We start from the raw sequence: 128,396 nt of genomic DNA on the forward strand, positions 1-128,396 counted from the left end.
GAATCACCCAAGGACTCGAACTCTGTAACAGGGACTCTGAAGTGATGGGAAGTAGCACATCTTACTGTTGCTCACAGTTTCCATTTCAGGAAAAAAAAAAAAAAAGCCAAGCCCATTATTCTTCCTCTTGTCAAAGGACAGAACATGCTGCCTTTAATTACAAACAGCAGTTTCTCCACTATCTGTTCAGTTCCAAGTTTTCCATGTACTCAACTACATCAGTTTCCAAGGCAATATGGGAAAGTACAGATTGCTTTTAGATGAGTTCACTCACCTCAACGTTTCTTCCTTGTGCAAAGCAGGCAGGCGTTCTCTTGCTGGACACTACAGAGGATCCACTACAACCAAAGTTCACTAGCAAGAATCTTCACATAATGGGGCAGTAGACAGAGCACAGGGTTAGCAATAGGAAGTCAGTTTAGACACGTGACACACTTCGATCCTTTGGAAAGGTTTAATTGAAATTCGGTAACAAAGGGAAGAAGTTTGATAGGCAGTTTATTTTTTCTTTCCCCAAAAGTGCAGCAGTGAACAGGGTCCTGTGGAAGGGCACTTTCTAAACAAATGTTCAAAACAGCAGAAATTAAGGATGCTCACAACACGCTACAGCAAAGTATGCTCACATACAGAGAAGAGCACTACAAATAAAAATCACTTTAAGTGAATCACAGTAAAACTGAAAGTAGTTGAAATAATGTATAATCAGTCAATCTTGACTTGTTGAAACAGGTATTGTACCTACTTTGAGTACGTGATTGCATGTCTGTCTGCATTACAGCTCTATTCTCCACACAGAAGACCAGCATGCTGGGCCTGCACTGGGTGAACGTGCACTGGCTGTGCACACTTTGGCCAGAGTGATGACACAGAACATGGTTTGTTTCAGAATAATGTAACAGTTAACTGTATTTCTCTCTGCATAGCATCTGCTTTACCAGCTCAGATCAAAGTTCACAGCTTTTGATAATAATGATTTGTAAGAAAAATAAATCACATTTTACCTAGACACAACTCTGCACCAATAAGGCCCCTTCATTTGAAACAAACGCCTCCGGTACCAGGGTATGGATACAGCTATGATCACACTGCATACAAAGTGGAGCATCCATGGAAGACAATTTAGCCACAAAAACCATTTGATTGGGAATCAGATCTGGCTGCAAGTTATAAGTTCCTTCATAATAATTTTAAGAATTAATACTGTTCATTCAGGGCTCTTCGAAGTCTCAGAATTATTCATGGAAACAGATGCAGGACAAGTCACAACAAACTCCCCTAAGGTAACAGAAGCCAGGCAGCTGTTTCTTCCTGTTTCTTCCTTCAACTAAGTGCTTCTGCTGAACAGCTCTTGAATCTTTATCCAAAGCGAGAAGTTATTTTCCTGACCAGCCCTTCTCTCTATCTTGGTGGAGCAAGGACTGACTCATTTCATTCTGAATTTCAAATGAATAACATCTATTACCTATGACAGATTCCAGGTATTGTGTGATTCCCTGACACTGAGTGCAGAAGGAAAGTTATTGAGTCTACTTAGATGGGTAACTGTTTACAGTGCATGCAGAGAGCACAAGTGCTGACCTGGGTACAATTGTCTCATCAGGTGTTTAATATCTATACCAACTCTGTCATCTTCCATGCTATTTATTAGGCAAAAAGTGTTCAAAAAGAAAGATTTGCTTACTACGGCTTTAGATCACTTTGAGTGTTACACATCTGTACCCAAAATTTTTCTATTTTTAAGTCTACTGAGAAGCATAACATGAATTACTTGCACTTAACAGTAGGAAGTTGACATATGATCTCCTAGATTTGATAGGGCTATGGAGGATTTAGTGTACAGCAAACTGTTTTATACTAGCCTCCAGATAGCTACCAAAGCAAAGATAAAAACCAATCCTAAGCAAGACACTAAGTAAATGAACCTTAGGTTTAGCTCAGTGTGCAAGAAAACACTGGAGAGCACAAAGAACTTTGGTTTTGTTTCTAAAAGTCAAAGCAGAGTTTAAATGATATTGATAGACAATCCTCAGGCTTAAAAAACAAAGAGAAAAACATAAAGCTACAACTGTAATGGAGGAAATAAAGTCCTGAGTATCTGAAAGCATGTAAGTAGTTTAAGAGTAGCCAAAAACCTCAGTACTGATACAGATACTACAGCTGAGAAGTTACCTTTCAAGCATTTTGTCTCCAAATATTTGGTCACTCAAGAGATTTAAAATGTTGAGTTAGATTTGAAATAAAAGCCCTATAAAACCTAAGCTGCACACCATCACAGAAGTTTGCAGCTAAGCTAAATAAAAGGCAACTTCTGTGCTTCAGAATCAAAAGGAAATATCAGCTGAATTTTAGCATTACTTTTATCTGTGTGCAGATCTGTGTATTGGAATGTGCACCTCTGCAGTTAGGATACAGTTGTACTTCATTGCCTAGTTAGTTTGTTAGGTTTTTTCTCCTCCCCCTTGGTAGAAGGCTTCAGGCAGCAGAAATCAAAAACATCCTCTTTAGAGAGGGGATCTAAAATAGCTGGTGAAAACCAGAGAGTTGTGTCATGGTTTGTCTGAAAAGGGAAAGATTATCTTGCCTGATAATGCAGTGGATTTACACATATGCAACATGACTTTGTCTTGCAGAACACAAACAATTCGGTGTTTCTAGAAGAGTGTTTTGCCAATAATATATAGAAAACCTACATTCTTACTCAATTTCGGGTGTTTTCAAGATTTAGGAAGATATTCAAGTTTGGGTGCAAGTGACAGCTGCATTTCAGACGAGCCCTAATCAGAAAGCTGAAGAGACAGTATCACCTTTCCAAAGGGAAACTAAATGATAACATACCAGCCAGATGTCTGACATGCAGTCCTTTGGTGTGAAGGCCACTTACTGCAGATTCTGTATAGTTATGTCTCAACCAAAAAGAAACTATGAAGTACTTAAACTGCCTAAAATTGCCCTCTAATTTCTAGTGAACAGTGATTTACTTACTTTAGTTAGTTTTCTCTCAAAACAGTTTACTTCAAGAATCTAATTGATATGTTAGAAAATTCCAGGTAGTTGGAGGTTAGAGATAGATCAACTCTATTGCTGTGCCCTGTTTGTGTTGGTTTTTAGTAATACTTCTTTCCATGTATTGAAACAGATTTAACAGTTAGCTCAGAACACAGGCACGCTTATTTGAGTACTTGTTAGTCCCAACACTGTTTTGATTAACACAGTAGGAAGCCTATACTAAATCTTAAGAGTTTTTTCAGTAGTACATATCAACCCAATCCAGCATTTTAAACTAGGAGGCTGAAATTACATTCTTGCTTGCAAGCTACCAAAGCAGATCTACAAAATTCATTGGTCTCATTTAAAGTGGTCTCATTGAAAGAAGATACTCTGCATACTTAATTCAGTTCTGCAAATGACTCTTGCTAGTCAGATCCTACAGTTTTGACTAATGCCTTCCCTACGCTGTTTTGGGCTAGTTTGCTATTGTCATTAAGAGCTTTGAGCTCAACACAGGAAATCTATCCATAAACTCAGCCTTCAGGGAAGTGTGTGACACTGAATATAGGTGAGCATTACTGTGCAATAGCACCTGCCTATCTAACCCAATTCAACTAATGCATTTACTGATTTCTTCAGAACAAAAACTGTTCAGATTCATAGGCCATAGATTCACCTCTGTGCCTGGAGTATGAAAAGGTACTTGAAAGACAAAGGTGGTAATCAATATCTGAGTAAGAGAGATTTAGCTGTGTCTAATGATTTAGTTACAGGTCAGCTGTAAAATATACATATTGCACAAGGCAACCAGCTAAAGACAAGGGTTTTTCTTCCAAACATGGTTTGAACAGCCCAGTAAGTCTTCCAGCTGTTATCAACGAGAGTTTCAGAGACAGACCTGCTGCAGTCACTGGAGAAATTGGTCAGTGGGAGCTGATTGCAAGAGGCTCTTAAATGCTCGATAAGGACCGCGTAGAAAACCTCCGAGCCCGAACACCGTGATTGCTGAACATCAGCCGTGGGTCAAATCTGTACCTGCAAAAAGAAACAGTGTGTGTGAGCTACAGTTAGTCCATGGTAACAAGTATTTCTAGGAACAGCTGATCTCTAGAATAGCTCTGGTACAATGCTACGTGAATAGCATACAGCAGTGACACTCCACCTACCAGATGAATTATAACAACGTACAGCTAAGGAGTTATACTCTCCAGAGAAATAAATACGAGCTATAACACACCAACAGCACACTGGTATGTGTAACATTAAACATTCATGAGATGCCTTTTAATAGAAGGTTTTGCTGCCTCTAATTACAGACCTATGCAGCCCATCTATAGGAACATTTTAAACAGTGCCTAAAGTTTCAGTTCAAAAGACTGCTGACTGAATTTTGAAGAAGCCCAATTTATTTCCAGCAGCTTTCTAGCTCAGGACATAAGCTGTTCATGCTAAGTGTTCTTTGTTAACAGCCAGGAACAATCCAGGAATAATCACAGCAAATATCCGGGAAATCCCTGCCTACAGAAATATGCAGAGCTCTTTGTTGCTTGCAGGCAAACCTGAAGTCACTTGCCTGACTACTCAAAATAGCTACAAGATTTAGCTATGCTAAGTCAATGGCGGCTGACAAGATTTAAGTAGTAGTATTAATGCCATCAAGTTACATTTGGTAGGTTCAATTAAAATAGAGATTAAGCATTCAAGATAGATAAGCATCAAACTATTTCTAGTAAACAGAAGTATACGTGCCAGGGATATTCTGTCTCATCATACCCTCTATGAAAGCTCAGTCTTTTAAAAATACATGGTTATACTTAAAAGTACTACGAATTAACACAGTGTTTACCCAGGATCAAAGACTCCAGGTGTACGGCAAGTTGCTCCTGCACAGGACTGCAGCATCATTAATCGGTAATTCATCTTCTCTAGAATTTCTTGATCGATTGTTTTGGCAATGTTATTGATCTGGTGTGGATCTGCAGTCAGGTTATACACTTCCACAAACACCTGTTTAACATAAAGTTCCCGTACTGTATTGAAGTCCTAAATGTTAATTAACATTTACCACCATTATATATTATTAATCAAATGCCGTTCCCAAATAATCTCAAATGTGATTTTCAGTTACACTGTGGCACACTCGTACAGAAGCAATATGCAGCCAGGTGAATAAACAGTCAGAGGTCAGAATGTATGTTAAGCTAAACTTTTGCTGTAGTGCTGTTGGAAGAGTTTTGCTCTCATCTAAAATGTTCAGCTGCCTCAGTATAGGTAGATCCTTCATATACGTATGTGGGCCCCACCTTCAGCCTACGACAGTCTACGAGGAAAAAGTCACAGGGAAGCTGGTTGTCTTTTCATTAATGGATCTTAAAATACTAGTTGATGACCATCACATCACCATTTTATATACATATGCTTATGTACTGCCAGTTGTCAGAACTCATGCACATCTTAACTACACATACAAAGCATTCTCAGTAGAAACGTTTAGACCTAATGAAAGAAAAGCTTTTGTGTGTGTACATACTTCAAGAACTAGATTTGTCTAGGCAACTTCAAGGCAGATTTGGTTTCTGGTACATTAAATCTCTGAACCATTCTGTGGGACAAACAGTAGCTGAACATATCTTAAGAGTACAGCTGATGTTTTGTCTGTGCTCCAGTACGTTGTGATTGTAGATGATGTTGATTAACACTGGCTCAGTTGTGTCTAACTGCGATAAAGATTCATCAGGACAGACCTTGGTAACAAGCTTTCTGGGAAGGTTTACTGGAAGGTTTCAAAAGCTACATCACTGCATCTTTCCAGTACTGCTGTCTTAATTCAGCTGACCCAGGTAAGCTGAGTAACCCAGAAATTCAACAGCCAATGGAGTGCAGGACCTGTTACCTTGATTTCCTATCGTCTTTTCTGCTGTCTCCTCACAAAAACTATCTTGTGGTATTTACTGTCCCAGTTTAAGTCATTTATTGCAGGTTAATAGAACTTTGTGTGTGGCAGCATGGTAACTGGGGACAGCTGATGCTTATACATTCACTACACACATGCTGACATTGCAGTTTATAGAATTTGTGACCAGAACACTTGCCTCAACCTCAGTATGCTCTCTGGAGCAAACTGCATGCAAGTGAACTCAAAGATCAGACCTAAAAACCACGTTTTGCGCATGGAAGTGGTGCTCCACTAATGAGATTTGAATAGTTTCTGGACAGGGGACTGTATATCACATTCTCCCAAACAGCATTAGAGACCTTCCTCAGAGTTGCAACTTACACTTGTTTGGCCAGAACTGACAAACAAGTGGACAATAGAGGAGAAATGATTAGCCTCAGTTTTCAGCTCTTCCTGACGAACAGAGTTGAACTTAAGAACAGCAGAGGTGCAATGTAACAGAAGTATCTATCAGCAGTACAGAGGAATCAGCCACATGGAATTAAGATTGAGAAATGAACTCAGCCCCAGCACAGCTCTCCAGAGGCTGTTAGGTGATGCCAGAAGGCAGTAACGATAGTTTAAACTATACCGCCTTCCCCACCCTCTTTTTCTCCCCAGAACCTCAGCACAAACTTTTGTTCAAACATTCTCATTGATTATTAAATACCTCACTGCAAGTAATGCTCGTCTGCTTTTCAGAATACGTTATGCAAACTATTTAGAGCAGACAAGACTGTAGATCATCACCTGCACAGCTGGGAACAGCACCTGCCTGTTGTGGACTCACCTCCCGGTCATCAAATTCGCAGTACTGCAGATCCCAGGAAGTTGACATTGTCCTTACACAAGCGTACGTGTTGTTATAGGAATCTTCACAGACACAATCTGGGAAGCAGTGCTGAGAAGTAAGCAGTTAAATATTTAAAATTAAGAAAGATGAACTAGCAATCCTTTCCCCAGAGTCTACACCAGCTCAAGCCAACTGCAGTTAATTAATGAACACCAGGATCTTAGTCTAACACACTTAAGACTCTGCTGGGGATGTTAAGAAAAAAATCATCTCTTCTAAATTCAAGACAGCATTATTAGTGAACTCACAATGATTAAATAAATTTTGTCTGGGATGCTAATGTATACACACTGAATGAACAGCACAAAACACATTAAATACAACACAAAGGGCATGCTTTACTTAGAGCAAACTTTGATTCAGCTAGCAACCAACAGCTAGAAAGTAAGAACAGTGTGAGGAGGCCACTGGAACCATAGGAGGAAGACTACATCCCTGCCAGCCATCTTCTGAAGTCAACACCTTTCTAGATGCTTGTATAGCCCATAGTCTCCAGAGATTCCCACTGGAAGGGTGACTGCTCCATATGGTCATATGGACACACCAGTTCTGCATGGCTGGATGCTTCCTTCTGATTCTTTAATACTGCACAGCACTTACAGGGCTAGTTCCTACTGGAAGCTTGCTTCTATCCACAGAATAGATAAGTCAGTTTCTGTGTTCTAATGTAACATTCTTGTCCTACTTACCGTGACGCCGGGTCCAAGGCCAGGACAGGTAGGATCACTGCCGTTGTACCCTTCTCCTTGGTACTCCACCAAAAAGTCTGATCTCCATGTCACATTTTTGTCTCCTCTCTAGGAGGAGAGGACATGACTTAGCATTCAATGTACTACGAAACAGAAGATTCCCGTGCCTTGCATAACACGGACAATGGCCACAGCTTTCAAGGCGAGTTGTGGTCCCTAGTTTATGTCAGTCTTAAACTAACATTCAGCCTTCGATTAGAATTCTTTGGGTAGCTGAAAGACAAGGATCCAACAAAAGATATCCTACCTCAAACCTTCAAGAAAAAGCTACTGAAGTAATAATACCTTCAGCTCATAAGTAACCAAGCAGTAACACAAACAGTAAGCCGTACGGATACTACAGTGTTACAGACAGGAGCCCTGTAACGAGGCCGTTTGTCTTTGATTTGTATCAGATGACCACAACAGATGGAAAAAGATAGCCCTGGCGTAAGAAAAGATAAACAGCTTTAAGAAGCAACTACATTTTAAGCTGCTCTATTTGTAGATACATTTTAAAAGAGGGAGGAGAAGTAGTTTAAAGTTAATACACAGTGCTGCCACAGGTATACACAGTGAAATAACATCTTCCACATTTTTGGTTGTCAGTTTAAACTGACACCTTTCACCCTCATCCATCAGAAGAGCAGCTTAAAGTTTGGATAGAAGGTTTTAATAGCAAAGCACTGTTTTAAATCTGGATGATCTCCTACATTTCCAAGTAAGCTGCCTTCAATTTATAGACCAAATTTAATTAAAACTAAAAGGATAAACTACAAGCAGCTTTATTTAAGTAGGCTTCTGCTCACTTATTGGAAAGGTCAGCTTTACTTTATGAAACCACCTACAGTTTGTAGAGTTCACTGAGAAATGTTTGCTCTTCAGAGAAGCAAAATGCAGTAAGAACAATCTACTCTCCTTGTGCCTGTGCTGAGGAGTCCCAAGGAAAAGGGAGGGAAGGTTGCAAAATGGAAACATGCAACCTTCAGAACAGGAATTCTTACAGATTGCAGGATTAGTCAAAGTGTGACAACTTTCTATTACAAAATGACCAGAGGTCATTACAATGCACCTGCATTTAAACTGCATGCCTATGCTTTTCCCCAATAAACTGTCAATGTTCTGTGTGAAAATGCCAACAGGAGACGAATATGGATTGGAAGTCCACCCAGTCCGTTGAAGGAAATAGTATTCCCTTTGAAGAATCATCCCTATTACTGCTTACTATCCCTGGTTGTCTGCTTACCAACAGTGGCAATAGTGACATTCCATCCATCTGGGTCTTATTCAAGTCATATCCTGCAATATCCAGAATAGTGGGACCCAAATCAATATTTGCAACAAGCATCTGCAAGGTGAAGAGAACTGTTAGCTCAGAAGGCCAGAACCTAGCAAATATACTGATGAGATTTCTGTTTTAAGTACACCTAAACACTACTTAATTTCATCTTTATAGGCTAACAGAACCTGTAACCTTCACAATCAATGCTAGAATCTCCAGAAAATGATCTCCACATCTCCTATGACAGCAGCCTGAAATTGTTTAAATTTACTGCTTAAACAAGGGCGTGCAGACTTTTTTTTTTTTAATAAGAATGGAGTATTTGCATTTCCTACCACCTCATATTTCATTGATCAACTGTTACCTGAAGTGGTTAACAGTGAAACAACAGAAGTCAAGCTGTATTCTCTCCTCACTTACCTTGTTTGTCTGATTGGGTTTTATCCCTGGTCCTCGAACTAGCAATGGAACTTTGATATCAAACTCATACAGCTGCCGTTTGTCTATTGGCAAAGAAAACTGTCCTGTATTGGAGAAGAAAGAGAATTAGACAGCGTCTTCTTTAATGTTTAGAAAGGCTTGTTACTCAATTTCCAGCAATTAATTTTAAGCAGCCAGAAGAGGTTATTTGCTTCATTAAAAAAGCAGAAGATAGTTTGAAGTTGTCAGCTCCTGTAAGACATAATTCAAAGTTTATTAGCTTGGATAACACATTTTCACTTGTGCAACATGTTCCAGACAGGTCTTTGAGACAGATTTTCACTGGTCAGCTTTACAGAACAGAGATCCTTCCTCTGTCTCATTTCACACTGACAGACAATGCTGAAAATTAAAAAGACAAAAATCCCTCAAACACCCTACATTACAACTGCAGGATGTTTTGCAATTCAGATCTGTACTTCTCATACCTGCAGTTTTCCACAGTTGCTGTTCCCATTTTCTGCAATGGTCACAAAAGTGAGAAGCTGTGCCACTTCTGAAGCTTCTACAAGCATTCAGTAAGCAGTGAAAAGCTTACCAGTATGAAAGCCATTGTCTGATGTGTAAAAGATGTATGTGTTATCTAATTCTCCATGGTTTTCCAATTTCTTCACTAGCTTCTCTACCAGGTCATCTACTGACAGCAGAGTTTGCCACCTACCAGAAACAAAACAATTCATACAAGAAAGTAAATTAAAAAAAATACAAAAAAAAAAAAATCAGAATTTTGACTAGTAGTGCATTCACAATATGCTTTAAATCAACAGTGAATGCACTGGAAGTAGATATTTTGTTCACAGTCTCTGAAAACAAACTTCACAGATTATCACGCTGTACTTTTGGAGGCTGCAATTTAAGATAGAAGTGAACTGTTTGTCTTCAGTTCTTGTTGATTTTATTCTGAAGTGTCTGAGAAAGACGTCAAAGTGACAGTTACTTCTAATCTTATCTGGAGAGAGCCAGGAGTAACTTTGAAGCAACACAGCAGCAAACAGTCCTTCAGCAAGGTCATGTTATTATTTCTTCATATCTAATGTTTAATACTAAAATACAAGTCTGCCAGTAACTTAGTTTTCTATTTGGGATCCTTCCTGCCTGAAAAGCACATCACTTGTTTTGTATCACCCATGCAGTATCAGGATCTACTATTGCAATGTAACTAAAGGCCTTAAACTGCCAAAGGTTATTTCTTTCCCTTGCCTCGGGGTCTGCTATTGACACTGCTGCTGAGAATCCAATGATAAGACTTCCACAGGCTAACATTATATTGAATTTAACCTGGACTTATTCAATTATTATTTCTTCTTGTCTCCGTGCTTAATTTAAGATTTGGTTGCATATTTTTATCTTAGCATTTTGTAAAGCAAGAGTCTGGGGAAGAGGAAAACCCAAAAACCTTGGTCTTCCATCTCCAAAGCAACAGGCTAGTACCTGATAACTTGTCAAAAGTGAGTTTAACATTTAAAGTTAGTTAAGCTAGTGTTTAATTCAAAACTTCCAAAGAAATCTACAATGTAAGCCTAATCTACAAGGGAAACACCTTTCTTTGCATTAAGAAAAAGGGAACAAGTTACACCTTCACATTCATCCTACCCCTTATAGAAAGGAATCAAGCACTTGCCTTGGCCAGTTATTACAGATATTTGCACCTAAAGAGATGCAAATAAAGAGACAGAACAGACTGAAAGCCAATGTTAATGAGATTAGCTGGCCAATACATTGATAATATTTTATATTCTGCACTGAAAGAAAGGCAGCTAAGATACTAAGCATGACTCATCTTCCTATGATTTACAGGCAAAATACTTTGGAAGTCAATTACAAGTTTCTTTTCAGAAAGTAAACTGAAAGTCAGGTCTGCTGAGATGAACGCCAGACAACTAGCAGAGGTAACTCAAAATCTGCTGTCAGATGTATTATGACCTTTGAAAACTTTTTATCTTAAGAAACAAAAATTACCTCTTCCTGTAAGCATCATCTAGAAACTGTATTGAAGAGTTAGTCATTGGAGTCTTTGCTTGCCGAATTAACCAGTGCTTGTTCTGAAAAAGAAAAAGAGCAGTGCAGAACAGTAGTACAAGAAAAGTTTTGTGTCAACTATTATACCTCTATTAGACTGATCACAAATTTGTGATCATGATTGCTGTTAAGCAGCTAGAAAATGCTATCAAAATAACCCGAGTCCAATTTTCTGTTCTTAGCTCATGTAAGACCCAAGTGGCAAGAACAGACCACACTACAGCTCCATTATGCCTGCGCTGGATGCTTTCAAAGCAGCCCAGGAAAGAAGTTTGTGAAAATTGCTAGGGAAGGCCCTCCCAAACATAACATTTCAGTAGCTACCAAAAATCCAGCAAGCTCCATGATATAAGTCTAATGGGAGAAAAAGAAACAAAACTCAGGGATTGAGTACATTATAAGATTGGACATGGCTGTCTAAGTGTGGTTCTTTGGGAATTCATACTTGTGAGCATACTAACATAAGTAGAGAGGTGGGTAGAAATTCAAAGGCAATTAAGACTAACTGATTTACTGACAGGTGAGAAAAAAAGACCTGTCACTAACAGATTCTTGGTAGCCCATGAACTCCAAGGCTACAGACTGAGGTGGTTTCTGCTTCCCTTGGTTTTAGTTTGATTTTTATTTGTTTAATTCCAGAAAAAGTGTGATTGTTTTGCTAAAGGGCTAAACACTTTTTTGGACTCATCTCTGTGTTCCAGAAACAGCTCTTGCCCTTCTCCCCTCATTGCTCACTTCCCCCATGTAACAGAGATGATTTAACTCCTACAGAAATTTACACTCTCACATCCTGAAGCATTGGTCTGAACTGGCTCAGCCACTACACAATACAAGCAAAAGTCTGTTGTGAATAAACCAAAGGTTAATATTAGCGGGGGAGCAGAATAAAGTTATGTCAGTGTAGCTTTATAATTTTTCATTTAGGAAGTTGGAGCTGATCCACTTGCCACCTTGAGCTTGAGCCTATATTTAGCTGGTCACTCTTCTCTAGAGCCTCTAGTTACACAACTTTCCTTTTGTCACAAGTGAATGACTGGAAAGGGTTCGGACTTCAAGGACTCACAACAAAGTGACTCATACCCTCTGCAGTTACTCAATTCCTCATTTTCTGTTTTGCAGACTGAAGAAAGGATTTTTGGCATGAAAAACTAATTTCATAACCAGTTTGCTTTAATTCACTTTATTCAGATCTTGCTTTTGCAGCAGCTGTAAAGGAGTGCAGAAGTGAGGAAAGACAGAACACGTGCTATCCCCAGCTCAGCCAAAGTTCTTCAGAAGATGGAGCTGACACTGTCACCTGTGCACCTGCCCCCTTTTGCAGGAGGTGGGCTCAGGAAAGCTCTTCCCCAGGATAACTGTGCTGTGCAACTCAGACTGGTAAGTCACTTGGTAAAATTGAAAATTCCTCTTCTCTGGATATTTTTCTCTTCCTATGTTTCTCATAAGTCTGAGAAGTTTCACACAACGCCTAAAGACATTTGTTGATTTCAATCAACTCCATACTGATGCACCATCCTCACATTCACTTCTGTCAGCCCCTGCTAAATCTCTTTCACAGTGTTATTTACAGAGCAGTTCACCAAACCTGCTGCCTCCTGATGCCCCATTCTGAAAGAAAGCCTACAAGACCTTGAGACAGAACACGCTATCTTGCCAGCAGAATCTGGACAGAGCTGTGCTTTGACTTTGCAGGGAAAACAATCCATGCAAGAGAAATACCTGACACAAATCTTGGTCAACTTTTCTCAGAACAGCTTAGTTGGACACCTCATCTGGAATATCAGTAGCCCTGCCTGGGAGACCAGACAGCCACCTATCACTTGGTATAATCCACAGCTGAGGATCTTAAGCAAAAAGCACGTTATTAGACAATAGAAGTACTCAATTCTTACTCTTTATGCAGAGATTCTATCTATATATGGCTTCTTTCAGTAACTCTTGCCCACATCATACATAAGGAAGCTGTGAAATATTGACTTGGAATCAAGACTGTTTAACACACGACTGCACAATGCAAGTTTGCTTAGCAAACATTACAACACCAATGACTTAAGTGTCTATGTGTATGTTTACTACTTTCGTAGGAATTACACTTGCCCCAGAAAATAGTGGAGCTCAAGGAAGAGTCAGGCTTCAAGACAATAACACTACCAATTAGAAATGCACATTGCTAATTACTGTAGCTATTTTATGTCTAGGAAGGTGCTAGTCTGTTCTTATTTTGAAACCTAGTAAGATTGCTGCATTCACAGGAATTAGCTACCAACTATTATAGCACAAAACAAGACAGACTCATGGGCATACACAGAGCTTTTGCCTTTGCTCCGCATAAGGGAACTTCCATGACACATTTTTCAGCTGGCTGCTGACTTCACTGGTCAACTTATTCCTAGCTCAGAATTTTGAAAGTGTTCACTTTTCACAATGGAACCTAAGACAAAATTAACAACCTTATATGGCAAAAAGATTCCAATTTCCACTACACCAAAACATAATAACTCTTTTCTCCCCTTTCACTCAAAGTTATACATCATGCTGAAGCACAGTGTCATTTTGTAAGCCATAGTTCTCAGCTAAAAAGCAAGTTCCACCCAGGACTGCATGAGCCACAGCAAGCTCAAAAGTGGTTTCACTGGGCTCCACGTAGGAGTAAATCCTGAAGCGAATGGACCGAACACTGAACAGTGGTGAAGTTTGTATTTGAAAATAAAATAGCAGATCAACTGTCTAGAACTTCCACTTCCACTTACTGCTGAGTGAGTAGCAGATTAGTCTGAGCTAGACCATATATGGTTAAAACTTACTGGCAGCAGGGAAGATGCTGCCTGTCACAAACATCCCCAAGTGTGTAACACCAGGCTGATCAATTCTGGTTACAAGTTATCTCAACGAATGAAAGCCAAATTACTGAAGTCTTTAATGACTCTAGGCCCCGTGTTTCATGATTTCACAAAGTCTTCTAACTGACCTCAAAAACTTGTCAAGTAGGAACAGATTTGCCAGGAGGGCAAACCTTTTTTTTAAAATTTGCCTTTAATTTTAATAAGCAAGTCAGAATCACTGCTTACTGCTCTCACCAACTAGTAATCTCCACAAATTCTTGCTAAACAGCTTACCTTCCCATGAATGTTAAAATTGCTGTTTCTTGGTGCACTGACATTCTGAAAGCTGTTTTTATACTGTGGAGCAGCTGTCCAAGGCGAATGTGGCGCTGGGGTTGAGATCATCATAAAGAAAGGTTCAAAATTAGATTTATACTCCAAGAAGTCCAACGACATGTTAGCCTGTGAATAGTTTTGTTAAAGAAAAAAAGTCTTAATTCTAAAGGAAAACAGTACTCAAAAATCCAAACTACATACACATAACATTTAGAGCCTAGGCAAATAATAAGTTTCTGAGGTGGTTTACTACCATCCACAAGTGTTCAAAACTGCATCTCCTGATAAAAATAATCCCAAGTGTTAAAGAAGTTATTTATCCCACATCTTTGAACAGCATTCTACTTCAGACCTTTGCTTACACCGGAAAGTTCATCAAAAAGATGTAGAAGATAACTCCAGCTTTTCATCCCACTGTGCCTACTTCAAGCATCAACAGAATCCACCCAAATCCTTCCCTTATCAAGTAGAACTGAAACTTCAATACAGTCTGAGGGCCTCAGATGCCATCTCCTGCCTGACAGATCACATACTGTCAGATTCAGCTGCCCTCTGAAGTAGGCAAAGTTGAGAAAAAGTCTTTCATCTCCACAGCTTACAGGGTTTGCTCATTTCACAGCTAGCTCCTTAGTTTCTAAGGAGTGTCATATTTCTGCTGGTGAAGCCTGAAGCTTTAATGAAGCACAGTAACAGATTCCAATCACTCATGTCACTTTTTTGCACTTTCATTTTCACTTCTGTCTACACACAACTTCAGGGAAACACTGTGAAGAGTTTCATTTCACCTTCCCTTGTTCAGTCTTTGAAATTAAAGCTTCAAAGGTATTATTGCTGGATAGTTCTCTACTATTTGGATTTTCCAACATTTCCTTTCTGATTAATATATCCCTCTTTGTATTTCTTCTTCATTCTTTACAACTGGAGAAATGCTAGAAATTCCCCCTGCCAATATGACTTTGTCTTCCTCCCTCCTAATTCCCACATATAAGCAATAGAGGCTGGACCTTAGCTATATGATGACAGACTTAAGGAAGGATAAAAACAGTTAAGTACACAAACCAGTATGAGAGAGGTAAACTCAGAACAGATTTTATTAGAACCTTTCAGTGTAGCATACAAGGGCTGCAGCAGACTGATCCAGGCGCTCAAATTCTCAATACTAGACTCAGTTACTCATGTCCTCAGTCAGAACAAGGAGATTGTGCACTGGGTCAAGTAACACAGGAACTCTGCACAAGCTACTTATTGCTCTTCCTGGTGGTCTCTGTCACTGCACATTTGGCAACACTCACATGGTGTGCACTGCCCACCCACTGAATTAAACTGAAACACTAACCTGAAATGATAAATACGTATTTCATAGCTAGAAAGTGGAATTCTTGGTGGCAGAGAGTAGAATGCAACACACTGAAAATTCATCATAATTCACTGGTGTATCAACAGGCAACCCACCACAAATATAATCTTGGTCAAAATGCTTATGAGCTACTGAAGGATCAAAAAGACCACTACAATACCAGTAACAGGATAGCCTCTCTTCTGGTTTACCAATTCCAATCCAGCTTTAGCCACTGTAAATCTAAATTTAATCAGACAGCTGTTCCATGCCTTGAGAAACATCAATCAGTTCTGTTCCTGGTAAGCAGCTGTCTAGGTTAAAGAACTGGCAGTGAACCTCACTAGTCAGCAGAAGATCACAAACTCACTGCTGGAGGAGGCTTTTCAGAGGAACGTTTTCCTGAGCATGTGAGCTCCTAGCAGTGCCATGTAATACACTACAACAGTGCATTAACCTAAGACTCTAACTTTGGGAGGCAGGATGAGGAGGATGAAAATACAATAGAAAAATCCACAGAAAATCCAAGCTACTTGCTAAACAGGACCTCAAGAAAACTACAAGGAAAGCTGTAATTATTACTTATGTATTTTATGCATTTATTGCTTTTGTTATTTACTTCTTTAAGATTAAAGAGAATAAAGAAGTTAAAGTTCAGGGTCAACTACACATTTTGACAAAGCACATTTATTGCCCTCCCAATCTAAGGTGCGCAGATTAGGCTTTTATATATTCAATCAACCAGTTTGATTTAATTAAAGATTATAAGATACTGATATACACACACAACATCTACCAAACAAAGTCACTTTTTTTTTTTTCCACTTAACTTCCTATTGAAATCTCGATGCAGTTAACCTGCTACAGAAGTTGTCTATTGTAAAGAAATACAGCCTGCTATGATATAATTTAAGACACTGCCTGTATGCATCACATTCCTCACATACCACAGCAGTCACTATTAACCTCTCAGCGAGGCTACTGCTAGAAAACAGGTTGTTGGAACATATTTCCTTTCCATAGCTTCTACACACAAACTTCCTATTTTTCAAACATACCCAGAATCTTGTTTTGCTGGTTGATGCCTGCCTAGTGCTATGACAATGCAATCATTCAGTATTTTATGAACTACTGAAGCTTATTACCACCCCTCCCCAGCCCCGCAGCATCAGGCATTATTTGGTCATAAGCACTTTTTGTAACACAGAATGTAGCAGAATTTCCTACCAGTACGTCCGTCAGATAATCGACACTGTAGTTCTCACCATGCCTTCGTGCTTTGCCATTTACTGAAAGAGTATAGTTGTAGTACTTGGAATTTTTCTCCTGTGAGAATGAAAAGTTACACACATTTATGTAGAGCAACATACACAATGCATATACTTGAAATAATCAAAACTCCCAACACCGGTCAACTTGGTTTCAAGCATCTGTCCTAAGGACACTCCAAGAATCCTCAGAACTAGCCCCAACAACACCACATGCTGCAGCATTATCTTGCACTGCTTTGGCTTTACATTCCAAGGTTTTTTCCTAGGCAGTTCAGTAAAAGCAGCCCTTGTGAAAGCCAATGGACTGATATACAGTAGAGAGGAAGAAAGGGAAGATCTGCATTAAGTTGTTAGATGCTCCGTGCTCTCTATTTCATGACCAGCAAAATTCAGAATATGAGCTGGATTACAAAACTATCAAAATTAAGTATTTTAACAACAATCACATACCAAAGCATACCAAAAACTCCATCCTGGAGGGACATGACTTACTCCCCCTGCATCCTCTGCTCCATACTGAAAAAAAGACAGATTGTGACTCAATTTCAGTTATCGCAAACAAAGGCTAGAGATTATGCTTCATATTCACGTGCTTTGTTCAACACTAGCCAGAAACACCATTAAGTCAAATTAAATTTCAGAACAGAAAAAAAAAAAATATATATATTTGTATGTAAAAGCATATTTACAGGCTGTTAGAGAGACAAGGGTTAAAGTAACTAAAAAGACAGTCAATGAAAATCTGGAATTCAATGATAATATTTAAATCTTATTCCCTCTTCCACTCCACACATGAAATCATACAGACATCTGCAGAACATCCAGTACATCAACATGCAAGAACACACTACCAGAACACACGCAATAAGACAGACCTGGGTTTTGTGCTAACAGCTAAGAGACTAAAGAAAACTCAAGTAGACTGACAGCCTCCATCACTCTGTAAGAAGCGTCAGTGTGAACTTAAATCAGTGCTAGTAGCTGTCATCTTAGAGACAAATGATTAAGAACAATCAGGCCTTAAGACAGCAAAAAAAGGAAACTGGCTGCTGAATCAGTGCCAAATCCAAAACAGAGGGTGCCTCAGAGCACCACAATGCATCTTCTCAAGGCTGCCCTCTCACATCTACATGGCTCCCCAAACTGGAGGGACAGGAGATGGTGCTGACTCAAGGGATGCTCAGAGGAAGCCAGATAAACTTCCCTTCCCCAGCTGCCTCATTGACTGCAGCAGAGGCAGATTTGTGCCTGGCTAGAATACCCACTCATGTTCCATTATTCTGTTACACCATCAACATTTTCCACCAAAAGACAAGGAAAATAATGCTGTTAAGAACTTTAAGTCACTGCAAATACAACTCCTCTATGCTAGAAGTAAAACAAATCTTAGTGCTTTCAGGGAAAAGTTTTAAAGCTTACTATAAGCTACCATGAACCACAGCTTAGGAAAAAAAAAAAAAAAAAAAAACAACAACAAAAAGCACACAAAAAATGATTTAATAACAAAGTGCTGAGTAAGCTCTGCCAAGAGCTCTGGTACTAGCTACTCTCTCAATAAACTTGCTTCAGTGAACATTTAATACTTAAAACAGCAATTAAGTGCTAAAAAGAAAATAGTCACGTTCAAGGGAATAATATCAATTGCAAACAGTGAGAGAAGTTTATTCTTTTTCTTTAAGTAGCATTATTCTGACATCTTCCCCAGACTGGTGCAGGCCTGATGATATTCTTCATAGCTACCATGTGCCAGTCATGTACCATTTCTTACAGTCATGAAAAACCTGATGCCTATCAAGTGACACAGCCAAACACACTGAAAGATGCCTACGGATCCTATCATCCTTTCACAATTAACTTTAAAAAAAACCTTCAGCAACTAAGAATCTGATTTTAACTAAGCTGAAGATCTCAACTTTGCACGTCATTTACCCTGCTTCAGTGAATTCAGAGAATTGTTTATCCAAGTAATATCATTTGAAATACAGTCGGGATTCAATATCCACTACACACAAAGCCAGAAGCCATTTTAGAAAGGTGCATAAAGGCAAGCGCGTTGTGCCACAGTAAAAATATAAGCGCAAAATACCTCATTCAAGTACTTTCCAGCAAAGAATGTTTGATAACCACACACTGATTTGAGCAGTGCTGGGAAGGTGTTTGGTTCTTGTATCTTCTGCCACGACTTGCTGCTGCAGTTCCCTTCCAGAGTGTTATTGACAACGTGGTGATTATGAGGATATTTCCCTGTTAAAATGCTCGCACGACTGGGACAGCAAAGTGCACTGGGAACATACTAGAAAGAACAGGAACAAAAGAGACAGGATTGATCCTGAAAAACATTTTTCCTTAAAACTTCCAGTTTTAAAATATCAGATAACAGGTTGATTGAAGAGCTCATTGGCTTTAAAAATTATCAAAACATGCGCTCTGTGGGACACAAAGAAGGACACCTTAAGTATTTCCACAAGCGAAATGCTGTGGGTGAAACTGCCTTTCGATTTCTCCAATCCCATACTTGCACAGTACAGATAAGCAGCAGCAAGCACCCATTCAAACACTGTGCTCACCAGTTGATTCACGCTGTTATTTCAGTTGACAACATATTAGAACACAAAAAGAGCGAAGTGGGATTTCAACATACAGAAAGCAGCAAGTGGCTTCTTCTAACATTTCTCAGCTCACAGTAAGAAACAGAAGAAACAGACCAGGCAGCTTTACTGCGCAGTCTGAGGAAGTCAGCCCGAATGGTTTTAGGAAGTGAAAACTGCCCCTCAGCCTCTGACCTTGAGCTCGATTCTGAGACCTAAAACTAGGTAGGCGTTGAATCAGGACTAAAACAACACGCAAAGCGTGCACATTCACAGGCTCTGAAACCGAAAACACGAACTACACACACCTCGGAGCCTCAAGGCGTTAAGGCAAACACTTACCGCGTTTAAAAAGGTGACTCCCATCTGCGCAATGAGGGCATTGGTCTTCTTCATGGGGGTCTGCAAGAGAGGCACCGAGCAGTCAGCTGCACACGCGAGGACACCACGCGAAGCGGCAGAGCGGCGAGCAGCCTCACACAGCGCGGTCACACGCTGCCCCGCTCCGGGCCCCGCCACGACGAGCTCCGCCGGCGGCTCTGCGGACGCTGCCCACCGCAACGCGTCCCACTCGTGGGGCCGCACGGCATCGCAGGCCCTCAGCGCGGCTCCGCCCGGCTCTGCCCACGGCCCCGAGGCCTCCCGTCCCGAGCCCCGCGTCCCCCGGCAGCGCCGCGGCGCCCACCCCGCCCGCCGGCCGGCCGTACCATGCCGCCCAGGAAGATGTCCTGGTCGTCAGTGAGGATGAGCACCACGTTGGGCCTCTGCCGTGCCGCCCGCGCCGGGCTCAGCACCAGCAGCGCGGCCAACACCAGCCCGCGGGCCAGCGCCGCCAGCGCGGAGCGGGACATGGTGCGGCGACGGGGGCGCGCGGGCGGAGGGACAGACGGACGGACGGAATGCGTCGACGTCGCTCAGACCCCGGCGTCGCGGAGCGGCCGACAGCGCAGCCCCGGCAGCAGAGCGCGGGCCCGCCCCGCCCCCGGCATATGACCAGGGCGAGCGGGGGGAGCGGTGTCACGTGGGCGGGAGGTGCTGCTCAGCGCCCCGCCCTGCAGGGCGGACCGGGGGCGGTGCGGCGGCTCTGCGCCTCGCCCACAGCGGCGCCGGTTGGCGTGCGGGGCGTCCTGCGTGAGGTGGGGGGATCCGCCGGGGTCATCGATTCCGATTGCGGCTCCGCGCGGCATCACCTGAAACCGAACCCTGCGCCTGAGCGCATTGTTCACACCCACCTTGAACTCGGCGCCGCGCCCACTGCCCTGTTCAGCCCGTTCCACACCCGCCGCCCTCTGGTGCAGACCCTGTCCCCAACCCCCAGCTGCCCTTCTCCTGACACAACTCCATGCCGTTCCCTCGGGCCCTGCCTCTGTCACATAGAGCAGAGCTCAGCCCTGCGAGGAGCTGCAGCCATCAGCCCTCCCCTCTGCTCCACGCTGAGCGTACCGAGGAACCTCAGCCGCCCGTCGCACGGAACCTTCTCCATCTCCTCACCCTCCTTTGAACGCTCCCTAATAGTTTTATACCTTTGCACAGCTTAACACCTGCTGTAACAAACAGCGCAGCTTTTTATTCTGAATACCACTTTTGCCAACCGTTGCATTTCACCACCCAGCTCCTCACCCCCCCGCCCTGCCCGCGCCTTCCCCCGGCGGTAGGTGATGCCCGCAGGTGCGGCCCCGGCCGCGGGCTCTACCACGCCGCGAGGTGCGCGGGGAGGGCCTCGCGTCGCTCCTGCCCGCGGGGAACGCCCCGGAGCCCGGACTCCCCCCGCCACCTCCGGCCGGCCGTGGAACGAGCCGAGTCCGGAACTCGGCGCTGCCGAGCGGCCGCGGAAGATGGAGGCGGGAGAGCGAGGCGCGGGCGGCCGGGCGGGCAGCAGCGCGGACAGCCTAGCCGAAGAGGAAGACGAGGAGGACGAGGAGGTGCCAGGCAGCGGCCGCTCCAGCCGCACCTCGTCGCTCGTCAGCGGGCTGCTCACCGAGCTCTACAGCGCCGCCGAGGTGGCCGCCCCTCCCCGCGTCCTGCGGGAGCTGCGGCAGCAGCGGCCGAGCCGCGCCGAGTACCTGCGGCTGAAAGGTACGGGCCGCTCCCCTCCACTCGGTGCAGCGCTCGGCACGGGGCTCGCTGCATCCGGGCCTGAGGGACGGGGCGGGCTCACCTGCGGCAGGTGGAACGGGTGTCATCCGTTGTTGTTCTTTCCCTCCTTCCTCCGTGAAAGCTGGCCGTGTTTTCAGGCTCTTGTCATTCTCATCAGCTTTGCGGTTTTCAGCTTACTGTGCAGGTAAACTTGTCTCCAAGGAAAGCAAAATGAATTCAAAATAAAAACGAACCAAAATGAAGCTGTCAAGGGGCTCACGATGCCCGTGCAGCTGTGACAGTGAATGCTTCCTGAAGGGTGGGCTTGCAGCCGCAAGCCAGCCTGGTGAAGAGGACCATACGAAGATCTCTTGTCTCTTGATGTCAGGATATCCTTGTTTCTGTCAAGGACAGAAAGCGGGAGGTGAATAGACATGCCAGTTTCTCAGGCTGTGCAAACAGCCTTTTGCTTCCTTGTTTGGCTTCCTAATGAGATGATGGTATTCAACCCGATGTTACAGGATATGGGCTCGTGTTCTGTATGTCCCATGGGGAATGTATGTCCTGGAACTAGAACTTAGGACTTTTGCTGCAACGGTAATTAATGGTTTTTACAGGAACAACTAACTGGAGTGAACAAGAAAGGCTAAAATTCACCTCACTGCTTTTGTGGTGACTGTCCATGTCAGTAGGAATACAGTTTAATTTTATTCCCTGGTATGATGTGGCATGAAATCACTTTGCCCAATCCCAGAGATGGGAGGTACTGATTGAGCAGCAGGGACCGATCTGGATGCGCTGCCTGCTGCAGAATACAGGGTTTTTTTTGCCAGCATCTGCCCTTGCTGCCATACCTGGTTCTCTCCCATCCCACAACTGGTTAGCATTTCAGCCTACTTTGTCCTTTTTTTAAGCTCTGTAGAGTTTTGAGGAAGGTTTTGCTGTATGAGCCAATCACCATTGCACTAATGGTAGCTTTTCCTGAAGGCATCAACTTTTTTGCTCGCTGGATCAGATTACTGCACTATGGATTTTTTTTGATTGATTTTTCTTTCAGCTTTGAGAGGTGTGGTTGGACTGAAAGCAATAGGGTTTGAGAACAGTCTCAGGAAGAGAGCTGTCAGGACAGCAATAGCAAATTTCACCAGGCTGTTCTGTAGCAAAGAGCTGAAGAGGTCAGCATGTGGTAGGCAAAACCCAGACTTTCACTGGTGGGATGCGCAGAGGAGAGAATCCCAAAACTCTCTCCCACATCTCTAAAGCTCGCTGCACAAGTGTCAGCAGGAGCACTAGAAGTAAGCTGAGTCATTTTGTTGAGCTGGGAGCTCTGGTGCCACTGAAACCAGTGGAAATAGTGAAGGCCCTGACTGAAGCAACATCATTTGCCTTTTAGTGGAAATAGTTTTCCACTTAGAGCTCGTCCTGGAGTTGCATCCCTAGCTTTGCAGGCAGTGTTCTTGAACATTTTCCTTTGTCCATTGCTACTTACTTATTCCTTTTGCATGTTTTCCCAGGCAGTGTTCTGTATATAAAACGTACCCCCTGATTGTGCTAATCGAGATGTATTCTGCTGCATCTGTCATGAAGGTTCTGATTTATCACAATATGGTTGCTAACTTTAATACACTGCACAACTAATTGAGGTACTTCAGTTTGAATGAACGTTGGAGACTGTGGCTCAGATCTTGAAAATGTTTGTAATCGGGGATGGTCCCCTTCAATAGATCTTCCAGTATATGGGAAATTTGCATTTGTAAATGCCTTGGGGGCAAGTAACTTTGCATGTCAACTACAATAGGCTTCTTTTGTATGTTTTGGCCTGGACTGAGGTTATTTTCTCTGCTTATTGGCAGATGTGGATGAATTGACAGCTATAAAACGGGAACTGAATTACCGAATTTCTGTTCAATCCGCGAAGTTACTTCATCTTCTGAAGCTGAAAGACAGGCTTGTGCATAAAGTCCAGAAGAACTGCGACATTGTCACTGCTTGTTTACAGGCAGTTTCCCAGAAACGACGTAAGTGCTGTTCTGTTTGCGTGTGTATTAGTGTAAGTAGTGTATTTCATTAACGTGGGCAGTATTTCAATTAAGCCCTTGCCTTTGATTTAAAATCATGAAGCCAGACTGTGCTGTTTCTTACACGGCTGGCTTCCAGTGGTGTCTGTGGCACCTGGCAAAGCACAGTTTGATTTAAGGTGTTGACTAGATAGGCTGTTGTAGCTACAGCTTTGTGTAGCTACACATGGCAAATGCAACGGTCTTCTCAGCATTTTGTTAGTAGTGCGTGCTACTTCTTTCTATTGAGTTGATTCAAGATGAGGAGCATTAGTATAAACAAACTTACTTTCCCCAGACATCTTTATCAGCACGTGTGTGTTTGGAGGTGTCAGAGGGAACAGGTGGGAAAGGGGAGAAATGCTGATCTTTAATTGCTTAGCCTTTTCTTCCAACACAGTGAAACCTTTTTTGAGGCTTGGCAAAATTGTCATCTAAAGGCATGCTGAAATGCTTTTATGAGTGCTGCTAAAATGAAAAAATGTAATGTTATGTGTCAAAATAGATAGAAAATATGCCTTCAGAGTGGACATGTGAAAATAACCTGTTTCCTGTCTTATTTTCTTATTAACATGCAGCGTGACAGGTACAGAAATGTTCAGGTACAGTAAATAAAGCATGGTCACTTCACAGAAATGCCTGGTAGGAGCTTTGAGGTGCATGTAAAATATTATTAAAAGAATCTTATTGTAGTAGCATGTGCTAACATAATTTAGTTATAGGTCTATTCATTTTTAAGCATTTATAAATGTTCCTTTGGTTGACTTAAAGCATAGCATGAAAGATCTTGGCTGACATGTACTACTTCAGATGTATTTCTACTTCTCACCTGTTATTTTTCTTCATCAACATCAGCTTGATAATTGTGTTTTCAACATTAAGCATATGCTATAGCCTGCTTTTAAATAAGAGTATTTTCATTTTGCATGCATTTAAGTATTTAGAGGGCTGACTGTAAATTCTGAAGGTGTCAACATCCTGATCTCATTTGTATGGTTAGAAACTTTTTGAGTCAGAGGGATGTGGGATTTCATCCTAAATATGAATGTGTTCTTACAATTTTCAGGGACTTTAGTACTTGTGTTTTAAACATAATGCCCCTTTCCATTAATTTGCCAGCAATACTTGAGATAGCAGCTGAAACGTTAAGGTAACAGTTTATTGTCTAATATCAGTCCATGGGCATGCAGATTTTTGTTTAACTTTTTGTTAACTTTCGCTTGTGGCTCAGAAAATCCAGACTTGTGTATCCCAAGACAGCCAAAACTTAGTTATTTCTTATGTAAAGATCTGATCTAAAGCCACTGGAGTTTTTTTGAATGACTTGCTATGGCTACATTTGTTTTGGAATAGGTGTACAAGTTTCCAGTAGTTGTGCCTTTGAGTTGTTAGGTGATCAGCAGCTGTCCAACTGCAGGCACAACTGGTTTTCTTCCTCCCAAACTTTTGTTCTTCCCTCTGTACTGTCTTCCTGCATTGTAATAGGCAGGAACCACTGTGTGGTATGTGGTGAACCAGACTGGAGAGCTGATCCATTTGAAAGATAATTCCTCTTTTCTTTTCGTAGCACTTCCCCATTTCCGTTTTCTCAGAGGGTGGCAGAAATGAAAGCATAGGAGAAGGTAATAGCTTAGACAGGTGTGACAAGTGCAGTTGCTGAGTATGTAAAGTACTAAAATCTCAACAAAACTGTTAAGCTAAGAGAGAAAAGATCTTCTTTTCCCCTGTCAGCTTTGAAAAAAACAATTCACATTTAAAAAAAAAAACATTAAAAAAAACATTAAAAAAAAAAAAAAGTTCACCTCCGTCCCACCCCAAAATGTATTTCTGCTGGCCTAAACCCTTTAAATTTTTCTCAAATAACTAAGGAGAAGTTGCTAAATATTTTTTTTTTCTCTAAATAATATTCTTAGTGACCAAGAAAAAAAGAATCTTTGACCTGTGGTGTCATTAATTCTGACTTTGCAGTGTTTGTAATAATACAGTGATGCTTTGATTGATTTACGTAGAGTTTTGTTGTTTGTTAACACTGCTGTCAGGTATATTTTTTGTCTTGACATGGTGAAATCTCTGTGTAGAGGTAGAACATCTGTCAAATTAACCTTAGGACAACATCCAGATGCTTAAATCTGGTTCAATACAAAACTGAAGTTATATTAACACAACGTGCATTAATATTCTCTTGTATTTTTGATGAAGAGATATTTTCAAAAGAACCTTTCACTAAGAGTTTGTTTAGTGCTATGATACCTATAATAACTTTAACTGTGTCTCACAGTGTACTCTGTTGTTGTACTTAGAAACTGAGCTTGAAGATTGTTATTATTCTGCTGTTCAACATTGGCTCCAATATAGAATTCTCTAGGATGGCACTAAATATTTGCTTTCTGTTTTTCCCTTCCCTCCAAGTGGTTTGATTTAATGCAGAGCCAGCAGGGGGAGACAGCATATTTTATTTCACGCAGAGATTGAGGTGCATCTCTTTGGGTTTTGTAGGTTGGAAGCTTTTGTATCATTTCCTTAAACATGAACGTAAGAGCTTCACAAGAGGCAAATAAATGTACATTACAAGGAAAGTTTTAGGTTTCATATGGGAAGCAGTTGGAAAAATAGTGACAAATTATATCTTAATTAGAACTGATAGTTAGTTCCGATGTGGCTGTAGAGGTTATTGAGAAGCTCCTGATAATGAGAGCTGAGTGTTTTGGAGTCTATAAATTCAGAGTTTTGTGTACGTACTTAGTAGCAATGCTCTGATCTCTTTGAGTGCATCTTACCTCAATAGAAAGCCTCTATAGAAAGTAGTGCAAATTGTTGTTACCTGGCCTCAGTGATGTACCCTCTGCATTCTCTGGGTGATGGCCAGGCTTTGAACTCTTTGCTGAGAGTGTGTTATGGTCACTCTACAATGAGCTCTTCTTACAGGGTAGGAATCTCACTTAGAGGATACTGACAAAACCTTGTCTGAGACTGTAGTAGTATGAGTTGGTTAGTTGTGAGTTGTTCCTCACTTTAGTATCTAAAATGTATATTAAAGAGGAGAGTGTTCTGTATTAAAAATCAAAAGTATTAGTATTGCAATTTCCATTTGCAATTAAAAGATAGGCTGTGTGCTTTCTGTGTTCATCTCCAACTCTTCTTTAGATTTCCTGTTGCAATCTGACTAATTTTAAATTTAACTCAGTAGCTCCGATGTTTGAAGCCAGATGGATTTCCTTTTTTATAGCAATAGCTATTTAATTCATCTATCAAAAATACATTCCTCCTTTGATACACTTAAAATAAGAGATTTACTTCTTGCGGAGTCTCATTTCACTTGAGTCATCCTCAAATTAGTCTATCTCTGCACCTCATCAATGTTTGTGTACTTACATTACCAGTCTCAATCCTTCATGGATGCTAATGAATTTGATACTTTAAGAAATGCTGTGGTTGCTTCTTGTTTTTCCTAATGAATTGTTTTTAGTTTAATTCTACTTCATCCTTTCCCCATGGGAAGCTTTTTGGTGGGGAAAGAGAAGCAGGAAAGAAACAGGATAATGATCCTAAAGATGTGATGATTGTTTCCAGGTGTTTGTTAAATTCGTAGAATCAAAGAATCATAGAATCGCTCAGGTTGGAAAAGACCTTAAAGATCATCACGTCCAACTGCAACCCAACCATACTGCCTTAACTCTAACAGCCCTCTGCTGAATCATGTCCTTGTTGCTAAGTGTAGGCTGAATTTTCTTTACAGTCAGTTTCCCTATTGGAGCATTACGTATTTGCTGCAGTAAATAAATTGAATATTTTTATTGATTTTTAACTGTTGTGATTGTCAACAAACTGTTACCTGTGTGCTATAGAGCAAAGACGCTCTATGCTCTTTATGACTCCAGGTATGGAAGTGGGCTGAAGTAAAGATTAGTAAAGATTTCATAATCTGATCTATGTCCTGTTTGTAGAAAGTGAGATAATGGGACAGGAGAGAACCTGTATTTCAGGATGCTGGAGCTTGGCTTGTTGAGGTTGGTAGCTGTGAGAATCCTTAGAAGGATCTAATAATGGTGAATACGCTGCTGTGAAATTAAATGGCACTTGATTATCACATTTCATTCATCTTTAGCCAGCCGAGATTTTGTCAAATCTGAGAGCAACAGAATCCAGTGCAACAGGAGCCTGGTCTGAGAAGGATTACTTGTGAACAGTGTCTATATTAGTATGCACCAGGTCATGGCAAAATGTTTTTGTAAGTAGTTGTATGTCATATTTAGTATTTGATAATGAACTTTAGATTATGTATTCTAGATAACTGTTAGTGAGTCTGTGAGATAGAAGGGTGAGTGATTTCATACACAGTACCAGCAGTGTGGAATACTGAACAGGATGTTCACTGTTACAAGGCCAGTGATTTTGATTTTTAAATACTATTGGGAGCTTGCTATCTTAGTACTGAATGCAGCTACTTAAACTATCAACACAAAAAAGGTGCTAGCTCTGTGTTAAAGGGTGACAAATAATCAGAACCTGAATAATCCTGGGGACTTTTTAGGTAGTGAATTACATGATTACTTCATTTTGATGAGAATAGGATCTGGGAACTGGTATTTGGTGAACTGCACAGCCAGGGTGCTGAAACTGAGGGAAGCAGTGCAAGAGGAAGCAGTCTAACTGAGCTGCAAATGAATGTTATGATTCTATGAATATTCTGGCTCAGTGCTGTGCTGTGCCACTGTTTATCATGCTATGTTTCTTATTCTAGAAAACTATCAACTAAGTTACCAGACGTACCGTGTATTTGTGTTGTTGATGGGATGTGCATACATAGTACAGATCTTTTGCAGAATTGAGGTAGGCAATGAATGTTTACATCTTTGATCATCTGGTAACGGCGGTGTTGATAAGCACTGTGGGGACAGACTATCCCACTTTGTTGTCTCCGGCCAGTTCTTCAGGTTGATCTGTGCTGGTGTGAGTCTGCAGAAGCCCTTGTTTGGCTAATCTGTAGTAATTTGTAAAAAGCTGACTGCCATCTTCTAATACTGATATTCTCCACTGTAAAAACAAAGCTGTAATATGAGTTCTAGATTGTAAGGAATCTGACTGGAATATTTGCCAGGCTTAGCAAATCGTGACTGTGCAGAGTTGGCATCCCTTAGAAGGCCACTTTGGGATTAATTTCAGTTTACTGACTCCTGAGATGAAGAAGTTCTTTCCTTTTCTACTGCTAAAAAGGAAATCATCTGCTGTTTTTCTCTAAAAAGTGAGAGGATTGATTTACCCTCTGGTTTGATCATATCCCAGCTCAAAAGTTCCAATGGTCTGTACATTTGCAGAATGTCAAATTCAGAAGATGGCAAAAAATAATACTTAGTGCGGTACACAATCTGGAATCCTCACTTTAGGTGAAATTCCACTTTTAGAATGCAGCAACAAAAAGTATCTTGTTCCAACATGAAATGAAACACCCACTCACAAAGTCAACTGCTTATGAAGCAAAATTCTGAAAGCTTACATTTTGAGCTGAAATGCTTTGTTGAGATTTTGACAGTCCTTGTCTTTTCTCATTTCATGTTATGTAATGAGCCATTTTTTAGACATTACAGCATTTAATTTCAAAAAGAGTCAAAATGAAATTATGTTTTTAGCATTTAGAAATATGATGTTTTTTTAGTTTTGTTTTGTTTTGTTATTTTCCCAAATACAGTACTCTGTCATGAAGGACTTTGCTCTTCATGAGCTGGCATTTTGTGGTAGTTTTCCATTAATGTTTCCAACCAGCTTTTTACTGGAGATTTTCCTGGGAATGTACATTCAGCCATCTCTGCAGTTCACTCTGGCTGCTCAGCACTGAGGTTACCAAGTTGGATTAGGAGCTGAACAGTTAACACTTATTCTTAAGCCATATGTTTTCCTCCTGTCTCTTTGGAGAGCATATAGATCCTTACTTTTTCTGTGTCTGGTATTCCTCACTATACCTCTTTGCCCCTAGCTCTCAATACTGAAATGTCTTGCCTGCATTCAAAATATGTCCCTGCTGATGTATTATGATTATATGTTCTGTCATTGGCTAAAATCTGCACAGTTCTCAGAAAGGGCTTTTACTGTGGGCTCCTTCAGAGTTTAGCTAAGAAAACTGTCTTGACTGCTGCTTTGGCAGGATCCAGGAGGATTGCTTTTGTTATGAACCTTGGCATCTGGTCAAGTTCTAGGCTTTCAGGCACTTTGGATTGATGGTATATTGTACCAGGCATGGTTTAGGAGTTACCAGCTCTCATGGTTTAGGAGATAACCAGCCTTCACCCGATGGAGTGCAGTGAGACCTGGTCAAACAACCATGACATCCCCCTTCTGTATAGACTGTGGGGCCTGCAAACTTTAGAGCCATATATCTGCATGCTTTCTTCTCTTCATTTTGAATACTTGCCTTGGGAAATGACAGACTTCTGGGGTGGGGGTAAAGTGATGTCAAATTGATCTGTGTGTACAGTGTCACATAATACAGTCTCATAGTTGATCTCTGCTGCTATCACCCTATAAATAGTCACCATCCAAGCAGTGGTTGCTGCTTTCACCATTGTACCCAACTGCATTAAAATAGCTCTACAACGTTTTTATGTGATGCAGAAACCTGATGGGTTGTTAACAGCTGAATGTGGCTACAGTATATATTACCAGAATAAATACTTCATTGCCTATTGTAGATATGATGAGTGAATTCAGTGCATCTTTCTGTAAACGATAATTTTGCTGCTGAATCTAGGCCCATTTTGCAATCAGAAGTGCAGACTGCTCTGTATGTAAACGCATAGATTGCAGGATCACTGACACATTCTTGTCATACAGTGTTTCTTACAGGATATTAATATTCTTTGTCATTGTGTTAGCAGCTGTGACAGCAAAGAAAAGCTTGACTTAATGCTACACCTGAGAATGTATTTATTTTGTATGTGCTTACAACTAAGGTTGATTGCTGCCTTTTCCATATTCTTCTGTGTAGCTGTAGCCCTGTTCCTGTTGCAAAGTGATAGCAGACCTCCTGGGATTAGTTTTGTTATGCACATAGAATTTTGAGTGCGCTGAACTGTTTTTCACAACAGCTGTGCCATGAGAAGTTGCTGTATTGGATAGTACTTGTTACATAAAATGCTTGCTGAGTATTAGAAATGTAGACTAATCTGATAGATTATTGCAGCTGAATTTCTTTTTTTTGGATTCCTTATCAAGTAATGCTCTGGTAGTAGCTATATATGAATTTGTCTGAACAAAGTGGTTCTCACATCAGTGACATCTTATTTCTTCAGTACAGCTATAACAGAGAGAGGTGGTACTGGATCAGCTCAAACTAAGGAGATTGTTCAGTCAGCCAAAGGAAGAATGCTGTTGTTTGCTGACAACAAACAGTCAGAACTGCCTGTTCATCATCTGCTGTCCCTAGTCAGTCAATCGTGACATTAGTAACAACTCTGTCAGGCAATATTGTTCTCTCTGTGTGTTGAGATGGATTCCTCATCTGCAGTGAAGTTTGATTGGCCTCACAGTTCCCTGAAGAACTGGAAAAGCAAGGTTTTTATTAAAGTCACAGTGAGTGTGTTGTGGTTAAATGAGCTGAGATGCTGACTTCCGCACAGGATCAGTGTGAAGCTGAGCTCATCATTCCAAGCCAGGGAGCCTGCCTGGGGCAGGGGAGTGCCAGGCAGGGCTGGAAGGAATGGAGCGTGTGCCCTGGCCCAGCAAAGGGCTCAGCCCACAGCTCTGTGTAACACAGGCAACAGCAGAACTAAAAGTAGGCATGAGCTTTGCTGTGTCCAGGATATCTGGGATACTAGGAATTCACAGCTTTAAAGGGGAATTTGAGAGGAAGCTGGCTGTACAACCAGTGCTGCAAAAGGCCATTTGAGAAGGGGTGACGCATGCTGGGAGCACGTGATGGAGATAGCCAGCAGTCATGATTCATACCTCCTTTGGACACTTCTGATCTGATCACAGATCTACTCTTACACCTGCAAGTAGTGAAAACACCTGACATGGGAAACTTCGAGCATTCAAGATGTATGGGTTTGTTTGTATACGTGAGCTCACAGGATGGGTGGCTGTGTCAGTTACCTAACTATAGTACACAAATGATACAATCCTTAATCTTTTGCTGGAAATACCCTGAGAGAAAAAGCTGTGCAGTTACATTGTGTGCATAGTCTTTCACAGTTGTCTAGTTTAGCAGTACCTACTTTTTAATTCTTCTGGGGATTATACTTTAGTACTGTTAACCTTGCTGTTCTTCATTCTCCTTTCTCCTAATGAAATGTTATTTATTTATTCATTTTGGAAATTATTGTGAATTTTCAGGAAGGTTAATGGAGCTTCACTGAAAATGTTCAACAGAGTGCATAGCGTTTAAGCAGTATAAGTGAATTTTATCTCTGAATATCACACACAAAAAGTTCTTCAGTTGAGTTAGTCTTTGAAGAAGAGATTTCCTGGATATTGTAGATCAAATGGAGGATAACAGCTGCTTGGGATAATTAGTGCTAGGAATAGACTGATTTTTGAAGCATCAGACAGTCCTAGCAGCTATGTTTTTGCAGTTCTGTGAGATAAGCTTGAATTTAAAAATGAGGTATTAAAAAAGTGGGCTGCGAATTTAGTCCTTTCAGATCAATACTCCTGGTTATAATTCTATGCTACTCTGGAGATTTCCTCATATTTAAAATGTTTTGCTCCTTGAAGTTAGTAATAAGCTGAATTTGACTTGCTGAGCAGTGAATGAGTGCTCTTTGTATACACTTGAAATTTGCCAGAGAAGTGAAGTCTGTTACATCCCCTTGTTACATCATCTTACTGTAACACCTTTGTAAAAGAAGAAAGAATTATTAGTATTATCTGAAACCTTTTAAAATTTGAAACCTTCTATTATGTTTTATTAGCAATTAAATCACTTATAAGTTTATATGCCTCTCTAAAATTGTAACAACTTGGTACCAATCAATGTAATGCTTTCCTTGTCATCCATACAGTACATGTTGCCAAAATACAAAGCATGTACAGTTTGTGGTTCTTGGCTTGCATTAGGCATCATTGATAGGTAGCAGTTTGAAGGATTTATTTTCAATATGTTGCTGCTGGTTTCTAGCCTCAACTAGTCATCACTGACAGCAACAGTGAGCCTTAGATCCTGAAGGAGAAATAGTTATCCACTGAAGGAAGTCAGAGTGGGTAGGTAATCAGTATATATAGCTGATATTATTATTATTACTTTTTTTAAGAGAATATTAATTTGAGGAATTAGTTCTAAAGATCTGTGGTAATACCTAGAGAAGCCCAGTGAAGTCAGGAATTTAATGAGCTGGTCTCTGAACAAACAAATGGTGAGAGGACCTCCTGGAAAACAAATTTATAATAAGAGTGGGACACACAAAGTTAGTTTGAAGTTCTTTTGCTTTATGTTAGTCACTTCCTTTATTGGCAGTTGCAGAAGTGCTCTGTGAAGTTATGGCCCACGTGGTAGATGGAGAAGGGAATTATGTGGTCTGAAAGCTTGCAGTAGTTTCATTTACAAACAAAATGTAATGGGAACATTTACATTTCTTAGAGGACTAGTGGCATCTGCAAGCAGCAACTGATGTATATGCAATCAAAGGTCTTGATTGCTGGTGGATGACATCCATTCTGACTGATCAAGATTTGCGGTCCTACTAAATCCATTAGCTTCTGTTGGAGTGAGCATTTTCCTCTGCAACCCCAGAAAGGGTTTTGTTTCCATTCCTCTCTACTGAAACTCCATCCATGGAGGCCACATGCTGTGAAAGGGAGGATCCTTGCTAGAAAGTAGGGGCAGCTGGGGACAGTGTGTCTTTTTTGCTAACTATATACGGAACACGTTGCACATTTCGAGCTTGGTCTTTGATGCAGGTCCTTAGCATTACTGCAAATAAGAAATGATATCTAAAAACTTTGTATATACACATGGCTCTATCTCCACAGTGCTTCACAGCCCAAAGCAAAGGCATTTTTTGCTTAGTCTTTTTTCTAGCTTAGGTAGTCACTTTACAGTCAAAGATCTTTGAAAGTGTTCTTTTTGTGAACAAATCTTTTCTTGGAGACGTACTGGTTTTGCTCTCATTATTTTTGTTTGGAAGATTAAAATCTTGCTTTTTCTGAAATAGCTGTTGAAATCAACCAAGTTGGCAATTCACACTGTGATATTCAATTTCTATGTTAGATGCTAAGCAAATAATCAAATTCTAATAAGGCAAGAGTGCCCCCGTTTGAGACCTGAGAGCCTGCAATATACTGTGAACTCTGTTCTGTAAATATTTAAACATGACTACAAATAAAAACTGTCAAAATAATAGGTTTTTGTTTTCTTTTTACTGTATTACATTAATATTTTCTGCTTATTTGGTGATTAGTTTTTTTAAATGATCATGTGACTTTGAAGTGGGATTCTGGTGTACACTGTATGCTATGTATACTGTCCAAGACATGCATTTGCTTTCCATCATTTGGAAAGGTAAGGGAACATTTCTTAGTTCTTACATTTATCAGCAATACTTTTAGGTAGGCCTCTTCAGTGATTTTTCTTAGTGTTTCCCTTATGAAAATAGTATTATGTTTCAGTAGAAGCAGATAATTTCTCTGACAAAAAAGGCATCTGCTGTGACATTCTAGTTAAAATGTGCTCCATATATATTTTATTGGGCACACAGGCATTGCTGTGATTTTTATTCCACCGGCTAACATGAGACTTTATGCTGTTTACTACTGCAGTTAAAATGCGTTGTTTCTATAGCAATGCCTGCATGATATGTCTTTAACCTTGCTCATGAAATGCAAATATCTGCTTAATGTAACTGCGTGTGATCTGCTCTACTGTTATAACCAGTGCCTAAATGAGATGAGTGAAATTGACTTTTGCTCTTTGCCTCGCTACAGATTTCTTTCTGTCCTTCATCAGGACAGTAGTGGTCGCTCTGTTCCTCAAATGGCAGTGTTGACTTCAGAATGAATTCATGTAGTTGCACCTAATTAGGAAAAAATAAACTTGAATGCTGTTGTTCACAATTCCCCCTCCCCTTTCCTTGTAATTTCACAACATGAAAAGATCCATATTGCTGACTTATCTATCACTTCTCTCTGATTAAGAGCCAGTTGGAAGCATTTGGGACACTGAACGCTTCCCGAACTCTTTTTGATGAGTATACTTAAGCCCTTTTAGAATACATGATATATACAAAGAGTTAACTGAAGACTTCAGTTTGAGATTGACGCATTTGTATTTTAGTATTGGTGCATAGGTGTTTCTATGTGTGCTATGTGCTTCTGCTTCTCTTAAAGCCTTCAAAGGTATAGTTATCATCTTGCTTTCATTGCTTTAACATACAAAACTCTTTGCAACCTAGTATTGTCACTTATTTGTCATTTCCTGTTCACTGTTCAAGGTTTTGTCACACCTTCATCCTTCATCCTTCACTTAGCATTTTAAAACAAGCACCTTCTGAATTTCCCCATGTGTTGGGGTTTTCTTATAGGTGTTTATCCACATTGAAGTTGATTAAAATGTAATCCCTTGGCCCTCTTATTGACCTCATGCCACCTTGTTGTCCTCCTTCAGGTTTTTCCTTTGTTACTCATTTCTAGTACAGAAACGCAATAGCATCTCTTATATTCTGACTACTGCTGCTATCCATTATGCTTACCAATATAATCTTACTGTCTCTCTGTATTATGCTACTGTGTTTTCTTTTATTTCTTTCTTTTAAAGCAGGCAGACTGTCTTTCTGTGATTGTACAGCACCTACTCTAATACAGTGCTGCAGACCAGAATTAGAATTTATGGGTGCTGTGATGAGTAGAAATACCTTTACAGAGTTACAGAGTCAGGCTTACTCAGTTGTGCAAGTATGTTGCCCTCTATTACTGGCTTAATAAGGGGAATTGAGTTATTACTGTCCTGTGATCAAGCAACCATATACTCAAAATTCTTTTTGTTTCCTATAAGGACAATTCTGAGTTAAATCTCTGCCTTGTCCTGTCAGTGCAGCCACAGCACACTATGTTAAGGTAAAGGTTTTCAAACCACATCAAGTTGGTAACATTAGGTTATCTTTTTTTTTTTTTTTTCTTTCTGAATATATTTGAGGTGCCTTTGGTCTGTGGCGTATGATGTTTACAAAGCATAATTTGGTTTCTGCTTTTCAGAAATTCTTTCAGATCTCTCGTGTTGAACTCTGGGAACAGGCATTTCCCATTGGTGGGCCTGGAATGAGTTTGGTCACTCTTTGTACCTAACCCATTGGCATGGGTTGTTGTCATTATGTGCACAGTGTTGCTGTGTTATCAGCAAATGTAATTTTTCCATCCTCAAAAATGGTTTTGTCTAGAAACTGCAGATGCTGCAGAAAATGAACTTTTTTAATAATGTGATTGTGAGAGCTGGTGACATGGTGAGAAGAGTTAATAATTTGTTATAGCATTTGAATAGTAACATAATTCCTAGCTTTCAGTGTGGTTGTGTTTTGGGAACAGGTTTCCTAAAGGACTCAGGAAAGTGGGGTCTTTGTGTGGGTCTGGGGAGACATAAATGTGCAGTTCTGTTGTTTGCCTTAGTGAGTCCTGGTGCTGCACGGCTGCCAGGTCTTTCTGCTGCTCCATTTTTGTAGAAAAAACTACGTCTTTACAAACGGGGAGATGCTGTGGATGGGTTCAAGAGGGTTACAAGTGTCTCCGTACTTTTGGTTTAGCAGCCTGTGATACTATTGAGGGCTTCCGCATTCTCACACACGTAATGCAACTGCATAAGCATTGTTTGTGCTACTTTGAGAACAATATGGGAAGCAAGGGGCCTTCAGGAAGTCTTACCTGCACTGACTGACTGCCTAGGAGTGTGGTGCCTCTCTACATAGGAAACTGGTCATCACAGCTCCATCCCATTCTGCTAGCAACTGCTTCCACAACTGATTTGCAGGTGGCTTCATTAAAGACAGATGATTTTTGAGGTCTTTTCATTGATGCAAAAGTTTGGCATACCTCCCAGGCATACTTATCTGCCAAAAATTTCGAGAAGCAGTTTGTGATAAATATAATTCAACTTGTGAATAAACTTACTGGTGTAAATGTCCCTCACTCCAAAAAGATAAATTACCACACACATTTGTGGGTAGGTGATGTAGGGAGAGCTGGCTGTATTGAAGGGACCTTCTCTTTGCCTTTGCCTTTCATGTCCTAGTATACACATATAGTGTGGAAGGCAAGAGTGGATAGTGTGGACTGGGGAAAGCAGGAGAATGACCAAGAAAAAATACCAAGTATCATAGTTAGTAATCTTGGATCTGAAGTTATTTTCTGGCCCAGTCCCAATTATACTAAGCTTAAGGATCCTATAGTGTATATACTTCCGTGAGCTTCTTACCACAGGAGTCTTGTGGATTAATTTCCAAATACACACTGTAGTAAATGGTGCTATTTTAATTATGTTCTCTAACTCAGTCCTCGGTAAATACAGCTAAACAACATGCAGGCAATATTCTCTTTCAGACAGCTATAAACAAAGCCCTCTTGCCAGTGAGCTCTGTACTAAGAATTCCTGAGATTCCCTCTACTTTGCCTTAATTTCTCCAAGAACAAGTGGGCTGTGTTAAGGGCTTCCTTCAAAATAAGGCACTGTTAAAGAGTATTTACTCTTTAAGCTGTCAGTTTTTGTAGGGAAAAACAAGAAGGGTGTGTGCAGTCTAAAGGAAGAGGTAGCCCTGGGCTAGAACTGAGCATGTTGGGGTATGTTTCTCAGTTCTGCTGCACACTTCCTGAGACTAATTGTTTAAGTCTTGATTTTCCATTTCAGAAAATGATAGATATTATTTCCTGTCCGTTGAGTAGTTTATATTTGCACTGGATACCTTTGTAGCAAGGATTGGCTCTCACTCTTTTTTTTTTCTTCTTTTCTTTCTATGATATCTAATATAGGACAAAACAAGGTCCTGGACTCTTTTGTCGCATTTACCTTCCAAGTACTAATGAATGGGAAACCTTAAAATATTAATGCTGTGTTGACAGTGGTGTGTCAACACACTGAATTATTTTCCTGAGCTCATAGGGAAAGTACACAAGGTGAACTTCTCTAGGCACAAAGACAATAGCAAAACTTCTTTTTTTTTTCAGACTCCAGCTTTATCCCTTGTCCAAAGCAGATGACCCTGCTTGACTTGTATGAGAACAGAGATCGGCTTAGTAACAGAACTGACAATTAGTCCAAAATCTTTTTTTTTTTTTTCTTGTGTTTACAGCATGTTTCCTGTGGTTGTAAAATGAATCTGTCCTCCTCTACCCATAGGCTCCTTTTTCCCATGCTTGTGCAACTGTGGCCATGCAAAGCAGTCCTGCAGGCTCTGTTGTCCTTGGTTGTCCACACAGCAGTTGCAGCCAGCTGTTACATCAAAGCATCTGCTTTCCTGTGCTGTCTGAGGTAGGAAATCAAAAAAAGAGCCTGCATAGCAGTACTGCCGTGCACTCTGCAGTGCAAGAGGTGATGCTGTAGATGCAGGCTGGGGTGAGAGAAGTGCTAGGCCGCCTGGCAGGAGCTCATGTTCAAGGACACAGCACTGCTGTAGCACCCATGCCCCTTTAGTGCCAGAGATTCAGTTAGCCAAAAGCCTCTTCTCAAGTTGTCAGATGAATTATGCTTGTTTTACATCATAATGTGAAGCTGTCATGGCATTGTTAAAGTATTAACTTCAGCTTGGTTCAAGAGCCTATATTAGATTAGATGGCTTTTAGGATAGAGCAAAAACATACTGTTTTTGGCAGGATGGTTGTTTAATAATAGAACTCCTGTAGAATTGGATAGGATAGAAATGTTGTGCTCCAGTGGAGAAGATGGTTTAATGGAATAAGTGTATTTAAAATAGTTTTGCTTCCTAGGAGAACTCAAACTGTCTTATTCTGTCATCCTTCAAAAGTGGGTGCATTTCATTTCACTCCACATGTTTTCTCCTAGACACTACAATTTGAAAGTGTTTTTTTCTCTTTGAAGTTCATGATGAATTAGAGTGCACATCATAATGTGTGTTGGTATGGATTCCAAATTTCTTGATTTACAATTTCAGCTATTTGAAGCCAAATGGTAATGGAATTACATTTTACGGTTATATTTTGTGGACTGTTACAGAATTCTGTGTAATAATAATGCCTTTGCAGGCAATTGGCCTATCATGAGGTTAATAAAATAGCTTTTACCTGTTATTGTAATACGTATTTTCCATTATATTATTGATATGTACTTGCCATCTAGTAATCGTTGTACGGGCAGCTAGTGCAGTGATGCTGCCTAAACATAGTTTCTAAAATGTTTTGAGATGAAGTATAGTATAAAAATTTTTGAACTGCTTTTTTTAACTGTGATGACTGAATAATGCATAAAATTGTTGAGAGAAAAGGTCTTAGCATAAGTCACATTTGAGGCTTAATATTTGACTTAGTGGGAAATGTAATTCCACTTAGAGGTTAGGAAGGTATTCTAGTACCTGCTGTTTGACATTGTATGCAAGGCAGGGCATTCTTAAACCTACCTGCCTCTTGTTTTGATGGCTTAAATTGGAACTTTCCTAGAACTTGCCTTTTCTCTCGTGTATATATGCAGTACAGTTCTACCACCTCCTGCTTTTAAACACATCTGTGTAAATACTTGTGTAGGTACTAAAAGGATTTTCATCACATTTTAAAAAGCATGACATTCTATACAATTTTCCTATAAAATAAAAGTTGCTGGTTAAATATTTTGCTAACACAGGTATCCCAAAGCATGGCAAACAAGCTTTCTCCCCAGACTTTAACTGTTTAACCTTTTACAGAGATGTGGTGCAAATGAGAATTATGGAAGGTCTCTATGCTTTCATATGAAATAAAGGGAGGGATATGAAACACGTGAAATACAATGACCCAGCTGAAAATGGCTTATGACTTTTAGTCTTTTGGTTATGTTTAGTCTTCTTTGTGCATGTTGTACAAGAACCAGTGAAGTGTGCCTGAGTTCTGGATTTGAGTAGCTAAAGCTTTGTGCAAAAGGAAATATCCTTCTCTTTAATTGCAAGATTGCTCTGCAGCCCCATTCTGTCACTGCTGATGTTTATTCTTCCTTTCTAGCTGCATCTTGAACTCATTATCCTAGTGCAGACAGAAGGAAAGTGGGATGGTGAATGGTGAGGAGTAAGGTAAATAGAGCAGTGTTGGTTCTTCAATGTCAAAACCTTATGGTGGTCATAGGACAATTCACCAGAAGGCAGACTGTGGGAACTGAGCAAGTTATACTTGTCATGGAGGATTTCTTATGAGATATCCTCAGGGTTTATAAAGGCATGGTTAGCAGGTGGTGATGAGACTGCAAAGACATACAAAATGAGGAGGAAAGGTTTTTCAGAAAGTGACTGTGTTGTGTGGGAGGGAATAAATGAACTACAAATAAAAAAGAAGTAGTAAAGGGGAAAAGTAAAGGCTCAGATTGATAATCATGAAGTAGGTAGAGGTGAAGTAACTGGACCAGCCAAGGCTCTTGAATTTATTTATTTATTAATCATTTCTGAACGCCATCTGGCTTGCTGGTAATGTAGCTAAGAACTTGTTAGTGTGGCCAGCCTTTTATGACTCTGTGTAGCAATGTAGATTAATGGTGACTGGCGACATCTTTGGTTTTAAACCGTTGCTTTTACCCCAGCTTGGAGCTGGTGATTTGTCTGTGAGCTTTATTCTCTCTGCGCTTTGAAATTTCCATGCTGTTGAAGACTATTTACAACTTAATGGTGACCATGACAAACTTATACAAGCTGTGCATGCAGTGTCATGATTAGATGTCTGCAATTCCAGGGAGTGGGATAGAGAATGCTTGCCACTGGCAAATCAGAGGTTTTTCCTGATCAGTGTTAAAAAAGATGCCGTCTATTTTTCTAGAAGCTCTGCTCCTGTCCTTAAAATATGTATGTATATACATAATGGGAGGCTTAGCCCTATCTCTGAAATCCATTTGAGCTGATGATCCAATGAGTCATCAAACCCATTAGTATGTCTTGGCTTTTTCATTTTGTCTCTTATAGTTCATTTTTGCATTTTTCTTAAGAGTAATGTTGGATTAATTGGCTGCCATGTTGGGCAAGTGCCCTTAGTGGTGTGCTGGTCCTTGAGAAAGTGGCCATTCTGAGTCACAGAATTACTGTCCTGTTTGTTTCTGGGTTTTCACGCAGCAACAAGATGACAAGTAGGAGAAACTACAGCAACAAGAACTCTGTACTCTTCCTTTGGTTGTACAAAAGCAGCTGGTTATCTTCATCATTTAAGCATTGATGTCTTTCTTAGAGCTGACTTGCAGTTGTTTAACAATTGGAGGTAAGATATTGTTATCATCAATTTGGTGAGATGACTGAGTATGGATACCCTTAATCATGTCCTGAAACTTTGACTTTGGCCATTGGTTGGTAGCATTGAGCTAGCCAGTGTTGGAATGATCAAAGAAGGATGTGGTACTACTTGCATATGGTGCCAAAGGAAGAAGAGAAAAATACCAGATTATGTGGTTATTTCTGTATGTAAGTACTTCTGCTGCGGTCCCACTGGTACAATCTGTACACCTAGTGAGATTAATTCGTTTCAAATTTTATGCTTTAACCACTAAATCATCTCCAGCTGGCACTGAAATAAAGTGATTTGCATCATCTACATCAGCAGAGAAGTGTCACCTTTGTTAAAAAAAGAACCACCGACACACAGACTTAATTATCTGTTCAGAGTGCGAGCTGGCAGCTCGAATGTAGTGACTTCTCTGCAGAACCAAACCAGATATTTAAAGAGGCATGAACAAATTCACACTACTCTGCAAAAATAAAAGTAGCTTCTAGATATAGCTCTAACTTCTAGATTAGCTATAACTGATTTTTAAAAACAGCTTTTTTTGTTTTGTTTTGTTTTGTTGGGGTATCCTTTATGCAGTTGGCTTTACTGCTTATCTGTTGCCTGTTTCCATATTGCACCTGGCAGACATGTTTAATAAAAGGAGCAAGTTGCTGTTCCAGAGCTGCAATGATGGACAGTTGGGTTCAGACTTTGGGCAGCTTGGTCTTTGAGCCTGACTCATGTGACATAGTCATAATTGTAGAATAACCTCAGCTGGAAGGGACCCACAGGGAACATGAAGTCCAACTCCGTGATACGTCTCTCTTTCAGCTGGAGCACCACCTGCCTTAGGTGATAAAAGCTGTCAGCATTTTGAATGCTCCCTTGCTTGTCAATCAAACGAAGAGCTTGAAATTTAGTATCAAAACATTTTAAGAAGCTTTTGAGTCAAGTGAAAGCTCTTGAAAATGCACCTATTCACGCTGTTGAATAGCTTCCTTTTTGAAGTGTATCTAGTGGGACGTGAGGCTGTAATTTGGGATCATACAGACGGCTGTTTTTACTTGGGGATGCTGAAAGCGTGCGTGCTGGACAGCGCGTCGTGGGGTCGGGAGCGCCGCGCCATTCCTGCCCGGCCCCGCTCCGCCTGTCCTGGATGTCAGTCAGCGTCTCCGCGCTGCTCCCCGTGCCGGAGCGGGGCCGCCCTTTATGTCTGTGAGGAGCTGCTGCATCCAGGTGGTGCTGGAGGAGGTTTTCAGGCTCTGATGCTAGGATTGTGGGCGGGAGCAACTCTCTTTTTTTTCCCCACCTTCTTTTTTTCCCCTCTCCTCTGCTCGTCCTCCCTCTTTCTCTCCCTGCACCTCCGCTCCTCTGCCCGCACTGCAGACCCCCGCTAGCTCGCAGAGCCGCTGCCGCCCGCCCCCCGCGCCATGCCACCGGCCCGCAGCCCCGGGGCAGCTCGCTGAGCCGCGGGCACCATGCGGCAGGAGCGGCTGACGGGCTCGCTGCGGCGCGGCGGGCGATGCCTCAAGCGGCAGAGCTCGGGAGGCGGCGTGGGCACCATCCTCAGCAACGTCCTCAAGAAGCGGAGCTGCATCTCCCGCACGGCGCCGCGCTTGCTCTGCACCTTGGAGCCAGGTATTGCAGCGGAGCCGCGGCCGTAATCCCGTAAGCCGCTTGGCGGGGGCGGGCAGGCGGTCGGGTCGAGCCGGGCCGGGCCGGGAGGACGCAGCCGGACGCGATGGGGGCCGCGGGTAGGCGCGGCGCGGGGAGGCGGCGGCACCGGACCGCGGCAAATGGCCGCCCGGGTCCGCGCGGGGTGCGGGGCGCGGCGAGGCGGGGTCGGGCCGGGCGCCTTCGGGATCCGCCTTCGCGGTGCGCCTCGGGGCCCGGGCCTGCGAGGCTGTCGCTGGCTGAGGCTCGCCCCGCGCCTCCTCCTCCTGCCGCGCACCACCTCCGGCACTTTCCTTCCCTATGTGACGAAGCCCAGCGTCGCTCGCCCGCTGCCGGCTCCCCGAGCCTCCCGGCCTTTGTCTGCGGCGCGCTGCCGGCTGCGCTCACATCCGAGGGACGCGCAGCTGCGGCTCTGCAGCTTACATCAGCGCCGGCGTCCCGTGAGCTCCCGTGGTCGGCCGGGGGGTAGGGACGTGCTCCAGGGGCACGGGCGCTCAGCAGAAACGCTAAGGGGTGATCTTTGCCGAGGGCTAGATTGTGGTTGCTCGTCTTCAGAATGCTGGATCATTGAGTTTCTGTGAACTACTGGAAATCTAGATTCGGTTTCTAATGTCAAGCTGTTAAATGTCGCAAAAGCATTGTTATTTCTTGACTGATCTTAGGCCTACAGAAAATGTGTAAGCCTGGGAAAAACCTATAGCAATGCACAGCAATACGTAGGGGTCATTTTCCCATTGTGTGTCAGGCACTTGTGTGCAAGGCTGCTTTTGGAATCGTGTAGTGCTGACTGCTTCTGTGTTTGAGATTCGTTTCTGGAGCTGTTACTAATAAGATCCTAAACACATTCTGTTAAAAATTTGTGGCATTTCTGTTACTGAAGGATTTCTTACCTGTAGCCCTCATAGACCCCTGCCTTCCAGGTAACGACATCTGTACAGTGACACTGTTACTTATGCTCCTGTGGGGACACAATCAAAAGCTCAACCACAAATGCTGTAGTCCCAAGGCTAATTCAGTGTGCTGTTCAATGTGGGCAAATACAGTGACGTCATTCGGGATGCACGCTTCCCTAGAGTGATGGAAAGAGGGAGCCTAATGAGCCTTAATAAATAAATAAATAAATGAACTTAGTTAAATTTTGTTCAGGTTTTCTTAGTATCTGTGTACACTTCATATTTGTAGTGAGAAGTTTATGTGGTCTCCAGTTGTTGGATGTGCTTTCATGAATCCCAGTGAGCTCTAATGGCAGCTCTGGCTGCTATTTCTGGTTTTGCAGGTGAAAATATATGTTTAGAGAAAAATTACAGGGTAAGACTAAGAATCTTGCTATTTCTGAAACAGCAAGGAACAATAAGGTGGTAGTTTATGTTGCCATTTTTGTCCCCAGATTTGGTATCCCACTGTACAGAAAGCTGCTCAGAGCCCTTTTCCTCATTTGTTTTCTTGTAAAATATTTATTTGTTTTCTGTTCAAGGAGTTTCAACATCTCCTCTTAAGTACAGGCAAAAATCTACAATTATGTGCTTGGTGAGTTTGAAGCTACAGCTCTTTAGGTTGCATCAGAACAGATTGTCTTTGTATGTTTTTTCTGTTTTAGTATTGCTGAAAAATTCTCAGACTTTGGCTCTATCCTTTTGTTTCATGGAGCTGGGGAGCAACGATTTGGTTCCTTCATCCAAGTACTTGGCTGGATGCTTTCTTTAGCTCCTTATTACGTGGCTTATTACATGGTCATATGCTCCACTTTGGTCATGCAGTGGGAGGCCTGAGGTTTGGTATAAATCTTCTTTCTCTCAGCCTTTTGTTATGGTGTTTCATAGTGTATTTTACATGGGAAAGCTAGTAGGCCTGATTGTGTTTTGTGGGTGTTTTAAAGATGTGTATGAGGTTTTTTTTTTTTTTTTTTTTTTTTTGTTGTTGTTGTTTGTTTGTTTTTAATTACTCTCCAAATACAATTTTTGCAGTTGTTTCTGGTGACCAGGTTACAAGGACATAGAACAGGCCATATTCTGGCATTCTTCTACCCTTCAGTAATTTAATTGATGCCAAACAATCATACTTCTGTATATGCTTGTATTTGTGGAGTTAGTTAATTCAAATATATTCCCAACACATTCCTGCCTACATGGGTTAATTTTTTTTAGGTATGAGGTGTCATTTGCCGAGGTAATATGTAGTATGCCAAATTACACTATTAGGCTGTCTGGTTTGATTAAAAAGAAGGGCTGTGTTGTACTTCTGGTGCTTACAGTCCCCAGGAGCTGCATGCAGGTTACATTTCAGCCAGGCTGTCCATGTGGAGGATCTGGTAAGAAAAGTTCCCATAAAGCTTCAAGGGATCAAGAATCTTTCTTGCAAAAGGTGTGCTTATGTTACACAATGGTGAAAAATGTAGCCCAGACATAAAAGGTGGGCAAAAAGGGGCAAAACAAGTGAAAATGGTTGCCGAGGGTGGCAGGGTTGGGTAGATGTGGGGAGCTGAGAAGGGAAGAAGGTATTGGGGAATTTAGGTTTGTGGGAAGAAGGCAACTGAATGCAGAGGTAAAGGTGGTCAGTGGTAAGATGTAGCATACAATGGACGTTTGTGGGAGAAAAGACTGTAGGAAGAGTTCTGGACATCTTGGGCCTTTTTCTAGGGCAAGAGTAGGCAAGATGAAATGGGTGACACGACTGACGACAAGAGGAGAATTACATGCAAGGATGGAAAACTCGTTAGAAGGGAAAGGATGGAGATAGGAAGGTTTGAGGAACCAAGAGAAGATAAAATAAGGATAACAGTTCATCTCCTTGGGGAAGCTCTGAAGTCCAGGGACAAATTCATTGAAGGGTGCAGAAATTGCACATGCAGAGAAGCATGTAACAGGCAGTGAGGTGCTGCTGCCACCTGGCTGGCTGCATTCCTGCATGTACCCTCAGAAGCTCCAGGCTGGGTTGTTTTTCCAATCTCTTTTGCCTTTGAAATCATTAGGAAAAAAGATTGTACTGTTCATATTACAGCTTATCTGTTACTTGCTGATTGATTTTTTTTTTTTTTTTAATTGAACAAAAATTATGATTTTCTGATTTTAGGAAATACGAATTCTTTAAAATGAACAGGTGTGATGAACCGTCCCTGAATGTTCTGTGGCTCACTCCCCATGCTTCTTGCTTCTTCTCTGTCACCAAAACATCATATCGTTTGATTTGGAGAATATTTCTGCCTGGCAACTGGGATTGCCTGGGAACAAATAAGGGGCCACAGACTTCACGGCTTCATGAAGTAATACTGTAGTTATAGTACATGGCCTGACCAATAGGTCCTTGTCATGCTGCAGAAGAGTTAGTCCATAGTCTAGTCTAGTTTTACCACAACTTTAGTCTAATTTCTAGTAATTTCACACCTGTCCTAGTGGTCAGCTATGGTTTGCTAGACTCACGGATTCAAGACACTTGCCTGTGTTTCTGGTTGCATTTTTCTTCTAAAAGATTTTAAGATGAAGAGTTAAGTTGTTACTGAGATCTTTATCTTAGAAAACTGTGAAGAGATTAAGATGTGGCTGTTGAGTTGGAAATGAATACATGATTATTTTGGCAGACTATTGCTTCTTTGATTCCAGGTAATGTTAGATAACATGCCAGCTGTTACCTTAACAAAAGGAGTTCTTGATCACAATGTCTTTTTGTGTGTAGTAGGCTTCTCTGATACCACAAAATTGCTAGGGAATGAGAATCCCTTTTTCACATCTCCAGCAAATGTGATACGATTTCATCTTAGTAGGTTACTAGCATTGTTACACTGTTCTGAATTATTATGAAAAGATTTATGTATTAAGAGTCCCTGCTGAGCACCATGGATTTATGGGGTAGAATACTAATAAACACTTGCTTCCAGGAATATCTGTTAATACTTGAATATTTTTCAAAACATTTGCTTTATGCTGAATCTTTTATTTTTCTAAATCTGACTGGCAAGTTTTTTAAATCTGAAGCACAGAAACCAAAGCCTCAGTCCCCAGGTTCAGCAATACTAAGTGACACTTTTGTGTGTGTGTTTGAATTTCCTTTTTTACAAACAAACAAACAAAAAGTAGCCTTCAGGGAGAAAGCTTTGTCTCTCTGTATTTTGTCTCTATATAGAGACATTAAGGTTTTCAAGTTGCTTATTGCCACATTTTAATTTACTTATCTCTGTTTCCACATGTCAGTATGCAAATGCTGAAAGACATTTAATATTCCAGAACTAGCAGATGTCACTACAGTTTAGGTTTTTGCAGACTCAGGCTTAGTCCTTCAAAGCACTGAGTGTTGCTGGTGAGTTGATTTGCATGGATTTTATTTACATAAAACCTAGCAAATTAGTGATTTTTTTTTTTTTTTAAGACTGTTAAGATATGTATGTAAAAAATGTTAGGATTGATATTCTAGGAAAACTGTGAGCTATATGTAATATTTAAGTATGGAGAAATGCATGATTGAAGTTATGGAGGGAAAACGAAGGCTTCATTCTGTACGTAAGAAAGTTCAGTAGATGGGGCACGGTGCGGCGCCGTGTTCAGCACCGGGGCTCTGGACAGCGGCATTGGAAGAACCCCGGAATGGCGGAGCCGAGCAGAGCGGAGCAGAACCGGTGTCGCTGTTCTTCGTGTCCTGGCATAGGAGCGGCCATAGCCAGGCTGCAGTGTAGGCCAAATCTGAGATCCTAGTATTTCGTGTAATATTGTACTTCAAGTCATATCTGCTAATATTCTGTATAACAACTTTCATAATCTGCTCCTATGGATGATATAAAGGTTCATGTGGTAGTTTGCGATGTCCTGGTATGGTTGTAAAAATAACAAACGATGTCATTTTTACTATAATGAATTGTGATGAACTAAAACATTAATTTGAAGAGGACATGTGGTTCAAAAAAACATTTTCTCTGTGTGCTTTTTGACATATGCCTTGAATCCCCTGTGAAGACAGTAAATCACAGGAACAGGTTAAAACATGATTATTCAACACAGGTAGTTGAAGTTCTGTGATCTTATTTGAACCAGTTTTATTTCTGATCTAAATGAAAATTATGATCATAACTATTTTTCCTTTTTGTTTCTAGGAGTTGATACAAAATTGAAATTCACTCTTGAGCCATCTTTAGGTCAAAATGGTTTTCAGCAGGTAATTTGATTAATTATTATCTGGGCTTATGGAGTACCAGACTCACCTTGGTTAAAGTACTTCCCTAGTTCAAAAATGCATCTGTCATCATATCAGCATATTATTTACTACTGCATGAAGATAGTGTTTGGAATATAGAAATAGTATTTGGAAGGTGCAGTAGGTTTTCTTTGTTCTTTTTTTCCCCAGAGATTTCTTACATCTTTGTGACCTATAATATTGTAGTGTTGTTATATTATTCAGTAATTAATCTGTATTTTCCCAATAAATTGATTAAACAGTTGAACTCTGAAAAGCATACAGTAAAATGAAATGAATGTATGTCTGCAGTATTTTAGATGTTGCCACATTTTTGCATTAAGCTAATGGTGAATTTTTACCTGGATTTTTATTTTTTGTTTTTGTTTTTGTTTTTTTTTGCTTTTAGTGGCATGATGCACTCAAAGCAGTGGCCAGGTTGCCAACAGGCATACCAAAAGAATGGCGGCGAAAGGTAGGTAGACCTGCATGCAGTGTTCAACACATCACCTTTGAGTTTCAGTTTCACATGAAAGATAAACAGGATGAACAACATCACTATTACTGTTATGTTTTTTAACACTGGAAATTTTAAGTGTGAATTTTACTGGGATTTTACCGAGTTTAGCTTCTTAAGTGGTAACTTCATGTAGCATCTGGAAAGACTGAGGAAACAGGTAAAGATGGTATTTACACCAGTCAGGTTCTTTCTGCTTGAGGCTCAGAAAACTTGCTGCAGTGCAGGTGATGTTGTTTCAATCTGTCAGTCACAAGGATCTGAATTGGTGAAGCTGCCTCAGCAGCTGAAGATCAACTAAAAGTAGAGCAACTCTTGTCAGAGTTGTAGGCTGTCATGCTTATGAAGGTGAGGTTGATAGACGCTAGTGCTGGAAATGCTGGAAGGAATGTTCTTGGATACATTTGATGGGGTAAAGGCAGGTCCCTTAAAAAGGGAAGTTAAGAGTCAGGAGTGATGTGGAATGGTAGAGTACACCATTGCAGGGAAATTGCACTTGATGGTGGAGGAAAGGGCCCAGTGGGATTATGCTCAACTTGTTTTATTGCAGAATTCAGCAGAATTTGAACTTACCTAGCCTACAAATAGATGTTTATGTATTTACTTTCTTAAAAACTAAATGAAGCATGCAATCTCAGCTTTGAAAATGTAGTTTTACTCAACAGACTATTTTTAAAGCTTTTTAAAACACCTACCTGGTTCCATATATTTTTGATGCATCAGGTAATTTTCTTTCCCGTTTCCTTCTTGCTGTGTTTCCAAATTGCAAAATGGGGAAGGAAACTTGAGACTGTGTTATTGTTATCCTAACATCACTGCCATTCTCTATTTTTAATCTACAGCTCCAGTGAATAACTATGTCATCTTAAGAACCTTTCTGTTTCCCGAAAAGTTCTGCTCCCACACTTCAATAAGTGTACTAGAACTGCCATTTCAGCTTTTTTTGTTGTTGGTGGTGGTGGTGCACTGAATCACATAATGGCTGAGGTAGACAGGGACCTTTGGAGGTCATTTAGTTCAACCACCTCCTCAAGGGCTACCTAGAATAGGTTGCCCAGGACCATGTCCTGACAGCTTTTGAATAGCTCCAGAGGTGGAGACCTCTGTACAGCCTGCGCTTTTCACTGCTATTCCTTGGTTTTCCAGTGATATTGATACCAAGATTACGGAAATATTTGTTGTTTTGGCAGCATGCTGATTGCTTCCTTTGCTGTCAGTGGAAGGGGCAGGGTGACATCTGGATTACCGCTATGGCATGTGACATCTGTTGTCCAGAGCTGGCAGAAATAGACAATCCAGTCAACAACATCAGTAAGAAATTAACAGTGCCAAATGCTGCTGGGAGACGGAGAAGCATTAATCCTCTACATGGGTGGCTTTTCAGAAGCGTGGGATGGCATGTTTAAATGTGGAAAATCTGAGATTCTGTGAGCTGTCTACAAATTCCTTCCCCCTGCAATTATCTAAGTGTTTATATCTGTGGGAAGTGTTTGAATTACTTTTGTCACTTGAGGGAGTTAACAGCTGGTATAAAACTTGACCCATTTGCTTTCATGATTTCTTTCAGTTTCCTGAAAATAAAAATCCTTTATTGTTACTTGTTGCCATTGTATGATCTGTCATGTATATTTATGGTTCAAGAACTTCTCAAATGTTTAATGAAGGTCTACAATTTGTCTTAAGTGCACATACATAATCTGTTTTGGTAATTAACAGGTTTTAAAAGTGGGCAATGTCTGTTTTCAGAACTCCCTGTTGTGCCAATAGTTTAGTCCTTTTTCAACATTAACTTATACCGATCCAAGTATTATTTATTTCAGATTAGTTCCAAAGGCTTCCTACTGGGAACTGCTCCTTCTGGAAAGTTGAGACCTCCAGGAGAGGGAGCACTACTGGATTTCTGATGTTTGTGTTTCCAGGAGATAGATCCATGGTGGAGTTAGCTGCAGGCTTTCCTCTGTTTTATCCTTTGTAGAACTCCCTGCTGGTTGTAAGATTAGAAACGCTGATAGGACCATTAGATGGGCTTCCACTTGGAAGGGCTCTTGGTTTCTGACAATGGACTTGCAACTTTGTAAACAGTTCATAGGCTTGGATACTTAATACCGTTTTCCTCCTTTTTGCTTTCGGTAGCAAGGTATTACTTTAATTATGCAAAAAATTGTTTTAAATATAGTTTTCTCCTGTATACAGCAAGTCTTAACAGCAGATTGCAGCTGGCTGAAGCTGGTCAGGTTCATCGCATGGTGCTTATAAAAACTGCTCATATTTTATCTGAGAAATAATGCATTATGTTGACTTCCTAGGTTTGGCTGACCCTTGCTGATCAGTACTTGCACAGTATAGCCATTGACTGGGATAAAACAATGCGTTTCACATTCAATGAAAGAAGTAATCCAGATGATGACTCTATGGGCATCCAGATAGTAAAGGTAGACAACTTACTGTTATTTTATTTTATTTTTTTAAATGAAAAGTGATTATATACATTTAAGATAGAGTTTAAATAAATTTTGTTCTTTCCAATGCATGTGGGAAAATCCCCCTTGATCCACAAAAGTTATTTCTCCTGCTTCCTTGATCCTTCTTTTGCATTGATCTGGTTAGCATTAACTGAAGGGGAAAAAAAAAAAAAAAAAAAAAAGCTAATGAAACTGTTTTCCTCAATTTCTATTAAAGAAAAAAAAATAATTATGAGACATACCAGACTAATGGAGATGGTTGTAAGGTTTTGTTCCTACAATACAGATTTTGAAAATAAACACAAATATTACTGGGGTTAAACAATATTGTTTTCTAGTAAAGCAATTGAGCATCTTTCTATGCACATTTCTCAGCTGATTGTTAACTTATATGTAAAACAAAGGGCATTTTTGAGGGAGAGCTTAACTGATTTATATTGCTGTGGTGATGTAGATGTTGGTCTGTTTACCTAGGAGATGTTCTTTATTTTCTATAATCATCTTAATTAAAGGACATGGAACAAAGTACCTGGTGTTCCTGGTTATTACTGTCATCTGTACTTGGTAATATAAGGCGTTAGATCTTACTCATGAAACACAAAACATTGTAGTGCCTTTCGCCTTCCACAAATAATTTAAATTAAATTCTCAAGGACGCTTCTCTTTCTTTGTTTTGTCCTGAAAACTTAATCAGCTGGAATTTATTTTATATTTTGATTTAAAGAAAAACAGTTCCTCTTGTTTTGTTTGGTCAGTTTAAAAACTGGATTTTGTCTGTACTCGTTTCCTAGCATAAATTATTCACAAATTTAATGGTAATGTCAGGCACTTCCCAGTAAAAAATTTGAATGGTTTCTAGAACAGATGTCTTGAAATGGAAGGCAGATGCTTGCTAGAAGTTTTGCATCTAGCTTCAAACTGCTAGCTGCTGCTAGTGGCATTTGCACACAAGCATCTACTCGAATCCTTTGTTCCGTATTGTGCAATATTAACAAATTGTGATGTTCTGCTCAGCCTATTCACATTGTAGTGGTTGCCCCATGCAATGAAAGGATTTTGAGATAGAAAAAAAATAATAATACTTTTCCCATGTGCCTTTGTTTAATATGCACAGAATACATTTTTCCGATATCTTTGAAAATCCTTAAAATCAAGAGAAAACACCATTCTGTGGAGGAAGACATAAAAAGGAATTACAGAACTGATATATTTTGCCTCTTTGAAACACAGATATCTTCTGATATTTTCTGTGACAAATTCCTGTGAGCATTTTCTAGATAACTTATTTACTTGTGACCCTACTGAAGAGAAATAGGCTAAGCAAGCTAAAGGTTTACAGATTAAAAAAGAAACAAGCTCATCAACTTCAGGAGCGTGTGTTTGGAGGGTGGACGTGAAGGGAAAACTGGGGCAGGCAGGAAAACTAATGGAAGGAGGGAAATAAACATCTTTTTTTTCTTGTTTTTTTTTTTTTTTCTGTCCTTTTTTATCCTTTCAAGGACCTTCACCGAACCGGTTGCAGTTCTTACTGTGGCCAGGAGGCAGAGCAAGATCGAGTGGTATTAAAACGAGTTTTGCTGGCTTATGCCAGATGGAATAAATCTGTTGGCTATTGTCAGGGCTTTAACATCCTAGCTGCACTCATTCTGGAAGTGATGGAAGGCAATGAGGGAGATGCGTTGAAAGTGAGTAGAATCTTTTGTTGCAGTGTTGAGGATTGCTTTTACTTAGTGAACTTAAGAATAAATGAATGTGTGAACTTTATAAACAGCCAAAAAGAGCAAGACTTAAAGTAGACTGATTTTTATCTCTGGATTGTTTATTATCTTGTCTGAACTAAAGGTGGACAGTTTGAATGTTATTACTGTTTACCAAAATAAATGGATTCTGAAACTGAAATCAATTTCATGATAAGCTATGCCCAAATTGGAAGCATCACTCAAAGCAAACTATATTCAAAAAATAAATGAGAGCTTGACCATAAATAAATAAAAGATGACATTGCTACTGACTTTACACAACCCCTGTGTTTAGCTGAAACTTCCAGTTTCTGTTATCAACCATGTACATGGCAGTTAAGAAATCTGCTGCATTTTAAAGCTAATTGTAGAAACACACAAAATAAATACGTAAAATGAAAATAAATAGCCCCGACAGTGTTTTATTTATTAGACTTTTTAAAATTCCATTCTAGACCACTCTAGAGAGCTACTTATGATAGTAAGAAAATACTGTATTTGTCAGAGTAAAATTTCCTCTGAATAATTTGTGCTACAATTTTTTTCAGTACTTTCAACTATTATTTTCCATCTATCTTATACAATCCAGAAGCTCCTAGGACATGTTATGATGGTATAGGAAATGTGATGACCCTATTTTTATGATTATGATTTTCAAATTGGTTACTTGGAACTCTGTGTTATTTTTGTGTCATTTTGTGTCTCTTACCATGAGCTGTGTCAGGCTCCTGTTGCTGAAGAAGTAATGGAATGGCCCTAGATGGCCATGAAGAGTTAAATCACTGAGGTGTGTTAGCACTACGAAATGAGTCTTATCTGGCAAAAATGAGAATGGAAAACAAAGTTATTTCTTCTCCATGTTCCGTATGTGTGCTTTGTAAGGCTGGAATTTCTCAAGAAGAAGAAGGGGTTTGATGTGAAAGGTGCAGCTTTTGTCATTTTAAATAGTAGCGTAAGCTAAAGAGGAAAGATACCTGTTTGCAAGAAGGCATGAGAGAGAAAGAGTGGCTCTGGACGAGGCTTGGGAGCTAGCAAGGATTGAGAACTCTCTGGAGAGGTAGTGAGTAATGGAGAGTTGGAGCATACAGTGTGACCACATGCAGAATCTCTTAATGCAGTTGGTAGAGCAGGCATTTGAAATAGTCTAAGATCCTGAAGTTCAGAGTCTCCTGTTGGGCTGCTAATGTACAGAAGGTGTTTTATATTTATTTGCTCCGTTTGTTCGTTCTCAGAAGCTCGACAGCATCCAGTTAATGCGTTTTTACCCATGTCGTTGAGCTATCTTACTTGAAACATATGTCTCTTTAAACTGTCTTGTGCTGCTTACTTTAGCACCTCTTAAAATGACAAGATGAAGTGCAGCATGCACTAACACATCACAGTGAGATGTGTGAGGAATGCTTTAAAAGAACATTATCTTGCATTTTGGAGAAGCAAAAGAAGATTCTTTAGAAGACGAGTATTCTAGCTGTGACAGTTAACAACCAGAAAGGGGATAATGGAACTTGTCAGCAATTTGGAAAATCTCATAAACACCTCTAGCATCGAAAGTGCAAAATATTGCCTTTGATTTGAGTGATGCTTCCAATTTGGGCATAGCTTATCATGAAATTGATTTCAGTCATTAATGGTTCATAAAATCTGAGCAGCTTCAAGAGGCTGTCTTAGCCTTTGCATCTGGATTGCTGATAGCAATTTAGAGTACCTGTGAATGCTTACAATGACGATTATTCCCCATTTTAATGGAGATGCCAGAGGCATGTATTGACACTGGCTCTAACCTGTAGTTTTGTGAACAGAATTTAGAATTTTAGATCTCTTTTCTGTTATTGAGACTTATTTTCTAGGAGTAAGTCCTGCGTGATTGTATTTATCTTCTTACAGATCATGATTTACCTAATTGATAAGGTGCTTCCTGATAGTTATTTTGTCAATAATCTCCGTGCTCTCTCTGTGGATATGGCTGTTTTCCGAGATCTTTTACGAATGAACCTTCCTGAACTGTCCCAACATTTGGACACCCTGCAAAGAGCTGCTAACAGAGAAAGTGGAGGTAGGTGCAATGGAAAATGCTACTCATTTCCTTCTTATTGTTTCATTTAAGCACAGGTCTGAAAATAGTCTTTGAAGCGGTTTCCTGAATATATTGTTCAGCAAACATGCATTTGGCATTGTTAGGAGTGAAAGATGATCGTTTCTGTTATTGATATGCTTAAAATATATCGTCTCCCAGGAAAGATGAGGGAAATCATTTGGCCCCACAACTGCAAACATAACATAAACATGTTGACAGTAGAACATATGGAATGCCACCCCTCTAATGAACAGCTTAGTATAAAAGATACGTGGAAAAAGTGTTTCTTTCCTCAGCTCATAATATGTGTCTAACTGCTTGCTGCTTTTATGTTGCTGGAATTTACAGAGCTGTTCTGAGAAGAGTTGTGATGCAAGAGCAGATGGCAACTGGTTAATATGCCTTCACCTGGATGCTTAGCAATATGCAGATACAAAACTGAGCTACTTCCTGAATTACTACCTGAAAACTGGCTTTGCACTGTGAATTTTTGTTGTATAGCATTTCCTCCAGACAACTTTTTTTTTTTTTTTTTTTAAATCAAAATACAGCTGTTTCATTCATGAGAGTTTCCTCCTCACCCCCATCGCCCACCTGGAAGCTAAGTGCACCCAGGTTTCCTCTTTTCTAAAATGTACCACCATGCTACATACAGATGAACTCATGACAGCGCAGACTGTATGAAAACTAAGAAAGTGTGTCAAGTAAGCATTTGCTCTTCAAAAGTATTTTCACAGACAGCAGCCTCTGTGAATCATGGAATTCAGTTGATACTAGGATGCACAAATTGCTCTCTGAGAATAATAAGAAAATAAAACTACAGCTTTGTCAGGCTGCTAAATCCTGTAGGAAGCTGTTAACAAGCCAAAAGGAAAACTGAATGTGTTAACAGTTTCTTCTTCTAAGTTGTCAGTGCGTCAGGGCTGAAGACTGCTGATGTCATTAGTTTCTGCAGAAATACAACTGCATTTTTTTAAATGGAAGGCTTTTAGCTTATGTAGTTATAGAGAAGGAAAAGCAATCTTTCTGATGTTAAGAAAAGATGTTTAGTGTTTTTTTTCAAAGCGGGTGGTGATGCTTAGAGCTTCTGGCAACACAGCAAAATGAATGGTGACTATATATGTCATTTTTTTCATTTTTCCTTTTCTCAGCTTCTCTTTAGCTCCATGCTAAGAAACTTTTGCCCAGTAACAGGGGTTACTAGAATGAAAGCTGAATTTCAGTATGCAGTTCATACATCATGTAAAACAACAGCAATTACAAAGGACTTAAAGCATTTATGTTTTTATATTTCAGGAGGCTATGAACCCCCTCTTACAAATGTCTTCACCATGCAGTGGTTTCTGACTCTCTTTGCCACTTGCCTGCCTAACCATACAGTTCTGAAGATCTGGGATTCAGTATTCTTTGAAGGCTCTGAAATTATACTGAGAGTAGCTCTGGCTATCTGGGCAAAGCTAGGAGAGTAAGTGGTCATGTTAGTCTGATTTTTCTTTTGCTTTGATCAATGTAAATAATTTATATGTTGTTCTGAAGAGCATATTCTCAGTCTTCCAGGAGAATGTACATCTTTTTCAAAGCAGAAGCAATGTTCTTCTCTGGCTTTTCCAAGAAACTGTATACTAGAGAATATTGTCATGATGCCGAAAGAATGGGCACAATAATGAGCTGAGCCTTCTTGCAGCGAATGTCTCTTGATGTTTGTATTGTGCACGTATAATGTCTTTATGGTGTGCTGAAATATTAGTTGGACTTTCCAGAGCATGGACATCAGAGGGAGTTAGTAAACATTCTGGGAAAAGAAGAGCAATTTGAGGATGACTAGCTGATTTAGTCCTTCTTTGTCTGAAGCTGGAGATGTTACTCTTCATTTTTTTCACTTAAGCCCATTGGCTACGGGTAAGAAAACAGCTGAGGGTTACTAAGAGAATCATTTTGTGTAATGTGGTTCTTCTCTCTGAATGCCTGCAAAGACATTTTATTGAGATTCTCTGCTTTTAAGCACGGTCTAGCAAAATTGCCGTTATTGTTAATTTGTATTTCTATTATTATTGTTATATTTGTCCATTTCTATCACTACATAGAATGAAATATAAAAGATTAGTTCTCAGCAGAGGCTGTTGTTGTGGCAGAAGTTTGCATTCCAAAAAGTGCACAGTGCTCCTGGAGAAATGAGAGTTCTGTCACCAACTTCAGCAGGAGGTGTGAACTCACACAGGACAAGCAGATGTTAGTTCAACTGAAAACTTCTTCATCAATTGCATCATTTTTTCTTGAGATGTTTATCAGTGCTTCACTTCCTTTTTTTCTTTCTTCCCTTCAGACTGAACCTCTGAGGTTTATGTTCATCTCTGTACTTGGATATTTGATTTGTTTTTTCTTCTTTTGGAATATATTAACACTGTAGGCTACTAGCATTGCAGAGGAATGTTTAATACAACTCATCTTTAATGGAAACTGTAATTAGCATAATAACTACCCAAGACATTTCTTTTGATCTGTTCATGAAAGAAACGTTTACAAATAATTTGCATTAGGATTAAGCTGTATGTAGTCCCGTTGTCCTTTATTACTTGGTACCAAACCTTTAGATAAAAGGTGGGTTGGTTCTCTATGTACTTACCAACTGTAGCTACAAATGTTCCAATTCATAACGTGATAAAAAATAAAAGGGAGTCATTGCTTTGAAGATTTTTAGTGTAAAATGTAATCAAAGAAAAAATTAAACACACTTTATAAAAAATGAAAAGAACAGGAAACCACCTGAAAGAATACAGCCAAAAGAATAAGCTAATTGTATCTTATACCTTAAGTTATTGTATAGGGGAAATAGGAGTGTGGTCCCAGGACAGTTTTTGGGGCACTCAACAGAAAAAGAGTAGTGGAGTGATAATGAGAGATACAGAAGAAGGTGGGTCACAGAAGCTGAACAGACCTGACGTTCAGTAATTTTGTGATTAATCATATCGAATAAGATGAGCAGGTAAAGATGGGGCGCTGTTTTTTTTCTGGTCGAGGAACGTGATTTTGTTCTTTGCTGAAAGTAGAATGGGGAATTGAAAAAGTGGGACCAGTGACAATAGCCATAGTCTCATAGTCTTCATACTTTTCACAACTATTTTTCTAGACTTGAAAATGAGGTGAGAAGTATTTCTCTTAAAAGGTTGAGCCACATTTCTGTTTTGATGAAAAGAGACTTGAGGAATGGGCAATTTAAAAATAAGGGCAGCAAAGAAGTTCTGTGGAAGCCACAAGAGGTTGAAATTGTTAGTAAAGACAGGCAGTAAGTTTGTGATAATTGCCTATGTACCCGTTATTTCTATCATTTTTCACTACTTAATCATTCAGCTAATATAAATCAAGACTTTGGTAGCAGCTAAACTGTTAAATGACTGTTCCCTAATGTAGACCTCCCACTGCCCTCCAAGATAGATCAAGGGAAGCTTCTTCTTCTAGTCCTCATGAAAAAAGTTTTTTATCATCCCAGCAGCTGTATTCTACATGGAAGGCTACAGTATGTTCAGTTCTTTCAGTGTTCCAAGTAACAAACAGATAATACATATGATTTATAAAAACAAGTATGCAGCGCCCATAAGATAGCTCTCATAATTGATATGAAATAAAAAATAGGGTGAAAACAATAAAGCTTCTTGTAATCAAACCAGAAACTTGTACCATGAGTGTGTAAATGAACAGAAATGACCTGGAGCTGCTTGTTGAGCAAATGGGAAGAAGAAAGCCTTACTATTGTGAAAGATCAAATGAATTAATGCCTATCAAAGGAAAAGGTATTCTGAGAAAACTCAGCTGTTGCAGTGGCTGACTCAGAAGAGTGGCCATCACTGAAATGGGAGATGAATTGGCAAATGCTCAATAGTCACATTATCCAGATGGAGAGTTCCTGAGTTTTGCCCAATTGGGGTCGAGGCACGACAGAAAAATCCTGCTCTGCCACAAGCAGTTATTCAACAAAAAAATTGTGATCCCATCTTTCCATAGTTTGGAGACAGGATCATGAGGCCACCTGCTTTTCCCTATTTACTAAGAGCCATAGGAAGGATGCCAGTAGATGACTAGAAATGTCTAATGCTGGAAGCTTTCTGTCTGTACCTGTTTTTTTCATCAGTGTTTTCAGACACATCCATTTCAACAGATTTAAATTGGTGACATGAGCATATAAAATCCCAAACTTTAAAATGCAGTATGGAGAAGGCCATGAAGAAAGGATATATCCTCGTCTACCTTTACACATTTTTGGATTTTGTTGTTGCTGTGAATTTGTTTTTCTGCATTACAGCTATGTGGAAAGAATCACAGGTCTTTTAAACATTGAAGAGTAGTTTTAGATAAAGCAGTTCTCTCTGTTCTGGTGAAATCCTGAGGAGAAATACAGTTTAATTTTCCAGCCTATATTTTAAAATCTCTTTTCAAATTCATGATGTAAGCTTGGATAAATAAATAGCACATTCAGTGTATTTTCTTGAAATAATGATCTTAGCAAAAGTGATTTTCGGACTATGATTTTTATTCCAACTGGAGATCCATTCTGTTTGTAAAGCTGTCAGAGCTAGTGATTTGGTGCAGCAGATGACTGGTGATTTCTTTCCTTCCAGGATATTTTTAGGAAGGAAATGTTAATGTGGGTTTAGTCTTAGACACTCAAATAACATTAAGAAAATATGGATTAATTTTTTTTTCTTCCAGACTTTGCAGAACTTCATGAGTCTTTCCAACCTATAGGCTTCTCATTTACAAGATGAAGATAGTATTTATTTTCCCCTTGAAGGCGACGTGAACTTATTTTTACAAAACATTGATATCTTTGAATGGAAATAGTTGCAAGGGCAAAGGAACGATGAGGTTGATCTATCTAATCAGTGGTTTATTATTCTGTTTTGTGTCCCTGTCTCTGTCATTACTGGGTATGGTGTTTGGAGGTCAGATGGGTTCTTACAAGAACTGGTGAGAATGAGATTAATTTTTAATTCTTAGAGGTCCGAAGATGAGGCTTTTAAAAGCTTTTCTATCTGGATCAGACCACTCTAACCCTTAAATAAAATATTATATAATGGCTTTGTAATACAGTCAGTTAAACTGACCGACATGTAGGTGTATGTGTACAAGATAATCGCCCCAGTCTTGTTTTCATGCAAGCAAGCAGAATGTTACAAGATTAATTTAGCAAGAGGCACTCTTATTTTTGGTCCTGATGAATAAGGGCTCAGGATTTATTATTTCTCAAGTTTTATAACTGAAAGAAGCAGAGTGAATAACCTGTCTGTATATGCGTGAATGTGTATAGCTTAGGCAGACATCATATAGTGATGTGTAGTTTTGTTATTTGGAAGTGTAGAGGGAACTGCAATAAATGTAAGAATTAATGTGACTCATGGAAGTGCATGTTTTATGATTACAGAAAATTCAGTTTTGGTTTGGAGGCAAATAATTATATGTAATAATAAAATGAGATAAAACAACATTTATTCTGACACAGGCAAATAGAGTGTTGTGAAACTGCAGATGAGTTTTACAGTACCATGGGCAAGCTAACCCAGGAGATGCTGGAAGACAGTCTGATTGACAGCAACGAACTCATGCAGGTGAGTAATTGTGGTACAATGTTCTGCATTCTCCAATCATCCTTCAGGGGCTGATTTTTAAAGAGTTACATTTTCTATTCAGATACTGCAGGAACATAAACTCTCTCAAGAATAAAAATTTAAGATAAATGCAGATGACCTGCAGTTAAAGCTGAAAATCTTACACATGAAAAACAGGAAAGACTAGACTCCACTTGATAAAGAGTATGTGTATGTTGAGAGCTGAAAGTTTGGTGTGGTACAGTGTGCAATTGAATCTACGCAAGCAAGATGTAGAATCTCTTTGTAGTCATAATTTTTAGGATGTTCTTTTACTTTGTTTTTGTTTTGGCCAGTTATTTATTACACTGAGTCCTTTTCATTCTGCAGATATAGTGGGAGACGAGCATTTATCAAGTGAGAAAGAGAAGAAGAGTCCTTCATGATTTAAAAAAAAATTGCCTTGAAGGGCAGTCAATGAACTATAAACAAAGATATTTGTAGATAACTACGCTCATTGAATTCTTACACTTATGTCATTGGATAAGAACAAATGTCTGCTTTGTTCTAGGAAAGGAAAGGGACTTGAGTATTGCAGATAAAAATTGTATTGATTTGAGCTTGCATATTTTTTATAATATACATGATAATATTTCTGCAAGCAAAGTTAGTAGACACTTCCATAGTCTAATAAAGTACTGTTCTGAAGCAAAGAATTGCTTTCAGACTTTTAGTTGTTTTGTCTGATGAGGGAGCTCTAGGAGTGGGAAAGGCAACTACCGTGGCTTTGTTCTGCTTCAAAAATGAAGTGCAACTGGCCAGAAGTACTTGTATGGTTTAATATAGGTGTTATGGTTCCTTATAGGGTAGTATGGATAATGAAGACATGTGAGGAGGGCAGCATGCCTATTTTGTGTATGTCCTCTCAGTAGAAGAAACCATACTACAGTTTAGATAGCATTCATAGAGTCAAAGGCAGGCACTGACAGCGTAGTTCTTTTCGTCAGAGAAATTCTCTCCAGATTGTCTTTACCTTTAGAGGAGAAAAGTAGGCAGTGTAAGTATTTGCAGTTAGGGGATATGAGTCCCACCACGTGCCTGGCTGCTGCATTTGAACAGTTTTGGTGGGTTTTTTTTCTGCTTTGGAAAAGAAAATAGAGAAATATGAATCAGTTCATTAATGAAAGGAGATAAACTGCTTGAAAATATTACTTTCATAAATTGCTTTAAGATTTTCTAGACAAGTAAGCCAAAGATGAGTATTTAGGCTGCTTTGTTTTCAAAATGTTATTTTTTTTCCTAATCGGAATCAGAGTGATGGTTTTACTTACATCTGATACTTTTTACAAGGTGGCTGAGGGATTAATATCCTGCCATGGGGAAGGATTAATATTCTACTCTGTCTTTTCTATACATTTCAGTAGAGGTTGCTAGTGGTGATCATCTCCCTTTTCTATAAAGTTGCATGATGCTTTCACTTGTGTTTTAACTACTTGTCCAGGCTTACTTAAGCCTCTGAAAAATAGCTGGCACTTCTAGACCACTAGGAAACAAGTCCTGCTCTATAGACCTATTGCCTTTTGGAGCTAGAAGAGGAAGGTATGGCTGATGCTTCAGGAGCAAGAGTTGATAGAGCAGATTTTTAAATTAGATAAGCCTTTGCATATTTGGCCCTTACATTGAAAGAGTTCTAGCTCTTCTCCTTCAAGCTGAGGAGAGCTTGGAGTGATTGGAGGAGCAAGGAAGCCAACAGCTTCCTCCTTTTTCAGACTGAGCAGTTTAGGTGAATTAAGGGTAAGTGCTGCACACTCCAGGTGCTAGGCTGCGTATGTATTTAGGACTAACAGTTAAGCAAATACAGTATTCAGTAATGTCATTTTATTGGCCTATTGATAAACTTTAGCTCTTGCAAGGAGACAAAAGACTGTATGGCAGGTGTCTGCAGATTCTTTAAACAACGTGTGCTTATTTAGGTAAAGGATTTCATGCCTTCCCATAAAATAAGAGTTTTTACAAGCAGCTAAATTAGTTCAGTTTGTAGGTTTAGAAACATTCCACTGTAGAGATAAAAAGAAAACATAACAAGGAGAGGTATACCTGTGTGTTTACCACGGTAGAAGGGAATAGGTTAATCCCTCTCTGTTAGCCCAGTGTTTTGGACCATCTCCTGCAGTTACCTGCATTTGATGATAATTCACTGGTAACTTTTTGCTGGAGTCTGCAAGCAACAGCTTAGTCTGTTTTTGAGTTTGTTTTTGCTTTTTGCTTTGTTTTCCTAGTGAAAAGGGAGAGAAACCTTAAATCATTGTGGAGCAGCTCTTGAATCAAGATTTTGTGAGCTATCTTGCAAAAGCAGAACTTCTTCCCTCCTCTGGAAGACACAGGCCTGTCACCTTTTGTATGGCATTCTGCTGAGAGCATAGCTGACTGCAGTTTTAGAGTAAGGTGTGAGGTTTGAGATGAGAAGGGAAGGTGTTTTTCTCACCTCTTTAAGTGTTCCCAGAATCTGTCCCTCACTGCCATAAATAAGACCGTGCAGCCAAACTCATAATGCTTCATATTGTAGGCCATTTCCCACTGGCCCAGTTTCACCAGAATTAATCACATAGCATCCAAATCTGTGTGCAAACTAGAAGCAAGATTCGTTGAGGCATTGCTGTGAGATCACAGGTGCTGATTGACAAAAATTTTTGAATGTGCACCAGCATAAAATCTGTTTGTGGATCTCTTAGGTAGCAAGTGAAGCTCCTAGTTAGAATCTGACAGCAAGTAATTAAGCAAAAAATGTGTGCAAAAGAGAGAAATTGCACAGGACCTGGAAAAGACGCATTGGAGACATGGGAAAGCTGGAAGCATAATCAAAAACAGTAGGTGTGAGGAGTAAATGGAGAGTTCAGGCTGACTGTTCACATGAAGGGTAAATAGCATATGGAAGAAGTTACCTGAAAAGGCTGTTGACACAAAGAGTAGAAATAAATTCCAGACGCGCCTCCTTCTCTATGAAGGGAGAGAGTTGAGACATATGGGCAAAAACACGGTGAAGTGTGATGGAGATCAAACAAACAGGCAGACATGTTGGGCCGGAGGTGGTTGGGCCTGGTCTTTCTCCAGATCATAAAATTCCCCCATCTGGTAGACTGCCAGCATATCACTGTTCAGGCCCTGGAGGATATTTGTCTTTCACAGCAGTGTTTCAGTTTCACTGAGTGACGAAGCTTCAGTTCGTGCTCTGGGTTTCTGAAGGCATTCTCCTTGCCTCAGAATCTTTGCAGGGCTCAAAATACAGAGTTCCTTACACACAGAAGCCTGTTGAACTGTACTATTGGCCTGTGTGATCTAGCCAGGATTACCCTTCCTGCTTCTCACTGCTAAAATCATTGCCACCAGAGATTTTTTTTTTCCCCTTTTTTTAATCAGGAACGGTTCAGAATTCATTTTTGCAGTTTTCTTGATGTATTTAGCACAGACAAAGCACTGTAAAGCACTGTCTGTGAATCAATTAAATAGAAATTGTTCAGAATTTCCTTTCATGTTAGTTGAGGCCATTTGCTTTTAAATGAAAATGCCAGTGACTTACTAGCACAGGAGCAAGAAAAGGGAAGATTTCCTGCCATGGCTGAGGAGAAATTTTTATGCTGCTGTCTGTCAGTAGACATTAACTTGTGAAAAACTCTTAATTTTTTCAAAGAAACTCTGAGAAATGATGTTTCAGGGTTTTTTTTTCAGTGCAAAAGTAAGGGGAAAAGGGCTACTAAATTAGATAGAATCAAATCGGCAGTGATACTGCAATGAGTATGATCTGTCTTCATGCCAGGTTGGTTGCTGACACACACTGTCTTATTACAAAATGGCCTAAAGCAAAATTAATGCTGAAAGTAAGTTCATTTGCAGCTATTGATCATCTTTAACTCTGAGTACTGAAGTAAATAAAATTTAGTAAGAGCTTTTTGTGGTCTTGTTTTAATGGTTACACATTGTGATTTTGCATACAGAGAGTTGCAGTGGCACTTTTTTTAATGACAGGACAAGTCCTTTTTTTTTTTTTTTTTAAATGTTAGCTGGACAATATTGGGTTCTTCCTGTTAGTCTGTAATTCAGGTGATGTAAGGGATCCATTAACACTCTCCATTAAGCTGGGGCTGCTCATCCCTATCTGCAACAGTGTCAGTGCCTTGTTGAATACTTAAGCAGAAGCATAGTTCTTCTGGAAGATGCCTAATGCCTCAGTGCTGCAGGTGTGCTGCCAAGGAGAGGACTGATAATAATATTAAATTAGTACAGCAGATTTTTAAGAAGTCTGTATATCTAGCATTACCTTAGGTGCTTTTAGAACTCTAAACTATGTGCTTTTCTAGTGAGTCTTATTTTTCTTACAGGAAATATCAACTAAACCATAAAAGCAAACTATTTGCATTTTTTTCATGGCACAGTGTTTAATTCTGTGTGTCTACAAAAGTCTGTTCATGGACAAATCTTTCGTAGGACTGTTGATTAAAGGAATGATTGTAAAAGCTGCATATTCTTTCCCCTTAGACTGTTTATACCATGGCTCAGTTTCCCTTCCCACAACTGGCAGAATTAAGGGAGAAATACACTTACAACATTACTCCTTTTCCTGCGACAGTAAAGTCAACTTCACTTTCAGGGTGAGTTTGAAATGCACTTCTTACAGTGGATCATTGTCAGATATTGAAATTACATCTTCCCTTATATGCACCTAAAGAAAATAAAGATGTTTAGTAGTAATCATGTTTAAGAATGTCTTTTTCCTTTTTTCCCTTATATTCTCCTTTGTCAGAAGGCTAGGCAGAACCAGAGACAGTGATGAAGAGAATGATCTAGATGATGAAGACTCCATTGCCAATGCAATTGGCTGTCTTGGACCATTAAGTGGCTTTTTGGCACCGGAGCTCCAAAAGTACCAGAAACAGATGAAAGGTAAAAACGTTCTTGTTAATTTTGAAAAATGGAGTTAAATCTGCATGACCCTGCAGAAATCACTTATATGTTCAATTGTGAAAGCTGCTGTGAAAACAGTATTTTTAATTCATATAGGGATTACAGCAGATGACAAACCACTTCCTCTGCAGTCCATGAAGATGCATTAAAAGTCAATTTCACAGGCTGCATATATATAATATTATACAATATTATTCCTTTATTGGTTCTGCCCCTAGTCGTATTCCACAGGCTCTCAACCTGTTCCTGACTGTTTCTCTGAGGAAGCATTCTATCCATTTTTTTAACACAGAGAGTAACTGCCCCGCTCCTCCTACCTTGTCTATCCCTTCTAAAAAGCTTATAGCCCTCAGTGGTGGTATTCCAGTTATGTGAATCATCTCACCATGTTTCTGTTATAGCAATAAAATCATAATTTTCCAAGTGCATCATGGTTTCCAGCTCCTCCTGGTTATTTTCTGCTCTGTGTGCATTGGTACAGAGGTCTCCCAGCAGCTCTAGATTAAAGCTGTCATGAGCCCAGCCAGCTTGTTGCCTAGTATATTCTTGGGTGTATTTTGGGTATATTCAATTTAAGAAAAAAAGATTGGATATGGTTTAGGGTGTTCTGACAAAATGCTATTTTTTCAAATCCTTCAACTGAAATAATTTTTTGGAAACAAATGTTCAGATGTGAAACACTCAAAGCAGAACAAAATTCTGATACAAGAGAAAAACACAATGAGAAGAACATATTTCTTAACTTGCAACAGCCTTTATGAAGTGGTGTTTGATGGTGACATTATGATACCCTGTGAGGGGCTATAGTTTAAAAGAATGAAATGTGTATGAATAAAGAGGGAAACAGAGTGATGTAGAAGACACAGTTATATGATTACCCATCATTGTTCTTGTGGATTGGTTTTACTGAGACCTTTATGCTGAAATTTTCCCTGTTGATTTTTGTGGTGTCTTTTTTTTTTTCTTTTTTTTCTTTCTTAAGGGCATATAGGTCTCCACCTGCTACTTCAAGCTAGCACTTAGTCAGAACATCAAACTGCTATCGCAAACTAAACCAAAGACAAACAAACATCCCTTGAAAAAGGATTATCCCCTTGACCCCAGAGTTCCAGTTTGGTGGTGCATCAGAAACAGCTGTGAAAATAAGTTGCACTGCTTCTTTTGCTCTGTGGTTGCATATCAGAGAAGCTCAGAAGTTGCCCAACTCCTCAGCTGCTCTGCTTGCTACTGTCAGCTTATTCCCTATGGTGCTATAACCGTTTCTTGATGCTTCTTGCTAGTATCACTTAGGCCATTTGTTTAACCTCATGCCTCTTCAACTATAACACATTTTATGATTTGCAGTTTTAGCCTCATCTTTGACCAGCTGAGTATTTTTAAGAATACTTTTTTTTAATATTACTTTAAAAATGGCTTGGCATACTTTGGGGTTATTGGAAAGCCATGATCGTAACTTTCCACTGCTTTGTTAATTGATGTTGTATTCTTAAAACATGCACTCCTCCCCCTGCCTCCCACCAAATCCTTACTATTCTTAAGGATTAGCTCTAGAAGTATATATTTGTTAAAAAATACTGCAGCTTTATTAAATATGTGTATTGTAACAACTTTGATTAAAGATTACAGTTAAATAAGAGAATAGGAATCAGCCATAGTCTTGCCTTGCTGATAATCTGCAGAACTCTTAAGTATACCAATTAACTCCTCGTCTCCACTTTCTTCCTACTCCATGCAGATCAGAATGAAGAACAAAGTCTGGGCTCCAGTAACATTGCAGAACTTAGTCCTGGAGCAATAGAGTCTTGCCGAAGCGAGTATCACGCTGCTTTTAACAGCATGATGATGGAGCGTATGACCACTGATATCAATGCACTGAAAAAGCAGTATTCCAGGATAAAGAAGAAACAGCAACAGCAGGTTCACCATGTGTATATCAGAGCAGGTAATACATCAAAACATACTCAGTTACTGATTGATTACAAGCCAGTCTCATAATAGGAGGCAAGACCAATAATGCTCTTTTACTTTCAGCCAAATAGCGAAAATGAAAGATTGACTTGCAACATTAATAGCAAAGTAGTTGTAACTTAATAGATACAAAATGCAAATGAGAAGGTGATGATGTTTCTTCTATTGTCAGGATCTGAAGATGATGACCCTGGGATATTTTTAAGTACCAGGGACCAGCTGAACAATGGTATTTAAAAGCGTAGTTGCTGTCTGGGTGCACTGTGCTGATCTCTCTGATTCAAAAGTTTAAATCTTTGGCATTCTTGGAGTTGACATACTGATGGCACTGGAAAAAATGAGAAAAGGAGATGAGTACACTTTGGATCAAGCAGCAGATAGATTCATAGCTGGTACATAGCTTCCTATACCCCTGAGATCATCAGGGCATGGCAGGTTCAGATGTTCCATTGTAGCTGACAGTTTATTTAGCCCTAATGATATTGCTCTCAAATTTGGGCTGGATGCTAGTTTATTATTTAGCAATCTGTTTTACAGAATCTGTTTCTCCAGTTGGGATTCAGTGATCTGGAGATTAGTCTGAACAGAGCAACTGAAGGTGTACAAACTCCTTATTGGAAGTCATCGTTCCAAGTCAGCACTGAAACATGCAAATGGATCACTGCAGAGAGTTTTATTCCTCTCCCACTGGCTAAACTTTTTTGTAGGAGCTGCTATTTTCATTAATGTTAGCATCTTTTTTGAAGGAAATTCTTTTCAATAGTGGCAATGTATCTGCTTTGAACAAAGGCAGTAGCTGTGCCAAAACAGTGCAAACAGTAAGATGTTGATTCCCAAGGACTGCCAAAAAAAAGAATAAAAAATCAAACCAATACAGTAACAGTTCTAATTCTTCTAATCATATCGCAGGGCTGGGTTTGAGGGTTAATCAAACTGTCACCTAATTACCTAATTCTGAATTTACTGCTGTGATTTGAATTAGAGGATATAATAATAAGTTGGTGTGGTTTTATCTATTAAAAATATATTGGTTCATTCTGTATTTACTCAAGCCTCATGGAGGAGCTTAGATGACTGAATTCATGTAGGGACTGAATTGCCTCTTAAAGCTGGAATAGAAATGAAGGAGGGGGGTGCAGATGTCAGAAGCCAGCTTCAATTACAGCACAATTTCACAAATGGAGGAACTGTATTTGTTATGACTTATTTTCACGGTTTTCCTGGCTCAGGACTTAGTAAGGATGGAGGGAGAATGGAATGGAGGGAGAATAGCTTTGTTTTTGACTCCAAATTGTAAGAGGAATTCAGTGATTTTACTTGAAGTCAGTCCTACAAACCTTTGCTATACTTCAAGAAAGGCTAAAAATTGTCTTTGCTGATAGATCCTTGGAACATTTTGTTTTGACATTAATTTAACAATACTGTGCTTCTTTCAAACACTTTCTTTCAGACAAAGGGCCAGTTACCAGCCTCCTCCCTTCTCAGGTAAACCATTCCCCAGTGATTAACCACCTCCTTTTAGGAAAGAAGCTGAAATCAAGTAACAAATCTCTCAAGAATGCTGTTATCCACATTCCAAGTCATGCTACAGGGAAGATGTCTCCCATTCCCCAAGAAGATCTTAAATCAAAACTAAACTCTCCGTGGCGCACTCACATACGAGTTCATCGAAAGAATATTGCTAGGGCTAAAGGCCAGCTGGGCTATGGGGATACCATAGGACTTATAGATGAGCAGAGTGAGAGCTGTAAAACAAATTGTCCTGGTGCAAAGGAGGACACTTCCAAACATTCTGATTTTGGAGGAGGAGGTAGCTTGGATGACAGGACTACTCGTAGAGCTGACCAGCAGTCTGCTGATGCAGTCTCTACGGGCAGCAATACAGACGTGACAGTGGTTCAGCTAAAACTGGAAACGCTGGAACTCACCTCAGATAACAAAAGTGATGCTGAGTCAACATCCAGTCAGTCCTGCCAGCCACATTCATCTGAGTCGTCTGCTTCATCCACAGACAGTGGAAACCTGGCTAAATCTCCCCAGCCTGGTAATTCAAAGCCACAAGTCTTCAATCCTTTCCCCAGTGTTAAGCCTCTTCGAAAGTCAGCTACAGCCAGGAATTTAGGGCTGTATGGCCCCACCGAAAGAACACCGACTGTTCACTTTCCCCAGATGAGCAGAAGTTTCAGTAAGTCAGCCAGTGCTAACAACGGGACCAGGAAACGATGATGTACCGCATGGCACTTTCTATTTCTGACAGCAACAAAATTTGTATTGCTTTTTTAAATTTTATTTTACTATGTTTTTGTGTATGTGTCCCAAAAAGTTCCTAATCTTTACCTAATGAGGACAAAAGTGGCTACCAGGTGTATAATTTTGTGTCTTTGAAAACTGTGCTCCCGTGTTGTTATGGGATAGATTAGTGAAGATGCACTTTGGAACCCTGTTGCTGATTTCAATGTTTCTGTGGTAAAATAAACATTGATTTGGGGCGTGAAGCATACTAAAATCACCAGCTGCCTTTAACCCATAGGCCTCAACGGCTGCCTCTTGTTTCTTTCAAACCTGTGAGGACAAACTGTCTGCCTGGTGCAGCAAAACCATAATGCAGTTTTTAAACCTGTTATGCAGCCTCCTGGTTAGACTTCTTCATCACGCTGAGTAACTGGAGAAGCCACAACTAACAAAAGCACAAGCAGCCCTTGCAATCAAAAGTATCACTTCTGTTGTTAAACATGGACATGTGTTTATACTGAACCACGTGGCTTCAACCGTTCTCCAATTGCATGTCATGCTTCTCTTCCCATGGCAGTCCTCTGCTGATAATGTTTTTAATATGAATGTAAATCAGTGAGTGTGAGAATAGCAGACATAAGTCCTTCCACAACACTGGTTTGCTCCTTTTCTTTTGCATATAATGGCTGGGGAGTTGCAGCGCTGCAAAATTAGGTATGAGGTACAACTATAGGTATAGTTGTGTTGAATGTTATGACACATCTTGGCTTTAGTGGATGTAAAACTATTACCTAGATTACAACCAGTTTTGTAATTAAATCATATTTGCCTGCTTAGCAGTAGGTAAAATACATGAATGTTCCAAAGTAGTTTAGAAGTTAAAATTCTAGAAATAGAGTAGTAAGATACTTAGGGTGCCACTTGTCATTAAAACCCAGCACAATCAGCCACTATGTTAGTGGATTGGACCCTTTGGACTGCCAGGAGTTCCCTGCATGGTTCTGGCTTGTTGAGAAACACCAATGGCTAAGCTGTAAGCTGAATATTTACTTCTCAGTTAGTCCCTGCTAGTTGCTTAGAATGTTTTCTCAGAAGCCTGACTTTTGATACAAGTCCCCCACTAAAGTTTTGCAAAGCTGATAAATACCATGAGACAAATAACATTTATATGTGTATATATAAATGTAAGCAGGTAGGCAAAGAAGCTAAATGTGGATCATTCAGCTTTGGGGTTGCAAAATCAAAGCAAACTCCAGCAAATCAGGTTGCTCTTAAAAGATTACAGCTCTGCTGTACTGTATGCATTGACTCTGATTTGTGACATTAGTACTTCCAAGTTCCTCATGATGTGAAACTATCCTGACTTTAAGCTGAGGTAAAGACAGTAATGACAAATCAATCCCATTGTATCTATTTCCTCATCCTCATTCCTTGTTAAATTTGGAAATTAACGTATGATTGTCTACTTATTAATGTATCCCATGACTTTTAGGATGTGATAACAATTTTAGCTGTACGATATACCCTGTTTATTGTTGTGGGGACAGATTTATTTCACTGTTGTATTTTATACAGTTGTATGAATATAGGATAGTATACAAGTACAAACATTATGAATTTTAAACAGTTATAGATCAAATCTTGCCCCTGCCTTATTTCAGGTTAAGTAGTATTGTCGATAATGATTATTTGTAGCATTAAGTAAACTTAAAATAACATAGAATTTAGTCACTAATCAGTGGACTGTAATGAGAACTGTTTCTGCCTTGATTTAAAAGAAATGCACTTCTTTTCAAAATTGTACTGTGAATCATTCTCCCCATTTTTTCGTAGCGGTGGCAGATCATGCGGCTGTGTATGGAACCAGTGAAAAATAAAAGGAATGTCATTCTGAAAAAGAAAAATGCCAAAATGTCACTAGTATGTGCATGAATTTTTGACACGTTAAGATGTGATTAAGTAATGGAAAATTAGCAAGCTTTGCATAGATGATGGTCTGGGGAAAGAAACATCAATAAAATACTAATTCTGGTGATTCAGACCTGATCAACAATGACTGTGATTTGAGGGACCTGGGCTTTACTTGGACTGTTAGAATTGAGGCAAAGCAACTGTGTGTATTGGTTGAGTGCTGTTTGCAGCAGGGAATTTTTTGTCTAAAATGACATTCAGTTTTCTTGGTTCCCATAACTAGCAATACTGAGTTGTTTGGTACCCCAAAGGATGTTTGACCTACCTAAAATCTGTCTGCTGAGCACACAGCAAAAGCATTTGGTACTGAGGAGAAACATTAAAAAGAGGTCCAGAGAGCCAGGAAACTCCAGAGAAGTTTCCAGTTATTTTTTCTCTAAAGATTCCCTTAATCAACTAAGGTCTGTGGATGCAGCTGTCTTGGGAGGATTGTCAAAAATTCATCCTAGTGGATCACTGTCCTTGTTGTTGCTTTGTTTGCTCCCATTTTTCACATTTTTTATTGGTGGAAAATCAAAGCAGGCAGTTGTCACGGTGTCCACAAATGGTTTATTAAGTGCAGAATTGCCCCATGAATGAGCATGTTCAGCCCAAGTGTTGTCAGTCAACAGGAGCTGGAGGGATGGTGGGCTGCTCGAGCACCTAGAGACTGAGACCTCTGAGTATCACCTTGTTTAGTGGTAGGCATCCTAGAGAAGGTGTGGGAAGGATGAATCCAGCCGGAACCCTGTAGGAAAAGCTGTGCATGAAGAGGATCTTCTTGATAGTCGTCTTCTGAAGACTTCATGGTTTGTACCGTCTGGAATTTGAGTGATCTTAAATGCGGCAAAGGAAAGCTACAGCATGTCTTCGTCCTAAGTTCTAATGAGAGGTTCTTTTAACATGCTTTAGGGTGCAGAATTGGATGCCACCTAGGGTTAATAGTGTTTCAGGCTGGTCAATGGTCTGGCCCACATGCCTTCAGTCTGCATGATGCAGCTTCTGCTGTGCTTAATCCTGCACACAGCATGCAGCAGTTACTGGCTCACCGCAGGTTTAACAAGAGCCACAAAACTTTTTAAGTCTTTCTTTGATAAAACCATACTGAACCATGCTGGCTTACCACAAATAAGCAGGAAGGATAGGCAGTAGTAACAGGGATGTGGGAGGTAACGTATGTAAATTGGGATAAGAGCATAAACAAGGTGTGTGGCAAGCTGGATGCCTGTGCTTCTTTTCAAACATTTAGTTTACAGACAACACATGGAAGGATCAGGTCAGCTGTGTGCCCCTCTCCCCCTCGGTGCGCTCACAGGGAGCTCTGGCCTGCCTGAGGTCTGCCAGGAGCTGATCTGTGCTGATGGCGCCCACCCATGTTGTAGCCCAGCCACTGTCCTCAGCCTGCCAGCAGAGGGGAGATGATAACTGAGGAGCAGCTGGATGGAGTTCACTGAGGCTCCCTTGGCAGGGCAAGCCACTAAAAAAGGGAGTGGATGCTTGAATCCCAGCCAGGGCAATACCTGAGCTGTTTCTGCAGGCACTCTTGCCTCCTGGTCTGTGTCCTGAGCCAGCTGGATGTGAACCAGCTCTGTGGAGAGCATGGCTGGAGTTGCACTGTCCCGAGACTGAGCTCACAGATGTTGCTAGCAGATGGCTGTGCCAGGCTGCTGCTAGATGGTAGTGAATGCTTCGCTGTGGGTGAAGCCTGACATGCTAACTGAAGCTCCATGGTGCAGAGCTGGCTTGCCCATGTGCTCAGACTACAACTCACATCATGGTGCAGCCAGAGGCTGCCCTTCTGGGGCAGATCCTTAGCCTGCAGCCACCTGAGTGCCTGGGCTGTGCACAGCACGTTGAGTGCTGGTGGTTGGCCAGGGTGGGGCTGATGAGAAAATCTGCAGTAAATGAGTGCTGTGCTGTGCTGTCCTGGGTAGCTGAATGCACAGTGAGGATTGCAGGCAACGCTGCAGCAGCAAAACTTCCTCCTTCACATGAAACAACACAAACACAGAAGCCAGGAATGAAAGGAATAATAAACAGCAGAGAGCTTGAATCTGAAACAGTAGATGTCAACTCCTATGTGAGCTCTAAGGTGCACCTTCTGCCTGAACTCCAGTCGTCCCATGAAAACCACTCACATGGGAGTCAAACAGGGCTCCTAGGACAGGCTGCAGATACACCTCTATCACTTTCCTGTTTGCGCCTGAAAAGTAAGTGAAACTCATTCAGTTGTTTCAAGACTGGGGCTTACAATTGCAGTTTTCCTTACTCTCCTAATGACATGATTTCTGAAAAATGCTGAGTGCTGATGTAAAGTCGTTCTCCATTGCCGGTCAGTTACACGACACAACATGCTCTCTGAACTGGAGTTCATCCTAGTTCATCCTAAACTCTCTTGGATAATTTTTTTGCACTGTTTTCCCTGCACTACAAAATTTTCACCCAGCTACAACAACAGTGCCCGCTGCCTGGCCCCAGCACCCAGGGACAAGAGGCCTTTCTCCAGAGGGAACAGACAGGCCTTTGTCTGCTTGGCAGAGGGAAGAAGCCTCAGTGTTGGCTGACACGTTCTCCATCACCTCCATCCAGGGCTGAGTCACCGATTTCCTTCCCAGCCAGAAGGCCTTTGCTCCATTCATGCCTGTGAGCCACTTTTGCTGTAGTGGGAGAGGCAAACTCCTCCGGCCTCGGGCTGCCTCGGGTCTTTCTGAGTTAATACAAATGCACGGTCACCTAGCTGTGGTCGCTAGATGCCACTGTTGCTCCATACGAAACCCGTTCTGCAGCCTAAAAGCTGCAATTGGGAGGAAAGGAAATGCGAACACAGTTTGGTGTTTGGAAATTGTTCTCATTTTCGATTCCAGAGCAGTTACCGAGTCACTTACCTTTGTTTTCCCTACTGCATCCTCCCTGCTCTGTTTGACTTCCCTGCTAACCTGGAGAAGTGAGCCCAGCTCGCAGCCTGGCACTATGTCTTTGGAAACAGTGTCCATAGCAATACAGTAAAACACCTACAGGCTCTTTTTCAGTTAGTGGAATAACAGAGATTAAAAAAAAAAAAAAAAAAAAAAAAAGACTTTCTGTTCATTTTCAGTAATAACAAAGCATAGCTAAACTAAAAATATCCCTCCCTGGATGCTCAGTGCCATGTCTTGGGGACCTTTCTATTTCAACCCCCAAACATTTTCTAAGCCTCTGTAACTCTCAGACAACCTGTGTTTATGTCTCTCACCTGTGGATCCTGTGCCTTGAGAATTACTTTCCCCACTATCCTTCTGCAGCCCACCTGCCTGTCCTCAGCAATCAGTACTTTCTCTGGTCCATTTGTGCCCCAGGCAGGACCTTTGCCAGAATCCTAGCAAAATTAGAGGATCCTTTGGCTTACAGTTCAATTTTTCATGAGCTTGCACTGCAAGTGTTAGTGAACAGACATAGGCAGAGACATGGGCTTGGCACAGTCTTGTCGCATGCACACTGTCTAGTATACCGCCAGGAAAAAAAGCATCACTGAAATGCAGGTCACCTGAAAGGCAAACATCCTCAATCCATTTAGGGATTTAGGCTCTTAAACCAGGATAGGATATTATTAAGATGCTTGAAAAGAAACATGACCTTTGCTCAGCTACCGCACAGCAGCGTAGACACAGACACTCTGCAGTTTCCCTTTTTGGCTTCAGCACTCCTGGAGCATCCAGATCTCTGCCTTCCCTTATGACATCTGTCCTCCAGTAAATCCGTGTATTAGCAAAAATGTAGTCAGGCTGAAAAACTGACTCTAAATCTGAGATGTGCCTGGGACACCTCAAGCTGCTACTTGTCATCTAGTAAAGAATCCCAAGATGAGCAAATCTTGATGTTCCTGAACAAAGCCAGAAACTGATGGATTTTGGTCATTAATCAAGGTGTGCTAAAGAACATGATCATTTCTAGATCTGAGTGCAGCTAGTCCAAAAATGGCTGGGGAGATCCAGCAGTTCAAGGTTTGTAACCTTTGTTTTGAGATATGCTTCAAAGAAAGGAATCGCTTCCAAAATTTCTTTTATTCTCAGAAATCATTTTTTCCCTTATCCACCCAGTGATGTCCTTGATCAGTGTCTGCAAGCCTGAGCAGTCCCCATTCTGATAAGCAGTGTTTTAACTGTTGAGCGTTGTCTATCCGAGGGCACATGGCTGTTTTCTGTGCCTTCTGTTGAGGAAGCATTGCTGCAAACACACAGCCAAGTTCCACGGTACTGGGACACAGCTGTGTGCCAGCAGTGGGATTCAAGAGGGTGAAGAGGGAGGAAGGCACTGCCCTCTTCTAAAATGGCAGACAATAGTCTTCTTGTTTAAAAAAAAAATTAAAAAATGGGATAGAGGGGTCTGTGCTGGAAGGGCTCAGGCCAGAAGCAATGGAAAGGCTCTCTCAGAGGGCAGAGGAAGACCTGTGTCTCAACACCTGCATGTTACAGTAAGCAGTAATTATACAAAAAGAGGACAGAACTCTTCTGCAGGGAATAACCTTCATGTGGGGCTTATTTATTTAGATTAATGGAAAAAAGGTTGAAAGTTGGCCATGACATAATTTCAATATGTGTTCTGTATTAAGGAGATCCCCCAGTAAATGTCACCACCTGCCCTGGCCTCCTGGTGTAGGTTCGGGAGGAGGCCAGGTGGGCTCTTCCACTTAACACTTACTTACAAGTAGGAAACTCAAGTAGGAAACTCAAAACATTTCCTTTCTGCCTTTTTCTCCTCCTTTCATACCCAAATGGGTCAACCTGTATGCACCAGCCGGTGAGGAACAGAGCAACTTCTGACACAGCTATGAACCAAATTCATGTCTGTTTTTCTGCCAATCCAATTTGTTAGTCTTCCCTCTACATTTCATGATTTCACAGTAAGATACTGAGTCCATCAAAAACCCAGAACTTCTCTTCAGTTGGAAACTTGGCTGTTAGTATCACATATGCTAGATTTGCTAGATCAGAAAATAGAGTACCTCAACCTGCTTTACAAATTCATAACAGAAAGTTTTTTGTGGCTTTCTTTCATCTCTCATTGATGAAGAATAGTTTGAGAAGTGTCTTGCCAAAAATTTAGACATCAGAAAGGAAAAATATTTCCAAAATTCTTACCCCTACCTTTATCTGAATGTCTCATTAAATTCAATGCACAATTCCTTACATTTTGATTTGAAAAACGGTGCTCTCCTTGAAATGCAGAGGACAGAGATTATTCAAACTCAAGGCAGCAAAGAAGAGACCTGTCTTCTGAAGGTGACTTTTCTATGATTAGAAAAGCCAGAAACTGTGGGAGCAATGCTCCAGCATAGGGGGGTTTTGGAGGTGGGCATGGTGTTTCTCCTTTCTTCCTGTACAGTGACAGCTCCTCTGCCTCTCACTCAGCAAACAGGTGATGTACATATCCAAGAGTGCATTTCTGCACTCACTGCAATCACTCCAGTAAAATTAAAATCATTTGAGGGAATTACTACATGCCTAACACTACTGCAGAGCTAGATGGAAAGTACTGGTTTATTTTACTGCTACAAATGACAGGCCCAACGAAGAGAAAGGCACTAGGACTTGGCTGCCATCAAAAGTGACTGTATGAATAGTGAATAAGTGAAATACACGTATTTTTCTTTCAGAGGTGTGTTCTGCTGTGAGGTGCTGTTGGGGGATATGGAAAGCTTTGATGAAGGTACTTTGATGATGATGAAAAGAGCCACTATGTATGCGTAGAAATAAAAAGGAATTCCTTCTTTTATTTTCTCTTTTTACAGCACAATGAATGGACTAATTGGAAATGGGACTGCTAACCTACATCATGATTATTCACCAGTTTTTAAACTCCAGCCAGGATCACAGAATAGAGGGTAAATCCTGTTTCCTTTTCTGTCAAAAAGAATATGTGCCTACTTGATTTTTGAGTTCTGCACTTTACATATGTAGACTGTTACAGATGAAATGTATGCTTGATGTTGTTTTCTCACTGCTTCCATGCAGAGATGGACTGTGGTGGAGGATGCCTTATATCCTGTACCCTGAAGTCATTACTCTTAGAAGTGTTGCAGTGTGAGCGTGTTGCCTGGGCTGTATATCTAGGCTCTCTTTTCGCTCTTGAAATCATATGCAGTGTAGCTGCAATGCAGATTTTTAGTTTTGTTGTGTCATAATATCTTGTTTTAAGTTAAGGCCACCTGTGGGTGGGAAGAGGATGCCAGTTTAGGTCTTTAGTTGCCTTCAGATGATGGCCTTAGCTCGAGAAAGATGGACTTCTTCCGACAGAATATGGAGTATCCTCAGGACTAATGAAGGGAGCTGAGATGTAATGGCAAAGTCCCCTTGGTCTGTTCTCCCTGGGCACAGTGCATGTCTAAAGCAGGCCAAGTTTCCAGCTTAAGCAGGGAGTTTTACACAGATCTTCAGTTGTGACAACTAGTCGGTGGGATGCCTCTATCTATGCTATGGCTGTTTTCTTTGGAGAGGGCACTGAACTGCTCTTTCTCTTGGGAACACTGCCTTAGCAGGCAAAAATGTCCTTTTCCTGCATGTTCTGTAAGTTGTAACTAAGAGAATATGAGCTTAGGGTTGAAGTATAGGAAATCTGCCTTCCCTGTTTTATCCTTTAGTGTATTAGACCTGTCACCTAAACAACACAGCAGGGACCACAGGAGGCTGTACAAGACAAGGGAGGAAGGCAGAGGATTTGTGGGGAAGAAGTGTCCATGGGCATAAAGGCAGCCAGGAACCACCATTGCCAATAGCAGCCTGTGAGGAGAAGTGTCCCAAATGTGGCCTCTGGCTTCTGGCTCTACCGCCTACTGGCCCATTAGTCTCTAACAGATTTTATGCGTATGAAAGTAAGGGCTGCCTTTCCCTCTAGGGCTTTATTCCACGCGTCCCATAACCCCAGAGCAAATTAATTAGCCAGGGAAGGAAAAGCTATCCCTGTTATTTGGGTGAGGGGGTGTGTTTTTGTGGGGTGAGGTTGGGTGTGCAAGCAGAGCATCCCCAGCAGGCTGGGAAATTGGGCACGCCGGGCGCAAAGTCGTCGTTGTACAGAGCAAAACTGAGCTGAAATGCAGATGGAGAGTATGATGAGATGGGTTTGGTTCAGGTTTGAGCTCCTTGGAGCCATTGAGGAAGGAGGCAGAGCATTGCTTGGTGATGCATGCATTGTGCTGGTGTAGGGAACCTGCTTTGGCAGGGGGGTTGGACTCGATGATCTCTGGAGGTCCCTTCCAACCCCTACAATTCTGTGATTCTGTGATTCTGTGAAAGTGTAGTGCTGAATGAAACTCAATGATCTGACCCCAAAGAGTGCATAGATTTAACACAGAATCACATAATGGCCTGTGCTGGAAGGGACCTCAAGGATTATGAAGCTCCATCCCCACCACCACTCTCCAAGCTTCACCAAGGCCACCAACCTCCACATTTAATATTAGACTGGGAAAAGTGGACTAATATTTGATAAAGAATGCAGTTTGAAACATTCTGGGTGGATTTTGCTTGGTGCAGTGAAACCAAAATAAAGGTTTAAAAAGTTTCCAAGAGTGTTGACAGCTCACACTCACATTTCTTATTAAATATTGTGATTTTTAGTTTCTATTTTTACAGTGTTTATGTTACGTGGTCTAACTCAAATCATTTGTTACATATTTAAAAAAACCAACCAGTTGACTTGGAACATCCCAATGTTTTGGCATTTTAGTTTTCGTAGAAGTGTTGGGGTTTTCTGCTCCCAGAACTTCATTGTTAAAGAAGGGAGGAGGAATTTGTCCTTCCCTCCACTTGGCAAGCAATGTGCATGTTCCTTTCTGTAAACAGCAGATTAATTTGAGCAGTAAGCAGCCCCCACTGGCTTCTGGCTTTTACTAACTGGAGGCTGAGGGCTCAGTACAACAAAAACTTGATTTGTCCACAGAATAGCTACACTGATTCAGCTGAAAGCTGAGGATGGCTTTGGTCCTTCTTAGAAAAAAATTGTGCCTTTTTGTTGATTGTTCTTGCTCCCAACAAAGACAGAAGTGAACTAATCTCCCAAAGTGGGATGCTCAGAGATGCCCAAAGTGTGATAGGACTGGCAAGAATACAATACAGAGATTAATAATGAAGTCATTAAGGAATAGAGAAGTTCTGATGTGATGGTGTGGCTTTTAGTTTGAAGAAAAATGGGTACGTAAGCTCTCATTTTGCTCTAAATTTCACCCTTCTTTTCTGCAATAAGTCATAAGTCAATTGCTTGCTGTGACTTCAGCAGAAAACAATCTCTCTCTTTACTTTTCTTCTCATAGACATCCTGGGCTCAATAGAAAGCTTTCTGACTTGGATCCAACTGTTTGCTCAGTTTAAGGGAAATTTCTGATTCTATTCAGTATTTCACAATGGCACCAAAAGGAAATTTACCAGCACAGGAACTCAACTAACAAGCTGACAGAAACACCCCCTGAAACAGAAGAGGAAAAGGGCTGTTGTAAGGCAAGGCCTTGTTGGGGGGTGAAGTGAAGAAAGATTATGCCAGAGAAGGAGGTGTCCTGCAACGCGGGAATAAGAATAATGGAAAGGAAAGACAGTATCTGAAGAATAACAGAACAAAGCAACATAACAAAAGCAAATTACTCAGTTTTTCCACCCATTTCCACTGTCTTGCTTGCCTGTTGTATACTGAGCACCTAGACTCAGTGCAAGCTAATCCAGAAATCCACAGTGTCTTTGTTACTTGAGCATGTTTTCTTTTATGCCCGGTGTTATTTGACACAGGCACATATATACCTAGATGTATACATATATATATAGGGGATGCTCTGAAAGTATTCCTCCAATTTTATTATGCTGGCCCAATGCGTCAGGGGCAGACAGTGGTAGTATGGCAGCAGAGACTGAACTTTCCCACCAATACTCCATTCCATTTTGATGCCATATGAGAGATGGCAGCAGAGGAGTAGTCTAACAGAGTGGCTTCTGACATGGAAGGGTGCACAAAGCAAAGGTGTATCACTGAATTCCTCCATGTGGAAAAAAGGGCACACCTGATATTCATCGACATTTGCTGAATATTTATGGAAACCAACAGTGGATGTGAGGGGCACCTCTGCTGATACAGACTTTTACAAACACAGCACACAGGCAGGTACTTGTTTATCGCTGGCAAAAATACATAGCTGATGATGGTAACTACATAAAAAGTAGTATTTTGTAACTGAGAATTTGTTTTATCAAATGGTGTTATTGTCCTCTTTGTATCTTTTGTTGTTTCCATGGAAAAAGTATGAGACGTTACTTTGCAGCTACCTATGTATATCCAGGACAGACATATTTCTGAATGGTCCAAGGACAAATATTTTCTGTTACCATTTTCCAGGGCAGTGGTAGCTCCCTGTTACATGGCTTGAAGATGCTATGCTATTGCAGAGCTTTTCTCTCTGTCTTCTCCAGAATGTCTTGCTCCTGAAACAATAGATGATGATACCTGTTCCAGAAAGTAGACTTGGGCCCCCAAGCTGTCTCATACTTATGTCCTGGGAAATTAACTGCAAGGAGCCACTGTAAAATGCTAGACCTGAAATTCCCACTCCAAGAAAAGCTGCAGATCACATGGTAAATAGCAAGGCTTATCTTACACTGCTTTAAGCTGCCTCCAAGCCTTTGTATGGCATCACATCATGTACATCTTCAGGTGTCAAGTAATGGCTGTGCTTCTCTGCTTTCCACTCTTCCCTTTCTAAGCCTTAGTTCAGATGAGTAAGAAAGTGCTTGGATTTTCTTTAAGTAACTCCTACTGTAGTAGCTGCAGTGTCCTGGTCACACAGGACTAAACACTAAGGGTTATTTTGGAGGGATTTATAGGAGGTCTCCTATTTCCTAAAAAGACATCATGCTTTTGAATTTCACATAAAACTGTGCCAAAGCTCTGAGAAGGAAGATTGTAGGACAACACATCAAGGAAATGGGGTTTTATTATCTGCCTTCCCTTGGGACATTTCTTATCAGTATGGGATTTGCACTTGACTCTTTTGAGTATCAAGAAGGCTTTCTACATCTCTCATGAGAGAAGGATCAGCACACTAACCAATGAGCGTCACACATCTCATCCATATGCTTTCTGTTAGATTAATCTTCTAAGACACCAAAGGCTCCCTAAATTTTACATCAAAAGGTCTTGTGTTTCATACAGTGAAGAAACTGATACAAGCAGTAGATATAGCAGTTGGTTTCTGTCAGTGTTCTGTGAATGAGTTCCTGATGTGTTCTGCACTGTCCATGCTGCACATGGGAGCCATGCCAGGTGGACAGGTGCAGCTGGCTTGTAAGCTCAGGGAGCATCTTTTGGGAATCAACATTAAAGAAATTTGATCCAGTTACAATGGTGGCAAAAACACAGTTCCATCCAAAAAACGTCCTTCTGCATTTCGTGTCAAACGTTCTCCTATCTCCTTCTGAATTCAATTCCTCTCTTTGGCATTGCTTTGCCTGGATACTTTCCTCTATAACATCTGCATGTGAAAAACATCTCTACCTCTTTCTCCTCCAGTTACTAAGGCACCAATATTCAGACAGACAGGCAGACAAGCATTTTGTTTCCAGCATGTTTCTGTAGCAAAACAAGTGGTCATGCCGGGCACTGTGGCTCCCCAAAAAAACCATATTGGGTGGTGCTGGATTAGATTCCCATTCTAGTTCCCACCATGTATGTTTGCTTCAGAAATTCAGATAAAATCTTACTGTCTTAGAGGTGTGTACTGAAAGTTTTATTTTTTTGGAGTGCAATCATTAAAATCTCCACAGCAGAGTTTGTAAGTAGGTTGGAGATTTGTCTCAAACTGACCTGAACAATGTAGTGGGGAAATGTCACTGAGCCTGTCCCATTCTTAAACTCTTCCCTACATATCTCTGGTCACTAACTGGCTAGCAGAACTCTTGAATTAATCCAGTACATCTGGTACTATGAATTTATGTTCTGTCATTAAATCTCTTCCCTCTGACCCAGAATCATTAAAAAAGTAGCTCTTTTTTTGTGCTTCTTTTCTCCTTCTCTTTCTTCAGTTGCTGTTAGGCAAGGGTGGAAGTCTCATCCTTGGTTGAACCTCTGCAGGTGGTTGCTGTTTTAAAGAATGGAGCACTTCATTTCATGCTTTCTGCCCATGACCTTTCTTCCTGGTCCCGTTTCTCACTGCACTCTTCGATTTGCTTCACCATGTATCATTTCTTGGTATTATGATTAATTGTACCTTTGGATAGAAACCTATAATTAAATACTTAATTAAATAATGCATGACACTGTATGATAATATGACAGTATGATAGATCACAATAGATGTGATAGAAACAATGAAGGAAATAGCTCCCAAGAGGTGGAGTAGGGTCACTCCATCTTTAACACTATTGATTCGTCAATCTTCTCATTAACAAAGTGCTATTACTGATCTTTACCAGAATGTTTGATAGGCTAACTTATTTCAGTCCTCTTGTGGAGACAGATTTCTGGAGTGTTACCTGCTAGAAAAGCTGTTTCAGTTTTCTTTTTAATCACTTGCAGTTACCACTGAGTTAATCATGATTGAGTTACTCATGGTTGTTAATATTACATCAGCTACTCTAAGGGTAAAAGAAATTAAATTAAACAATATTTTTGTTCACTTCTTTTGTTGCATTTTGTTTTGTTAAGAAAAGAACTGCACAGCTGGGGAGTGCTTAGATCCCTGTATACCATGTTCACTATTCTTATTGTTGTTGATATCAAAGTACAACAGGAAGATCAACAAAATTGCTATTTCACTATGTCAGGTCCGACACTGATAGTAAATAACAACCGAAGAATTTTTTGTACAGTCTGAGATTATAAAGATGGAATCTTTATCTTTTATCATTTGAGAGACATGGGGACAGAGAAGTTAATTGACTTGCTCGGTATGCCACAGTGAGCCAAAGGCAACAAGAAGCTGGACTCAGCCGCTGTCATTTCAAGGCTCACATACTAACATAAAAAAATGTTCCTTTGCTTCAAAACCAACAAATTCAAAACAAAAAATATTCCTCTTGGGTATGAGCTGGTAACCTCTAGTGTCCATAACTGGCACTGTCTTTGAGAGACCTTTACCATTTTGTAATAACTGTGGGATTTTGTTCTGTCCAGGGCTTGATTAATCGTGCATTTTTGTACTCTGATGCTAAAGCTGGAACTATCAATTTTATAATATGTTTATTTACTTTTAAAAAGCACATAATTTAGTTTACAGTAAGATGTGCCCTGTCCCTGATTTTTCTGCATTCAGTCACGCATCTGGCATGTCAGTAATAACTTTCTGCTTTTTCACAGTATCTGGATGGTCCTTCATATCATATGACTAATCTTATTTCTCTCGAGTCTCTTTTGACACAAATCTGTTGTTCTAATCCTTGCCCTTTGAAATGTAAATTGTACAAACTCTTCAGTTGTGTGCAATCTTCTAAAAGCACAACGTTATAAGTTTATTACTTTTCTAGCTTCAACTAATTTCCCTAAGCTTAGCCTGTTTCTCAACCCCACTGTAAAGTTTCTACTTTTTCTTTAAAATTCAGTTGAAAATCATTTATTGGAACAAAGAAAGGCAGTTCTTCATGATGAAAAAAATGTGGTCAAGAGAAGACCAAAATATTTGTGAACTTAAGAGTAAAATTGTCTCTGCTGACTTATCCAGTAGAGGATACAGATTTTGGCTTGAGATTTTGATTATGCCTCTTTTGAGGCAGACATCCCCTGCTGATTTCAAGGGGAGTTTCAGGCATGGTGGGAAAGTACTTGAGTAGGGATCACCATCTGTAACAAATAAAATAATTTTTCTTCACGTTTCCTAAGTCCTTGGAACCATGTAAATGGTGCCAATGTCATAAATGAAGTATTCTTTACTCTTTGTTCAACATTGATGAACATTATGTAGCCATTACATTTTCCACTTCAGTAAGCCCATCTGTAAAGTGAAAATAGAGAAGTCTGACTTAGCCGTGGGGCTTACTAACCAACTTCAGTTATGCTTCATCAATAAGACTTTCAAAAAACAGCCAGATTCCCTCTTTGAGGAGGGAGAACATATGTTGTATCAAGTAATAGTTGTGAAGGTGCCAGCAGTGAAGGATGCCATTGTAAATCTTTTTGCCTATGAAAAAAATTACACATCAGTGACTATCAACCCAAAAAGCCTCTTTTCCTAGATCCCAGCTCATCTTGTGCTCACGTACTTCTGGAGTGATGCTTACCATTTTCCCAGATTTTGCCATGAAGTCAGTGATACAGTTGATTTGGATTTTATCTATGGGCTGTGGTGTCATGTGTTTAAAACAGTGGCCATCCTTCATATTTCATCCAGATTAACTAAACCCCTTTGCTGATATGAAAGTGTAAATAATTACCTTGTCTCAATAGTTCTCCTTCCAGTTCCAGCATTTCAGAAATGCACACTTTATCATTCAGTGATTTACCAACCCAATGTTGAGAACTGAAAAGGAGGCAGACAGCTGTGTTTTTTACCTTTTATGACACCCTGAACTAGTTTCCTGTTCAATTTAATCTAAACTCAAGAATAATATTCTAGCTCCTTCCAAATTTCAAAGCTTTAACAACAGCAGCAACAAAATGGATCAAGGACACTGCCTTTTTCATGCCAGGTGAAGAAGCCAGAGACAGAATGGAATGGAGGTTGGCTGGGAAATCTGAGAACAGATAGGAATATTTCTGAGTGCAAACTATGGAGGAACCTGAAAATCTTCTGCAGTCTGATAAAAAATGTTAAACTGTGGGAAGCTATTTCAATGACAAGCAAAGCTATGTGAGTAGTTCGATATTTTCCACCATAAATGACAAAACTAGGAAAGACCATGATGACAATCTTGTCTGAGTCCCTGTCTAACACATTCATAAGTTCACCTACTTTGAATTGCAACAGATCACACCAGAGAAATCCACCCACCATTGATTTCGTGTGAAGTCTTATTTCCAGGGATGGACGACCCCTTCAGATGATGGCAGTTTCAATGGCAAAGTGTCTTTCCTAATTGCATGGTGCAGAAATTACTTTCTGAGTTTACTGGAACAAGTTTCCCAAGGAAGTTATGGATGTCCCTCTCGGGATATGGCTCTGGGCAGCCTGGTCCAGTGGTTGGCTTCTCTGCCCATGGTAGGAGGGTTGAAACTAAATGATCATTGTGGTCTTTTTCAACCCAGGCCATTCTATGATTCTATGATTCTTCGATTCTATGATTCTATGATTTATCTAAATGGAAATCCATCAGTGGCTCAGAGAAGCTCTTTCCAGTACAGAGTACAGAGGTAAAATTATATCTTCCCGTGTCTTTAACTGTCTATTTTCACAACTTGTCTCTGAATTTCCATGCTTTTTGTCCTGGCCAAGCAAGCACATAACTAATTTAGGCGAATAGAAATTCTTTCAACAATAGAGGCTGAGAGAAGCTCACATCAGAGCAGACTATGCACCTCTTGTAGGGTATAATATTGTATGGTGGAAGAAACCGAGTTAAAACAATGCATGAGAAGCCCTTCAGCTGAGCTTTGCAGGAGGTCCACTAAATGTCAAGCAGGCATTATTTCTCCTTGTTTCCCTGGGAACTGTGCTGTGCCATGTAAATAAAGAATTCAGGGTTTAGGTGATTTGAAAACCTGGTTTTCCACCGGAATAAATCCAATGTACTGACTGGCAGCTGAGATAAAATCTGATGACTGCCTGAAGGACTCAGATAATGCCTCCTGGTGTCTGTGGTTGCTAAGGCTCTCAGTTTCATGTTCTCCTTCCTTTAGTCATTGCTGAGAAACTACACTGGAGCAGGGACCTTACAGTACTGGAGTGAGATTCTCTTTGTTTATGTCTAATTGATCCAGTTTCTAATTCATTTACACCATGCCATGGTTACCACACCTTAACTGGTTGTCAGTAAAAAAAAGCAGTCCTGTGGTTTGCAGCCTTGGGATCTGTCTTCTGCAAGCCTATGTGGATCAGTATTAATTATACTACATTCCCCAGAGGGATGGTCTGCTTCCCACATGGTCAGGGAAGGGACAAATAGATCTGGAGGACCCTGTTATCCCTCTGGGTCTCATGGCACTAGGCAAGAAATGGTGTCAGCAGACACTTGCCAAAGGCTTAGCTTTCCTTCTAAAGGATGCAGAGTTAACTCAGCTGAGTCTTCTGAAGCTGTTTAAAGCAAGGCTTTCCTGTCATATGAGCTCACCTTGTGGTACAGGTGAGGGCATTTGAGCTGTATTTGGCAGAGGTGGAGGTACGGCCAGCATCACAGCACAGACACAAAGAATGGAAAGAGGTGAGCGCTCTGTGTCACCACCAGCTGCTCCTGAGAGGCTGGGAAAAGACTGTCTTCTTGCAACCTGAAACCACTATGCTCTCTACGTGTTGACCAGGTGCTCCATCAGACCTGGAGATGTGACCAGTTGCCAGCCTATGGCATGAGACGGAGACAGAAAGAGGACAAGAACTGAGCGTGGCTGCTTAAGGGAAGAAAAGAGAAAATAGAGACAAGAAAAGATATGGGAGGATTAAAGACTAAATACAGGAGTTTTGAAATCTTCAAGGTTAAACATTTTTTTAAAGGTGTTTGGAAACAGTTCCTCTCCACAGAGCTCTTCGCAAGTCCAGGATAAAACACTGTCCTCTAAAGCAGCAGTGCCATCATTTCTCTTCAGTAATTAAATAGCACCAGAGGCTTCTTCTCTGGTTTGATCTATTAAGGAATGTCACTTGAAGTTCTCAGACATACCAAACATACAATTCTATCTCCGCGTTGTTGCTTTGTTGTTGTTGTTCTTTTGTTTTCTTGTTACTTTTTACATTTCCTATTTCCTGATCTGTATTCATTGTTATCAATTCATCCTCTCATTCATTTCTTCTCTTAAAAATGTGCTCGGCTTCTTTTGCTTTCTTTCCAAGTCAGGTTTTGTAACAAGCACAGCCTTTCTTCCCAGTTGTGGTACTGTGGCTTTCTTAGCATCTAGTGAAATATTCTTAAATATCTCCTAATTACCAGCTTTCTTTTTAGAGTCATCTCCCAGCTGACTTCAGTCAATTGTTTTCAGTTTAGTAGAAAGTTGGCCCTTTTCAGGCCCTGAGGATGTATATAGTTGACCACTTTGGACTCTATTCATTTACTCAGAGCAAAGGTAATCAAATCATAATCGCTGACTCCTAAGCTACCCCACCTCCAACTTCTGTGAATGGCTTCTGTGTCAACAGAAGGGCTGAATGCCTTCCATTCTGGATATAGTATTTGAGCCTGTATGTTGTCTGTGATTCTCTTAACTGAAGGAAAATCTCATATTTGCAGCATGAGATCCTTGAAACATGTATTTCTTCCTTCCTGAATACTGCAGACATGTCCTGAAGGAGTCAATTGCCATTCAAACCCCTGACCTTATCAAAACATGAATTCTATTGCCGTGGAAACAGCATACAACTTTTCTGACCACTCACCCCTTGTGAAAATCAGATATTATTTTTTTCAACATCCAGCACAACTTCATATGCTTTTGTAGGTCTCTAGAGTTGCTTGTACAAAGCAAAGCATTCTAGACAAAAAGAGACTGACCTTCAGGATCTCTAATTGTCAGAAGTCCTCTGAAGTTACTTGAAGAAGAATTTCAATGCTACTAGTAGGTTGGCAAATATAATGCTATATGGATACAGTGTATAGCCAAGAGCTGTAAGTCTGTTTCTAAATCCTTAACACAAGTTATGAGTAAGCATTCATTTTTACACACAATCACCATCTTACCATAATCATAAAGTATCCAATAAAGTAATTGAGATGCTTTTTTTTCTCTTTTACTTGAAAATTGTGAACTCTTTCATTCTCATCAGGTAAATAACTGCAACTCTGTCTCTCCAGTCAAACCTTCTTGGCCGCAGTTTTGCAGATGGCAGGCATTGGTGCATATCAACTTGCTGGAAGCAGCTTTGTCGTAAAGGACTTGGGAGTCCTGGTGGACATCAGGACATCATGAGTCAGCAATGTGCCCTTGCCACAGGGAGGGCTAGTGGTGTCCTGGGCTGCATTAGGCAGGTCAAGACAACCCTTTCTCTTTAGCGAGAAGGGATGAGGCCACACCTGGAACGCTGGGCACAAGTCTGGTCTCTCAGAGCAAGAAACGGACATACTGGGTAGATTCTAGTGAAGGGCCATGAAGAAGATTAGAGCATGTTTCCTATGAGGAAAAGCTGAGAGAGCTGAGACCATTTAGCTGTAGTGGATCTGGATGGGAAAGAGGAAATTTTCTTCACAGCAGCCCACGTGGAGAGGTGCTTTGGGTTTGTGACTGAAACACTGTTGATAACACAGCAGTGGTTTTGAATTTTGCTGAGCATAACCTGCACAGTGTTGTGGCTTTTTCTTTCTCTGGCTCAGCCCTCACAGTTGTAGATCGGCAAGAAGTTAGAGGGTACTTTGCCAGGACAGTTGACCATGATTAGCCCAAGAAATATTCCCTGACATACATCATATTCAGCTATTGGAGCTCAAGAAAAGGAGGAGAAAGTGAGGATACTTGTGGCCATGGCATATGTCTTCCCAAGTAACATTCTATGGTATGGGTCCCTGCTAAAGAGGAGGAAACTAAATATTGGCCTGCTGATAAGAAACAGTGAGTAAGTTCTTTATTTTGTTTTGCTTGTGAACACAGCTCTTGCTTCACTTATTGTTCTGTCTTGATCCATAAGTCTGGATGAAGACTAAGCCTCTCAGTTGGTAGCAAAGTCTGAGCTGCAACTAATGGACTTTTCTCTTCTCATGGAAAATAGCAGAGAACAGAAAAGCTATAACCTTCTTAACGTTAAAAATTGAAGTTAAAAATATAGAAGGCCCAAAAAGGAAAGAACTGTTATGTCTTGGTGATCAAGAGAGCATTGAAGTATCAATGCAAGACTGAAACCAGTGTTTAGGTTCCACCTACCATCCTGTGCTTCGAGTTTAATCAAATGTGTTTTATCTGTTGCTGTTTCCATGCAGCTACAGCTGAGTTCTCCCTCTGCAAGCACTATTCTGCCTCATGGGCTCCTTGGTTATAAACCCAGATACTGTTCATTCTCTCTTTATGTCTGACTTTTTACTGCTCTATCTTATGCAAAATATTAGAGGATATGGACAAGTCATTTTACAATTACTTGTACGTATCTGTGGTTTTAGCAGTGGGAGCTAGAGAACTTACTAAAGGATTTGTTTCCTAGCTCTTTGTTCGTAGCTCAACAGTTGCTAAAGTGCCAGCTGAACACTGCCTATGCATATAGCATTTCTATTTAAAAGCCAAAACGAATGAATCACTTTAAGGCAGTGAGTTGTGGTTGTTTTTCATTTTAATTCTATCTGCTGCTGAAGGATATGCTTGTGTGTTCTAGTGAAACTCTATCTGGATTTATAACATGTATTTTAAAGAGGAAGGTATCTGTTTTCTAGGCATGTGTGTGGTTGGTACAGTCTTCCTGGCTTTCTACTACTGAAGTTATTACTTCCTGGGCTATGAAACACTGCTCAGCACACATAGCTTGTTGTGACCTTCTGTTATGACAGAAATGTGTATACTTAAGTCTCTCCTGGAGATGTGAAAGGATATTTTTGCTTTGCTTTATGTGCTCTTCCAAAATGTGGTCTCCGATTCAGATACACTGTTATAATGAAGTACGTGGATGTAAAATAAAAGTAGCCAAAAGACTGCACCATCCTGGGGAACATGCTAGAGATGGACATTTTGGGACCCTTTTCTGACTGTCCATGCAGTTGTGATGCCTCTGTGTGCTGTGCTGCCTTCTGGAGCACAGCATGGGAGTCAGTGTTAAGCACATTCCAGTTACCCAGCGCTGTGGTAGGTCTTGTAGGCATTGGCAACAGATACAGACCCAAGATTGGGTTTCCTCTAAGAGATCCATGTTTCTCCCCTGGAGGTAGAAGCTGTGTATGTCTTGCTGCCAGGTAGCATAAAAGAGAGGTAAATTTTAAGGTGAACTTGGGACCATTCAGATATGGTTGAAATCAGCACAGAATTAACTATGGAGATTTATCTCAGATTTGGGGTGTCTCTGAATTTGGGAAAAATGACAAACAATCCCAAAGACCTATTTGCCCTTCTTTGTCAGTCCACCAGAAAAGTCAAATCCCACTTCTACATCAGACTTCTGCAAACTGTCCTGCTTCTTCCCCCAAACAAAAAATGCCCTAGTGGCTTCTATAAAGAAATGTCTCTGTTTCCCTGGGCTGTGTCTTTCTGAACACTGTCTTCAAAATAAAGTTCAATATACAAAGTTCACCTATAGGATAGAGATGAAGCCATTTCTGAATATGTTATACATGCCACATTAAGAACACCTTTGCCAACCCTGTCACAAAGGTCTGGGGAGAGGAGAAGAGGAGCACAGTGTCCTTTCCTGATCTGTAAATATTGTTGGATGTTTGTCTGAAGTACTTGGTTCCCTCTAATTGCAGTTTTGACTCTAGGACTAAAGACTATTTGTTTAGATTTCTAATCCTGTTCATTCTGTTATGGAATTGCACGCATTATTCCAGTCATAGCAGGGCAGTCCATAGCTTCTTTACATACCATGTAGCCAGCCCAGCCTTTTTGAAATCAAAGGCTTGGGGCTTATTTTGTTTATTTTGCTTCTTTTAAGTAAAGAGACTTTCCAAACAAAATGCCAAACAAATTTTCCTGTGGTCTTCCTAGATTTGTTCTGCTTCAGTTAAAGAAAGATGTAGGACAAGCTAAAGTCTGTTAAGAAACAATGGGAAAAACAGAATAATCCACTTTTTCTGAGTTTAGGAGCTCTCTAAACAAAAGCAGCAACCTCTTAGGGTTTGAATCTGGACATCCTTGAAGTCTGTGTCTGACCTCACCTCCCAGAACAATGAATCCCCTCACAAAGCAAGTGCCAACTGTTAGCTGAGTGTTCATTTGAACTTCCTCCAGCCTGAGAAGAAAGGGAAGCAAGAAACTCCTCTTAAGATGCCAGCGGGTCTCCTGCTTGTGACTGGCAGCTCTGAGAGATTCCAGATGGCTTAAGCCCTTCTTTTGAACATATCTTTTGATCTCATTTAAATTTCCTTCTGATTTCACCTGCTCTGTGTTTACCGACTGGAGAATATACAGGTGGACATATTAATTCCACCACACAGTACAAATGGATTAAAGGGAATTTATGTGCAGGATGGAGTGGATGTAGTACAGCTAATACAGCTCCAGCTCTACTCTGTGATTTATGATTCTGAAACCACAGTATAATTTTAACAGACAACACAAACAAATGAAAAACCTTCTCCACTCCCACTGTGTGTTTTCCAAATGAAATTTACTCTTCAATCTGGCAGTCACCTAGAAAGTCAAGCAAGTCCAAGAAACTTTTTTAGAATTAACTTTTATGATCATGCATTTTATCCCATTCCTTGTTTACATATTTGCAGTCCTCTTTCTTCACAAATGCAGACAAAGCCAGCCTTCAAGATTTCAAAGTAAGTTTAGCTGTTGGACTTTTTCCATAATGAGTAGTAACAAATAATAGCACTTGAGCTAATGACAGTAGCCTTATTGCATTAACACTGTAGTTGAATCCACACTTGGTGGAAGGAGGCAATCAGGATCATGCCTAGTATGGCCTAGATGCAAGAAGATCTCAGAATCAAACAGATGGACAGTACTGATGACCTCGGTCCTCATGAAGGTGGAGCTCAGTGTGCAGAGACAAAGACCTTCATTATCTGAGACAGCACGTACCTTCGTCTAAGAAAGGATATTCTTGCTCCATTTAAACCGGTGTTTGTAGAATGCTTCTTAACTTCAGTGTAGGTAGGCTCCCCATCTGCCTCTCAGCTGTGTCAAGTGTGGTTTCTGTGGAGTACTTAAGTTCAGAGAAAGCTGTTTCACCCTTCTGCCACATCACAGAGGTGCACGGCCATGGACTTCAGACATCAGTTCTTGGAGTATGTGTTTGTACATCACTTAGCATTGTCTCACTCCACAGAACTGCAGTTAAAGTAGATATTTAAATATTAAAGCTACCAGGGACTCGGGTAGTTGTCTATCAGGACTGTCCAAGATATGAGCACAAGTTCAGTGACGCAAATGGGAATGGCAGAATCAGAGAAAATCAACTCCATCCCAGCCCAAACCAGAACAAGTGTTTTTCAGGATAATTTCACCCAATTGTCAGTAGTGTCCAGTTCTGCAGATGCACACAGGCCCTACACCATGTTACTACTTCAGGCTTTCACTGATCTTGGTTGCAACTGTGATTAGAGTAAGAATAGGCTACCCAAGGCTCAGATCTTGGTCTTAAAAATTACATGCAACCGAGAAGATGAGATTTAGGGTTTTTCTACTGGGAAAAGGAAAACCTCAAGGTTTAGAATAATCAAAAACCTCTGGAAAGGAGTACAGTGGATGACACTACTCATAGAAAATAGATCTGAAAAATCTGTACACAAAGGTTTGTATCTACTGTGCCCCTGTGCTCTAGCAGATTATTACATTAGGGCTAAAAGAAATTGAGTTCACCCAGCAACCACTCTGGACATGCCCTATTTTTGCCTTCTGTTTTGTTGTCCCAGAGCTTCACTTTCCCCCCACTCGTAGTCCCCTTTCACAATGCAGTGTTTCAGGGCAACATCATCAAGAAGTGCACTTAATCATCCGTCTCATTTAAAATTATTAAGAAGTGGAATAAAATGCAGTCTGGGCAGTTGGAACAAGTGAAAGACCCCTGCCCTTGTCTGAGTGCATTCTGCTTTCTCAGATAGTGTGCACACACGCAGCTCTATGCCTGCCTGTCCACCAGACTTCTTGCTCTAATTTCACATCTCCTCCACTGCTTGCATGCATCACTTGGTGTTTCCTCTGGAGGGTAGCACTGTCAGGGCAAATGGCATGGCAGACACTGATGATGCAGACTAGCCAGAGTACACATTGCTTAACAACTCTTTTGTTACTTAAGTAAAACCCCATTTGTGTTATGCTTCAGAAAGATGTGAGCTTTCTCCAGCCACATGACTCATACCTGCTGGAAAAATACTGTTGATTTTCTAACCAAGTAACTCAAACACACTGAGATTATCCAGTCTGACCATTTGCTTCAGAGAAGTTTCATTGGACCAGAGTAGATGTTTGTAGCTGAGAGTCTTCCTGACGCCAAATCTAATTAAAGGAGAGAAACAGACACTTCCACAGCCTCACTCTTCCCATCTTAAACAAACAAACAGAGCAGTCACCCCAGCAAAGGGCTCCACTGACTGAAGATGGAACACGTAGCGACCAGCATACGTGTAACTCCCTGCCTAACATCAAGTGAGATGAGACGTACCATTTATTGATGGCAGCCACACTTGTTCCTTGTCTTGCCCCAGGGGGAAGCCAGTGAGAATGCCACTGTTCTCTTATTTTCACCCAGTGTGGTGCCCAGACTGGCTTGGTGCGAGGCAGCTGGCGGCAGAGAGCTGGGCCTGCAGCCATTCCTGTGGCTGGAGCTGGAAGGGCCTCCTTGGCTGTGGCATCCACTCACCCATTCACAGCACTGCTGAGTAAAGCCAGGCACCTCCTCTTACTCCCTTGGGGGCTGAACAAACTGCTTTTCCAATTTTCCTAGCTCACACTGCTACAGCTGCTGAGAGTTTCTCCTCTGAATAGAACAGTGTCTTTGTACTAAAGCACCAATACAGTGTGGATATGTGAAGTCCATAACGGTCAGTAAAGGGAACAAGTAATATTCCCACAAACCGATTCACCTGAAGCTTGCTTGTGCTTTTTTCCTATTTCTTTTTCCTTTTCCATTTAAAGCTGCACTGACAACACAATTACATCAGCTAGATAGCTACAGATTCTTTTGACTTTATTACGGGAAGAAAAAGGGCTTTCCTCTATTTCCCAGTTCCAGGGGAGCTTGTCAGAGTAACTAGGGCTTGAACGTTCAGATCACAGAAGATAAAGAAAGAATTTCATTATTGGACACCTTATCTCACATCTTTGGCTTTCAGATAGAAAACATGGTGACAGTGTCCTTCCTGCACATGCCCTCAGTGTAGGCTTTGGCCTGCAGTTGGTATATGCTGTTGGTTTTCAGCCTTGGAGAGACAAGTCTAGCAGCAAATGTATCTCACCATTTTGTTATGATGGATAATAATCCAAATGTTACAGGCATCATGGTACAGCTTAAAGATCGGGAATTTTAAAACACAGACATGAAAAGGAAGCACTGTTAGCTATGCTGTGAAGCAGACCTGTCTCCCAGCTCTGGAGTATGTTGGTAGTAAAGCCAAGTGAATTTTCATGCAATGTTCCAGAAAAACACTCACATGTTGACTTTTATGGGCTTGAACATTCTGCATGGCATGGAACTCCTTTCATTACCCAGTATTCAAAATATTTTCTTAGAAGAAAAGTGGGAAAATAAATGTCTGAGAGGAGTAAGCAGATGTCTGCTGTTAAAGATCAGTATGTTATACAATCAAGTTTACAATAGCTGCTTTTAAATATAAACTAACTTCTGACCAGTGTTTTCCAACATACTGTGAAATCTGCTTGTTGTTCCTTTTGTCATTTTACAAGTAAACATCCACTGGAGAGTTTTACAATTTGTGAAATATGGAAGAAGTTTTGTTTGTGAGAGACCACTTTGATAAACCTGTGTGCCAGAAGCCTTTCGTTTCTCTTGATCAGACTGAGCAAACTTTTCTGCAGATTGACCATTCTTCAACACAGTACAGCTTTGCTCCCCTCTGGACAGGGCAGATGTTGGAGGCAGGCTTCAGCAGCAAGGAAAGCCCTCTTCACTTCCTGACAGGCCTACAGACCTTAAATCCACTACCACATTCTCCCTCTCATCTGTGACCCTATTTCTCCAATGGCTTAATCACAAAGCCTGAGCAGGACCCTGGTTCCACTGGCTTTGAAGTTTGAATTTTATAGAATTGTTTCCTCTCATAAAAAACTGGCTTTTTTTAAGTTGATAAATGGTAGCGTTTATTGCTATGTTCTCCCCTGAGAATGGGATTAGCTTGGATATAACTCATTTACGTGAGAAGAAAAGAAGTTCTGCCAATTGCATGGTACTTCAGGAGTGCCACCTCTTCTGTCCATCTGTCTGTCCCTCCAGACATGGTTGCCTGGAGATTTCTTACTGCTTCCTGCTCTTATCCTCCTCAGCTGAGTACACCAGCTCAAAATGGTCATAAGTAGCCAATATCAAGACTTCCTCATCTCAAACCCACGCAGGCAGAGGAGGGCAGAATGTGCTTGACAGCTTTTGTAGGAATTACTCATTTATTTTTGAATGCCTTATTCTAAAACACTTCTGCTTTAGGAAAGTGGGCAATGGTAAACCCTAGGCACTGCTGGATTTTACAGAGGATAATGATCATGAATGAAGTCCCAGTAAAGCTGCTCTTTTGGTTGTTTTTTGGTTTTTAAATTGGCCAGGTGGCCCTTTGGAAGGCAGCTGTCAGGAAATAGCTAACAGAACCTGGGCCAATAGGGATGCCATAGAGACCAAGTAAAAGTCTCAGCATTTTCTCATTCTGTGAGTGAATAATTGGGATAGACTGGGAGAGGTGGGGAGAGATGGAAGAAAAACACTATGTGCAAGGCCTTCTTCTTCAGAGAAACTCCACCATATTTTAGCAAAGATTTGTGTTATACCATGTCTCATTGGATTTTAGTTTTAAATGGGAGATAAAAGTAAACTTTATGTTCTGAGAAAAGATCACTGAAAGAGTGATTTAAGAGGAAAGAAAGCTAAGCCCTTTTCCCCAACCATCTATATGTTTATCACATGCACATGTGAGTAGGCAGGGACTTCTCACCCTGGGGAAGAAACTGAAATACGGGAGAATTTCCCAGAGATTTGGAGAAAACACGGAGCTTCTGATCTTTCTTTTCTAGAAGTTCAATTCTCATGGATCCCCAGACAGTCACAAAAAGGGGGTGGAAAAGACAAATTATCTGCTGGAACAACAGCTGAGTTTTAGAAGGAGTGTATGTTTAGCTCAAAGGACTTCATATTGGATTCCTCCCTGGGATCCTGCTGGGACCTCCAGCCCAGCTCCAGGCCCTTCTGGTTGTATGACTAAGTTCATGAACAAAGTAAAGCTTTGATCTAAACAGCTGGGAAGGGGCTCATCCTCACGTACTTGTGTATTCAACACAAGCCCTCAACACTAGAAGAATGATGCCAGGCGGGCTAGAGAGTGGCTATCGTCCTTTGCTTTTGAAGATCAGTAACAAACGCTCTCTTCCTGCATTTACATTCATGGTTTCCAAAGAACTGCTGTCTTTACCCATTACTATAAAATGTGATAGAGCATTCACCCAAGAGGTCAGAGATACATATATGAAGCTGGATCATGATACAACAAGAAATTCAAGAAACAACAGTGTAGAAAAAGTCTAAAATTGTAGGAGGCTGGTAACTGGGGAGCGCACAGTCTCTGAGTTTGGTTTGCTTTCCAAATAAGAGTCCCACATTTCATGTGAAATGTTCATTGCATAGGAACCCCTCGGATAGGGCTCTGTACTAGCCACTGAGCTGGAATCCTGATCTCTATGGAGGCATGGACACTTCCAAAGCATCCTGAATTCCACAGTCTGAGGACAGCAAACCTCGGAACTGCGTGCTAACAGGAGAAAACCATACAAACATCCCAAGTGCTCTTTCAAGCTTTTGTGTATCACCTGGGGATCATTAAAGGCTCTCCCCTCATCCTTCTGATACTCTGAGGTACTCTGAGGCTTAGATTTGGGAAGAAACCTAAATGTTTTAGGGGATTTGTAGCTGTAGGAATGTTATTATGCGTGAATCTGAAGCTGACAAAGGCTCTTGCAGGACCAGTGTGGTTATCCGAGGCCCTTCAAAGTTCTCCTCAAATAATTTGAAAGCTAAAAATGGATGTTTCTGAGTACTTTCATAGCCACAAATCATTTTTAGCATCTTGTTAATTGCATGTTTTGCAGGAACATTTATTTTTGGCTTAGAAAGTGACCACAAGATGCACTGTTTGTTACTCAAGTGGTAGTCCTTTTGCCATGGGCACCTTATTTCAGAGGAAAGATGCTTCTCAAAACAGTTTTCAGTCTCTGATCTTTCAGCTCTGTGGTACATAGGTGTGTTTATGACTACCATTATGCAGGAAGTCTTAGGCTTTAAAGATTTGCTTGCTCAAGGACAAATGGACAAATCTAAAAGTGTGACAGACAATTTTAAACTTTTTTTTACTGTATAGTAAATATGAAGATTTACTAAGTTTACTAATTAAAATTTCAGTGCATGGCTGAGTCAACACAAGTTATGCAACATTGCTTGGCTGTGTTACAATGAACTCAGTTTAGTAAGTTAACTTCCATGGTATCTCTTCATTCAGGAGAGAAAGTAAGCTAGAAACCTGTGCTCCTCTTTTGAAGGGGAAGTTTTTTTAGAACAGAAAGGGAAGGAGGGGGATGGATTGTATTTTCAAGTTACAATACAGGTTGACTCATCAGGAACAATCTGACGTGCACAGTTACCTCCTGCTTGTGATGGACACCTCACAACTGCAAGAAAAGGATGCTCTGAGCGGGGATTGAGCTGGACAGAAACCCCACTTAATGCTCTAAAGAACTGAAGGAGGCCAGGTTACTGAGCAGTTAGACTCGGTCTGTGAGCTTGGCTTGCCTGGTTTGTCTTGAAAACAATAATGCACACAAATAAGAACCCAAACTCCTTCCCCTAGGGTTTCCTGCCCGATGTCTTGCTTGAAGAGACAATTCACATTTTTCATCTCTCTCAGAACAAATTAGGCCCACATGCCAACATGACTTAGTGATTATGTAGTAATTACCTTGAATATTTATTCAGGGTTTCAGCAGATAAGCTCAGGGTGAGCCATCGGAAGGGCTTTATTCTCTTTACACAGTTTAGTCCCTAACTCCTCAAAAACGTCTTTTAGTTTCTACTGAAACACTTTTTGCTTGGCTTGAATTTCACCAAGACTTTTATGCCATCTGCATTATTGTACTTACTGCAAGTGACAATTTTATGAGCAATTCAGTGTGTGTTTGAATAGCTCTTCTACTTGCACTGGTGAAGACTATTTCAGCTGAGAGCTACAGACTTTGTCTTGGTGTGTTTGAATGTGGACATTAAATCAGAGATAATAAACAGAGAGAAGATTTGAATTAGAAGAAAGGGTAAATCAGAGTTTGAAAGTGAAATGCTTGCTTTGCATAACTCTCATGCTAAGGCAACCAGAAGATCTTTTTATTTTTCAATGAATGTAGAGTTTTTTCTTACCTCAGTTCTACTCTGATCTTTCAAATAAGGGTCTGGGATGACTTAGTTTCCAATGCTGACTATGAAAAGAACATTTTGTTACAGCCTGTGGCATCCTTTGATAACTCTTAAGCACACACAAAAAAACTGCTTTTGTGCAGTGAAAAACTTCTGATTTTTTTCCAGAGTGTGATTGCTACATCCTTGCAAATAAAATGCATCTCCTTGCAGATCCCTGATGCTTTCACAATGTACTGCTCAATTTCTGACCCTGCATTTCTTTTTGCCTAATGTTGCCTTTTTATTTGTCAGATTTGTGTGGCAGAGTTGCACATGAAACATGTAGGATGAGGTGATGCGTGGCAACAGCTCTCCATTCCGGCTGTGCTGAGGAGCTCTCAGCTCCTGCGCTCACACCTGTAAGTGTTCAATGTGAGAGTATGGGGATTTCACGTGCTTCACTGCAGCAGCAGAAGCCTGAACTGGCCACTTTCAAATGCTGCAAGTACGTGGTTCAGCTTATGCCTCAGTGAGCTTGGCGTGCAACGGTTCAAGGGAACTATCTTTGACTAGTATTTATATTATCCTTTTTTGATCTGTCTGTTCTGGTTTGGTTTTTTTCCCCTCAGTACCTTGGTTTTCACACATCTGTTTTTCTCTTTTCTGTGCTTGCTTCCCATATCCTTGCATTCCTTTAATCTCTGTGATTTTTCTCATTTTCTTCTTGCCCCATTCAACAATATTCTCTCTCCCTTTCTCTCCCTTTTTCCATCCCTCCTGTGTTGTTCTTGACATCATCCCAAACCTGTTTTGTTCTGGCTTTTGTACCCCCACACCTACTCCCTCCATCCTGCTCTGCTGCTGTTGCTGGCCATCAATTTCTGTCAGGCAGCCCAGCCAAAAGATGGTCTTTCCTTCCTTCCTTCCTTCCTTCCTTCCTTCCTTCCTTCCTTCCTTCCTTCCTTCCTTCCTTCCTTCCTTCCTTCCTTCCTTCCTTCCTGCCTTCCTTCCTTCCTCCCTTCCTCCCTTCCTCCCTTCCTCCCTTCCTCCCTTCCTTTCCTTCCTTCCTTCCTTTCCTTCCTTTCCTTCCTTTCCTTCCTTTCCCTCCCTCCCTCCCTCCTTTTTTCACTTTTTTTTTTTTTTTTCTAACCAACTGGATTAGTAATAATTGCAGTTTGTCGCACATTCTCAATGGGAAAAGTTTTGTGAGTAAATCTCAGTCAATCATGCTCTGGCATGTGAATAAGCACCTTGTTTAGTCTAGGGGCACTACATAAATTGGCCTTACATCTTTGCTTTCAAGCTGTATTTGAGCTCTGTTTTGTAATTGCTATTTGCATACCAGAGGGATTGCGTAGGGGTGCTACCCGGATCAAAGTTGCATTCATCCCGGCTTGGGTGTATTAGCTGTAATTAGTAATGTAATCTTAGGAGACAATGCCACATTTAGAAGATGAACTGAAACTGCAGCAGCATTTCAGCAGCAAAGCAGTGATGGTGCAGCCTGCTCCTCTCCTGGCAGCACACACTAATGGCAGTGGGACGTATTTATATTATACACCCCAAGAACCTGATGTCTTTCCTAACATGAAATACTAACTAAATCATAGGTGTTTTGGTTTTGTGGCTCTTACCAGATGAAAAGATAGCAATGCAAGCACTGGATATTTTCTTTGCATTAACAGGAGGGGTCAGTAGCTACCGGTCAGGGGAAAGCAGTAGAGTTTGGGTGGTATTTCAGGTTCCTGTGGTCCTTACGCCAGCTTTTTGCTGTTCTTCCCCTTCCAAAGACAGTCATGCTTGGACAGTTCTTTCTGTGCTCAGGGAAAAAATACCAAGCCAACATCCCTAGATTTCACCTCACACTTTTTTATTTTTTTTAAACAAATCAAGTGTTAAACATTATAGTAGGCTTTTTTTCTTTTTCTTTTTTTTTTTTTTTTTTTTTTTTTTCATTTTTTTCGGCCTTACTATCTCACCTCGCACTCCCCTTCATCCATTTCCCTGCTCTGACCCCATGCCCAGTACAGAGGGAGGCAACAGACTCTGAGGAGACTCTGTAGGGTTATGCACATTGCTGTGTGCAAAGTGGGTCATTAAGGACAGGTGGGATTGTGACCATTGCAGAGCACGGCCAGTTATGGTCAATTTGTGTCTTAATTCACAATGGGCCTAACAAATGCAGAGGTAACAACAAAGCTTGTCTTTTGAACATGCATGTCCAAGGGGCTAAATTGTCTTCAATTCTAAGTGTCTTCAGGTATGGATGTGGAATAGAAGTTTGGATCTGAAGTTCTATACAAACATGCAGAAAAACATCTTTACTGTGAGGGTGACAGAGCATTGGAACAGACTGCCCAGAGAGGTTGTGGGTCTCCATCTATGGAGATATTCAAGACCCAGGTGGATGCTTTCCTGAATATCCTGCTGCAGGGAATCTGCTTTAGCAGGGGTTGGACTAGATCTCTAGAGATTCCCTTCAGCTCCTAAATTTCTGTGATTCTGGGATCTGAGCACCATAGGTGTTGCTTGTGCATCCCAAGATTTGAACTGAGCTGCTGTGCATTTTTAAAAATCAAAACAAGTCTGAGGGAATCACTCCAGTTGGACATGTCTGACATGGGTAGTGCTTTACATTGCCTCAAACCTACCTGCTCACACTGAGCAGAACTAGAGCACTGATAATAGGTACTGTTCATACCTGCCTGTGCTTTATTGCAGATCAACCTGTCTGTGTCCTGTCATTACGGGCCATCGCAGCAGCTCATGTGTGGAGGCACCTCTGGAGAACACCAGGTCCAAACCCCAGCCCAGAGCAGGGCCTCCTGGAGCTGCACAGGGCCATGTCTGGGTGAAAGTGGGCACTCCAGGGATGGGGAATCCCTGAAATCCGTCTCACTGCTCTTGCAGCAGACCAGTGTGAGAAACGGCAGAGGTGTTGGATTCAACCAGATGTTGCTGTGATCAGGCAGACAGAGGGAAGGAGAAGTTGCACAGGCTTCATGAAAAGTAGTTTTTAAAATGGATTTGTTCCATTAATTAGTGCAAATGTTCTTGTGGATTGGAATTTTGCTCTCCCCTGATTGTGGCAAACATAACATAAAGATGGAACTACATGGGGCTGATGTTCTTCCCTGAGCATGCAAAAAAAAAAAAAAGAACTAAGAAAAGTGACTGTTAGGTTCTCTAAGCAAAAAAAAAGTTACTATTTATTACTTCTGTACATAGATGAATTACTACAAAAGTGTGAATCTAATTAATTTAATTACAATAACATTTTAATGTAATTATTGTTTTGGAATTTGAATTGACAATTGTAATCTTTCAATTCAAAAGTCCAACACTTGGCTTTTTTAATGCACTGCATCACACAATTGTCACTCTGTAAGGTTTACTATCAATTATAGATGTTTTCCTTTAGCAAAGGCTCAGTGGTGGTGGAGGCACTTATGTAAGCCAGGCGATTTGGAACTTATTCGGAGTCTGCAGTAAAATGCTCAGCCAAATGGTTTTGATAGTAAAAGGAACCTCTTTTATTTTATTTCTTTTTTTCCTTTTTTTTTTTTTTTTATGGGAGATCACAATGGTGGCTGAGAAATCTTTGTTGCTCCCTTTTCTCTCATCAGCAACACTCATATCCAGGCTGAATAAATCCTTCAACGGCATTCTTTGCTTGTGGCTGTTTGATGTGGTTCCAGCAGCTTCAAACACAGGAGACATCCAAACTGTTTAGTGCCAAAAAGGCTGAAGCTGCACTGCCATGGGAGCCTGAATGGCAGAGGGGCCGCCTGGCAGTGCCCTGCAGGACCCAAGGTGCTCACCCACCCACTAGGCAAGAAGCTCCCTGTGTCCCTCTGCTCTGTGCTGGGCAGCACCTGGAGTGCTTTTCCTAGCTCAGGTTCTATTCTTCTGCTCCAAAGCAACAAGCCAAGCTCTCCACCAGCATTCAACCTCTGTGCCAAAAAGAAAATAACAAGAGTTAAAGCACTGCACAACAGAAACACATAAGACAGTGAAGAGGCTGGGATTGCTGGGGAGTCCAGCATAGTCACGTCAGCGTGCTCAGGTTGGTGCTACTGAAGCATTCATCCAAGCCAGTGGAGGAGATAGGTGGTTGGTGGCTGTGAGCACCTCTCCTGGATGGGAAGTGACACCTCTGCTCAGCTCTGGACATTTCTTGTGAATGCCACACAAGGTTGGAGAGCCCAGCTCAGCTGACAAGAGGGTAGACATGCTCCAGCATCAATGGCATCACCTCTGACAACATCCTGGCTGTCTGCAGCACGCTGATGGGCCCGGGTGAACCTGATGAGGTTCAACACGGCAAAGTGCAAAGTTTTGCACTTGGGCTGGAGGAATCCCAGGCATCCATACAGGCTGGAAGGAGCGTCCTTGAAAGCAGCCCTGTGGAGAAGGACCTGGGGGTCCTGATAGATGAAAAACTTAATATGAGCCAACAGTGTGCTCTTGCAGCTTGGAGGGCAAATGGTATCCTAGGGTCCATCAAAAGAGGAGAGGCCAGCAGGGACAGGGAGGTGATTGTACCCCTCTACTCTGCTCTTGTGAGGACCCATCTGGAATACTGCATCCAAGTGTGGAGCCCCCAGTAGAAAAAAGACAGGGAGCTGTTGGAAAGGGTCCAGAGGAGAGCCACTAGGATGATCAGGAGACTGGAGCACCTCCCCTACGAAGACAGGCTGAGGGAGCTGGGCTTGTTCAGTCTGGAGAAAAGAAGGCTTCAGGGTGACCTCATTGCAGCCTTTCAATACCTGAAGGGAACCTACAGAGGGGAGGGGAATCAACTCTTTGAAAGGGTTGATATGTGTAGGACGAGGGGAAATGGTTTTAAGTTGAAGGAGGGGAGATTTAGGTAGAACATCAGGGGGAAATTCTTTACCCAGAGAGTGGTGAGGTGCTGGAACAGGCTGCCCAGGGAGGTTGTGGATGCCCCGTCCTTGGAGTTGTTCAAGGCCAGGTTGGATGGGGCCCTGGACAGCCTGGTTTAGCATTAAATGTGGAGGTTGGTAGCCCTGCATGTGGCAGGGGGGTTGGAGATTCATGATCCTTGAGGTCCCTTCCAACCCTGGCCATTCTGTGATTCTGTGATTCTGTGATGGCTGTGCAAATGAGAACCTGGGCTTAACTGGAGCTCAGAGCTCTTGCTGGCTATAATAAAAGATGAACTCTCCAATTCCCATTTTCCCAGAGCAGTTCAGTACCAGGGTAAATCTGTGCATGTATACTGCCCCTGCTGCCAGCTGGCTGCTCCTGCCTGCAGCAGAGCCTGGTCACAGCTCTGGGGATGTGCCCTGCAAGTCTCCCTTTGGCAGCACCTCCTGCCTGCCATGCGTACTTCCTTCTGCCTTTGCCTTTTTCCCTGCTCTGGTCCTCTGACTTCAGAGCATGGCTTTCTGTTTGAGTGCACTGCTGTATTTACACTGGACCAAACTGACTGGATACTTCCTGAACAGGGTGACCTAGGAGTTTTGAACAAAACACCCTGTGAAAAGTTCTGTTGAAAAATACTTTTTGTTTCCCATAACAATGTGGTTTGATTTATTTTTTTTCTTCTTGGTAAAACTGTCAATTGGAAGTCAGAAAGTGCAAAGCAGACCTTCTTCAAGGAGCAGAGAATTTGAGGATCAATTCGAAGAGCAACATTGTTCCTTGCTGTTCATCCCAAACTGTCTTCATCCTCTCATCCTCTATTCCTGCACAGTAGGACTGAGGGAAGTACATGAGATCTATTGCTGAACTGTGGTGTGGACAGACTTTGTCTTCCTCAGCTAGCATTCTGTCACCTTTCAAGAGAGAAAAATTTGTTTTAAAAACAAAAGTCCCAAGTAAGAAACCTCAAATAGTTGCAGGAAACCACCACTGAGGTATACAGTATCCAGCGGAAGACCTTGCTGAAAACTGAACAGATTACTCTTGTTATATGTGGTTAAACTGGGCCATTAATGCTAAAACAGTTGAAAGCATAAAATAAATTCTGATTTTCTTCTGTCAAAGTTTGTGGTTTGATGTTCACACATTCTAGGCTCCAGTTGAACGATTTACTGTACAATTTAATGCCTTTCAGCTGTCACTTGCATAAAAGGATCCCTTGAACGATCTGCCAGCAAATGAAGACAGCACTTGTCCGGGGTGGAGTGTGGCCAGGGCTACAGGACCCAACTTGCCAAGATACACAGGAACAATCACGTAAGCCACTGTAACCCATGTGTGGTACCCAGCAAAGTGAAGGCCACTTTGCTGTGATCATATCTGCAAAACCACTTCATTTAAAGCACACTGAGACGTTCACTTTGCTATGAAGCTTTTGCAGGCAACTGCCTTTACAACAGCTTGTATCATAGGCATGCTGCTATTCTTTGTCCTTCTTTTGAACTTTTCTCTGCCCCTGGTCTTCCAGCGGTGTGATTTTTTTGAAGTTTTCCTTCACAATAGCTTTTCTTAATCCCAATTCTCACATATCAACATACTGAGGAGAAACAGTTGCCATGGGACAGTGAGAAACGTACTCCAGGAGCTTAGGAGCAAGGAAGGAAATTAAAAAGGCACAGTATTTCGGCAATTATGTGTTGTAGTGTTTGGCATAGCTCTGAGTTCTTTGCTTTGTCTCTAGCTGAAGTGGTACTGTGGCTCTCATGCTCACAGTGGGTGTGCTCAGCAGTGTGTGCAGCTCTTAGCACTGACCTTGTGGGGACATGGCAGTGCCCAGCATTGCAGCTGTGTTCTGGGGGAGAGGAGAATATTGGCATCACCAAATCTGTGGGGTACTCAAGCGAATAACAACTGGGTTAGGATTTGGCCTTAGTTCTGGAGTTATTAGCCATGTTGTATGTTTACAGACGGAACAAGCAATTAGACAAAAGTTCAGGATGGATGAGCACAGTGTGGAAAGAACCAGAACCTTATCTGGTCTCTGCATCAAGACTCCAACTTCATTGCTAGCCAATCATGTACCTTTAATCATGGTTTTAATACTCAAGTGATGCAGAGTCTGCCACAGCCCAAGGAAAAACCTAATGGTAATGGTTGCAGAGTTTACAGTTAAAAACATGACCCTGAATCCAGTCTGACATTTCCCTAGATTCTGTCTTTCAACCCCACTGGGCATTTTTCTAAAAGAGGATTGATCCTGTGGGTGGCTGAGATGCCTTGTAAAGATCTGCTCCTTCCAGCTGATCTGCTGGAGGGTGGCCTGGGGTAGCTGATCCAGCAGAAAACATTTTTCCTTGCGAGGAAGGTGTGTGGGTGAGTGAGGGGCCTTTCTTCCACCAGCTCTGGCTGGCTCTGCCAGTCCTGTTGAACTGTGTTCAAAACCTTTCATTCCGCCACACTTTTCCATGATTCTGAATAGTTCTTGTTGCTTTCTTCTCAATTCTCATAAATTTTCTATAAAGATACTGCAAGACCTTTTTTTTTCTTTTTTTCTTTTTTCTTTTTTTTTCTTTTTTTCTGGAACTGGTGCAACACATCTTTAATAACAGCATCTGGTTAAGATCTTTAATTCTGTCATAGAAAATTACATTAGCATCACTGCTAGGTCCTCTCACACCCTTTCATGTGAGCACCAATACAGTATTGTATGGAAAAGGTGAGAACCACTGTCAGACCTCCACCGCTGCTGCCCTCTGTGCTTTGATGGGTGACTCAGCTGGGAGAGCTCAGTCAAACTGGGACAGTGGGCAGGATCACACGGCTCAAGATGCCTGTGACTCTGGGAGGATCTAAGGGCAACAGCTAGCAAGTCAGACAAATGTTCATGCATTCATCAGAAGTCACTTCTGAGCTTCGTACACATCCCGTAAAAGAGCCAAGTCAGGTTTGTGCCCTGCAGTTATGTCGTCAGACTCAAAGCAAAGAGGAAACGTTTCATAGCAGCTTTGCAGGAAGATTGTTTGCCTCTAATAATAACTCCAGAGACATGAAATAATGCTGTTATAGCATTGTTTGTTCGTAAGGGGAGGAAGTCTGAGTGTACTGTTACACGATGTGTAGAATGGTAGAATTAATAAAGATGAGGTTGTGAACAGCTTGCAAGGTTCTGTAAGATTCTTCTCCTCATTTCTCTCCCCTTATTTCAAAGACACATTCATTGGTCGTCTTTTAGGGACCTCATTTGTTGAGCTGATGATTCAAACAATGCACACCTCCCAATTAGAAACCTTTTCCTTGTAATTATTCGTTATTTTCTGGGATTCTGAAGGGACACATACAAAATAAACGCTTTTTCCTAGGTGTGGAAACAGTTCAACATAAACGTGGGGATTTTATATACCTCTTTCCATCAAGATGTTGCATGCAGCAGACCTTTTTCTTTTATCTTAAACTCTTCCAGAACAACCTCTGCAATGTATATGAGAGCACTGCAGCATAGTCAGAGCTGTTGCGTGAAGACATGCCAGATCCACTTAAAAACTGAGCAGGAACCTAAATATTTAACTACCTTCCTGGGTTTTTTCAGATACTTTCTATACTCAACAGCTCACCCATTTGATTTAGGTGTTTGTGTTACTTATTTGTTTCAGAAAGAATGGTCTCTCTCAAGCAGAACAGATTCGTCTGAGTGATCAAAACCTGTTTCAGTCAAAATACAAACCAGCTAACTACTTCTTATTGTCCTCTAAATCCCCAAGGAAACTTGACACAGAAGGCTTTCTGCTGGCCACACGGCTGCTGCTCTCTGCCTGTGGGAGGTCCACAAAGTGTTGGGAACAGATGTGGTACCGTGGTACTGCAGGGGGAATTGCAATCACACCCAGTGTTAATGTGGCACTGGGCAGCTTCTGAAAACAGGCCAGGAGTGCGAGCTTCTGGACACAAGCAACCCATGGATTTTTCTGTTACATGGTGTCTCTGACTTTTGTTCTTGTTGTTGCATATTGCTGATGCATTGTCAAGATGTTCAGGCGTAGCTGCAGAGGCCCGCAGGGCTTATGGTGATCCCAGTCCAGCTCCTTGGTGGTGACAAAGCCACATTAGCTTCCAGAGCACTAGCACACCCACCTCCCTGGGACTGCTGCCCTTACCCAGCACAGTCTGCAGGACTTCATGGGTTCAGGGAAACTCTTGCTCCCACTGATCTCAAAAGAATCCAGAAATGGAAAAAAAACCCCAACACCTCTCCCTGGAAAGCCCTCAACCTCTTTGCCAAATGTATCAGTTTAACTGATGACATCTTAAACACTGGTAATTTTGGTGGGAAGAAAGTGTAAAATTAGGGCAGAATTTCCATGCATTTCCAACACAGTTAATGCCTTGTAGGAATATGCACTGGAGCTGGAATGGTCTCTAGTAAATCACTGTCTTACTCATGATAAATAAAACAAAGAAGTACAGAGTCAGTAGCAAGATTTCAGTACAGAGAACACCCTCTTTACTGTGGAGTAGGAAGAAAGCTTTATTCCTTCATGTAATTAAGTGGCTTAAAAAACTGAATTGAGTTGTGCTAAGCGTTAACTCTTTAATGGTGGCACCATGTGGGAGATGTACAGGTGGGGAACTCATCCTCCAGTAGGGAAGGTGAAAGGTTGTACCCACAGCAACTCCCCTCTTGCTGAGGAGAGGAACTGAGCACACTGAAAATAGCCAGGGCTTTAACTGAGCTCTGACTTTCAGCTGGACTAGTCAAATTGGATGCAAGCCATGGGCCAGCACACAAGGAGCTCATTTTGTAGCCAGGTTTGTCCAGAAAAGTCAGATAATCAGTAGTATGAAGAGTAGGGAAAATGCCAGGACAGGGTCATGGTCATTCGGGTAAGTTTCCTGGAAGCTGGGTAGCACAGGAGGGCTGAAACATGGTGCAGCAGGTATAAATGATGCAAAGTGGCCTTTCCCAATGCTCCCCGCTGCAAATGAGGTCCTTGGCTATGTTGAAGCTTGCTGGGGAAGTGACAGTGATACAGCTGTGGTGAACGTTCCAGGAGGGCAGGAAGCAGGGAGGCTGCACACAGAGGGCTGTGTCAAGCCCTGAGGAGCTGCATTGCCATCAGTGCATGGACAGAGGCCCAGGGCCTCAGGAAGGGCTCCTGCTATGGCCCACGTCCACTGCAGGGAGCTGCCATGGGCTGCAGAGCTGGCTGCGTCCTCATGCTCACACTTACAGCACAAATGCTGTTCTTTCAGTGCAAGATTTCACATGCAACAAAAAGTGGTAGAAAATTCATCTGTAGGAATTTGACATAGTTTAGGAAAAGTGAGGAACTTTTTCATTTTTTCCTTTTGTAACCTTTCTGGCTATATTCTTCTCATTTATTAATGATTTTTCCCAGAATTAGTGGTGAAACTCAAGAAACAATGAAGCAGCACTTTGTGTCTCTGAACACTCTGGAATGGTTCTATTTGAAATAATACACTGGTTATTTTTTATGGAAGTACTTTCTAAGAATTTGACAGAATCAGGAGAAGTTCAGCCAAAATTTCTAAGGAACCTTAATTCAGAAATGTCCCTATTTTTTTCCAGCAGCACATTAACTGATCTCTTTGGGTAGTCCTCACCTCAGAAAGAGCAGAAAGCAGGCAAATGCAGCATCTGAGTTTAGAAATAACTCCTCAGGAGAGGCACTGAGGGAGGGATGAGGCCAGAACTGGGATGGAGGATTTGGAGCCCACCAGTCATAGCAGTTACACATCTAGGCTAAGAATGCTCCTTTTGTCACAAACCTGAGCTGTTCTGCTGTCCTGCACCAGGCCACACCACCCTGCTCTTGTTAGTGCCCCAGGTGAATGCTACTGTGCATTCACTCAATGAAGCTACTGTGGCCATACTCTCCATTCCCCAGGCATATTTATCCCTGAACTGGACCCAGAGGGCAGCAATGTGGTCTTCTGTGGAACCAGGCTTGTGGGATTGCATCTGCAGCCACACTGCAGGAAGGGCAATGTAGGAGTGGGCTCTCAAGAGCTGTTGTCCCTTTCTGGCCAAGGCATGTACGTTTGATTGGCATCTGGATCCCTTGCTCAAATAAGACTCACAAGATCAAGCTGCTAAAATACTCTTCACTCATTAAGATACATTTTGTGCGCCAAGCACATGAGTATTTTCTTTATTTATTTAATAACAGGGTTCCCAGAATTGCAGTATAGCAGTCAGTATTTATTTGTTGAAATGAATATTGTTCTCTACCCCAGAAAAGAATAATCTCCATTGCTCTCTGTCTGCATCTCATTATAAATGTGACAGTTGCAGGATGGAGTGCCAAGACTTCAAAGAGTCTGAACATACCATGAGACGAGAGCATCACTCTGGAACAGTATCAGTAGGAATAGGTGACTTCCTCTTCATCTGCCTTTCAAAGGCAGCACCTGAAAGGAAGGCTACAGAGCAAATGAAAATAGAATCTCCACATTTAGGACTCTGGTTGGGAGTTGAAGGGCCTAAATTGGGCCAAAACCTGACACTCCTGGCTGTTCAGTGCCCAGTGCTGCCACCCAGTACTGCTACCTTTGGAACTGGTGCAGCAGCAGGGAAGTGGGGGCAAGAAAACTGGTCCAACCCACCATTAGTTTATGCAGGGAAGCCATTGCCCAACCCAGTGCTGGCGAGAGTGGAGCAGGCCACACAGAGCAGTACTCAAAAAACTAAAGCAGCATCTTTATTTTACACATAACCATCAGTACAAAAAGTTTATTATATAAGAGCTGTTTTGTCTACAATATATTATATTGCTTCAAGCCAATGCAAAAAGTTCATACGTTACAGTTCTACTTTGTTTAAAATATATTATATTGCTTAATTGGCACCATTGCAGTGTATTTTTAATACACAGAACTTTGCAACATTTTAAGGTAAAAAATAATGCCGAGTGGAGTAGTTCAGTTTTTAAATTAGGTAACATTTGTTTATTTTCCTTTGGGAAAAATCTAAATACACAACAAAACTGACATCTTTTCTTTGTTTAGGCAAACTAAAATCTGCAATCACTGAAATGTTTCAGGTTAGCATCTAGGAAATTTTCTGCTTGAATATTGTTATTTAATTTTTGGAAAATGTTATATTGCAGATATGTAATACAAACAAATGAAATTAAAACATAACCAGAGTATAGTACAAAACCATCCAAAGCACTGAAAGAAGAAGCCTATATAATCATGCCACAGAAGTATTTATAAAACTTAAAAGAAATAGTAAATATCAGCTCAGTGGTTTATAATGAAGCTAATAAAATTCCAGCCAGTAATCTAAACTGTAGTGAACAGCGTTTTAACATCCCATCCATGAAAGGTTAATGAAGGCTATGAACTTTGTGTAACACGAACCATTTCAGATGTTGGAGCTCACCAGATATAATTGGATTCGGGTGGAGCGTGCCTCTCCTCCGCCTTCTTGGGCGAAGGCGTGTACTGCCTGTGCTTGCTGCCGGCCGGCCTCAGGGCACTCAGACCGCTGGCTCCATACCCTGGAAAATTACTCAGCTCAAGAGAACAGAAACCACAGTGGCAGCTTCACGATGCGCTGCTAATATTTCAAGTGGAGACAGTCCTCCAGCTTGAACACAAGCTTCTAATGCACCTCACATGCATGCGGTCTCTTCCCCATCCTCTCCCTGCTCTTGGAAGAGCAGATGCTGATGGGCAGGATTAACCCAAAAAGATCAGGATCATCAGGCAAACTTCGCCTCAAAAGGCTTGAGCAGTCAGCCCACTTGGGCTGCCACCTGGTGCGGATTGACATCTGCACAACCCATGCCAGTGTGTACAGTACGTGTGAGCCCAGAAAGTGTTAAGAGTCACTTTGAGCAGCCCTTTGGGTGACCCAGCATTAGTGGTGTAAGCTGTGCTCTGCTGTACAGTGGGATACAAAGAGAAAGAGCAGTGACAACAAGTAGTCTGAAAGTAGTTTGAGAAAGGCTCAGCAGAGCTGCTTTGTTATTGCAGGTAAAAATGAAACACAGATCTCAATGTCTTGTTTTGACATTATTTATAGTCTCATTTACCCGTCTAACTCTGTAAATGCCATGGAAACAACTTTGAAAAATCAAGCCCAAGGTTTAGTTTTTTAATCACTTATTTAAGAAAATAGCTTCCCCGAGGAGCTGTTCATTTGATACAAACATGAACTTTCTAAGATAGTCCTTGTGAACTGTGAAGTTAAAGGCTATCAGCTAGAATTTTGTATGACTGCTGAACTCACAGCTACATGGTGTATGAAGCAAGTCTCTCAAATGAAATACAGATCTTCTATAAAGGCCAAGAGATACTTGGTTTTAGCTGAAAAATAAACTGCCATGCAACATAGACTTGAACGTGCAACTTAAGCCCTATACAGGCATTTAAACGGGAGTGAATTTTACTCCAGCCACCTATATCACTTTCTTTGCTGAATACTAAGACTTTTTCAGTGCTAAATGCAGCAGGTCTTTGCCCAAGCTCCGCATAATGAAAATAGCAAAACAATGGAGCTCTCATTAACATGTAACAACTAAAATTTCATTATAGGGCAGTGGCACTCTGCTTTTTTTCTTCTTGTAGTACAGACAATTGCTTTTTGTGGGCTGTTCATTCCAAATATATACATTTTTACTTGCTATATAAGAATATTAAAGCCTTTTTTAATATTGCTACTGAAAACATTAAGCATGAATAGTTTGCCAAGTGTTCAAGATAAATGTTAATCCTTCATGAGAGTACATACAGAATGTCTTACAGAAATGTCTTTATCACTGACCTGGATAGTAGGTTTGAGAGCATCCTCAACATATTTGCAGATGAGACTAAGCTGAGTGGTGTAGTCATTGTATGCCATCCAAAGGGACATAGACAAGCTTGAAAACTGGGACAATCCCAGACATGAGTACAGACTCACGGACAAGAAATCTTGGAGAGCAGCCCTGTGGAGAAGGGCTTGTGGACATGAAAGCTGGATGTGAACAAGTAGCGTGTGCTTGCAGCCCAGAAGGCCAACTGTGACCTGGGCTGCATCAGAAGAGGGATTGTCTCCCTCTGACGTGACCTTGTGAGACACCTCTGGAGTACTGTGTCCAGGTCTGGGGCCCCCAGCACAAGGAAAGTATGGAGCTGTTGGAGCAAGACCCTGTGGAGGACCCTGAAGATGATCAGAGGGCTGGAGCACCTTTACTAGGAAGGAAGGTTGAAGGAACTGGGTTTGTTCAACTTGGAAAAGGCTGCATGGAAAAGTTGCGGCCTTTCAGCATTTAAAGGGAGCTTATAAATAGGAGACTGATTTTACATGGTCTGATAGTAACAGGCCAAAGGGCCACTGTTTCAAAGTAAAAGGTGAACTTTGAGGCCCGTTCCAACACAAGCCATTCTATGATTCTATGACTCTTTGACTCTATGATTCTATGATTTACTTACAAAACCTCATCGCACATGGAATGTAAAATTAAGTCTGAATTTGTTACTGGACATATCCAATTGTATTTCAAATAATTTTATAATGCTTAAATAGCAAAACAAAAAATTATTTTAAAGACTTCAACTTCGCTTTGAGACAATATAATTTGTATTCTGTGGAACATGGGTGAGGAAGAGTAGAAGAAAACACGGAAGGTGTTAGGCACAGATTCTGTATAAGCCTTCAAATTTTCTCCCAAGTTTCCAAAGAGCAATTTGACTTTTTTGTAAGCTTTAATCATCTTTAAAGCCTGACAGAACTTTTTGTGTAAAAATGCCAATCTGACATTTGAAGACCAGCTGACTTTACTGGGGAGTGCTGTGGGACTTATAGCCCACTCCACACTGCAGGTGGAAGACACAAGGTCACCCCAGAGGCCTGGGTGACCTCAGCTCTACACCTTATGTACAAAGAGAAAGGAAGTAAAAGAATTTTAAACAATTTAGAGAATTTTTAAAAAGCAGTTAGCATTATGGAGAATGTAAAATCTTTGTTTTATTGTTTAGATTAAAGAAGAAAAAGAGGAGCGTGGTATTAGTGATGGTGGAGGAAAAGCTCTTGAAGCTGTCATGTTCATATAGCATCTATGAGTGGCCCTGACACACACTGGGGGTTGTTTCTCACTTACTTTTATTGCAGTGCCTCCCGTGCCAGCCTTCTTTGCAGTGGCACTTGTTGGGCTCAGCACAGGTTCCATACAGTCCACAGCCAGGCTCGCAGACAGCTGCAACAAAGCGGGCACACACATTGGACTTGGTGACATTTCTCTAGGAACATCTGCAGTTGCTACACTGACATGTTGACACTGACATAGGGAGCCAGGATGCAGACCAGACTGGAGGGAGGCATTTGTAAAAAGATGTCTGGTCTTGCAATTCCTTGCAGCCTGGTGTGCATTGGATGCCCAGGAAGTCAATCAACCTAAAGTACTCTGACAACAGGCAGCTAGTGCTGTTAGAGTGTGAGAGGTGCCATGTGAGCCCAGTGCTCACTCAAGGACTGACTGAGTGCACAGGTACTTACGCTTTGAACAAAGGTCTCCTTGGTAGCCTTTGGAGCACTTGCATTTATTCTTACCCATACATTTTCCTCCATTTCGACAGGGCTGATGGCATTTACCTAGAAATTAAACGAATAGAAACAAGGGCCTGAGTCCCCAGCACCTACTCATGACAGCCGTATGAGAAGCCTGCCCGGTGCTCAAAAACTCATCAAGCTATGGGGTCAGAGTGTGCTCTGTGGATCTAGGGGAAGGCTCCTCTGCCAGTGCCCAGTGAGCACACGCAGAATGCAACCTGGTGGCATAGGAACGAGATTTTAAGTAAAGGGAAGCTCGGGAGCTGACAGGCAAGGCAGCCTCTTGCAGAAGAAGTAGATCATCCAGGCCTGGCAGCTTGTGACGAGAGGCTGTGAAGCACCACGGTGCTGTGGGTTGTGCCATGAGGACTGTTTCACGCTTCAGCTCAAAAAGAAAGGCACATTAAAAAAACATGCCCTTCTTTCCCATTTGCACAGAACAGAGCATCTTTGGTGACAGTAATTAGAACTGGCAGACATTTTTCAAGGCTTTTTGTCCAGAAATTATTTTTCTTCACATTCACGTGTTGCCAAAAGAAGAAGCTGGATCTGGAATAATGTGGGATTGACCACATATGACGGTTTGCTTGGCCCTGACTTGCCAAGAGGCAGGAGATCCACACCGATAGGGCAGAGCCACCATGTTTGATTCACACCAAGAAGCCTCTGAGGGCTTCCTCACAGTTAGCATGAAGCCCCTGAAGACCAGGCTGTCAGCCTCTTGTTAGATTGGTCTGCATTCTTTACCTAACTAAATCTCCACTGTCTGTGGGAGTGCAGCCTCCAAAAGCACAGCCATCCTCAAAGCAGGGGGACCTTCTCTCCTGGCCTCCTCAGTGGCCACTCAGTTACTCAGTTACTGCTGCAGCTTTCTCATTGTCCTCCAATGCCTTTCTAATGATATTAACAGAGCTACACATGATAATACGAGCATCAGCACTCCTCCTTTCCACTGCTGATGTGCTGTGCTGAAAACCTCTGGGAGTGCACTTGTCTCACAATCACAGAATGCCCCTTTGGGAACTACACACCCCCAGCAGTGCTGCTCTGCTCAACCCCACCAGACTTCTGTGATGCATGTGTACTTTGTCAGTCTAAAAGAAACATTTGTTCCCGATGTGCATCATTATTTTAATAGCCTTGAAGCAAGTTCATAAACAGCCAGAAGAACAAGCTGTGCTAAGAAAAGTTCCTGCAGAAGCACAATTTCCCCACAGAAGCCTCTGGAGAGGGAATCTGTGGGTATTCTAATTTGCAGGCAATTGAATCTGGAGTAATTAATAAGTGAGAGATGCAATGCTAACAGAATTTAGGAATTTTACTTGATCTTGAAGTAAATCTGGAGAATGTGGGTCAGAGGACGTAGTATGGACTTCCGTGGAGCTGCGTTCTGCAAATACTTGGCTCAGCACAGCTCAGTTCAATCAAGACTCAAATGTTTCCACAGAATGGAGGAAACCTTCTGCTACTAACTGACAAATGGAAAAAGCAACAGAACAGTTGCTGATAAACGGAGGAGGAATCCAAAAGGAATATCAAACTGCAACACTAAACAGAGACAATGCATGACTACATCTAGAAAAGTATTCTGGAGGATTATGAATGCTTGCTAGTAAGGTAGGCTGGGCCCAGCAATTTCCGTGGAGTCTTAGAGAACAATTCAGCTATCAGACAAACACTCCAAATCTTTAAACAAGATTAGAAAAAAAAAACAACCCCACTGCTCATTTTTTGGAAGATGGCCTTCTGCTTGTTGAAAGGTTTCCTCATTTTATTATTCCAAGACTCCCATGACTGAATGTAGCTGGCCCAGGGTCTGAGAAAACAGAAAGAGTTTTGTTTCTCCTCTGGTGTTTCTAAATCTCGTCCAGCAGTTCATGCAGTCCTCCAATGCTGAGCTGGCACTAGGGCAGTGCCCAAGGTGGTAGCAGCAATCCATGCTCTACAAACAACTGCTGTCCAGCTTCAAAAAGAAGAGCATAGCTTTTCTTGCTCTTATCAATAGATTCCTGGTTTAGCTCTCCATACTATGATCCTAAATATTCTCCCTTCTTTTGTATAGAAATTTGTTTAATATTTGTGCATTAGTTAATTTAATTTGATACGCACAGGTAAGCCTTTGCAAGAAACCAAAGTCATTAGCACCTGTTTCAAGCAGCAATAGACACTAATGCTCTGGGACAGAGCAATTAAATGGAGTACCCTAAATTATACATTCTGCAGTAGAATTTGTCTGAAAAACCCAACAACACTGGCATAAAAAAAAGTAGCCTATGATTTTGAACTTTATTTATTATCTAAGAAGTATAAAAAATGTTGACTTTTGGGGGAAGAAAGAAAGAAAGGGGATCCTGTCAGAAGGTTGAATTTGAAGTTGGTGGAAACAAAGGAAAATTCAATGAAACCCACTCTGTTGTTCTTTGTGACCCCTGATCTGAATGTATATATTTATATATTTGTCTATACCAGTCAAATAATTTCATAACAATACATCTTTACTGCTTCCATTTGGCTCAATTTTAGTTCAGTTGAAAAGGAGATGTAAAATTCCTCATAATGCATAGACATATGGTAAAACATTCACCTTTTTCTACATTTAAATACTCAGCAAAGTGCAGGCCCTGAGTTATCTGTGTCCTTTCCTTGCATAATAATTCATTTATAATCTGATAATGGCTGACAGTACGTTAGAGTTTATTTCCATGTGTTTCCAAGGATTTGCTGCTATACATTTCACTGCTGTAAGGGGAACCTGTCCCTAGTGATGCATGCAAAGCAATCACCTTTTACACATCCAAGGCCTAATGCTGCTGTCTGTGCTCCTGTGACAGCCCTTGAAAACCAGTTGGAATATTTACAGCAGAAATGTGGGAAAGCTCCACATACAGTGTAAGCTTTCATCCCAGAAAGCACGATGTGGATGTATGTTCCCCAAACCAAAAAGCTCATACACCATTCAAGTGTGAGGAACTATAGAATTAATCCAATTTATCAGAGCTGTGAGAAAAGTCTTCATTCAGTGAGATCAAATGCCTGACAGCTGACCTCCCAGGTCTGCTCCAGCCTGGCTGCATCTCCACCCCCATCTTTACACAGCGCAGCACACGTAGATCAACCAGGAGCTAAAATATTTTCAATGGCTTTGATGCTAACTTTCTGAAAACAGCAAATCTTTTGATGTTTGCAAGGTGGATTTTCAAGTTGCTGTGTGAATGCAACTTAATACGTTAAGTGAAAGCTCCCAGCTCTTACAGTTCAGACCTCTCTTCAGCACAAACCCCTCTGCTTCCAGCTTAGAGCTCTTGGGGGTATGGGCTCAAACCTAACCTGCTGTGCATTAAAGTGTATTGCAGCAACTTCTCTGAGAAGTTCTGTGAACTTCTGTGTTCCACACAGGCAGGGCACATACTTTTGTCTTGAAAGCTGCTGCCAAGCCCAGTTACTAGTTACTAGTGACAACAAAACAAGGTCTGGGATAGTCCAGCAGTGACTCAGACTTATCAGTAAGGTTCTCACTGAAGGCATCTGGCCCTCTAAGCATGCCAACCAGCAGAGCCAGGTCACACTGTATCTCTTAGACACTGACACAGAATAAGTTGATGTAAAGGAAAAGCACGTGGAAGTGCTACTCACTGATTTCACACTGGTCGCCTTCAAATCCCGAAGGACAAATGCATTTTCCCAGATAGACACACGTTCCTCCATTGAAACAGGTTGTTGTGCAGTTTGCTGAAACAAGTAAAGCAGAAATGAACTAAATCACTTATATCAACTCACTCTGGCTTGCCCTTAGGTCGAGCTGCCTTCTGCTGCTCTACCCAAATAAACATGGCAGTCACAGGGACTGCAGGGATCCCCAGGGACAGCTGTGTTATATCTTCATCGGCCCTCCCACGTGCAGCTCACTGAAGGACCACATCATTCCTGCTATTGAAGCTGGCAACACTCTCATAGCATCATTTGGTTTGGATGAGACCCTTAAAGGCCATCCAGTCCAACTCCCTACAGTGAACAGGGACACCTACAGCTACATCAGGTGCTCAGAACCTTCCCACCCTGACCCTGAGTGCCTTCAGGGATGGGGTACCCACCACCTCTATGGACCACCTTGTTCCAGTGCCTCACCATCCCTATTGTAAAAAACTTTTTTCTTATATCCAACCTAAATCTCCCCTCTTCTGATTTGAAACCATTTCCCCTTGTCCTGCCATGTTCTGCAATCTTCTCTTCCATGAGCAAGTCAGTGGTATTTGTGCAGCAAACCCTTTGGCTCTCCCTGAGCCACAGAGCAGCAACAACAACAACAAAAAACAAATGGACTTTGTGTGTGTGTGTGTGTTTGTCCAGATTCAGAAAATTATTGTACTAATTAGTAAAACTAATTCTACTCCAGGAAACCAGAGTTCAAAGAGAGATCACTTGTTTTCCAGAGTGAATCTCGTGTTCTGTCCCATGGCTTTCAGTGGTCAGCTAAAGATATTCGCCAAATTACTCTTCGCTCAGCTGGTGGCTGTGGCTGCTGCACGTGGAGCTGTGACAGCGCTGTGTGCTCCCTGCAGTTCCCAGCCTGTGCCAGAGCCTGTGCAGGAGGAATCTGTGTCCTGCAGACCTTCCTTCACCACTTGCTTGGCTTTCCTGTAGGGGAATTAACATATGCAAGTACATGGTGGCCACAAGACTGGGGGTTTCACTGCCATTACCTTTGTCGCAGTTGATGCCGTAGAAGCCAGGGGGGCAGATGCAGAGGCCAGGGGTGATGCAGAGCCCTCCATTCATGCAGCGAGGAGCACACAGTGCTGAGCAGCAGGGAGAAAAGGAAAACTGTCACTGGCATGACAGCAGCTGGCTATTAAATGTTCAGCATGCTGTCTCCTTAAGCTGCTTTTCCTTCTGTTGAATCAATCAAGTCACCTTTGCAAAGCACTTTTGTTAGTGGTTACATCAGGACAGTTCTGCTATGTATCTTATCAATGCAGCATAACTAAAATAGAAGATTGAGTCTGATTCCACATGTAATTGCTTCTTGTACACTACAGTTCCAAGCTGGGGACAGGAAAGTGCCTGCCTTTACCCTCTGGACACATGAGCCCCCACTATACCAGTACTCCCTGTAACTGCGCTCCAGTGGTGAACTGGTGCCACAGCCCTGCACATGGGACTCTCTCCAGGGGATGCACTCAGAGGTGTTGGTAAATTAGTGGGGCTCTCAGGCAGACTCTGTGATGAACCCTCCTTCTGCCATTGCATACCCAGGCATAAGCACAGCTGCCTGATTTAGTAGAAGGGAGCCTCTAACATAGCCAAAGTGTCTGAACACTTCCTCTAAACCCTTTCCAGAGCCCTTGTACTCTCCCAAGGCTCCCCTGCAGTTGTGGGAGTTGTGTATCAGGGAGCAATGTTTCAGTTCGTGGCTGCCCACAACTGGTACAAGCAGCAAGGCTGGGCCCATACTGATGGGTTCAACAGCATTTAGATAGAGCCAGGCAGGGGTACAGGATCACCAGTGCTGTGAAACCATCATTCCTGGTGTGGCTTTGTCCCTGAACTGCCAGGGCACAGCCCTAAGACAAGCATCAGCCAGGGCTCCTCCAGTTGGGGATTTGGGGGGTTTGGCTTTAGAAGGCAGGGGAGCTTATTAACACACAAATACAAACTGCCTGGAATCCAGGGAAGAAAACAGTCCCTGTTTTTTTGTATTTAATATTTTGGGTGTAGTTAATATGTCTGGGAGCTGAGTAAGGGTCACGTTGAAGAAGGATGCCCACAGAGATGCTTTCCTCCTTGTCCCAAGGAAGGCCTCCCACTGAGGAAGGAGGGAGGAAGAGATAAGAAGATCCTCACCCAGCCACACAAATTTCCTGCTCCCTCACTCCTGGAAATATTATTTGGAGTTATTAGTAATGAAAGGAAAAAGGAAACCCCTTCATCTTCCTATCTTCTTTTTCAGCCTGCCTCCAAATTAAATACTATCTCCATATAAACCAGTGCAGAACAAAAATCCCCATGCTTGGTTTTCCAGCTAGTCCTCATTAGCAGAGGAGCTTTATTTAATCTTTTTGCCAGATGGATGCTCTGTGATTAAGGACTCTCTAACAATTGTGTCAGTTTTTGTTAAAAGCAATCCCTTAGAGAGAAAACATCTTTCTTGTAAGCAGTTACATTTTCCATTGGAATATGCACTATGACAGTAATTCACTTAGATGTGTAGACTCAAAATAAAATATGTGTGACTGTAGAATAGGCCATTCATGTTTTTAGGAGTGGCTACAGCAGGTACAGTTTTGTTGAGATCATGGTAAAGAGAGTTGAGAGGATTTTTTTAAATTACCTTTCTCACAGTGAGGCCCATAGAATCCATCTGGACATTCACACACATGTCTCTCGTTGCAAAACCCTCCGTTTCTGCATCCTCCTGGACACTCCGCTTCATAAAACACAATGACAATCTTAATTGGCCATTTCGTACTTTAGCTGTCACTTATCTTTCAGTAGGACCAATAGATTCCTTTGATAAAACAATAACAGATAGGCAAATGCTGGTAGAAGTGAAGTTCAGCTAAGATTTTCTAAAGAGAAAGTCTCTGTGTTAATCTCCAAATACAGGTCTGAGCTCATGTGCAAGACAGTGTGTGGTCTACTGGATGCTAGATCATGCACACCTTATTGTTCTGCTGTTTTGCTCACGAATGAGTGATGTGGATGCTCTGCTCAATCCAATGCTGACTTCTCCACAAGGAATGAGCAGGAACCTGGTGCAGGACCTGCATCACTGGTCAGACCTGCCCTTGGTCTGTGGGACCACTTTCAAATTTCGCAGCCTTAAATTGACTGCATTGCAAATTTCATTGCATTAATTACTACATCTGTTGCTACTGAGGTGACAAAGTGATGAAATCTATCTTCAAATGAAAGAGTCAGCTTTGAGGCTGGATGAAAGGAGGCCAGAAAGGAAGATGAAAGCATTCCTGTGTAGTGATCCTGTATCATCATCCAACTCTTATTCACATCTCAACTATTGATCAAACACCGCTTAAAGTGTTTGGCAACACTGGCTGGATTACTCAAGGATGAGAAATACATCTGTGTATGATCACCATCCTCAAAATACTGGAGCCCATCAAACAAGAGGCAAAACAAATTGAATTCAGTGGAATCCCACAAAAGCACTACTGCCAGGAAGCGATTCCTTAAAAATGCCTTCCCAGGTCTCTCACAGGCAAGAAGGAAAGCAGGAGAGGCTGAAATGCGACATCACTTGTGATCAGTGGTACCAGTGCCACAGGGCAGCTTTGTGGAGTAGGTAACCTCCTCATATGGGTTCTATGCTGTGTGACGCTCTGAATGATGAGGTTAAAAATACTCTGTGGTAGACCAACACTCAGACAGCAATCTTACTGCAACCTTCTCAACTCAAACTTGAAGGTCATCCATTAGACACTGGTTGGCTGCTATACTGGCATCATGCTTTTTTTGCCTTAGGTGCTGTAAGTACATGTGGCTTATAGCACCTGCCAGCATTACCCTTAACTCTTCTCCATTGGCTTTTCACCTGCATCCACCAAGAAGTGTTGGCACCCAATGCTCACAAGCTGTGTAGATGTACCATTGATTCATGCCCTTTCCAAACTGAACAATACCTGAGTTCAAATTCAAGCAGTTACAGACCTTAAAACGCCCTCACTTGAAGTGACAAGGAGTATCAGAATGTCCATAAATTCAAGTGGTTCAGGTTGCCTAAGACATTTTCACAGCTCACAAAGAATCTTCAAACTAACTCCTATTAATGTAAGGGGAAATATAATCCTGGATTTAAATAAATCTGAGTGGTTTTCCCTCCTTCTTTATTAGATGACATATCAGATGATCATATTAGATCTATTTACAAACTAGCTTCCTTTCTTGAAAACTTATCTAATAGCTGACCAGAGCCACAGGAAGATATGGCAGCTCAGGCTATGTGCAGTATTATTTTTCCAGCCGCACTCATGGAATATTTCTCTACCAACTGAAATACGAAGGGTAACTATGAGACTAAGCAGGAGGTAAGAAAATCTGAGGTATCAGGCAGGGGGCTGGATGTTGTGTGCAAACACAGGAAGGACAGAGGATACAACCTGTGATTTTAAAATGCTCTTCTACTTAAGACCATAGATACATGGGGAAAAAAAAAGTGCTACTTTAAAAATGAAGCTGTTTGCAGTAGTAGTAATAGCAGGAAAGGCACTTTTGTCTCATTTGTTCTAACAGTATACTCTAGGACTTATTGGAAATTTTTCTCGTAGCTGAATGCAGAGCTACTATTCATTATGGAAAATACATGCTGAAATGCATGCCATTTCAAACAGAAAAATAGGAAAACACAATTTTTTGTGTGGTCACCTCTTGGCCACAACAAAGCCTCTTTACTGCCACAAAATTGTTCCCTCATTCTGCTCACTTCCTCTGGTGGGGGCCTCTGGCTGCCCACAAGAGACTGGAAACAGTGACCCGGGGCCCAGGCAGGAGGAATCCGAGCTGCTCGCCACAAGCAGCATCTCTCAGAGGGAGGAAATCCACCCTACACTAATACAAACCAGTGAGGACATCCTCGTCCTTCCCAGTGTGTGTACCTCCAAGTGTCGTGGAGTGCTCCCCACTGGACACAGGGCAGCAGTGGGAGCCACCCCTATAGGCACCAGCAGAGGTTGGTGTGAAGGCTCCTCCTCTGCCCACCTCTGATGTATGGAAGCAATGTCATCCTCCTGTCTCTCAGCTGCTTCAGGACTGGGCGAGTCATTAAACTCAGCTTACACTGAGTTATATGCTGCAATACTCCTAAATTTTTAAGTGTTTTTCACATCAAAATAGTAACAATAATAACGAATGATGCAGAATCCAAAGCTTGGACAAATGCAACAAAGAAATTGAGTTTGGAGCCCTTCTAGGACGAGATGCATTTTTCCAAAATACAGATCCATAACTGCTGTCCTGATTAGTTGACTCCAATGTTATTTTCAAAGTTTATTAAGTTCAGCATCTTTGAACTGAACTGAAAGTGAAAAGTTATGAAACGTTCTGTGTTGTGTTTACATCAGACACAACTCTGTGCACAAAACCTAATTGATTTTACTTCCATTCAGCCCCCATTTTTTCCTTTTCCTCTCCCCACATCTTCTCCCCCCTCCTCCCCTTTTCCCAGGCTAACTGGGAGCAGCAAGGCTTCAAAGCAGGCAGAAAGTTGGCCATTTATTTAGGCGTTATGCAGGTTCAAAGAACAAACAGCTCCTGCTCCTGCTGCTGCTCTTTGAAGCCACCCTCTGTCCAGTGTGGAGAAGAAAGTGTAGGACTCAGAGCTGACATTTATAGGAGAAGAATAAAAATCTTGCTGTTTGTACATCATGGGTTGATTTGATACAATTGCACACGACGTGGGATAGCTGCCTGATCTTAGATACTAATTTTTTCAATTTCCACTGCCTCAGTTCAAAGTGATAATTACAGCTGTTCTTGGTGTATAAAATTAATCCAGAAACACTTATTACGTAGTGTTTATTGTTCATAAATTGGCTGAGTAGACAGGTTCTCTGCTTTCCAAGTAAACATGGCAATAACTTCATAATGCTCTTCCTCTATTAGTGCATCTTGTGTGCATTTCTTGCCTGGTGATGGCAAGAACCAGCTTCCATCACCTGCCTTAAGTGCTGCTTTACTATGCAAACAATTCTACCAAATTCAAACCAACAACGTGCCTGCTGAAGTGTTAATGAGAGAAGAAGGAATGCTCTCATTGGCTGTTATGTCTCATAAACTTTGTGAATGTCAAAGTGGGCAACATGTGCTGCTGAGACAGGTGAACAGTGCTGCATCTGAACCCAAATGGTTGTCATCCTGAGCTCCACAGGAGGGAAGCTAACTACTGCAAAATGTTCTGATTTACACTTTTTGGATTAACTTGGAATGTGCAAGTTCAGATGTAAAGAACTGTTGAACTATGACACCAAAAGGCGTTAAGTGAAGACAGTGTCTGTGCTACAGATCACAGAACTCAGTTCTCTCAATTACAGGTCATTTCTTAAAACATGAGCCTTGGCATGCTAGACACTGTAGTGACTCTCCTCCAAACACTTCAAATCATTTGTTCACACTTGCTTCTCATATGATGTATTTTTATCAACATCCCTGAAATGATGAGCTGTGAACAGGAGGAGGAATGCCTTCAACTCAGTCTGCTGAGGGAGATATAGTTTACAGCAAGAAAAAGCTTAGTAAACACACTGAAAACGAGCAGCAAATGTAAACAAGTAGCAAATCTACAAAGAGAGTCTGAACATCCTGGAGTCAAAGCCTTTGCTTGTGCATTGCATGACCACAGTATTCTGTAGGCATTATCCCTAAGGAAACAGAGGAAAGTTAGGTGACCCAGTCTGGCAGTCTTGTCATGTCCTCATTAGCATTACCTTGCTGACAGGTTTTAAAGAAGATGGCGTTCTGAGGGGTCTGGAGGATGATATTGCCTTCTGCGTTCATTATGATCACGTTCACTTCGAAAGCAGCCACTCCATCTTGTTTTCCAAGGCAAGGAAACCCAACCCGAACCACTTAAAGGGGAACAATAACAATAATATTTTGTGTTTACTTGTATATAGATAAAGGTACACATAGGAATACTAAAAATAAAGATAATAAGTATTTACATTTAAGCCTTAGAGTACCACCACTGATGAAGAGGTGCATCACAGAGGTATGCAGGTTGCCGTATTCATAGACAACAGCAACAGCGCAGGAGGTGAGCCTGGGCTCCCTGACTGACACAGCCCCAGTGTCGGAGGCACAGACAGGGATCTTAATAAACACACTGCTGCCCTCAGACTGCAATTACCCACATGAAGGCATCTAAGGACACGTTTTTCAAAACCTCCAAAGGGAGCTGGAAGCCTACATTTAATTTTCTAGGCTGCCTCACTTTCATGGGCTCTCGGGTGACTCTGGCAAAAAGCTCACACACCTTTTGGAGAAATTGTTGCTTCAGGTATGTTTCTCTGCTTGGGACCTTCCAGTTAATACTTAAATAAAACACTGATTTAATCAAAACTTCCCCCATAAAGTGCCAGTGAGACAGTAGTCAAATAAGATAATGGGCTCAAATATTTACGAAAATTATAGAGTCCCATTGCTGTGACAGAACTTGTTATGTGTGGTAATATTTGGAGATTGCCTTTCCAGGAAAAGTATTCAAACACTTTTGAACTACAAAGAGTCCAAGTAAATAATTAAGGCCAGTAAATCTGGATTATTTGAATGAGGAAGTGGGCTGAGAGCTCAGAGTTCTGGAATGCTCCTCCGTGATGGTCTCATGTGATCTCATGTAATCTTCAGACGAAATGATTGTCTCTTTTCTTCAAAATTGGCTCTTCCTAGCTCCTTCATAAATTAGATCCAGCTAATAGTAATTGTTTATTCTGAAGCTGGCCCGTGATTTTGGAACAAAATATTGACCTAACAGCCTTACATTTGTTTTGTTTTAAATTGCTTGTTATAAAAAGTTTTGCAAGTCATAATTGGGCAATTTTCATTATTTTCTGCTTTGGTATAATGCAGAATAATTTATTGCTGAAACACATTCTGCTCCTGGTAAGTTCTGTTGCAATTTTCTTCATAAAACAATTTAATTGCTGAGGCACTTTTACATCATTTTTTTAAAAAAGACATTTACAAAAAAGCATGTAACCATGTGGTAGGAAGAAAACTCTTACAGCAAATAAAAAGCAGTTTAAATGGTTCTTAAACTGTAGTAACCTTCTTACAACTCAAGTGCAGGAATTAATTTAGTGCATATATGAGTCTGTGTGTGACTTAGCTGAACAAATTGCTGTGGGGAGGAAGATGTGGCAGAAATTTAATGATGGTACTATAGCAATTCCTAGAATTCACTGCATCATTAGCAAGCCCCATCTCTGTTGAGTGAGCAGAGACACTGCTGCACCTAAAGAAGGCATCAGATGTGCCAGCTCACGTGGAGCCACCTTGGCACCAGCATGTACTGGCGTGGCGTTCACAACTCATCACTGCCACCATCCACATCATCGGACTTGGATCTGAACTTAGAATCATGGAATCCTTAGAGTTGGAAGGGACCTTTAAAAATCATCTAGTCCAGCTTCCCTGCAATGAACGGGGACATGCACAGCTAGACTAGGGTGCCCAGGGCCTGATTCAACCTCATCCTGAAAGTCTCCAGGGATGGGGCATCCACCACATCTCTGGGCAATCTGTTCCAGTGCCTCACCACTCTCGCTGTAAAAGACCTTTTCCTTATATCCAACCTAAATCTAAGATTGAAACCATTTCCCCTTGTTCTGTCACCACAGACTCTGCTGAAGAATCTTTCCCCTTCTTTCCTGTAGCTCCCCTTAGAAAAAGCTGCTACCACAGAGACTTCTCTTCTCCAGGCTGAACAGCCTCAGCTCTCTCAGCCTGTCCTCATAGGAGAGGCGCTCCATCCCTTGGATCATTTTTGTGGTCACAGAATCACAGAATCACAGAATCACCCGGGTTGGAAGGGACCTCAAGGATCATGTAGTTCCAACCCCCCTGCCTAGCAGGGCCACCAAACACACACATTCAGATCAGGTTGCCCAGGACCCCGTCCAACCTGGCCTTAAACACATCCAAGGACGGGGCATCCACAACCTCCCTGGGCAGCCCATTCCAGGGCCTAACCACTCTCCTTGTAAAGAACTTCCCCCTAACATCCAACCTAAATCTTCCCTCCTTCAACTTGGATCCATTGGTCCCCTCTGGATGCATTCCAACAGGTCTACGCCCCTCCTGTACTGAGGACTCCATACCCGTAGTACTCTAGATATGCTTCAGAGGGGCAAGATCACCTCCCTCAATCTGCTGTGCACACTTCTTTTGATGCAGCCTAGGATATGGTTGTCTTTCTGGGCTGTGAGGGCACATTGCCATCTCGTGTCCAGCTTGCCATCCAGCAGTACCCCCAAGTCTCTTTTGACAGATCTGCACTCAATCCTTTCATCCCCCAGTTTGTATTGTTAGTGGGACTTGTCTTGACCCAGGTGCAAGACCTTGCATTTGGATTTGTTAAACCTTATGAGGCTCATCTGGGCCCACTGCTCAAGCCTGTCTAGATCCCTCAGGATGGCATCTCATTCCTTGGGTGTGTCAATGGCACCATACAGCTTCCTTAAAGATCTGCCAGCTCTGCTCTGCACCCTTACCCATGAGGACAGCTTCCCAGGGTGCTCTGCTTACAAACTCCCTGAAGAGCTGGAAGTTAGCTTTCCTAAAATTTAGTGTCCTAATTTTACTCTTTGCCTGTTTCATATCCTTCCAGAGCATGAACTCAACCATAGCATGGTCACCATAGCCCAGGCAGCTTCCCATTCCAGTGTCACCAATTAGTTCATTTGGTGAGCAACAGTATTGCATCCTCCCCAGTGGGGCCATCTATCACTTGAGTCCAGAAATCATGGAATCATAGAATTATATAGAAATCGTAAATTATAGAAATCATCCCCAGTGCATTCCAGGAGACTCTTGGATTGCCTACAGTTCGCCATGCTACTTTTCCAGCAGATGTCTGGGTGGCTGAAGTCCTCCAACAGGATGAGCATTTGCAATTGCAATGCCTCCTGTAGCTGGAAGTAGGCCATTAGATGAAGCTGTCACAGCCAAACTCAAAACAAGAAGGGGATTTTCACACAATGGGAGGCAAAGAACTTCTTGCCAAAGGGACTGGAGTTACAAGAAGTCAGTATGGACTCAAATAAGAGCCTATACAAGTACTGCTAAGAGAGATCTGTAACCCATGTGTGAGTTTCAAAAAGGCATCAGGGAGGCTCCGAGCAGAAGCTAGTCAGGGGTGAGGGTAAACAGAACTATCACATACACTTGCTTTCTTTTTGCTCTTCAAAAAATCTGCTCATAGCTCTATTGGACATATAACAAAACACAGACTAGATAGTGCCTAAAGCACTAAAGCGATCTTCACTGATGCTAGGAGAATATCCAAAAGAAACTTTGAGAGCCCACTGATTTTGACAGGAACACTTGGTTTAACTATCTCTCAGTAAAATATCTACCTATTTTAACCCCTCATCTCACTTCCCAATCCCATATCTAATATAGCACTCTTCCCTCTGTTATATTTCTTCAGTTATCTTTACTGTATTCTCTTGGGCTGAGACAGGTTTGCAATAAATGCCTTGCTACTGTTCATTTGTTATTAAGTACAAGAGGGGAGGGGAGGGGAGGGGAGGGGA

General features: G+C 41.3%; 3 protein-coding genes across 3 annotated transcripts in view; 1 reads left to right on the forward strand and 2 right to left on the reverse strand.

Moving 5' to 3' along the window:
• Window positions 1–438: 438 nt before the first annotated feature.
• On the reverse strand, window positions 439–20,489 carry GNS (glucosamine (N-acetyl)-6-sulfatase). Its single transcript, XM_042816142.1, has 14 exons — window positions 20,346–20,489; window positions 19,981–20,040; window positions 19,137–19,343; window positions 17,501–17,566; window positions 17,007–17,105; window positions 14,402–14,569; window positions 11,226–11,308; window positions 9,805–9,923; window positions 9,207–9,310; window positions 8,751–8,852; window positions 7,466–7,573; window positions 6,714–6,824; window positions 4,835–4,995; window positions 439–4,023 (listed from the first exon to the last, which is right to left on the reverse strand). Exons 1-14 carry the CDS (start codon window positions 20,487–20,489, stop codon window positions 3,939–3,941), a joined length of 1,617 nt encoding a protein of 538 aa, XP_042672076.1. The 3' UTR covers window positions 439–3,938.
• Window positions 20,490–21,473: 984 nt separating this feature from the next.
• On the forward strand, window positions 21,474–71,520 carry TBC1D30 (TBC1 domain family member 30). Its single transcript, XM_042816205.1, has 14 exons — window positions 21,474–21,714; window positions 23,568–23,732; window positions 47,872–47,933; window positions 48,361–48,426; window positions 50,775–50,900; window positions 52,430–52,615; window positions 54,554–54,722; window positions 56,040–56,208; window positions 60,238–60,343; window positions 64,856–64,968; window positions 65,121–65,260; window positions 67,017–67,223; window positions 67,422–67,478; window positions 68,700–71,520. Exons 1-14 carry the CDS (start codon window positions 21,474–21,476, stop codon window positions 69,473–69,475), a joined length of 2,583 nt encoding a protein of 860 aa, XP_042672139.1. The 3' UTR covers window positions 69,476–71,520.
• A 38,771-nt stretch (window positions 71,521–110,291) lies between these two features.
• The window catches only part of WIF1 (WNT inhibitory factor 1), a 41,952-nt gene continuing 23,847 nt past the window's right edge, over window positions 110,292–128,396 (reverse strand). Inside the window, exons 4-10 of the mRNA XM_042816006.1 lie at window positions 124,569–124,709; window positions 120,461–120,556; window positions 118,833–118,928; window positions 117,766–117,861; window positions 114,079–114,174; window positions 113,684–113,779; window positions 110,292–111,097 (exon numbers count right to left, since the gene is read on the reverse strand). Of these exons, the coding sequence (XP_042671940.1) occupies window positions 110,976–111,097; window positions 113,684–113,779; window positions 114,079–114,174; window positions 117,766–117,861; window positions 118,833–118,928; window positions 120,461–120,556; window positions 124,569–124,709 (743 nt within the window). The 3' untranslated portion in view covers window positions 110,292–110,975. The remainder of the gene's footprint in view (window positions 111,098–113,683; window positions 113,780–114,078; window positions 114,175–117,765; window positions 117,862–118,832; window positions 118,929–120,460; window positions 120,557–124,568; window positions 124,710–128,396) is intronic.

This window comes from Centrocercus urophasianus, unplaced genomic scaffold, assembly GCF_019232065.1.
Source record: "Centrocercus urophasianus isolate 14NV4802_14NV808 unplaced genomic scaffold, USGS_Curo_1.0 seq_15, whole genome shotgun sequence".
Taxonomy (NCBI): domain Eukaryota; kingdom Metazoa; phylum Chordata; class Aves; order Galliformes; family Phasianidae; genus Centrocercus; species Centrocercus urophasianus.

Coding starts and splice junctions, on each gene's coding strand:
- TBC1D30 (XM_042816205.1), top strand. CDS start 21,474: ATGGAGGCGGGAGAGCGAGGCGCGGGCGGCCGGGCGGGCAGCAGCGCG. Junction 50,901..52,429: donor TGGGCATCCAGATAGTAAAG/GTAGACAACTTA, acceptor TATCCTTTCAAG/GACCTTCACCGAACCGGTTG. Junction 60,344..64,855: donor ACAGCAACGAACTCATGCAG/GTGAGTAATTGT, acceptor CTTTCCCCTTAG/ACTGTTTATACCATGGCTCA.
- GNS (XM_042816142.1), bottom strand. CDS start 20,489: ATGTCCCGCTCCGCGCTGGCGGCGCTGGCCCGCGGGCTGGTGTTGGCC. Junction 17,106..17,500: donor GGAGTTTTTGGTATGCTTTG/GTATGTGATTGT, acceptor TCATTCTCACAG/GAGAAAAATTCCAAGTACTA. Junction 11,309..14,401: donor ATTTTAACATTCATGGGAAG/GTAAGCTGTTTA, acceptor TTTCTTTTTCAG/AACAAGCACTGGTTAATTCG.